The 115,528-nt window shown below is 45.0% G+C and overlaps 3 protein-coding genes and 2 long non-coding RNA genes across 9 annotated transcripts in view; 3 read left to right on the plus strand and 2 right to left on the minus strand.

Annotated features, from left to right (window-relative positions):
- Positions 1–12,707, minus strand: part of ATP6V1C1 (ATPase H+ transporting V1 subunit C1) — a 20,619-nt gene extending 7,912 nt beyond the window's left edge. Inside the window, exons 1-6 of one of the 2 annotated variants that reach the window (XM_061447959.1) lie at positions 12,569–12,707; positions 7,981–8,167; positions 5,476–5,543; positions 3,405–3,490; positions 2,703–2,797; positions 168–259 (exon numbers count right to left, since the gene is read on the minus strand). In XM_061447959.1, the coding sequence (XP_061303943.1) occupies positions 168–259; positions 2,703–2,797; positions 3,405–3,490; positions 5,476–5,543; positions 7,981–8,112 (473 nt within the window). In that variant the 5' untranslated portion in view covers positions 8,113–8,167; positions 12,569–12,707. Of the gene's footprint in view, positions 1–167; positions 260–2,702; positions 2,798–3,404; positions 3,491–5,475; positions 5,544–7,980; positions 8,168–12,406; positions 12,431–12,568 lie in introns of those variants that run through there. The other variant, XM_061447961.1, reaches the window with a different exon arrangement.
- Positions 12,708–28,525: 15,818 nt separating this feature from the next.
- LOC133266591 (uncharacterized) lies at positions 28,526–42,143 on the minus strand. Its single transcript, XR_009742450.1, has 4 exons — positions 41,155–42,143; positions 40,535–40,641; positions 39,476–39,573; positions 28,526–28,861 (listed from the first exon to the last, which is right to left on the minus strand). It is a non-coding gene; the product is annotated as an uncharacterized LOC133266591 (long non-coding RNA).
- Positions 38,932–39,574, plus strand: LOC133266592 (uncharacterized). The gene is made up of 2 exons (XR_009742451.1): positions 38,932–39,273; positions 39,481–39,574. It is a non-coding gene; the product is annotated as an uncharacterized LOC133266592 (long non-coding RNA).
- Positions 42,144–42,643: 500 nt separating the features above from the next.
- On the plus strand, positions 42,644–68,812 carry AZIN1 (antizyme inhibitor 1). 3 transcript variants are annotated; one of them, XM_061447963.1, is made up of 13 exons: positions 42,644–42,941; positions 48,606–48,743; positions 54,285–54,519; positions 56,308–56,505; positions 58,510–58,683; positions 58,968–59,140; positions 62,329–62,463; positions 64,069–64,150; positions 65,222–65,296; positions 66,290–66,455; positions 66,987–67,105; positions 67,322–67,536; positions 68,139–68,812. In XM_061447963.1, exons 4-13 carry the CDS (start codon positions 56,404–56,406, stop codon positions 68,248–68,250), a joined length of 1,353 nt encoding a protein of 450 aa, XP_061303947.1. In that variant the 5' UTR covers positions 42,644–42,941; positions 48,606–48,743; positions 54,285–54,519; positions 56,308–56,403; the 3' UTR covers positions 68,251–68,812. The 3 variants fall into 3 exon arrangements, with proteins under 3 accessions (XP_061303947.1, XP_061303946.1, XP_061303949.1); XM_061447962.1 differs by lacking the exon at positions 54,285–54,519; XM_061447965.1 differs by lacking the exons at positions 42,644–42,941; positions 48,606–48,743; positions 54,285–54,519 and adding an exon at positions 57,389–57,559 and having other exon boundaries at positions 56,368–56,505.
- Positions 68,813–88,099: 19,287 nt separating this feature from the next.
- KLF10 (KLF transcription factor 10) lies at positions 88,100–93,543 on the plus strand. 2 transcript variants are annotated; one of them, XM_061447966.1, is made up of 4 exons: positions 88,100–88,352; positions 90,006–90,242; positions 90,353–91,193; positions 92,086–93,543. In XM_061447966.1, exons 2-4 carry the CDS (start codon positions 90,012–90,014, stop codon positions 92,343–92,345), a joined length of 1,332 nt encoding a protein of 443 aa, XP_061303950.1. In that variant the 5' UTR covers positions 88,100–88,352; positions 90,006–90,011; the 3' UTR covers positions 92,346–93,543. The 2 variants fall into 2 exon arrangements, with proteins under 2 accessions (XP_061303950.1, XP_061303951.1); XM_061447967.1 differs by lacking the exon at positions 88,100–88,352 and adding an exon at positions 88,489–88,535 and having other exon boundaries at positions 90,003–90,242.
- The last annotated feature ends 21,985 nt before the right edge of the window (positions 93,544–115,528 follow it).

Consider the following 115,528-nt stretch of genomic DNA (forward strand, 5'->3'; position numbering starts at 1 on the left):
GCCAGCGAGTCAGCTGGTAATAAATGTGCTTTTATAACAGCTGCTATTTAAGATTGATAAACATCTCAAAAATACATTAAGCTTAGAACATGTACTTAACACAGGATAAAGTTTTCATGGTTAGATTACTTTCCTGTGCTACATTAGCAAAAAAAACAATGACTTACGCATTCTTTCTTTCCAAATTCTGAAGGTTCCCTTTCAGATTATTGTACGCTGAGGCTCTTGCTTTTAGATCATTGTCAATCTGGTTTACTCCCTTAAAGATAAAGAGAAAAGGAACAGTGTCTAAAGAACTGGAATATTTTAAAAATCATTTCTTAATTTCAAATCTTAGATCTACCAACAAGAACTTGGTAATACAAAAAAAAACAACACACAGGTTAAAATGTTTGTTTCTCTAGTGCTTGAGAAAATTCACTCAAAACTCAGAAAACCCTATGGTAGAATTCCTTTAAAGGGAAATCAGCCAATAATAAAAGTTACACATCCTCTTCAGCATTCAGCTGGACATGGTACCACAACCCAGCTGATCATTGCCCCATCACCTTCAGGCTGACACCCTTCATTCAGTTGTCAGGAGAGTCCAACTGGAATTTACGTTTCTACTGCGATACCATTACACTTGTGAACACTGGGTACCATTTCCTCCAGCTGTTATTTCACTTCTCATTATGTTTTTCCTTCATTAGTTTCAGTGACAAGAATGAAGGTACAGTTTTATGAGTAGTAAATCCAAAAATTAAGTAACCCAAACCATTATCTACAACTTAAGAGGAAACTGTTGCACCGTATATGCCTACTGCAGTTGCCATTTTTTAAGGTGAGCAGCCTCGAGCACTGAAAGACAGAGTATCAACTGAATGCATCATCTGCCCAATTCTAAATGGCTGTTATTATTTACAGTTGTAAATACTGTTATTTTATGTCCTTTTTTTCCCCAGAACTATTTCCCATGGTATGGTTGCAAATGTAAACACAAATTGTATCACCATCTCCCTTCACAAAATCCTCTTTTATGCTGCTGTTTTACATTGGCACTGACTTACAAACATGAAGAACAAACTTTTTTATAGAGGCTTTCTTCAATTAGTGAAAATTTGTGTATTTTGGAATGTCTGAAGTTACACAGGGCCAGTGCCAGCGTAGACAGACAGTATTTCAGAATCTACCTTATTTCAGATAAATATATCTGTCTAATCAGCTAGAGGCAGCATTCTACATTTAATGTCACTGGCAGCCTACAGTCATCTTTAAAACTTTCATATCAAAGCTCCAACTGTTTTACTGATTAGACTCAGATTCTCACATTCAGCTTGCCATTGCTGTTCCAGTAAGCCATTCTTCTCAAATCCACCCTCCAGCATGATTGCCAAATATAATTCATTCCCAGCTAGGTAACTTGGCAGCAAATGAAATAACAAATTAAACAATTAGTAGGTTTACAGCTTCCAATCATGCTCCTATACAAAGACTACTTTACATTCAATATACACCGTAACAGCTGGATAACTGAAAGAACAAGGTACAGTACTGGTTTGGCATTGTAATGCTGCCTGTTCCCTCCTTCAGTGCTTCATCACTATGGTATGAAGAACAAGCATATAAAGATTCCCAGGGACAAGTATTTGAACATAGTCAAGGGATTCTACCTTTATTTGGACTTTGACCACTGACAGAACATTTTGTTTTGCATACAACACTTCAGCTTGGGGATCCAGATAATGATTTTGTTTCCACAAAATAAATATAAGTCAAGTCACTTCATTATATAGTGACCTTGTTTACAATAACACACAAGCTCACTTCTCTGCAGCAGGAGAAAGTCATTAAAAACCTGAACATTCTGGCAGTTTCATTTGGCAACATGTTAACAGCTTGCACCTTAAAAAGATACAGCAAAGCTTTAGACAAAATACTCTGAACATAAGACAACTTACTTTTAAACAGATGAGTATTTTAAGTTTAATACTTTGACTGATGCAAGCTCTAGCAAAGCATGTGGAGCACTTCAAGTGTCACAAAGCACACGTATTCATGAAACTCTTTTATATTACAAGAAAAAGCACTAAAGCTTTTTTTAAAGTTTTTGTACCACTAGAAGACAGCATTAGAGGAAAAATTAATCAGAAACTATTAAGCTATTAACCGGTGTGTTTGGAGTCTTCTTAAGCTATTAACTAGTGTGTTTCAACTGCAGAACAACCTTTCCCTCTGCGTTTTCCAAGGATAAAAACTTTCAACACCAGTCTAACTATGCAATGTTTAACAAAAAAAAAGCAAAACCCATTGATATTAAACACTGCCTTTACGAATGAGTTCATCGGTTCCTAATTGTCAAGACTTTAATTGCTCTCAGTTGTAAAGTCAGTAACCTTTTAAAAGATAACTGCATAGACAAAAGCCTGTTACTGCTGCACTGACTGCAGTTTATTGTAAACAAGAACCAGTTTTGCTTCCTATTAAGATGTTAGAGGATGCAGAACTGCAAACCTCATTTTCACAGTAGAGCTCTTGAAAATATATTTGTGTAAAAGCGCCAAATGATGCAACAATGCAAACTTCCTTCTGGTAGTAGAATTGGTGGATAACTCAGAAAAGTCATTGCAAAATGAGGTAGATTCATGATACTGCTGACGAAAGTATCAATCTAACATAGTGGGCCTATTTCTACATGTTGTTTATAGAACAAATTACCTTACCTTTGCAATAATTTCTGAAATATTCTTCAAGGACTGCTTGATCGGGTATTTGGCCATATCCCACTGGAACCTTGTTATATAGGTGACCAAGTCAACTAAAATTTTAAAGAATAAGACAATAAAAAGACTGATGCATTATATTCCATGTAGGACTGCTGTAACAGAAGTGTACTGTAACAGACTGTTTGTGGACCTTCACATGTATGAACCCTGTTGCTTAAGAAATTTGAACATAAACAATGAAGCTGCAAGTTAACTGTGAACTCTGCCTTCAGACATTGTTTCTTGCTCCTCTGTAGACCCTAAATGATATTTACTACTAAGTCAATGATGGCTGGAGAAGCACACACAAGACCAACTATTTTTTGCTTTGTGTGAAAAATGGGCAAGAGAAAGGAGGGTTACAACAGAAAAAAAAAAGCGGTAAAGATTATTTATGTTCCACCAGAGACCAGTGATTAAAAAACACAGCCCTAAAGGATCAAAAAGCTTCTGTAAGAGAGTATTTAACATGTAGCTTTAATTTCTTGCCATTCTGGATCCTACAATTTATCTCGGGGCAAGTGACTCATGGAAAAACACACTTCCATGTCTAAACTAGGCTTTCAGAATGTCATACAGAGAAACAGCATTCAATATGTTTCAGGATCATTGCCTTCCCCCTAGACTTTTAGGATGCACATATCATGGTTAACACTTTACCTCCATTAGCCAGAAGATTCTCCTGGACTTTATCTTTACTGTCCTCTAGAACATCAGCCATATACTGGGCCACTTTCTTTACAACACTGAAAAATGAAAGATAAAGATATGAAAAAGAAGAATGAAAAAGTTGCTACTTTGAGAAATACCATTTATGAAACTGATCTGAAATTTGATACAAAAATAGAGTTGATTGCTTTACATATAAACTTTCCAAGAGCACAAACTGGGCTCAGTATCTGAAGGCAAGCAACTTATCAAATACATGCCAGAACTTTATTTAAATCCTTCTCTAGTGTTGCTACTTCTCGTTCTCAACAAGGTGAGGCTACTTCCTTGCCTCCAGGTAACAGGGGATAACTTCATGTATTATCTCCCTAGATTCCAATATTTTTTTGAAGTCTGTGATACTTTCAAAATCCTAACCCCTTTCTAAAAAATGGACAGCAAGATAGAAATCATCAATAATCCAAATTAAACACAAGGCAACCATGGCAACGAAACACCAAAGACAACCAAAGAGCTATGGGGAAACCTCAGCCCTATGCCCCATGAGATTCAACACTCAAGACCTGCCTTCCTCACAAGAAAAGTTATGTTTAATATTGCTCACATGTGCCATGCCAAATAGTTTTTATTTGAAAGCAACTACTTAACACTTCTCTCCTTGAAGCAGACCACAATTCTGATTATGTGAAATTTTGTTACATTTGATCAAAATGTAATACGCTGGAGGGAAGGAATGCCATCCAGAGGGACCTTGACACACTTGTGAGGTGGGCTGGTGCCAGCCTCATGAAGTTTAACCATGACAAGCGCAAGGTCCTACACCTGGGTCAGAGCAATCCCAGGCACAGCTACAGGTTGGGCAGAGAAGAGATTCAAAGCAGCCCTGCGGAGAAGGACTTGGGGGTGCTGGTCTATGAGAAAATGAACATGAGCCGGCTGCAGTGTGCGCTCGCAGCCCAGAAAGCCAACCGTATCCTGGGCTGCATCAAAAGGAGCGTGACCAGCAGGTCGAAGGAGGTGATCCTGCCCCTCTACTCTGTTCTTGTGAGACCTCACCTGGAGTATTGTGTGCAGTTCTGGTGTCCTCAACATAAAAAGGACATGGAACTGTTGGAACAAGTCCAGAGGAGGGCCACAAGGATGATCAGGGACTGGAGCACCTCCTGTATGAAGACGGGCTGAGGAAGTTGGGGCTGTTCAGCCTGGAGAAGAGAAGGCTGCATGGAGACCTCATAGCAGCCTTCCAGTATCTGAAGGGGGCCTATAGGGGTGCTGGAGAGGGACTCTTCATTAGAGACTGTAGTGACAGGACAAGGGGTAACGGGTTAAAACTTAAACAGGGGAAGTTTAGATTGGATATGAGGAGGAAATTCTTTCCTGTCAGGGTGGTGAGGCACTGGAATGGGTTGCCCAGGGAGGTTGTGAATGCTCCATCCCTGGCAGTGTTCAAGGCCAGGTTGGACAAGGCCTTGGGTGATATGATTCAGCGTAAGGTGTCCCTGCCCACGGCAGGGTGGCTGGAACTAGATGATCTTAAGGTCCTTTCCAACCCTAACGATTCTATGATTCTATGAAAACGACTTTCAAAGGACCATAATTTTTTCCAAAGTGAACAGGTTTTGTATTTTAATATTAATGCTGTTTAATCATATCTGTGGATTAGGAAACAATGTGGTTACCTTCTCAAGTCCGTAAATAGTACTCCAACTTACTAAAAGAAGAGGTTTTACTCATTTCGACATCACTTCCTGCAGCTGTCAGGCTCAATTTTTACCAGTTATCCAGGACCCAGCAGCACTTAGCACTACTACAGGGAGAACCATCCTCCATCAACACATAATGTTCCACTATTCCACAAGAAGTTCAGGTTTATTTTTCCCCCCAAGTACAGATACTAGAAAAACCAGCATCTCATCTTTCTGAAATCTTAGTTTATTGACTGCCTACAGAGGACCACTAAGAAACAAAAAAAAGATAGAAATAATCTGGGTATTATTAGGCCTCAGGAAACCATCACATTATTATTCTAATATTTTACATGCTAGTAAAAATAAATTGTTACCTTTCCACAAATGCATCCAATTTAGCCAGCTCATCTGACAAACCAACCAAAACATCCAGTGTGCCAACCTAGAAGGAAAGATCAAAATGCATTAGTAATTGTATATAAACATAAAAAAGATAGAAGCAAATACCAATAAAAGCTAAGCCTCCTGAACATGTAGCTTTGCAGAGCTACATGAAATGCTGTACTTCAGGATTTCGGGCTTGTGGATTGTGCTTTTCATTTGCTCAAAATACCCCTAAAGCACCAGAGTATCAGATCTAACTCAGTCTAGTTTGGTACAGTCTCAGTCCTGCATGCCAGCAATCCAAAACATCTTAAATCAACTTTTATATTATGAGTTGGCTGCATTTCCCACAAGTCTTTGTGGGAAATTAATAAAGTATTTGATTACTACTTTAGATCAAATCTGAAATTTCTGTGATCAGTTATCTCAGTGCTGGAGGCAACCAGAACACTGAAAACACTGAACACACAAGAAAACTGCAACACTCAGACTGTTGGCATATCAAGTAACGGAATACCTAGCTTGTCTAGAAGCTTTCACTCTTTCTTCACTTCTCCTCCAGAAAACACTTTATTCCCTGATTTCATGTAATAATTCAGAGCAATCCATATACCAGCCTGTGGCCAGGGATGCTACTCAGCATTTTAGACTCTGTATAGTTCAAGCATGGAAATTACAGCACAGTAAGATATTCTGTTTAGCTCTTTCATAAGCAAGTCTCAGATGGGTCTAGAGACATCAGAAAGTACAAAAACAATAGAGCTATGCTTAAGTTAAACGGCCAAATGGTGAATATTTTTAAATAGATCAGAAGTGTTTCTTTGGTTCTCTCTTCAAGTATTTACATGTTTGCTCATTCTGTTCAATGAAAGTAGGAGGTACCTCCAAAAAGATAATTCGTTAATATTTTAGCTACTAGTTTGTATTTTATGCTGAAATACTACTAGGCATAAATTAATCTTCTGTCTAGTCAGGATGCTATTAATGTTATTTTAAATCTAGCATCCTTATTCTAGTCCTAGTCAACAAGTTGAGACCACTCAACTTTACATTATTCCTGTTCTCTTTAGCCTTGAAGAAAAAAAGGGGCACAATTACTTAAGTCACAACCAAATCACTTTCGATGCCCCACCTTCTGAGCTATATGTAGAATAAAGAAGCTTTTGACTAGTCACAAGCTACAGGACAAGTAAGTCTTTAAGCAATAAGGCTGCTGTTCAATGGAGACTAAATCACTGTTTCAGTGAGTTTTAACTAAGGAGTTTAACTCTTTAAGCAGTTTTCCTAGGACCAAAGAAGCCAGACTATTTCCCATTGTAGACAAAGTATACTCAGCTGCTGGCCCTTTTAGGAAGTAGAGTAGAAACAAATCCAATCATTTATAACCCTAATAGGCCACATCAGTTTTCAGTGACAGCTCTTCTGAATGCTGTAAGCAACCTACAGTTGGAAAGCCATCTTGACTCATGTGGAAGGATCTCCTGGGAGGAGACAGATATTTGTTGCAATCTCCCTTCTTACCTCTACTAGTGTATCTCTTGAAATAACTCAGGACAATCTAAACATGAATATAAGTTACGGCAGTTAGAAGATCCTCTTCAAAGATACACTGAACCACTTTGTGTCCTGAGCTCATTCCTTAGCAGAGACAGGAACAAGGCATTGTGCCACCTGAACTTGACCCATTCTCCAGACAGAGACTGGTGGCATTTTTTTTTCCCCTCTTTATTTTGATAGGCTTTATGATCTTTCGCTTTCTCTCAGTTAAATGAGCTCACAAATTTTCTTGTTCAAGAAACATCTGGGTGTTGGGATAGACCTTAATGAATACACTGGCTCATAATTTTTCCATACTCTGAAAATTAAATTGTACTAAACCAAGAGAAACTGCTTTCAGATTTTGTTCCTCTTCACTTCTCAGAATATTAGTTCAAACAGTTTTCTTCCTATTTTCAATAACACACATCCTCAGCTGGAGATAACCACTATTCAAGAATGTTACTTCTGCACAGTGAAAAGGCTGCAGCTGTTTGACCAACCCCTATATTTTAAATCAAGTCTTTTCACTGCATCTCAGCCAGAAAAGGAGACAATTCAGAAGTAAGAGTGAAACAAAACAAAAAAAACAGCAAAGGAAACTATCACATGAATACTGAGATCACAAGTCTCCATTTTAATTCTCATTTTCTTCTCCAGCTAACTGCTAGCAGCATGAGGTCAAGACTACTATTGTTGGGAAAACCACTGTATTTCTGAAAGAACACAGCTTGTTGAATCCTTAAAACTTCCGGAGTGAGGGATTTTTAATTTAGATTTTCAGAAAAAAAAAAATGTATGTCTGAATTATTTCTTAGATCCACACATAATTGTCAAAAGAAGTCAACTGTTGTCTCTAAAACATCTGCAAGTATTCTTCATCTACAATTTAAGTCCAAAGAAACAAAGATGGTGCAAAACAATTATACTTCTTGGGACGTGACATGAGGCTTACATACCTTCAAATCTGGAATATTGAACTTCGAATTAGTAGAAAGATTGTTATTTTTTGTAGTTGCTGCATGTAGTTTCTCCCATGTCTGTTGACAGGTTTTTTCCCCAGGAGCAGAAATCAGCCAGAACTCAGTCATTTTTGTGTCTTTATCTTGATGTTTTCTGCTTCTGAAGATGGATGCAAGATGCTAGCTAGCAGAAGCGAGGGAGGAAGAAAGAATATCTGCCATTAGTTCAGGATTCAAAGCTTTGCCTGAAGAAAAACATCTCAGTCCATGTTATTAAAAGTGTAGTTCCAGTCACTACAAGAGATTTTACCAAAAGCATCACATGGTTCTAAATACATTTTTTCCTATCCTCCAAATCACATTTGCACAGTTGGAAAATCACTACTCATCCTGCAAGTTAAAGCAGGCTGACTTTGCAACATCAGCATCTTTCAACTGCAATTCCACAGGAAAGATTATAAGCAAACAATCTAACTGAAAATAAAACAAATAAAACTGGACCCAAATCATATTTTCATAGCTTTATTTTCCAGCACCTCTACAACATACAACTTTTTCTGAACACAAAAGAGAAAATGAAATTAAAAAATTCAACTCTGGTGTAAAAGCTTTTCCAATCATTTTCCAGATTAGGACAGTGAGTAAATGCATTAAAAAAATACTTATGTGCAATAAATTTTAGTTTATACTTTCATGCAAAGAAAGTTCTCCTGGCAGTTAAAAACTTAATGAAAAGGAGGACACTTTCTAATCTTGGTATCTCTGTTGTCATTGCAGACCTTCAATATCACATACACTGGCATCAGTCAAGAGAGAATCAGTGCTAAATACAAATCGTGTTGAGCTACTTTGCAAATGAGCTCAAGAAGTTTAGAGTAAATACATTATTCTGTTATTAAGAAACAGAACAAGCTGCTTAAGAGTTACTGGACATTTTTAATGAAGAAATGAAGAACAAAATCAAATAGTACCTTGACAGAATCTAAATACATAATGTTGATATTCGAGATATCTTCTGTACAGTGTGAAAGAGTAGAGACTGACCTGCATTTCATAATAAGCAGACTGCAGCAATTTTTTTTGAGAAACAGAATAATATATTGTATTTGTAAGACTCAGGACACACTAGCAAACTTTGCCCAAAACAATACTCATAGGTCCTTCATCTGTGTAATCATTCTAGGGTCAACAAGTTATCAAGGCTGTTGAAGTCAGAGATGAGCTAAAGAAAGGCCTGATAGCCAATTATTTTGTTCAGCTACTTAGGAAGCCTAAACTGAAGAAAGTTCGCCAATTGTTAAATTAATATCATGAAGCACACCTTGGAATGGACATAACAGATAACCTCTGTCAATTAGGGGGCCTTGTTTATAGTGAGAGATGATGCCGCCTACTTATCAAGGCTCTCGATGTCTAGACATCTGACACTGCAGTACTACAGCAGTGCTATAATTCTAAATACAGACAATGCCAAGGCAGGTATAGATATCTGAGAAATCAAGAGTATTACAAGTCCAGAGACATGTTCCACTCCACACAAGCTTGTCCAGCCTGACTCAGTCCAGTTCTGGGCACTCTCCCGTGCTAGGGCCACACACCTGCAGAGCTGGTTCTATTCAACAGCAGAAAGTCAAGAGCCTGGAAATTATCTGTGCTCTCCTCACTGGCACTACTCTCTCTTCTCCCCTAACAAGTTGACAAAGCAGGCTGGAAAGATAAGGGAAAAGGTGTTCTTTGCTTCTGGAAATAGTACAGGGGAGAAAAGGAGTCCTCTGGCCCCTCATGTTCAAAAGGGCTGTAACAATTTTTGGTCATACTGTACTGGAGTTTGATATCAGAAGGTACAATAGAAAATTAAAGCAATATCAGTCATTGCCATGTTATAGGGCTCCTTTGCTTAGCACCAACTGGATTATCTCACATAAAAGGTCTCCACAGGAGATCTAATTATTAACAGTTTGGAATGAGACAAAATTTCCTCTTCCTCAGACGACTTCGATGCATTACCTGCCTTAACATATGCCAAACGTGGTGAATCCATTACACATTACGTTTTCCTACACTTCACAGAACTCTGGCTCCATAAAAGAAACAGTCAAGTTTACAGTAAATTTCACACATGCAGGGAGACACCATTACAGCTGACACACACACTCTGAAGTGTTTAAGCTTTAAACTGTTTTTTGTTTTGATTTGACTAGACTGGGACTGGAAAAGGCTTTGGAATAAATATTGAACAACTAAACTAGTTTAGGTGGTGGCAGCAACAGTGTGCAAATACCCAAGTAAAAGACAGAAAAGATAATGTAGAAATCTAGAATCCTATTCAGTAAGACATGGAAAATGACATTCTCATATTTTCCACTAAAACATATATAGCCCCTAAAGAATATGTATAAAGTTTCCAGAGATTGTATTAGCTAGGGAAACAGTTACATGTTTGCAATGACACAGTCTCATTCCCTGCATTACAGATTGGAAAAAATCAGTTCAATATTAAAAATCTAGACATCTTTTCCCAGGGGAAAAAAATTATTAAACCTTTAACAGACCCACTGCAAAGAACAACTGCTTTCAGTAAGTAAAGTTATCCAATATTTTAGAGTTAATTTTCAAAGACCGACTGTCCAGCCTTTATATGATGACTGCAAGTCTTCCATAAACAAGCCTAAAGTTACAAACACCTGACAGACTTGTAGCAAATCTTTTTTCATGCTTAAAACCCAATGAACTATAGCACTTCATGATTCCTTAATACCAGTAATCAAGCTAACATTTTCAAGGTGATGTTTCTTCCTTAAACATTGTCCATTCAGTATCCTACCACACTATGATACTAAGCAAATAGAAACTATGGTCCCAGTTCTGCAGAACGTGGGTAAAGCCACATTAAGGAGCAAAAACATTAAGAAGCAAAACAGCTTCTGAGATGCCACTGTAAACATCTTCTGGCCAACTTCAGTAAAAATTGTTTGCTATACAACTGGGAGGGAGAGGGAGATTTCCTTAGGAAAATGAGAAATAAAGTTCATACAAAAATCTCTCCATAGACCATGCTGAACCAAACTTCAGGACTTAAACGAACAGGTTCTGGAATTCCAACTTTGTATAAAGCACTGAGCTAGCTACCTTGATACTTAAGAATTCCACAGGTGATAACATTACTATTTTAATACTGAACAACCGAACCACTCACATCTCAAAAAAAAAAAACAACTCAAAACCCCACAAAACAAATTTAACCCTGTAAGACCAGCAGTGCTTCGACCCATCTTTATCTTGTTCAGTACTCATGAAGAATGCAAGTTTTCATTTATAAGGGCTTAATAGTAGAAATCCATTAAAACAAATTTTTCACATTTTAGATTCCACAACTGGGCAGCATCCCAAAAAGTCTCCCTTGACACTTCCTCATAGGCACACTCACAACATAAAACTTGGAAGTACAAGTCTTCCATGTGCTGTTACAAAGAGATTTAAGTAACATAAACATATTGCCAAGATGCTGGGCTGATCAAATGTCACAAATTGCGTTACCTCTTCCTTGAGAGCATGCAAGAACTCATCTATAAAACGCTTGAAATATTTCTTTCTTTGAAGTTTTCATCTGGAGTAGCTGTTTTTGAAGCCTTGACTAATGCCCATAATAAGTGTCATATATTATTAAAAACGTATTCCACGTGATTATTCATAATATATACTGCTTAATTTCTATATTATTAGCAAAAATTGATCTCCAAAGAAAAAAATCTTTCACACAGTATACTATATTATAACCTAAGAAATATAATAACTGAGCAGCTGTTTCAGCACTGTACCTGGTACGACATACAGTGATGTCAAAACAGAATCTCGGCTAAGACACTTTGCACATTTTTCAAAAACGATGGCTCTAAGGGGAGGGGCAATTGTTTCCTCTTTCCTAATCAAATTTACTCAACGGTAAGGCTCAATTTACTAATGTGATTTAGAAGTCTCCCAATATCCAGCATGAAGCCCCCAAGAATATTTCTTCAAGCCCGTCCTGAGAAATCACTTCTGACACCTGGTGTTTGGACATCACGTTCATAAACAGAAGCGGCCACAGTGAGGAAGCGTCCAGGAGATTTCACAACGGGGAGTTCACAGGCCTCGTGCAGAGGCAAGGAGGCTGGTGCCCGGGCTGAGGCCCCAGCCCCACGGAGCCACTGAGCCGGGATTAGATGGCCTTTCCCATCACCCGGGCCGGCAGCAGCTGCCCCGGCACAGGCTTCCCGGACCGCGCTTCACTTCGTCCTCCTAGAAATGAACCCCACAGCGGTACCTCAGTCCCGGCGCGGGAGCCCGGCAGGGCAGCCCCGACCCCCAGCAGCCCCCAGGGCGGCGCCGAGGCCTGTCAGAGCCCCTGAGAAACGCAGCGGCAGCAGGCGCGCCCCCGTGGTACCTTCAGTCCAGGCCCAGGGCGGATCGCCGCCGGGGGAGGCCGGAGCGCTGCGCAAGCCGCTCGGGGAGCGGCGCTGCCTGACCCAGCCACTCCTCCCTCCCCTCTCCTCTCCTCTCCGCCCCCCGGACGCGGGCCCTGGCAGCGGCTCCCAAAGGCCTTTACCGGTCACTGCTCCATCCCCCGCCGGCAGCCGCGGCCACCTGCACACCCGCCAACGGATCACGTGAAGCACCAGATCAGCTGACGACGCCGCAGCGTGGATCACGAGACGGCGGGGCGGGGGAGGAAGTGTGACGCAGCTGCGCAGTGACTGACAGATCCGCTCGGGGCCCCGGACCCACTGGTTCGAGACCCGGCGGGGCGGCCACGGGCGCGGTCAGCCCTTCGCTTCTCTGCACGGCACGGCACGGCCGGAGCTCCCCCGGGGCACCATCGCCATCGTGGACACCGCCAACCTCTGCGGGACACCCAGTTGATCCTGCTGTGGGCGCTTCGGGCCGGCGGGCAGCAGCTGCCTCAGCGCCTGGTCAGCACTGGCCACCTCAGGGCCCCGCGGGCTCCTGCGACTCCTGATACATCTCATTTTGATAGGGAATTTGTGGGAAAACCGCATACGGATCAGAGGGGCCTCGTTCACCGCGAGGAAGCAGATGTTGTTAAGGAGCTTTATGCGATTTTGCCCTCAGGGCAGAGAAGAACGGTAGGGGTTGAAAACGTGTGTTTGTTCTCGCTGCGGTTGCCTGGTTTTCCTCGAGTCAGCTCTGAGAAACAGTGTTGGCGAATGCAGTGGTAGTTCAGTGGTCAAAACTACCTCTGTGTGTGTACTCAACTGCTGTACTGCTATCTATCTGCAGTGAAGGGCTTGGGAAAGAAGACAGTGTGCATGCATTTGAAGGCTGGGAAAAGATGGACCTGGAAAAAAACTCGCAATTTGACTTTGGCACCGAACCCTGTTTTTCTCACCGTGCCCAATAACTGCTAAGTGAAAAATAGCAGGTTATAAATTACTCTATTAGTAGTGAAATTTCTTTCTGAATTCCATTTATTGTGTGAAGTTGCTTATCATCTTAATTCATGGTATTATCTGGAGAAAGCAGGAACCATATACAAAAAGTAGCCTATTTTGGTTTGCTGGTATTGGTGAACCGAGCAATTTGGTTTTATTTTCTCCTTTTTTTTTTTTTCAAGTAGGCAGGAGTTGGAGCCATCCTACAGCCATGGATGGCTAGTGGGGAACTGCAGCACAGAGGAGGCAAAATGCTGTCACAGATACCAGAGAGGTGATTTCACATAGTTCCAGCCCAGCAAAGGACGTGCCTTCTGGTCTCTCGGAGTAGCTCCAGGACTCTGCTCCAGTGCTCTTCTCCCCCTTAAGTACTTACAGCTTCAGCAGCTTCAAACTGCATAGTCTAGTTCAAAGTGTGAATGTTGTTAACCAGCCCATAGTGTGGCAGGTCAGTCTTCCTTCAGCCATTTATGTTGTTCTTCCACCACCAGAGGCTTCTGAGAACGTTCCTTTGGCTGAGCTGCCCACATCCACTTATAATACTCTTGACGTGCTCCTACTGGTACAGTTTTGTTAGATGTTTCTCATATCAGTACGAAAACACATCTTCCAAAATAACTTAGTAAAACAGAACCTTGGCTACCTTAAAGGTGGGCAGACTTAAATACCCACATTCCAAATTCCATCAAGAACAATTTCTTAGTGGCTGAATTATTAACAGTTTTCAGTGGAAATTCTTAAAAAAACTTCACCATAGGTACATATTGTCATTATTATTGCAAGCCATTTCCTCAAAATGTGGCAATATATGCCAGCACTAAATAGCAAATGCAAGTCATTATCTGTATTATTTTTGGAACAAGATAAGATTTTTTTTGAGTGATCCATAGCTCCAAGCTATCAGGCGGAAACTTGGCATTAACCTCTATAAAGTAGTTAGTAAATGATACTATAAAATCAGTACTTAGCGGAAGAATAGCCAGCGTTTCTAACCTGCACAGTGATAGCATGCTTGTAAAACCACAGGAGGGGATTCTGAGAACAAGGACCTATGATCTGCCGCTTAAGTCTACTGCCTAATGTGGTTGGGTTTATAACCATATTTGCTGTTTGGTTGACTAAGATCAGTGAGGTACAAGGCCGACCTGCAGGCAATCTACGACTCTTCCCTGGAAAACTAAAGAGGCAAAAAGGATTAACACAAATTAAATAATCAGGGTATCGGCACCCTCAGTAGCAGTGAGCTGCAGCATGATCTTGAAGTGAGCCGTCACTGAGAAACCCAGGCCCAAGGTGTGCAGTAGTTATAAATGGTATCACACAGAATACTGTAAAGATTAACATTTTAAATGAGAGCTATCATAATATGAGTGGGTATATGGTAGATAAAACAGATATGTTCACTAATATTTTTATAAACGTACTTGCCTGTAACATTGCTCCATCTGGCTTGACTGGGATATTTTTACAAAGACTTGAAGGCCTGAAGAAAATAGTACACTTTATTTATGGCTTCAGAAATGTATTTGTTGAAATTTCATTTGGGCAGGAAAATACTGTAATGTGTCTTTTCAACCTCAATTGTTTCCTGTTGTATTTATCTGACAGATTTTTGTTCAGGAAAACTCATGCACAGGCTTAATACAGATTGAGTGTGCATGGGGGTGTGCAGTGATATTTGCAGGTAGAACTACTTAAGATTGAGACAGTTTACCTAGGCAAGTTAGGCAAGAGGTGGCTGGGGTATGGTTGTTCTTAGACCTGGTCTTGTACCAGCTGCATGAAGTGGTTGCTCTTTTAGATTTGGAGAGTGAAAATAAGAATACTTGAGACAGGCTACAGAAGTAGCTGCTGCTGTTTGAAAACCCTAGTGATGAAAGTAACACTACCCAGGTCTAGGAGAGTCCCACAGGGCTTACGTGACCCAAAGCATGCGTGATGCACCAGGCAGCAATGGGGAGTCCCCAGTTGGGGAATCCATGTCTGCTACACAGGATCCTTGGCCAAAACACTTGTTGTGGGCTGCTGTCAGGAGCCATGCAAGGACTCCATACCATGAAAGCCTCTCGTTTGTGAGCTGAGGTTGCCATTCCATGAGTGTTTCCAAAATGAACATGGTGAAAGGATTTTAGCTTTTCATTCTAGTGCAGTGACTCTTGACATTTCTGAGGGAAATGCAGATTTTATTTGAATTCTGATTATTTACCCATTCTACTTCTGTTTATTTGTTTTGATTTGGAGCCAAGTTTTCTGCAATGATCTCTGCAGAGCTACATGTTCTTTGACATGCAACAGAGATTGCCAGAGATGGTATAGTTTCCCTTGCTTTCTGGCATTCTCTGAGCTTGTGTTACCCAGGTATTATACAAACACTGACAAACTGATTTCCTGAAGACTTTGGGAATATTATAGTGAGTTTTAACATAATCAGAATTTTGCTCACCATTTTATTGTGTCAATGGGGTTTATTTAATTTTTTGTTTATTTTAGTGGTATAGGTGCTAAAATAAAGGTTCTATTACAGTGTGCAAAGGTAGAACCCTAAAAATGGAAAGCTCTGTTTTCTAAAGCTTGAGAGTGTCTGTAAATCTAAGTTAGAAAAGAATAATATTGCTATACATATAGCCCACTATCTAGTTGCACAGGGTTCAGATGTCTGAGAAATAGGAAATACAATGGTTTAAGATAATGATGTTCTGTGTGACACAAGTAAGCTGCAGCATAGGACCCCATCCTCCAGCCTCCATCAGTTTGTCTGTTGGGAGAACTGAATAACAATATTACTGTTTTCCCAAAGTTATTCAAAGAGAGTGGAGAGAAAATAAACTTGTATTACTTTGTTATTTACTTTTATTTTTCCTGTAGGTGGCTTTTTGAAAGCATTTTAATAAAAGATACCTATCGAAGCACATTGCATTTTAATCTTTCTTGATGTTGCCTGGGAGACACAAGCCTTAAGATTGAAATTTAGGTCTATGAAAAAAGATGTTTTTAAACTGGAGCAGAAATTTGGTATGTTCGTCAGCCAGGTTTTGTGAAGCAGACAGAATGTCTCTTTCCTAGCTGCCACTTTGATTTAAAACTGCCTCCCTGGCTTCTAGCTTCAGATCAAGGACTTCAGGGAGGTAACAAATATAAATTTTACAAAATTTTTGAAAATCCTGTATTACCTTAATTAACGTTGAAGTCCCCATTTCTATCTATTTATGCATGTGAGTATTTATTTATTCTATACAATGTAGGCAGCATGTTCAGGACAGGTGCAGAAAGACAAACCAGCATGCCTATAAAGCTTTGGGGCGGGCCACACTCTGATGGACTTCACTAAAAACTTTTCACAATGAGAACACTCAGCCATTGGAATAACCTCCCCTGGGAAGTGGTGGACTCCCCAACAGTGGACACTGTTAAGATTTGTCTGAACAGGGTGCTGGGACATCTACTCTAGGCCATGTTTTTGCTAAGAGAGGTTGGACCAGATGATCCTTGAGGCCCCTTCTATCTGTTGATGCAGAACTCAGAACCAAGGCATTTGGCAGAGTATCTGATTTATGAATGGGGCACGTGGGAAGCTCAGTGCTGTCATGAATCTGTGTTTCAGAGCCTCTGATTTAGAGCTCTATTGTAGAGAGAAGGTGACAGGGGCTTCTTGTTGGGCACTAGCTCCAGGCTTAGACTAATCAAGTCCAAGAAGAAGGGGCTGGGAAGGCTGTACCCCTGTACAGTCAGCAGTGCCTGGGGGCACAGTCAGCCATGTACCTGTGCAGCACTTCCATCCATATACTGCTGCATCAGGCTTCTTACTATTCCCACTCTCAAATAATGCAAACTCAGGCAGCATCTTCTTTGTCCAACACACCTGTGTGTACAGCAGAGCTCAGCTGGCCTGGCTGTGCCAGCAGAACCTTGAAGGGTGCACAGAATTTCAGACAGTTATGGACTTGTCCAGTGGAAGAAAACTCAGAGCCCAGGGGGGTCTGTCAGCAGAGTGGTTGGATGCTTGGGGAGCTGTGGGAACAGCCATGAATAAGCTCTGCAGACACCAGTGATGCCAGATGTCACTTCACTGGAGTTAAATGCCTGAACCCCACTGTGAATCTTCACTGAATTAAAATTCCATTTAGGTAATTTCAGTATCATATAGCATTCAAATGAATTATATGTCTGAATATTCAGAAAAATGGAAGCAATGTATAATCACAGCAGTAATGGCAGTAATGGATTGGCAAATTACATTTTACAAAAGGTGGTGAAGTATGAGTGCAATAAAGGACTAACCATTATAACTTGGCACCCAGCTCTGCCAACCCTCATTTAACTAAGAGCAACATACCTTGTGCCTTTGTAGATAGTGCCTTTGACCACAGAAGTTGCTGGCTAGACTGGAGATAATACAGGCTACTACCACTACTATCACTTTGACAGGAAAAACAAAGGCCCCAACTTAGTCCTATATAACTGTCCTAGAGATTTTTCCTTTAAAAAGTATTTTAAAAAAATAATTTAATAATTTACTGTATTGTTTTAAATTCACAGTTTCCTCTCATTCAAATCCTTTGGTTATAATCCTGGCTAAATACTTTCCCCACCACAGCACTGTATTAGAAAAAGGTTTAGGGCATAGTTTGGTAAGAAACTATTTGACATCAGAGCCAGCTACCGAAGTCATCATCTCCCTTCTGTGTCCTTGCCTGCTGGTCCCATCCTGCATTACCTCCTCCTCTGCCAGTGCTGCACCAGCATAAGCATTCTGCAACAACACAGTGGACTCGTGGCTGAAAATTACTATTTTTTTTCCACTGGCTCTGTTATTTTTCAGTTGAATCAGTTCTTTAACCTGATCTGCTCTGTAGCTGTAAATGCGCCAGCACTTGGAGGGAGAGAGTGGGAGAGCGAGAGGCTCTGAGGGTACAAGAGCACTGAGCTGTACAGCTGCTTCATGCAGCGCTTCCACTGAATCATGTCCTCACATGAATAAATTAGTGTATGTGTACAGTTTATATGGTGTTATGTTTTTTATGCTAACTACAACAAAAATATCTGCCAAATACAAACCTCATAAATCATGTAAATTTTATCTTTACTTAAAATTTCTGATAGAGGGCAATGTTGGTACAGCTTATCTTTTGCTTCCTAGTCTTGCCCTCATTTCTCAAAGGCTATAAACAATGGTATGCCTGGCTTTTCACATATGTGCAGCAAAGCTAATATTTCACTTGGGGTTCCTGGGAGCTGAAGTCTCCTTTTGCCCAGCATACCTCTACATGGACTATAGGACACATATCACTGCCTGTTTATTTTTAATTTGCCAAAAGGGCAGTGATTTACCTCCTGGTAAATTTAGATCTTTCAGTACATTCCCCAAGTGGCAGTGCAAATTCTTCCATCTCTTCTCAGAGTGTTTTTTTTTTTTTTTACCAATAGGAAAAAAATTCCTTCACCAAAAGGGTTGTCAGGCATTGGAACAGGCTGCACAGGGAGGTGATGGAGTCACCACCCCTGGAGGTATTTAAAAGTTGCGTAGATGTGGCCCGAGGACATGTTTTATTGGTAGACTTGGCAGTGCTGGGTTAATGGTTGGACTTGATCTTAAAGGTCTTTTCCAACCTAAATAATTCCATGTTTCTATGAAAATGCCTTGGATTTAATCTAATGTTCAAATGAAAATGCTGCTTCTTCTAATGTCTTTTCTTAAGTACTTGTAGGGTCTTCACCAGTATAGCATTCAAATTCTGGGAGTTTTTTCATGGCTGTTGAGGTTCCTTTAACTTAGGGATAGGGTTAAAGTGACGAGTATACTGTGAAATGGGCAATAGCTAAGGCTGGAAACAAACATGGAAACAAACCCTACTTTAGAAAATGGTGTTTGGGTCTAGGAGAAGGCTGTTGGCTTTGCTGTGTTTGAAGAAATATGAATTTAAATCTTGCCAGACTAACTCAGCTGCAAAGCTTCCACTAAATGTGTAGAATAGGATGACACTCTGAGGATACAAGTTAAGCATATTAAAATTGCAGCCTGTGTATGTGCAAGAGGTGAGTTTTAACAGGAAGGCCCAGAGAAGCAAACATTTATACTGTCCAACCTGTTAACCACTGCAAACTGTGTCATCTCAGATCTGTTTACTGCTGTGTAGCACTACATTGATTTTTCCTATGAAAAGAGGACCCTGAAACACAGCTAGGCTAGAGGTTTAGTATCTTGTATTAGCCAAAGTGAGGTAAAAAATTGTTGTTTTAAAGGTGAGTAACTGCATGTTTGTAGCAGAGTTTGGGAGTCTGGATAGGCCATTTGCTTCCGGTAAAACATTGCTTGTTGGAAAGATGCTCAGGTTTTTACCAGAATGAAATGACCTCACAGGAGGCACCAGAATTTATTGCAGTACTTACTCCTTGTTTACAAGGATAAGTGATTGCCCAGCAGTGGCATTCTGGATATCTTTGAATCTATTCTGCAACTGTACTCCAAAGTTCCAACAGGGAGTACATTATATTCTCTCTCACACCTGGAATGCAGACACACAATAAACATCTTTCAGTAAATTCCATCGCCATACTTCACATCATTTTGCCCTTTGTTTATTCTGAAGCTGAAAATAGTCAAGATCTCTCTTTTTACTGGGCTATTCTAGACTTGGGTAAAAAAAATTGTGCTAGATTCTTCCATGTCAAATTCCTCTGAATCACATTTATTCTGCCTGGGTGAATTAGCAACTGGATTGACTGTATTTCAATTAAACAATTAACATAGACATGAACTGGCACTGAATTTCCTGGATTTGGAAAATACAATATGAAACATGACCTACTTAAGATAAGGAATGCGTTGAGAACAAGAGAAATAGAAGAACTGTTGACACTTGCTACATGAACTTGAGGCAGCTGTAAGATAAGGAGGCTCCTTTTCTTGCCTAAAGCACAACTTGGATGGCAAACAACCAAATTTGGTAGGTGCAGTTATGAGTTTCATGTGAGGTAATGCTTAATACGTTGCAGGTGGGAAAGGAGATGTAAACGTGTAATAGTAACTTAGCAGCAGCAATATCTCTCTATACCCACTTTCACTCAAAGTTCTATGTATTGCTAGTATACCTTTGTTTTATGGTTGAGGAGAATGAAGCATTGGGAAAGGAACTGACTTGCTCCTGTTGAAGCAGCATTAGGGCAAAGATTGAACACAGACTTTCAGCTGCTAGCCCAGGAGAATATTCCCACTGTGGGAATGGCTGCCTTCTCCCAGCTGTTTTTTCCCATCAACAGCAGAAATCTAGATTTGTGTTTGAAATGCAGCTCTTTCCCACCATACAAAGGCTGGCTGAAAGGATGCACTTCCCAGTAAAGAAAAGACAGAAAGTGAGCACAGGAGAACTTCAAAAAGCACAGAGGTCCCTTCAAAAAGGACAGAAATTGTACAGTTCAATGTGGAATCGTTATATTTGACACCAGCTTTCTAAACACTGTCTTAATACCTGTGGTTCCTGTTAAAATGTGCTCAGGAAGAGCATAATTGCCAATGGGAAAGAAAAGACCTTCTCGTGGGCTGGGCTAGAGGGGAAGGTCATCTAGCTGGACAGTAACTTTATGGGAAGCTTTGGTTCTTCACATTTTTATGAAAATACTTTCTGGCAGACGGTACTTCTGGCAATGCAGAGCACATTGCTCACAGAAGTGCTTGGTGGATCAATTCCTCTGTAGCTGAACAAGGTCCCTGTGCTAACTGCAGCAACTGCTTATAAAATAATTATTAGTAATGTAACTTATTTTTCCCTTCTTTAATGCTGCTTTGTGTGGTTTATTTCTTCTTTGAGCAAGTTAATTGCTCTTGACTTCTTCCCTCTCGTCTGCATTTCTTCTTCTCAGTATGTTTTTCTCATTTGCAGATTCTTCCTCACACATTGCTCATTGATCTGCTCCTCTCCTCCATGAGCCCTCCAGGGCAATGGTGTCTTACAAGTGAGGGACTGCTCTGGCTGCTGTGCTGTGGTGGTTCTGATCTGGAGATGTCCTTGAGTTTCTTTCACCCTTGTCTTAAATAGTGAGAGCTCCTGGGAGCATTTGGCCATGAGGCTCACAGTCCAGGGTATGTCTAGAACAGCATGGAGCAAGAGTTCAGCTTATCCTGACCTGATCCTCTAATTGCATCACTGAGTTTGGAGAAGCTACAAATATATGGAATTATACAGCAGGGTGGTGGGAGCAACTGTGTGCTATGCCCATGAGGACAGAGCGCATTGGGGAAGCCTGTATGTGCTTATGGCACATGCCCAGATGAGATGCAGTGGTCGTGCCTTGCCTTTGCAGCAGCACAGTGCTGCAGGGGCCAGCCAGACCTACATTGAAACTCCCTGCAGAAAAAAGGCAGCCTCACAGCAAGACCTCCTTAACCTTGCAAAGATAAGTGCTCAGCACGAACCTGCCTCCACTCCTTGCTTCTGTGCTTTGTTGAGAAATGAAAGCTGAAGCCCATTCAGGTATGCAGAGAGAAACACTGAATAATTTTGGTTGGAAGGGACCTCTGTGAGCGCCCGGTCTGTCTCCCTGCTCAAAGCCAGCACAGGGTGAGGTGGAACAAAACTGAGAGGCCTGGGGATCAGGGCTGGAGCTCTGCAACCAAAGGGAGGGAATTGGAGCCCCCTGGCCCTTCAGCTCTCTGCAAACAGCATGGATCAGTTGGAAAGTGCCATAGTAACAAGCACAGCAAGAACCCTTGGGGCTCAGTTCGTTTCATCCAGGGGCTTCAGACACAATTAAGCCTGTTTAATGGAAACAATGTTTTTATAGACACAGCTAAGATAGGGAACATGAGGCCTTTCCTGAATGACTTAAGTTGCAAAAAATCTCACTATTGAAAACTCATGGTTTAAAATTCATCTACTTTAAATAGGGCAGTTTTTCCATTATAGGTGTGCCCTGGGGAATGGATGGATTAACATTGCATTTCCAAATGTCTACAGCATCCACAGCTTCTGTTAATTTCATTTAAGAATAAGACTGCTTAACATTCACGAAAATCTGGCCTTCAGCAATAAGCCTGAGGGGATGGATATTTTTTGCAGCAAGCAAGTGATAGGAATGAGAGCAGAAATTTGGGGTTTACAGCAGGGAAGGGGGCCAGGAAAACTGCCAAGCAGCTCTGTAGGGTGGCTCTGCTCTCCTGCCTTCCCTTTGTTCCACAGCCGGCCACCACTGGTCTTATACATAGGTATAGAGGGGTGAGCCTGTGCTAACTTTATGAAGTTCAACAAGGCCAAGTGCAAGGTCCTGCACCTGGGTCAGGGCAATCCCAAGCACAAATACAGGCTGAGGGAGAATGAACTGAGAGCAGCCCTGAGGAGAAGGACTTGGGGGTGTTGGTTGATGAGAAGCTCAATATGAACCAGCAGTGTGAATCTGCAGCTCAGAAAGCCAGTAATGGACAGGGCTGCATCAAAAGGAGCATGACCAGCAGAAGGAGGTGATCCTGCCCCTCTGCTCTGCTCTCATGAGACCCCACCTGGAGTACTGCATCCAGCTCTGGTGCCTGCGACAAAAGAGGGACATGGACCTGCTCCAGAGAGTCCAGAGGAGGCCATAAAGATGATCAGGGGCTGAAGCACCTCTGCTATGGAGACAGGCTGAGAGAGTTTGAGTTATTCAGCCTGGAGAAGAGAAGGCTCCAGGGAGATCTTAGAGCAGCTCCCAGTGCCTAAAGGTGCCTACAAGAAGTCTGGAAAGGGACATTTTACAAAGGCATGAAGTGATAAGGCAAGGGGAAATGGCTTTAAACTGAAAGAGCATAGATTTCAATCAGCTATAAAGAAGAAATTCTTCACTACAAAGGTGGTGAGACACTGACACAGGTTGCCCAGAGAAGCTGTGGCTGCCCCATCCCTGGCAGTGTTCAAGGCCCAGGTTGGATGGTGCTTTGAGCAACCTGGACTAGTGGGAGGTGTCCCTACCCGTGGCAGGGGGTTTGAACTAGGTGATCTTTAAGGTTCCTTCCAACCCAGACCTGTCTATGATTCTATGATTCTATGACTCTGCATCTCTGTGGTGAAGAGGATCGAACGTCTGTGTGAAGAACATATGGCTGAACAAGGGCTGGCCAGCCAGAAAGAGCAGGGCAAGTTTCCGTGTTTCGTTGCTCTAAACCAAAATACTGATAGTAATATGCAAACTGCAGCGCTGTCAGCTCCAAAAACCTCATGCAATTAAAAAAAATCTTATTACTGCATTTTAGAGATATTGCTCCTTTCAGATGCCACTAATGATGCCCACCTGTATGATTTTCCGCACAGCCCATTAGTTTTTCCTGTAATGAACATTCAGATCCCTTCACAGTGGCAATTGGGCAGAAAAGCCATGCAATATTATAGGCTCTTGCAATTCTTTAGCAAGCATTGCAACACTGTGGCTGGCTTGTTACATTTGCAGAGAGACCTTTTGCCTCAGTAGCGTGCAAGTCTTAATGTCATGCTGCCGGCCTGACGGATTAATCCAGACATTGTGATCTGATAAGAGGTGATGCTCACAGGGAAACTGGGGTATTGGAGTGAGATCTAATACTCGATGTGTCCTTTACCGAGGTGGTGCTATGCACAGACTGCTGGGTAGTTCTGCTTGTATGATCAGTTTTAAAATTTGACTTCTTAATACCCAGAGTAGGATATTTTTACAGAGAGTTCATGTGTATCTAAATAGGCTTCTTAGAAGTGTCCCTCTGTGGAAAGTGTGGAGGGCTAATTGTGATTGAGAATTAGTATATATCTAAGGCCATAGTTTACCTGTAATCTAAGACATTTGCCTGTTTTTAAAGGGCAGTGAACAAATACTCCTGGGAGCCTCTGCCTCCCATCCAGTCACTGGGTAGTTCCCTCATTAGATTTGACATTTTTTGGATTTTCACTTTCAAGTTATTAATGATTTTATACAAGAAGTAAAACACACAACCAGGTGAGAATGCTTGAAAGGAATGCCACTGTCACCAAGGCTGTAACTGTTACAAAGTCATAACATTTCTTAATGTGACACCCATGTGTATATCACACTAGCTGTTTGCTGGATTAGCCACATGGCTTATGTAGCTCTATATCCTTTCCCTGACAGTAATCAGTAGAGGAAAGGGCAAGAAATGTCCTAATCTTGATTAGCTGAGGATTTGGGTAAACTCCGACTGCTTTCAAAATTTCAAAGTGTTGCAACTCTGAATACCCATGTTAGTATTCATGCCCTTACTGACTCCTACAGAGATTTCGCCTTTGGTAGCAACTAGTAGCTGGGAGTCTCATGGCTGAGCTATCCATCTTGAGAAACAAGCTGACTTCTCATCTCTCCTGAATGTGTCACATTTTAATTTCTCCAACTGTTCATTTCTTCTTGCACGATGAGACAGAATGGAAATCTGTACTACACCTTTTCTATATTCTCATTATTTGATGCATTTCTGCACTCGTGTTTCTGTGCTTAAGCAGACTTTTCCATCTTCAGGCTTATCCACCCTAGAAATTGCTGCTGTCAATTCAGTGTGAATTCAAAATGCAATGCAATTATGCACAAGCTTCTTGTGTGGCCACCCTGGCTCCACACTTGGAGGGCTTTCAGAGTATTTCCAGCTTACTTCTGCACATGGACAGCACATTGCAGAAGTTCCAGCTTGCTCCCCATAGCTCAGATCTTTTCCCACCACACCTCAAGAAGCAGGGCAGATGTGCTGAGGTGCAAACACACAGCAACACCATCTGGGCAGGACAACCATGCCCCCTGGTAACCTCCACCGCTATCCTTGTGCAGGCAGCCTCCCCAAGAGGTTGTTAATGATCACCCCTAAAGCTTCCTTTAACCTCCTCTGACTCTATAATTCCTGAAATAGGGTTAAGTGCCGTCATTGGTGCATAGGGATGGTTGGGCATAGTGCAAAAGGAGGGACAGAGAGGGTTGTAGAAAGATTACTTAGCTGCACTTTTACAAATTCTGGGTAATATGGAAGATTTTGTTTTAAGCAATCAAAAAAGGAGAAGGTAGGACGGAAGTGTCCCTCTGTTTGTCACCTCCGCATTAGTTGTGCAGTCAAAAACTCTTTGGTATCCTGCCTGAAGGAGAATTTTATAATATGGGCAAGTTTGGAAGGAACCTGGGTATAATTCCCTAGCTTTTAGAGCATTAGCATGTCCCAGGAGGGACCCTGCAGAGCTGTCAGCTTTATCTGTTGCTTGATTGGTTTTTTTCATTTACAGATTATCCTAACATTTGAGCTATGAGAGCGATGGCGAACATTCATCCTATAAGGACTTTCCCCTTAAAGGCAAGCTCACAGAGTAAAAGGTCTCCCAGGCTCTGCAGTGGGCTGGCAGCAGTTTCTGAGTGACAGCCAAAAATATGTTCTTGCAGCAGTGTTTCCACATTGATGGCACTACAACAGAGACAGCTCTGCTAGAGACAGAGGAGGCAAACCCACGCTTTGGCAGAATGCAGAGTTCTGCCTGCCTAGACGTAAGGGTAGCTGTCATCTTTGCAGTTTTATTTGTCTTTGCCTAAGGCAGCGATAGGAATTATGTTCATAGGGAAAATAAAAATAGTCTTAGTAAAAATACTCTAGGTCTTTATCCTCTCACTTTTATCCTACCCAAGAGTTAGCCACATCACTTTGAAAAGCTGATACTCTCTGAGCACAGCTCAAGCCCTATATAGTGTTGGGTGCTGTGACTAATTACTGAGTAGTTACAAGTGCTGAAAAGAAGGAAGAAGAGAATCCCCCTGAGCTTCCCAACATTTCAGTCTTGCTTTAGCTGCCATGGATCTAGCACTCTTTTCAGCTGGAGCCAAGAAGAGGTTTCAGATGACTCCAGCAAGCCGACTAAAGTTTCAGGGTAGCACATGCCTGGGAGGACATTCTCTTCTACCTAGCTAATTCCCAAAATACAATCAGCAGGCACCGACTGAGCCCAGGGAGCCTCTCGTGTGTACAGTGCCTTACCCTGCCGGCTGACCTAGTTGTAGATGCAGGGAGTCGCACACAATGCCAAGCCTGTTAAGTGACTGCAGGTTTCTCCACACAAACAAGCAAACAAGAAATTAAAGAAAAGCTTCAGCTGTGCTGATAAGCTTGTAGGGGCACATAGGGCTTGTTTGTTTGGTTCGGGGTTTGGTTTGGCCTTTCTTTGAACCTGGTTAAGATGGAAAGCTATAGTGAGCTTCAGTGAAGAGCACAAGGCTGACCCACAGGTCCCTGGCCATCTGGGGCTTGCAAAAGCCTACACAGCATTAGTCCTGCTCTCTATGTCACATCCTGCAATGCCCTGGAAGTGTTTGCTCTATCATGCTGCTGTCTTAGAGAAATAAAAGGGAAGACTGAAACCACCTGTGTTATAACGCACCCCAAAGGCATCACAAGCTTTCTGCGAGATGAGCAGCACCAGTGACGTTTCCATGCCTGCCTACCTGTGATTTCCATATCACTGAACATTAAAGACACTTTGAGGAACAATAAAGAGACCTGAATTTCAGAGGAAATGTGCATAGCAGTTTGTGAGCAGTTGCTCCGTAAGGACTACATCATCTTTAAAGGATCAGCTACGAACTTAAAAGTGCTGGTCTAAATCATTTCCACTTCTAAAAGCACACAAATACAAAAATGGTCCTGTGCTTGCAAACACAGCTTGTACAAGCCATATGTGCTTTAGGAACATGCCATGTAAGTATTTTAGGATGGCATTTAAAACTAATTTCAGTAATACTAGAAAAAATCTTTTCAGTAATAAAACTTTATTTTCAACATCAGGCACAGTCTGCATAGGAGCTTATGGTAATTTATGGTGATGCTGGAGAAGCAAAGTTTGCCTCTGGAGGAAGCCCTTGTTTGTAGCCTATAACACGGATATACAAAAACTGGTTTTATGTTCTATTTTGAAAGATTATTTGTGAATACTTTAAGAACTGAAGACAGGATTTATGCTCCTCACAGAATGAGAAGACATTTCTTTGCTCAGTGCTATTACTGCTCAAAGAGCCAGGCACTTCATTTGTTGCCCTGACCTTTTTCAGAATATATTTATCATATTATTTGCTTGTCTAAAATATATCTTCAGGCAGAGGGAAGCAGCCTCATCATTTTATTTTATTAAAAAGAAGGCCCATGAATTTTCCTTCTCAGTTTGGCTGTAGATATGAGGTGAATGCTGTGTATGCCCCTTGATACTGAGGAGAAGACTGAAATGCATGGGTAACGTTCAGGGAAGTGATGCTTAAGATGTATAACTGCAATAAGCTGGAGCAAATAAAGCTGATCTGCACACAAATATTCTCTTAATGAAAAGGCAGATGAAGGAAGGCAGATGAAGGAAGATTTTGCTCTGTTACAGATACATTTTTCAGGATCCTAAAGAGAATCACAGGCTCTTTCCATAACATTTTCTGTGAGACATAAATGCTCTAGAAACCATTCTTTCTACAAAAGACGCCAGCATGGATGGAACTGTGGGAAGTGGGAAGAATCTCCTTGTCATCAGCAGGACAAAAGACCCACGCAGAAGTGCTTTTTATTTGTAATATATTAACACTGCGTAAACATTAATGGGCCATGGGTGCTGGAGCCAAATCTTCAGGACCAGATCCAATGACTGCAGGTGTTACCCTGACAGTGCGTCCACCAGCTTCAGCACAAAGTCTTCTACTTGAGCAGCTCCACCATGCTGGATAGGAGAGCCTGGGGTCTCGACTCATACCCACAGACCTACTTTTCCTACACGACCAACTATCATCCTTTCATTCCTTTGCAACACAATTGCACAACCACAGCAAAGGTTTGTGCTCTCCATGACGGTGCTGTCAACAAAATGTCTTTTTGCATGGCTTGCAGGTCATATGCTCAGAGATCTTTAGTGGAACATGTCTCCAAGCCCACTGGTGGTCAAAAAGAGTTGGAACAACACTTAGGTATATGGTTTAACTTTTAGGTTGCCTTGTGTGGAATGAGGAGTTGGGTTCTGTGAACCTTGTGGGTGCCTCCCAACTCAGGATATTGTGTGATTCTATGTTTCTACTTTTCCCACTTCCCAATATGTGACTACAAGAATATTAGTGCAACAGTTTGGTGAAAACTTCAAGATCACTGGGTGCAAGAGATAAGAAAAGGACTTAGGTTATTTTTTGTCTTAGCTTTTAATCATTCTCAAAATACCAAATGACATTGCTCATTTACTATTCAATGGAAGTATCTGTTAGAAAGGAACAAAGAAGCTAATATTCAAACTCAAGCTGTCTTCCTGTGCATGTTACAATGGCTGGTTGGGTTTTTTTACAATCTGCCTTCTCTGCTCTTGCCAGTTCATCCTGCCTTGGAGGTCTCTACTCAGTTCTGTTAGTAACTGATCAATGGCCTGCTGGAGCCTGGATGCAAACCATTTGCAGGATGACCCCCACAGTGCCAGCAGTAGCAGATGGCCAAGGGCCAGCAGTGGGAAGAGGTGTCCCTTTGTCTGTAAAGAAAATCATAAGGCAGGAACAGTGAATCAAACCAGAGCTATTATCATATCTTAGGCAATGTTTTTAGAAGGACATTTATGTTGGAACTAGATGATCTTAAGGTCCTTTCCAACCCTAACTATTCTATGTTGAGAATAGAGAGATCTCTTTTTCTTTTCCCCTCCTGAGGATGTGTGTTAAAACGTATAAAAGTTGTGGCTTTTTGTATTTTTTCATTTGCAAAGTTATTCTCAGAGGAGGGCTTTTTACGCATGAGCCTCTTCAGTACAAGATCTAACTAGAGGGTACTTAACTCTGCACCTCCAGTGAAGAAGGCACTGTTTGTTTTATAGGAGGATGCAATTGCAAGGTTTAGATTTTTCCTAACAACTCAGTAGCTGCATTACAAATAAGACCTCCACTTATATTGCCCATATTTACATAATCTAAATATCACCAAAGAATGTAAGCTGCAAGAATCTGGGCATAAAGATGTCAGAGAAGTTCCTTTATTTCACTTTTTGCAATGCATTAGAAAAACCCAGTCATGCTAAACTGTTCTTTTCTGCATATTACATTTTAAGCACAATTAACATTCAGGGTTCAAATCTGGAAAAGATTCAAAGAACCATTTCTGTCGTGGGCTTCTTTGAATTCATTCTTTATGCATCATCTGTAACCACTAAATCCTCAGTATTTGTCTCGTGTATGTACAAAACTGTAATTGCCCCATTGTGAGCCAAACCAATGTTTTCATACAACACAGAGTACTGAGATGATACTCATTATCACATTAGTACTGATTGTGGATACCACTGAAATAGCTTTCATTAAATTAACCACTTGAGGAAACAAGATGTCATCAGACTTGTCAACATGACTTATTTCTGTAGGATCTGTTTGTAACCTCATGGCTTGCAAGAGATGAAGCTGAAAAACAAGAGAATTCTATCTGCAGCTAGCACCACACATCTGAAAGTATACCTTGAACTTGGGCTTCAATCATGTCTGGATCTGTTATGGCAAGTTTAACTGCAGTGTAGCCTTTTGGGCCAAATCCTATTTCAGTAAAATTAGTGGCTGTGATAGTAAAATGAATGTATCTGAATTTGAGCACTGAGGATCACCTGTGCTTGAGTATGACTTTTCCTTTTTTTTTGGAAAATGTTTCTCTCTATAAGCACAAGTATTCCTATTAACTCCACCTGCAAACTTTTCTGGTTGATACTTTCCCTGCAGTGAGCTGTAACTTTCACATAATTGAGTGAACACATCCATATTTGTTTGCAGAGACAAATATGAGAGAGATATTGCAGAGACAGCTTATATCCCATGTTTAGAGCTTCTTAACCTAAACAATTGCAAAAGGGGAATTTAAATGTTTCCAGTGTCAATCCCAACTGTACTTTCAGGGATCTTCCTCCAAAGGTATACAAAGCACAATGTAGCTCCTTAAAACTCAGTATGCTTCTTTCCAAAGAGCCCACCTGGTGATGCGGGGACATGAATGACTATTAATACATTCACTGCTTCATATTTTATCTCCTGAAAAACTGCATATAACTTGGTTGACTTTGCAGTTATTGTAGTGGATACTAATACTGAGGGGTTTTATTATTGTTATTTAAATAATGTTTTATGTAATAGTGTTCCAGCATGTCAAATTCTAAGCACATTCCTAGCAAGGAGCCTCTGTAGCTCATAGCTCCTCCTCTCACAGCTTAGTTGCTTCAGTTGATGCTGTGACTGCCATTACAGTGACACTTTCAGAGCATCACTCAAGCACATTAATGCAGCTCTAATTACTGATATGGTTACTCTGCCAATATAAAAGCTCCACTGTACCATCCAGATAATTCTTCACGGGCATTTATGTTTATGTATTCACTCACAGCACGAAATCACTTGACCTTTAGTAAAGTTTGTTGCTTTATCTCTCTGTAGCACACTCTATATAGTTGTCTCAAAATTTATTCCTCACAGGTCTAAAAGCCATCATTTCCACTGCCTTACTATGAAAACCTAAATGTCTGATCTGGGGGTTGAGTTGACTTTTTCATTCTTGTTTTCCCCTGCAGCTTCTTTGGAATATCAGGATTCTGATCTGCCTCCAACTCCCAAGCAGTTAAATACTACTTTGGGCAGTCTTTCTGCTTTTAAGGGTATGATTTCAGTTTGCTTGTTCTGAGACTCTTGCAGCACCAGTTGTTATATAGTATGGGTAGATATAACTTTATATTTTCATTGGAATCTCACTCATTTATTCTCAATTCTGCAAGTACTGGAAGCTTAACATGTCATTAGTATTCCCTGAGGTCTTCTGAAAAATATCAGCTGAATTATTATAACACAAGGAAAATGGGTACCTCTCAAATTTGTCTCAAGTTTCCTTCCTATTAGGGCACGCAAACTATGCGAAAACTTCATTTTTGGCTTTAGCCAAAAGCAGTTGCACATAGAGCTGAACATTAGTGAAAACTAATTACACCGTCCTTGGCTTCCTGGCAGTGGAAGAAAAGAGGAGTTATCAGAGGAGGATGAGCCAAGAGAATGACCTGGTTTTCCAACGTCGTGCACAGGGAGAGACATAAGCCGTGGCTGATGAGGAATGCTAATGGTATCGTGCAGCTGGCATCTCACGCTACAGCAAGCAGCCGCAGTGACAGCTTGGTACCGCCATCAGAAGAAATCTGCACCCATCTAGTGGGAAGCAGAGCTGCGTGCTTTCTCATCAGTGTCCTAAGGGGTTTCACTGCAGCACTTTATTACTACCTTTATTTTATTCTTCACTCACTGGGTCATTAAGGATGCCGTCTGAATGCGCAATTTAGGTCTCCCATATGAGACTCTGACAAGCAGAAATAGTACACAGGCCCACAGCTTTGTGGTATCACTGTCCCACAGTTCACCTAAGGTGTGGTAGAACGAGACAATTCGATCCATGGACAGCAGCAGTAACCATGTCTGCTTACAATGATTTATGGCGGAAATTCTAGCTGACCTCATCACAGCCCCATCGCCCTCCTTCTCCACAGCTCCAGGTTCTCTCCAGATCCCCTAACACCCTTTTCCCATGGTAGCCCGCCAAGGGCTGGCTGGGGAGACAGCAGTGCACACTGTGGCTACTCCAAGCCATGGCTGTCTGGCTAAACAGAGCAGATGATCACTGACATCCTGCTGACACCTCATCTCAGTGCAAGGGGCCACTCTGCTGCAGAAAACAATGATGAATCAGAATGTGAGTTTCTTCCAGTGCCCTCCCACCAAAGATGACTCTGTTTGCTAAATAAATCCTTTCTACTTGGAAGAAAACACCTAAAGGCAAGACCTGCTGGAGGGAGGACTTTTAACGTGACTTCTGAGAAAAAGACAGGTACTACTCTGGAGAAATGCAGAGACTTTGGAGTGCTAAAACCACAGAGATGTATCCGGCTGGAGCCAAGGGGAAGGTATAGTGAGTATGATGGATTGCCTTTGCTGCAAGGATGGACTGCTACTGTCAGTATTGGTATCCTTCCCTCAAACTGAATAAAAAGCATCTGCCTGCCACTTTCTGGTGTTTCTGCTGGAAAACTGAAGTTTAGAAATATATCATCTGTCAAAAATATTTATGAATCTTGCTGTGATAAATGCAAGGGTGATGAATAAGTACTATGCAGTTTTGCGACAGAGAAGCAGAGCTTTCTGCTTCAGGCAGCTTCAGGCAGCCCCAGCCCAGTCATGCAGAGTTTGTTGAGGGCTCTTTGATCTAGACAGAGAACCTCAAGGAAGTGTTATCCCAGCTAAAAGATTGTCAGCAGACAGGATGTCATCTGGATGACAGAAATATTCTTCTGATTAGAATTTAGAAACCAGACAGCTTACAGAGACAGCGACGAGACAGAGATTTAGAGTGAAGCGTACCAAACACAGCAGTGTCTTAACTGTGGTCCTGCAAGTGGAATTACCCGTGTCAAATCTCCCTGTCGTGGTTGCTGTTTTCATTCAAGGTGAACCGATGTATGAACACATTGTATGGACAGCAGAATAAGAAGGATGATTTGAATGCCTGGTCCATTTTTCTCCCCAGGAGTCATAGAATCATAGAATAGTTAGGGTTGGAAAGGACTTTAAGATCATCTAGTTCCAACCCCCCTGCCGTAGGCAGGGTCACCTCACACTAAACCATGTCACCCAAGGCTCTGTCCAACCTGGCCTTGAACACTGCCAGGGATGGAGCATTCACAGCTTCCTTGGGCAACCCATTCCAGTGCCTCACCACCCTTACAGGAAAGAATTTCCTCCTTATATCCAATCTAAACTTCCCCTGTTTAAGTTTTAACCCATTACCCCTTGTCTTATCACTACAGTCCCGAATAAATAGTCCCTCTCCAGCAACCCTATAGCCCCCCTTCAGTTACTGGAAGGCTGCTATGAGGTGTCCACGCAGCCTTCTCTTCTCCAGGCTGAACAGCCCCAACTTTTTCAGCCTAAAATGCTAACATGCTCTTACATCCCCATTTCTACATAGTCCTTAGCAGGAAGGATAATACATGGTTGCAAACTTAAGATTTTACTGAGAACAACGTGGTAATTGGGGTGGTATGTTTTCTGAGTTTGCCTTTGTCCCTAGTGATCACCTCCTCCTATCATCTTCAGGGAGATCAAACTGTCGAGAAGAAGCATCCTCTGCACAATAAGGAATACGAGAACATAAAGCTCAGAAAATGGGGGAAGGTACTAGGATCAGGAAAAAAACCATGAGGAAATAGATAAATAGAAGGAAGAAACATTTGGGAAAATGTAAGAAGACTTAGAGATGTGTCTGTGTGTCTGGTGGGGCTGCAGCCAGGTGCAGATGGGAGGAAGTATTGGGAGAGTGAAGGAGGTTTAGAAGGGGGTAGATAAGTGGTAGGGTGTGACTGGGACAGAGCACCCCAGTGTTGGTGGCCCAGGGCCTGGCTTGTCGTTACTAAGGTAACCACAGAAAAGATAATTAAATGCCTCCTTCTATAACCCTTTATGTTAAGAAAGGAAAAATTTTTGTCTAAATAACAACCAGAATTTGCTGTGTTTGCATTATCTTGAAACCAGGAAAACAATGAAACTAAGGTGGAACAGACCTGTCCTTTGATGATAGGAGGAAATTCAAATATGAGTGAAAAATATGAAGATACTACTTTTTTAATAAATCTTACAGTTGAATTTCTAAATTCCCTGTGGCAATTTTGTGTTGCTCCTTTTTGTTTTATTTCTTTAAAGACTTGAGGCTGTTAGGGTAGTGTGGCATGTTAAAAAACTCAATGCTTTTTCCGCTGTAGAAGTTGACTCTGCAGGAAGACTGCCCAGAGTCTTGGAGATCTAGTATTTTATGCGTGCCCTGCTTTTACCACCATGGAATTTCAAAATTGAAATATCAAAGCCGACATTCACAAGGTAGCTTTAGTACCTTGAAGAAATGGTAAAATTTGGGCAAGCCATTTTTAGTTAAGTGCAGGCACTTAGGTTTTCAGGCAAGGAAGGAAAAGGGGTGGTAATGGAAATTCAGAGTGCAGAGCAGTTGAGTAAGCTCCACAGCAAGCAATGTTGCAGTATAAGGGCTAACAATTCATAACATCAAATATTTGTATTGTCAGGGACTGCCTCACTTCATTAATTTGCAATTACCATGATAAGCTCATGATAAATTGGGGGGGGGGGGCAAATAATCATTGTCCTGTTAACCATTAGAAGAGGGATTATGTTAAAAATGCCATAAGAACATTTAAATTCAGACATTTTTCTTAAGGTTATATATTCATTAGGTGACTGTAAATCACTAAGAGGCAGCATAATTAAGATTTATTTAGTTATGTAATGATGAGAAATACATAAAAAATTCTTAGAGTTTAAGATTTCTTTGTGAAAATGATGACTTGGGAATTGACAAGGATTTATTAGATGAAAGTCATTCATGGAATGATTTTTTTCTAGACTTTAATATCTCCTTTTGAAACTTATCAGTTTGGCACAGTTTAAGATATGTTACACATATTAAATGCAAGAGTATTATTATAACCATTAGCATTGGATAATAAATGGTCTGTTGTAAGAAATAATTTAGTATATCATCAAAGCAAATAGTGGTACTAATTGCATTCCATTTATCATTGGCCATGTCAAATCTGGTGTGGCATTTAAATGCAGACTGTGTCTGAGAATTAAATGGAAGTCACTGACATTGATTATGCTTATGATTATGTTTACATGCAGCAAAATCTCAGAAACACAGTGCCTAGATATTATTATAATCATTCATTTCAACTCTGCTTCTATTACACAAAATGGTAAATATTTCTTAGGTTTCTGAGAGTAAACCTCAGCCCAAATCCCCGTTCCATAACTAGAAAAATATCAGGATGTCTTGAGTAAAGGACCACGTGGGAGGTGGTAACCTTAAGCACACACTGCTTTAGGCATTGTTTTCAAGTGCAGCTACCTCTCCCTCCAGCTCCAGTGGTACCTGAGCTGATGTGGGCATCCATCTCAGCCAGGGGAGAGCAGCAGCTTCCCAGATGTTGTGCTGGGTCCCTGCCCCACACTTCCAGGCAGTGGAGAAGGGGAAACAAATTCTAAATTATGTAAGAAAATTATACAAGAAAATTAAAACAAGAAAGTTTTATTTGGTTGGTTTGTTATTGTTTTGTTGTTTGGTGGGGGTGGTTTTTTTTGTGGTTGATTTGTTTGTTTGTTTTTTGGTTTTAATGAACAGCGTTATACATCCCTTTGGAAAACCATCTTTGACACACACAAAAAAAATATCCAAATCCCAGTCTCGGAATGCCCGGCAAAGTTAATGGCCCATGACTACTTTCAGTGGTGTTTTTCATGAGCAGATGCAGAGTAAATGGGCAGGGAGCAGCTACTGCACTATGTTTACTGGTACCAGTAACTGCTCCTCAAATCAGACCATCTCTCCTCATTGCAATGGTTGAGCTTGCTGGGGCTGGATGGTTTGCCGGTTTTCAGTCCCCTGGCCTGGAAGCTCTCTGCAGGGGCATGACCCTGGCCTGACACCATTGCTGGGACCCCCAAGGACTGCCTGGGCCTGAAGGCTGAGCTCAGCTCAGTTCAGTGGCTCTCAGCAGCTCAGTCCTCCTGCTCCATCTGCAGCCCCACACAATGTCTTCCCTGGGATCTTGCCTTGGGGTTTTAGAGATGTTAAAATGAGTTGAGATATCCTGGCTTAGCACTTAAATCTTCTGGTTTGAGCGTGCACACTGGGCCGAAAGTTCTTGCTGCTGAAACCAGGCATGACAAAGAGGATCAAGTACTAACCAGAAGTACTGCCCCAGCCTTGCCTGGTACTCACTTCATGTTCGGCTTTCACTTGCATTTCGAGCTGATTAGATCTGGAAGGTACTATTTTGACCCACTGCAAGGAAATGGAGTGTAATAAAAATAACCCAGCCCCGGCTGCTTTGCTTTGCTGACCTTCCTATTGCTCCTGCAAATCTGGCTGGCAATAGCAAAGCCCAGGGATAGCACTGCCATGGTGTCCTGAGCAGATGATATCTGTAGCTGCTGTTTCATTTCCCAACAATGTTATGTCTGATTTGGGACATATCCCCACATTCTTCAGCCAGGGATGGCTAAAGTCCTAAATGAGATCAGGGGTCTTAATGCCAGCAAAATTAAAAAGGGATTTCCTTCCCTGTTTTTGAGGACCACAGAAAAAGAAATTGCAAGCCACAAATCTTAGAGCTAAGGGCCAGTCCCTAGAGGGAAAGAGCAGCAGGTACATAAACACAGTTTTCTAGAGGTGAAGCTCAGACTTGGTTGCATGCAAATAGGGTCTCAAAAGCATGTTGACAGACAACCCATTTGAAGGCCCCAGATACCAACAGCATCACTACTGTAGTGGTCTAATGACCAAATGCAGAGGTCCAGAGCCTGTTCATTACTGTAGATAAGTGACATGGATCCTGCAGATCCTTCTGTATGCCCTTAACTGTGTTACATTGGTAATTATTCCATGCTGGTCACTACTGCCAGCCTATCATCTATGGGGTTTATGGGGCAAAAAAAATATTCTTCTTGAAAGAGCCTGTCAAATTCTAAGTGAAAAATGCACGTGTTAGAGAAAATGCAGGTGCAGGGAAAATGAGTAGTGCATATTTTATTCATCTTCCTCCTGCTAACACTGGCAACACTATTAATGCAAGCAAAGTAAACAGAATTTATCTTATATGGGTCAAATATTTTATTTCAAATGTATTGTCACTTGCTTTGAAGATAGTGAAAGATTTTGCTAGGGTTTTGTCTAAGAGTCCTGCCCTTTTCACCCTGGTGGGAAAGGCCTCTGCTTTGACTTGTGGTTCTCTCATCCCCAAAATGTGTGAGACAACATCATCAGTGACACAGAAAAATGCAGGTGCACATTTGGAGGCATCACAGACAGCACTGGAGTGCAATCTCAAGAGAGCACTTTCCTTCTCACTGCTCTTGAATGACAAGGGGAGATCACCGCCACCTCTCAGAGCTGGGAGGGTGATGAAAGACATTGGCAAGTGGGAAATGCTTCTCCAGGGGTTAGCTGGAAATCTTCCTCTTGAAGACTGACAGTCTTTACTCTTAACGAAATGCCCCACCAGCCATGGAAGCTCAGCAAAGATAGAGGCTGCTGGGGCACACTATGTCTAGAAATCACCAGAATAACATGTGCGTGTTCTGGAGCTGTCCAGCTGTCCAAAGCTGGAAAGTGACTGACAAGAACAGCTAGCAAGCTAAGCAGCCTCAAACCACTCTTAATTATTGCATAGAGCTGGGACCATATTTAGGGAGGGCTACTTATGCAAGAACTGAGAATAAACATCTGGGAACAAAAATTCCTTGCAAATGCAACAAAAAAACAACCAAGAGAGTATTCATTTGGAAAAGTTAATAAAAAAAAGAATTTCCCTGTTTGGTAACCACCAGTAACAGCACACAATATGTTTATTTTTAACCTCCTTGCCTGGTACACAGACCACTTTATCCCGCTTCAGTGTTTGGACTGTTGTGTTTTACGAGTTGATAGTCTTATCGCTGCTGACTAGTTCAATCTTCTGGGAACCAACACCTCCTGTTTATCTGCAGAGGCAAGCCCCGTACCTCTTCTCAGATCCAGAGATATTTGTAATGAGTAATGAGAACAAAATACATACGTTCCACAGAAGCCCAGCCCTCAGCCTACAGCTGATCCTTCAGGTTTTAGTGAGGAGCCATGAGACATGGGTAGCAGGAACTAGAATGGGTGTGATTAACACACAACTCAACATCTATCATGTAATGAGCCCAATTAATTTCTAACCTGGGCTGAACTTGGGCACATTTCCTAACACTAAAAAGTCCATATCATGTTGCAGATACTTAAAACTTTCCAGTTTTCTTTACCAGTTCATGTGGAGTAGGCATGCAGGTGGCTAGACTCTCAAATAATGCTCATATTTGAATATTCTCTTCAGTAGTCCTTATTTAGTAGCTCAAATATTTAGTTGACAGACATTTTCTTTCAGTCTCTGCCCACCCAGTCTAGATTTTTTTGGAGGTGAAAACATTCTAGCATTGGATTTAAAGGAGCTTATGGTATTTTGCTGGCTACTCCTAAACCAAGACTGAATTTTTTCCTCCTTTTTCCTTCCAGCCTTGATTTTGTAAAACAACCCAAATTTAATTTTATTTACTTGTGATATCTTTAGTGTTTTGAGCTAGTGATTCCATTAATTTTGTGTAAACAACTTAGCACAAGTATGAGATCTATTCTGTAACTATTCTCCATAGAAATTACACTTAAACTCACTCTTCCGAAGCCAAACTAATCCAAACTGAAAAGCTGGGACCTTATTTCTGCCTCAGTTGTTTTGATTCAGCAAACTGCTCAGTAAATATAGGTGAGAGGCAACTGCTCCGTATGAGTTAAGGCAGAGATGACTCTCCTCCCACCACCTCTGGGCTTTTAATGATCATGAATCATTCCTCCAGCTGGTTATCAGTATTTCTGTCAACTGGACAGGAGAAACTCCAGTGTGCAGCAATGAAAAGGGTCTGAAGCTCAGAGTATCAACTGACATTACTTCCATGAAGTCCTATTTATATAGATTGTTTTACTAAAAAGAGGGACTACTGGAGCTCTAGTACTTCTACAGCACTGTGGGCACGAGGGGTTCAGAGCTGTCACAGCCTTCATTTTCCTTTCCTTGTGCCTCCCTGTGCACAGGCGTTCCTGCCCTAAGCAGCTCAGACAGAAATATAATTTGGACTGATTCTTTCCTCGCACTGCAACAGCTGAGTGCTCTGGCTGGATGGCCACACAGCATTAACTACACTGGCACCAATTGCCACTGCATGTAAGAAGAGCCAGAACAGGGAGCATATTGTCAAGTTCAAGCATTCAGAAATGGAAACAACCTTTTCCCTACATCCAGAGGTGGACTGCTATTTGTATTTGTCTTCTGTTGTGTTAGGTTTTCAGTAGCTAGGGACATTTTAATCTCAATGGAAGATGAAATTCCTGTGTAATCACCTAATTCCTGCACCTGAGGCATTAAGAAAAAATACTGCTGCAGGAGTTGGCAGCAGTGGGGGAAGAGGAAGAGGAGATGGAGAAGGAAATAATCTCATTCTCTCACTGCAGGAGTGGAATCCGACCCCGCTGCTGATGCCTGGTGATAGAGGGTGCATCAGAGAGGGGGAGGAAATGGAAGAACCAGAGGAGAGAAGAGGTAGCCTGTAGGAAGACATAAAAAGAAGGAAATACTTGGAATTAGCAGGAAAGGTCACTGGGCTATGCAGCTTCAGACATCTGTCCAAACCAATCTGAAACTCCTGACCGCTGGGTTGCCTCACCAGCGAGTATTTTTTTGCACTCTAAAAGATGAGGTGGGGAAGAGCGTCCTTCCTGCTCTGGTTTATCTGCGTCATAGGAATAACACCTGATTTTGTCTACATCCAACTGTGAACAGTGCTGAAAAGGAAGTGTGGAGGCAAAAAACCAGAAATGTGGTAGAAGTGCCTCACAGTTGGAAGTAAGGGGAACTCACGGCTGGACACATATTTTGTGGTCTGCTGCCTTTTTATCTTTGGGGAACAAAATGCAGATTGTTACTCTAGTAATCTATGAAATGTGGATATGGAGCTGTACAAGGTTAGGAATCCAAGTACTAAAACTGAGGGTAGAGAAATGTTAAAGAGGCAGAAGAAAATTTTATGTTAGTTTTTTCACATTTTCCCTCTCCAGACAAAACAGGACTGTTGTCTTGTGTAGCACTGTACTAAAAATATACATATATTGAGCTGTGGCATTAGTTTTCTAGTTCTGCATTAGTATCACCAGTGGTAGTGAAAATACTGTATAAAGCATTCACCCATCAATTTGTGTTCATTTTGTGTACAGTGATTACACAGTTCAATCTTGTACTGTCCCAAACAGTGTGCCACTCTGTTTTTTTTTTTTTCCCATTAGATTTAAGAGGATGAAGTTTATGTTACTGTTGTCAAGTGTTGCTTCCTCCATACGAGCAGGAAATCCTCACTCCCACCATACATTTTAAAATAGCTGACAGTGCCCCCAATTAATTGCATATCAAACTGAAGTTCTTCTTCCTGTCCTACGTGACTGTCCTCCCCTCTTAAATAGTCCACCTGTTTTCTTACTTCTGGTAAGAATATTAAAAACATCCCCTACTTACCAAAATAAAAACTCTTTCGGGAAGATGAATGTAGATGAGGAGGCAGTAACTATTGTGTCAGTTATATCACTGCTGGGATATCTTTGGATATTACCATCAGGAGATGTCTTAGAACACAGATAAAAACCAGTTCATCATAGAACCAGTACTGACTTTGTCTTTTCCCTGATGGATCACTTTTTGGCTGCACCTAAATGCCTCCAAACTAGTCAAGTCTTTTTTCTAGTTTAAATCCCTTCCAAAAATGTGTTTTAAAAAAATCTACCTTCCTAAAGAATACAGCTTTCTGGATTGCTCCTCTGTGTATATCACTGTAACATGTGCCCTCCCCTCTAACCCTTGTCCTCCAAGGACAACCCTTCCTCCTTTCATTACCTGTTAATGATTCACATTTATTGTGCATTGTCCAAATCTCTCTTCCTGAGTCTCCATAGATTTTGCGGTTTGGGTTGGAGTTTTTTTTGTTTGGTTTAGTTTGTTTGGTGTTGGGTGTTTGTTTGTTGGTGTTTTCTTTTGTTTGGGGATTTTGGGTTGTTTTTTTTTAGTATACTCTTGATTCTTCCTCCTGCACTTATATTCTGGAATAGGAACCCAAATAAAGGGTGCAATACAGATCACACCTCAGAAAAGAGTGATGTAAACCACTCCATTTTTAGTCCTCAGTGCAAGGTTTGCTGCAAGTGTATGTGAGAAGTCTTCTGACTTTCTAATCAACGTGCCTGCTTTGACTGACTTCATCCATAACCTACTAGCACTGTTACCAGGAAAGACTGCAGTGAGACTGCATATATTTATCAGTTCACTTCCTCCTCATCTAAAATTATTGGCAAAAGGGAAGGCGACAACAGATGAAAAGAGTAGACAAGCTCCATTCCTGCATGCTGTGAAACCTCAGTCTCACTTTTTTTTCTGGAGATGACAGGTGTGTATCTATTGTCCGTTATTCCGAATTCTGTCTGCTAGAAAATTAAACAAACCCAGCTTTGCTTTGGAAAAAAAAAATACACAAACTGTATGAACACACCTTTCTAAAAATAAAATTAACGTGTCCTGAGATGAACAATTACTTTTCTGAACAAGTATATCATTTGCTGGTCTCAGTGAACTACATTACTATGTATTTTATTGTCCAGAAAGAATTTTGATTACTGGAATGAGTTCTTAAAGAACAGCCCTGTGTGGTTTTATAAGATTGACATGGCAGAGTGGGGGTGGCAGGTCAGGGTGCATCCTCAGCCCCACCATGGGACAGTTCTGTTACCTCTGACTGAGGCACTTGATGTCTGAGTGGCTCTTTTCTACTTGCAGCTGGCGCTTCCTCACAAAGGTGTTATGAAAGTACTAAAGGCTTCGGGAAATGCTGAAGGTGTCCCAGTGCTTCAGCAAAATTCCATTAAATATGTGGGTCAGCTAAATCCTTCAGTTCAAGTGCTTATGTAAGTACTGTAAGACACACGAAATTCACTGAGGCTGCCAGGTATGCAGTGTGATTAGAGCTTCTACTGAGCATTATTAACAGATTAGCAATGCTCAGTGAATCAGTGCAAATTATTCGGATGCTGTTAACTTGGGGAACCAGACTCCTGGCTGGCCACTAACACTTGGCTTCCCTTCCCACCTGCTCAGCTATGTAGTGACACAGGACGATGAGTCTTGGGTTTGTGGAAACCATCCCTGAAACACAGGCTCAAGTTGGCACCTGAACTCACGAGCCCGCAACCGCCTGCCCTGCGTCCCGAGGGATAACTGTAGTCGAGCCCTGCCTGGCCCCTGCCGTCCGCAAGCACCATCGACAGACCCCGGCCTCTCCCGCCAGAGACGGCGATCCCCCTGGGCCACCAGCCCCGCCGGCCGGGTCAGGTAGGGCCAGGTCGGGTGGCATCCCTCGGGCCCAACCCCGGCCGCAGAACTAGGACCGCCTTGGTGCCCCCACCTGGGGCGGCGAGACCGACGGCCATCCCCACGGCCCGCCGGCGGCACTCGACGCATGCCCAGTTCGCCGCCGCCGGAGGGCTGGTTTCGGCGGCGGCGCCTCCCGCCCGCGGTGCGGTGACGCGTGGCTCCGGGTCCCTCCCCACCCGCCCGCCCTATAAGAGCGTTGCGGCGGCGGCCCCCTTCTCCTCGCCCCGCCGCTCGCCTCGCAGCCTGGTAGCCGCGCTCCTGTCTCTGTGCACAGCTGCAGCAGCCCCGCTCCCCCCGGCCCGCTCCGGCTCTGTTTCTCTGTGTCTGTGCCCTCTCGTCCGAGCGCTGCGCTGCGCTTCCCCAGTCGGTCGCCCCCGCAGCCTATGGCCCTGGAAGGCGCCGCTGCCGCCGCCTGTATTTCTGCTGTAGGTTCCCACATCCCTCTTTAAAAATTCCGCCTAAAAAGAGAAGACGATTTACCAAATCTTTCAGGCCGTTATCTCACGTGAGTACCGCTGCCGGGGTCCCAGCCAGGATGGGGCTCGCCCCGCAGTGGGGGAGACGGCGGGAGGGAGGGAAGGGGCGGTGACACCCACCCTGAGCTCCGGAGCGAGCTGGGGCGTCCTTTGACACCAGCGGCGGGAGGCAGTGGAGGAGCTCTTCGCTCCCCGGGGCTTGGGAGGGACAGGCCATAGTTCCCCAAGCGCGAGGCGGGGAATGGGAGCGGTGGCCGCAGCACTCGGGAGGGGCAGCCGGCGGGCAGCACTGCCACCGGTCGCCGTGGCGGTACCGGGCGGGGAGGGGGATGGGGATGAGGCCGGTTCCTCCTGCTGCCCTTTCTCCGCCCGGCGGCGTGGGGCGAGACCGGCTGCCACCGGCGGCGGCAGATGGAGAGCGGCAGCATGAGTCAGAGCCAAGGCTCCCCCCCTTCTCCGGCGCGCAGCGAGGCGCTGGGCGATGCGGGGCCGCCGCCCGGGGAGGAAGCACACGGGCGCCGGGGTCGACAGTGCCCCGGAGTGTGTCTGTGGCGGCGGGTGGAGGGGGTCAGCGGCCGCCACGCTAACATGGCGGACAGCCCTGCGTGAGAGAGGCGGCGAGGCGGGAGCAGGAGGCCGGGAACCGGGGCGAGGGCTGTGCTAGGACCGCTGCTCGTTCTTCTCCCCCAGCTCCGCAGGGCACGGGAAGGTGGCGGGGCCTCCGGCTCTGCGGGGAAAGGGGGCTCGGCGGCCGCCCTAACATGGCGGATTCCTGCGGAGGGGGGCTGTGTGGTGTCTTTTCCCCTCAGCAGCCGGGCAGTGCCCCGCGGCGGGATACCCGTACCCCTCGGGCGTTGCTACCTCTCGCAGTGAGGCTCTTCCTGTGGAGGGGGCGAGGGGCATCCTCGCCTGGGCCCCTCAAGGAGAGGGGCTGCTCCGGACCTCGGCATGCCGTCACCGTGCTCTGTGGCAGCTGCCGGGCTCGGGAGCTCCATGCGGGTCCCGGCAGATCCCGTCCTCTCGGGTGCTCCCGTACGCAGGATGCTCCTTGAGGCCGGGGGGAGTAGCAGTGTGACATGCTTCCGGGCTGGCCTGGGTGACAGGGGTAGAAAGGCTGGAGAAGTGCTTCTGGCACGGCTGCGGCGGCTCCTTGCCTGCTTCTCAGAGGCCATGTTGTGTGTCTGTAACCGTAACTATCCATCCGGGCTCCCGCTGTCACTCTCGTCTTTGCCTCTCACCTGAGGGGTGCCCGCACGAGGCCTCACCCGTTCCCCTCGGCACGGTGCACAGGGGAGCACACCATGGATCAGGACAGCAGCGTGAGCTGTCAAGGCACTACACAAGGGGCGAGGGCATTGCACAAGTGACGCTTTCCGGGACGAGTGCTGGGATGACGGGGCAAATTGCCTTCATGCCATGGGTCCTCCAGCCTATGGGAAGTGGAACTCTTCCCTCCTGTTAGAAGTCCCCCCCCCGTTTGCTGTGGATGTTTGCTGGTCATCTCAAGGACACGTTTCCCTCTCTGCTTGGTCAATGTGTTAGTGTAGCAGCAGCAGGTTTGGTGCTGCCAGTCCTTCTGGAAGTCTCTTTGTTAAGCCTCAGCCTCTTTGGTTTAGCTGCCTCCATCAGTCCTTGTGGTCTGGTCAGTCACTGCTGTACTGGTGGCTCTCGGAAAATATGGAGAAAAAGGTCCAGTCACTGCTCAGTTGCTGGCTCTGTGTGTGTAAAACATGTGCACTTGGATGTCAGGGTATCCTGAGCATGAGTGTGTGCTTGCTGCAGTGCCGTTCCCTCTTTGGTGAGAGAGAAGTCATCAGAGATGGCTGTTTACTGGTTGTAAGAGAGCTGAAAGTATGGTGTGGGAGCAGGGGACTCATGCATGTGTAAGGGGCACAGTGCAAAAGCAGGAACGTGGCTGGTGTGGCCCATGAGGATGCCACAATGACTCCTTACTAGACAGCATTGCAGGTCTTTTCCAGTCAGCAGTATGGGCTCATCCTGAGTTCAGGAACGTGCGTCTGTCCTGAGGGAACCTGGCTTGTGGTGAGGAGGGAGGAAAGTGAATTTAAATCAACTTTTGAGCCTTTTTGAAGTGCATCTCCTGCAGTGCAAAATCCTGCACAGCTAACACGTGCAGTAGGCAGGAGAAGCGCTGCGTTTCAGACCTCTGCAGCAGTCTCCTGTGGCTGAACGGAATTTGATCGTGTAGTCCTAGTGGAATGTAGCCCCCCTTGAATGAAGACACCGTGTGGTGTCCAGTAAAGCGAGTTAGACCTGCCAGCCCTCCCAGCCAGATGCATGGCTCCAGCATGGCGGTGGGTTGGGGTGGGAATGCTTGCCCCACTTCTGCCCTCACCCTGGCTGTGGGATTTTTGGCTCTGAGGACGCTGCACTTGCCCGCTATTCTTCCCTGGATAATGCGTGAGGCAGCGGTGTTGGGGGGGGGAGGTGGGGGGTTGTGAATAATGGTGATGGTAGGAGGGGTTTGTTCCAGTCTGGACTGGTCCAGTCTAGTTCTTTCCTTCCTGTCACCGTGTGAACAATGCTGCTGCCGCCGTGGCTGATGCCTGCGACACGGCAGCCCCCTCCCCGTGTGCTTCAGGCTGTGGTGAGCTCCTGCCCTGCCTGCCGTAGGCTGTCCTACTGCCCCTATCCCTCCCGCAGGGCCTTCAGTTCGGGGGGAAGCCTGTTAAATCCCAGAAAAAGAGGGGTCTTGACAGGACTTTGGGAGGGGGATGGTGTTGTTTGGTGGCAGACACCAATGGGGTTTCTCCGGTGGGGGCAATCTTACGGAGGCAAGAGGTGGGCTTACCGCCTTTCAGCACTGCAGCCTGCCCCCCCCAGGCAGGCGACTTGTGTCTCTCTGTGCTGGAAGGCTGATGCAGGTGTGTTTGCAGCAATGCTGTGCTGTATGGTCTGGAAATGATTCCATCCCTTCAATTATAGGGAAGACGGAATACTCTGGGAAGGAATTAAGACTGTCCCTTCCTGAAAGGGAGGCTTAATTGTGTAATGGACTAATTTGGGTATAATGGCATATTTCAGTTCAAAATACTGTTGATGTAGCACAGGAACGATTGTGTTGTTGCTAGAATTCCTCAGGGACCTGTGCTTCCTTCAGGACCTGCTTTCCCTTGGTGACCACCTTGCCGTTACACCCTGGCCACTATTTGGGAAAGGCCTATTGTAACAGAAGAATAGCTGGAATTTTTGAGCACCAGAGTAACTTTGGTGCCTCCAACTCTGTCAGTTGGTGTAAATGTGCAAGGCCATAATATTGCAAGATTTTTAGGGTTTGGTTCATGAATATTTCAATCTCTGGTCACTAAAGTGTCTCCTCAGAAAGAGAAAGATATAGTATTTGAGTATCTCAAAGGAAATGAATCTGTGCCCAGTTTTGCAGGTCTGTCTGCATCAGACATGGGGAGCTGAGTGAGCTTGGTCCTGACTGGCAGGCCTAGGGCTTGCTGCAGGATGCAGTTGGTCCAGCAAAACTATGTGCTGTGGGTGACTGGGGGGTTATTTTCTTCCTCAGGGGACTGTTACTATTCATGTACGAAGTACAGCATGTCTGGTTGAGCTGCTGTCAAACTTGAGACACCTGCTAGTAGAGTATACTAATAGATGATACATAAATAATACATACATATAGGTGTCACTTGAGTATTAAAAGGCAAAGCTACCTTGTCAATTATTCCTGCAACTCGAAGCTCACTGTTTAGCAAGAATGCTTTTATAACTACTTCAAGGCCCTTAAGCAATGAACACTTCATTGTGGCCACTCACTTAAGCTATTTTTCTCAGACTGGGTTTGTCCAAATAGGTTCTGGACATCTAACATACTTCTGCTTAAAATGGTAGTCCTGCTCTGTTGCAGTACAGCAAACCAACTCCTTGTGCTGGTTATAAAGCAGAGTAAAATTACTGTGATTGGAAAGGCTCAAATAGTACAGTTTTCCTCTCTGAATATTTAATATTGTCAAATCTACATGAAAGAAGGCAGTCAGACTATTTTGTATACATTTATGTAGCTCTTTCAGATAAATTGTTCTTGTTTAAAAGAAATTCTGAAGGGCAATTACAACTCGGCACAGCTCATAGTTGACAGTTGCTACAGAAAATGATCAGATTTCTTTCCAGCTCCACAGGAGCTTTCACTGCACACTTCCTTCTTGGGACATATGAAAATATTTACTGGAATAGTACTGCAGGTGATATTTGTCTGAAGCATGACTTTTTAAGTTTTTGTACTAAAGGTCATGCACTCTCCCTAAAAGCACCTGTTTTTAACAACTTGTTTTGTTGTGAAGGTAAACTTAATTCACAATCACTGGAAAATTGGTATGAGTTCTTGCATATAATCAGAGTAGCACTAGAAAATAGTGGAGCTACTAGTTAATTTTACGAAAGGGAAATGTTGCTGACTTTAAATGTGTACATGCTCTGAGAACTAACTTCTTGCTTTAATGGAAGATAAAACATTGTTCTACACTAATTCTAGCTGGCAAAATTCCTTAATATCTCATAATTTTGAAGCACTGAGGTTTAATGTTATATGCTTCAAAATGTTAATTTATATGGTAAAGCTGAAGAGATGGGTCTGTGGAATTGCATTCAGTCTGCAATTCAGTGTTTTACAGAGTACACTCATTTAGTTTTCTAATAGCAAGAACAAGTGGAAAAATGGACTTCAGCAGCTTGCTTAACTGTAATGCAGTTGAAAAGATAATCCTTTAGGTTAGGTGATTCCCAGAAGCCATTTTTTGTAGGCAACACATGTCTCAGTTAAATAGCGAGAGCAGCAAAGATTTATTTCTACAGTAGTTGGTACATTACACATTTCATGCCATAGACCACAGTGATTTTGTAGAAACTTCGTTTTATGGTGGGTTTACACATGACCAGTTCTGTACTGTATTTAATTCCATGAAAATGTCAGTTCCTTTTAGAAGGAATAACTACTCAACAGGGCTGGTTAATGTTTTCTTGACTGCTCTTTATGTTCATTGTGCTGTTCTGAGTACAGTACAATGTACTGAAGGTTTTGCCTTCATTTGAGCAAGCTAGCTTTGTACTTTAAAATGCTGCTTTGGCGTTGTGTGTAGTAGCCCTTAAGGGCAAGCTGAAATGTTTCCTCATTCCTGAAGGCAAGCATAAGTTTCTTTCTTTTCACTGTCTTGCTTGTCTCTAGATTTGTCTGTATGGTGTTCAGTTTCACTATATAAAGCAGTATTTTTCACCCACATAGCTTTTTCACCCACATGGTGTGTTCATTCACAGCAGAGGAAGAAAGAACATGGCAAGGGAATTCTAAAATAGAAAGGAAGTGGGGTTACAGGGTTAAAAATGCTTCTGGGAGGGTAGTCCAGTATTAAAGCATATTACCCTAAAGCAGGTTCATGTACAGCTCTTTGAAAATCTTCCAATTCAGACTTTGAAAGATAAGTACAAACAAGCACTTTCATGCGCGTAATTCATGTGTTTTAGCACTTCTTCATATGTCTGACTTGATCTGACTCAGAGTTCACATTCAAATCTTGAAAACTGAGCATTTTGATAATAAACTTTCATGGTGGGGTGTTGCAAGCCTCCTTAAAAGCATTACTGAAAAGACATTTGTTACATGTTGTAAGATAAAACTTTTATTTTGTTCTAGCTTGGAAATTCATTTTTGTATGTATTTTCTCCCACAGGGCAAAATCTCTGATCAAGTTTACAACTATCCAGAGGGTTTAGGAGAAGTGCTTTATAGAGAGCAGTTCGACTTCAACGCTGAGCCACCTTGGGAACCTAGCTGATGATAGTAGGGTTCCATCTCCTAACTTGTCCATGTAAGTATCTTTTGCTTTTCATCTGTATGCAGGAGGATAAGCTCTTCCAAAAAATAAAACCAGCATGTATTGGCTTTTTGGTAAGTAAGGGTAACTGTCTCAATGTTTCAATCAAAATTAAAAATACTGGCATGTGTATATGTGTGACTTTCCTTCAAGTGGAGTCTATAATTTTTACTCAAACAATACTTTTCTCAACAGAGTTATATGATTAATTTCTGAGAGACTTAAACATGCTTGAGTAAACTTTATTAAATAGTTATTTTTCTGAATTAGGGCTGTTTGCTACAGAAATCCTAAAATAAAATGCTATAACTTCAGTCTCAGTGATAATTCTAAATTCATGAATTGACACTTCATGACTGTTAACATCAAATCATTATTTGCTGTGGGATTTCTTAGGGTATTTTATGCTGAAATAGTAAGATCTGCTATTGTAAACAGTAACTAATGCTGATCATGAAGGGTGTGCCTTCCCAAATGCCTGTCTCCATTATTTGCAAATTAGTATCCACTTCCACAAATAGTTGCAGTTGAGCTACAGTAGAATGTGGAATTGTGTTGGATGGAAATTGTATACCAAATTAAATGCCTTTGCATGTTTAAGAGACAAATAATTATTCAAGAGAAACAAGACCCATGATAACTGAAAACAAATGAGTGCACATAGCTGTCTTAAGGAGCACAGAAAACTCTGGAATGCATGTGGTTATCCTATTCTGTTAACATGAAGCAATAGCTTTATGTGGTTTTAACAAGAGCCTTAAATGCATTTATATTATCTGGGTTAAGTTGATTTTATATAGTATTACCTTTTTTTCCTGTCTAGCTGAAGGCATTTTTGTTTGGCTTAGTACCTATAAATTATATAATGTTTTTTAGTGTAAAACTTGAATGAGAATGCTTAAGTGCACCTGAGCCAGGTACCTTTTAAAGACCACAAAGAGTCCAAATGCAGGTTGCATTGGTATGTTTCCCAATAAGGTACTTAATATAGATGTCTATTCTTTGAAAATACTGCAGTAAGGGAAGGATGTGGTTTATCATGATAAACCAGCTTGATCTTCAGAGGTAATGCTCTTTTTTGTTTTGTTTGAAAATTACTGGATTAACCACGTATATCTGGTTCTATGTAGATGTCTGATCAAGTGAATACAGTTAACACTGAAAGTTCTCTGAATATCACTGTTACTTTGTGTCATGTGATTTTTGTAAGCAAAAGATCAGAAAAAGTTGTTCCTCTTGTTCAGTTTGAGTTCAGGTCACTCTTGTATGTGGGTAGAACTCCTGCATGATGTTTTACACTTCAAAAGGAATAAAGTAAAGTAGTAAAAGGGTAAGAAAGGCAGAATAATTGTTAGGAGGAGGGAGTTAATAAAGTAGGAAATCTGAAGGCACTATAAATGCATTTAATTTCTAAAACTGCTCTGAAGGAATTTTGGCTTTGACCAGAGTTTTTCTCCTAAAGGAGAAGGCTGTTCTGCTACCTTCATTGAGATAGTTTTTTCTCTAAATGTGCTGTGGCAAATAGTGTAAGGTATAGCTTATCCTAGAGTGGAAATATCACTGGATTTACTGTATTTGTAGCTGAATGTTCAGATGAGCTCTACATGGTTATTTTGAGCTTGGATCTATTATGTGTTCAGTAATAATATGCTGTATGCAAATATAAGTAGCTCAGTATTGAATGTAATCATGTAGCAGTAGTCTGTGAGTGTCTGTCAGTACCTGTTTTAGTGTGCTGAAGCGCAGGTAATTCCCTCAAACATAGCTAAGATGTAAGTTAGCCAGCTAATTAGTAGTTTGAGTCCTGTTTGGCTTGAAAAGTAATTTAATGAGGAAAAAAATCAATTGAGATTTTAAATGTAATTTTTATATTCCAGCGGAACTCAAATAAAAATCTCTCTGAAGATGTACTTACTACATTCCCACTGAACTTGCCTCCTTTTTATAGTTCTCTCCCTCCCATTTTTGTTCTTGTATTACACTGGCCAAGGAAGAACATGGGATTTAGTTCTGTCTTTTCAGGCTCTGGCTTCCTGAGCAATCTGGCAACTGTGGCCTGAAGTCTCGCTCCTTTTAAAATCTGTTCTATTTATTGCCACATCTGATTGATCAGAAATTTTAAGGAATTGCCATTGGAAATCTGATCTATTAATGAGCCCTTTCCCACTCTAGTGGAAGCAGTAGTTATCTGGACTGGGTAGCCTTTAAGTCTCTCTTGACTTTGTCTAAATGGGACTGGGTGGCAATGAGGGTACAGGAAGCAATGGGGAAGCTAACATTCACTAAGCAAGTGAGAGAAGAGGGAAGTAGCTGCTTGTACTGTCATGAAGAAGTGCTGAGATAGTACCACAGAACTGTCCATGCACTTACAGGACCACTCATTTTTGTAAGCTTTACTAGCTTATTGGCTTTGAATAATGTATTCAAACTTCAAGAAAACAGAAGGAGGTTCCTGAAGGCATGGCTGCTGTAGAAAGTGTCAGATCGGGCATTATTTATTATCTGCCCCCTTTGCTTGCTCACTTAAGCGGAGATGCTCTTGTTACATTGCTCATTTAACTGTGTGGAATATGCCTGAGAGAATGATAGCATGCAACTAGAGCTGTAGTCTATGACCCTCAGTGGATTTGTACTCGGAGGCAACTGGGGTAATGCAAAATGTCCACTGTCATTGTGAATAAAGACTCCTACTTCAGCATTTTCAGCTGGGTAGTGGCTGCATTCAGCTAACAATGATAAAGATGTAAGTTGGTGAAATGGCATCTTGGATTAAAGATACTCCCATTATAAATAGTCATTTCCTGTGCTGAAAACAGAGGACTCGTGTTTTTACTTTTCTAGTCTTCTTGTTCTGTACTTAATTCCAAATGTTAGTGACAGAATGCTTCTACTTTATCTTTTACCCCTGAAGAATCAGTACTTTAAGGCATGCAAGATGAATGTACTTTATCTCTTCATGATTTTTGCATTAGCATAATTAATATTGTAAGTATTTTCTTTAAGACAAGTAGTTGAAAGATGTTATTGGAAGCTCATTCAGTTTGCAGGGATTGCTCTTCGAAGAGGAAGTTTTAATGAAAGAACCAGACCTCAAAGGTGTGGGTTGTTTTTTTTTTTTGGCCAAACAATATGTAAATCTGACAGTGTAAAGAAAAGCATTGAAAATTGCTTGTTATGGATGCTTGCATATAACAAGCACATGTTTTGTTAGTCACTTTTCAGAGCATTTTATTTTCTTCATACCATTTTATTTTACTCTTCTGTTCTCTGCATTAATTGCTGTGTTTAAATATGTAAGCTTTTATCTTCAAGTTCTTCATCTGGGAAGTCATTGTGTTAAACCCTAAAGAGCCTGAGGAACTAACTCTTACTTCAAAGAAAGCAATTGCATGCCTGTGTAGAAGTCTCATAGTCCTTGACAGCTTTTGTTTGCCCTAAAATGTATGTCCTGGAGCATTGTGCCGACTAATATTTCAGGTGGTAAAATGGGTTGTGTTACCACACTAAGTCTGTCAAATTATGACTTGCAGCAAGTCAGTACTTCCAGCAAGAACTGAACTCTGTACTGTAATGATTTCTGACTCGTCTTACAGGTACAGAAGTCTTAAACCATCCTCTCAGTTTCCTTCTGTATGTATTTATTTGATCTTTCACAAACTTTATCATTGATTCTCCTCCTCCCTCAGGAGGTGGGGTAGTCAGAACAGAGTAAGGTTATAGCACAATCCCAAATCCTTCTGCAGGTGTTATCTACTCCCTTAAAGAAACATTTCTCATGTATGCACTGTTTTCTGGGGGTGTTGTAGCCGTGCTGGTAAGAATTTGGTTTTCTGTTTGTAGAATGTTCTGTCTTCTTCTCAATAAGACTGAAAAGATGTCATTTATTCCAGAGCAGGAGAAACTGGAGAGAAATGGGCTGTGACTCCAAGGACAAACAGTTAGTGTTTTTTCTTTATTAGATGAATTTTGCTAAAGGAAAAAGCTTAGATGCTGTGGACATGCTTAGAAAAAGCAGTTGCTATTCAGGAGCCTGGGTGAGGTTACACTAGGTTGTTTCTGGCTTACTGCAAGCTATTTTATTAAGTCTGTACTAGCATATTCCTTTTCATCTCTGCCTCTTGACCATAAGATACCTTTGGATGGATGAACTATAAGAGAAAGCTGTTTTAGGAAATAACCTTAGTCAAAGCTAATTTACCAGATAAGTGTTCTTTTTGTTGTTTCTGGAGAGTAGTTAGTGGTAAAGAGGCCTTCTCCCATGCTTCTGTTAAAGCAGTTGTCCCACTCAGGATCTCCCCTTAAGTAAAAGGGTAGCTTTAGGGGGAAAAGCATTCTCCTACACCATCTCTGTTTGAAAGCTATATACACCACAGTCATTAACTGTGGAAAAAAGCATTCTTTTAAGAGTACTTTAAAATCTTAAATCTACTCTGTTGTAACTTAGATGAACAACAAAACTTGAAGTAAAAAAGCCTAGCTGTTGTTTAGATCCAGCTTCTTCATTTGAAATACGAGGCACAAGCAATTAGCCTGGGGGGGGGGGGGGTATGTGTCTCCTGAATCTAAAAACCTGCTCAGTGCTGTGACTGGTTCCACTGGGACCTCTCAGCTAGGCACATCCATCAGAGGTGTTCGTTAAGTGGAAGGGACTCCTGGCAGTCTGCATGCTTCAGATTGTAGGAAGTTGCTTGTAGTACAAAACAGGCCCAAACCCACCAAAACTTTAAAATCTAAGTGGCACCCCTATGTATATATAGTAAGTAAATCCTTAAAATGCTTCAGTTTTGTCTTAAGGCTGTTTAACAGGTGTGTACAAAATGTCAGGGAATTGCAACCTTGTGATCAGAAAGGCAGCATTTGTCCAACTTGACTTAAATACTAGAAAGAAGCTCATATGAGGCGTCTGCCAGCAGTCACTTGCATGTGTTCAGTTGCAGGTATTGCAGTATTTACTGGTTGGGCGTGAATGGGAGGGGGAAAGAGGAAGTGGATCATGGAAGTTTATTCCCTACAGAGTTACTGTGTCAAAATGTTGCCATTGGGTTTTGTTGAACTTTTTCTAAAGTCGTAGGGCAGATTTGATGTGTCCTAAAGGTGCTATAGATCTAAATACAGCATGAACTTAAATTTTCCTTTAACACCCCTCTGTCACAAAAGGATTAAAAACTTGCGGGTTTTGGTTGATGGATCTGCTGAACGTGGAAATCGCATTGTTCTCGTGTGTGTGCACCTTGGTTGGTTTACTTATTCCTCTCTTTGGGTATTGCTTTTCTTGGAAGAAGACAACAGAAGTTTAATGTGTTTATTAACACATTAAACATAATGTGTTTATTAACACAACCAGGAAGCTTGAGGATGCATAAAGTACTTTTAAAACTTAAACATTAGGCTGTTTAAGTCATAATATAAAGAAATTTATGCTAAAAGAATTAAACTTTGCTGTTAGATTTTTTTCTTCTTTTGATCTTTGTGTTTTGAATACTCCAGAACTATATCAAATTTTCAGTACAACACTGATGCAGCTTTTCTTTCCAGGGGAAAAAAAAATACCCAAACCAAACCCTTTTTGATATTCTGCTCCTGGAAATGATGGATATTTTATGGAGGTGAACGTGTTGAGGACTTTGTGCTAATCAGCTGCCAAATCAAGGATACTGATGAAGTACCTGTTCAGAGGGTGCCAGTAACTACAGAAACATGATGTGGTGTTCATGCTTGTTTCACCGATTCCAAGTCAAACTTGGTTCACAGCCTTGTGTTTTGTTTGCTGGTGGGTTTTATTAAGGAGTTTTAGCTGTTGCTCACAAACTTAGATGTGGCTGGCTGAAGACATTTTTCCTGGTTATTACCACTACCATTACCACTACCACTACCACTATTCATTGTTTTTATAATTGTAATTTACTTAAACCCTTACATCAGTGATAATTATCTTGCTCTTTCATGATTGCTTTGAATCTTCAGAATTCGCTTAAATAAGCATATGACTCACCATATTTGTGAGACAAGTTATGGTCTTGCCCAACATACTTGTCTGTTATCGTTCAGCTTCTGGGTAGAATGAAAATGCTTGCTGCCAGAGTTAATTCACCTGTCAGTAAATGCTTCTTGTAAGAAACATAGGTGGCATACTTGAGTTACATAGAAAGCACACAAAACCGATGGCTCTTTTCCCTGTTACTTGTGTAATGACAAGCAGGAGCAACTGCTGCTTAGTTGTCTTGGTATTAGCTTGAGCAAAACTAACTTTGTTCATATTATTAACAGTGTTAACCAAACTTACATTGCAAATTGTGGATTTTATTTTTTACTCTAAGGAGGTGGTGAAAGAAACACGAGACAGTGTTAATACCGTGGGCTTGTGACTATTTGAAGCCAAAATTATCTTGTTTTGAGAGTTTTGGTGAAGCTAACGCATACTATGCAACGTCTTCTGAGACACTGAAGAGTCTTGGGTGTTTGTGTAAGGAAGGAATGGGGTTAGCTGGCTGGTTTTGGTCAGTTGTGCTAGTCATAAAGTGATGGTTGAAACAAAGGAAGTCGGGTCATTTGGTTGCTATAAACTAATAAACTGCTTTTAAACAAGACCTGCAACTGTAATGGAATGTAAACTGCAGATTGCTGTATTCATAAAGTAGGGCTGACGAGTGTGTACAATCACCTGTTTGTGGCTTTCTGCTGTCTGATTTTTGAGACCAACTATTTAATCAATATTCTAAGACTGTATATTTCACACTGTTTTCTGTCTAGGGATTTCACTGATTCAGGTTGTCTTTTGGAGACCACTGCTTGTAAACAACATCTGATTTACAGTGAAGGTCTGAGGGTAAACAAGATGCAAATAAGGCTGGGTTATAACTGTTACTTTTAACACCACTTACTGAGATTGTCACTTTTAAAACTACTTCTAGCTAGTGACATCTTTCTGTTAACCTTTACTGAAGTAAAGACTTCCAAGTATTGTAGGCGATCTTATGAGCAGAACAACAAAATGTCTAGTAAATACAATGTATGAAGGCAATGGTTATGAATTAGCATCTAAACAAAAAATTGAATGTTAACGTAAAGATGTGAATCTTAAATATCAATGTTAACATTTAATAAACTACAAGTTTTCTTTAACAAATCCAGAAATATATTCAGTTTTCTAGTTGCACACTTGGATACTAACGTCACTTAAGAGGCTACACTTAAGAATAGCTGAACTGAGGTGTTTGTAGAAGTATGCTACACTTGTGGTATTTTCATAGTTTGCATAAGCTCAGCACCGATCAGTGTGCCAATCATCTGGGATTCTTACGAGCAGCCTTGCATCAGTGGTTTCTTATGTCTTTAAGTTCGTATCAGATTTAAAATATGTAGCTTCTGTTTTATTCAGTAGATTTGCTCTGTCCTTATCCCTGGCAAATGGAGGGTGAGCAGAATAAAAAAAATCTTTGGTCTGGGGTGTGTGTTACTGTTTGTAGTACATTAGATGTAAAAAGCTCTTTCTAACTTTGAAGTAGTGACACAGTATGCTCTATGCCTCTTATTCGTTGTTTTATGTTTCCTTTTACAGTTTGTTGCATAATTTAAGGACCCGGATATAAGGCTTGGAAGCCCATCCCTTGTGTTTCTTGGTTTATGACTGTCGGCTTTGTGGAATACGGCTGAGATGAAAGGATTTCTTGAGGATGCAAATTACTCCATTGGTCTGTTGGATGAAGGAGCAACTCTTGCAGATGTTATTGACAACTGTATTTATGAACACACTCATGTAAGTTTTGGGATTTTTTTTTTTTTCAATTTTCCAAATCTTCTCATTTAGTTATCCTAAGTTTTCAAACTTAAGGTAAAGGTATCTAGCACTGACCTGACAGCAACAGAGGAACAGTTGCTAAAACTCACCTGATGTAGTTTCCTCTTAATTTTTTGCTGTTTGATTGCCTCGGGCTGAATTCTTTTGGGGAAATTTGGGCAGTGATTATTACCTCTCTGAATTTAGCCAGCAGGAAAGTAATCTTGCTGATGTAATAACATACAGGTTCCCACCTCATTGTTTCTAGAGATTTTGTGATCAGCGGGATTTAGACCAGGAACCTGAAACTGGGCAAGTGGGTATCACTGAGATAAACTTTTTTTTTTGTCTCCCTAAAAATATACCAAAGTTTAGACAAAGATATATGCTGAGCCACTTTAAAGCCGTGTTTAACATTTCTGTGGTCCATCATCATTGTATGGTTATGCGTCTTCCCATGACCCTTCTCTTCATTGAAAATGGGTACAAGCATGTTGTGATTTCTTTCAAGAAACTAAACCCATTACAGTTTAGAAATCTACTGGAAAGAAACTTAAATAATTCTGTGTATACAATACTAGTTTTATTGAATAAAGCTACACTCCTTACGAGGCAAGAAGATGTGGTAGCCTTTGTTTTATAGACAAGGTTGTACAAAGAGCGAGCTTTACAAGTTTCAGTAAGCAAATCCTGTATCCTTAATGTGCCATACCTGTGAGTTGTTAACGTTCTCCTTGGTTTATCAGAGCTAATGTTAAAGCCGTGCTCAACTATAGTACAACAAATAGCTAAGTCCCATGGCCTTCTGAACTCAGGTGTAGGGTTCCCAAATCCTGATTCCTAATATTCTTTTTCTGTCTAGCAAATAAATAGGTAAACTACTGGCAACATGTCATGTCTTCAACCACTGACTGGCTCACAGAGGATAGCTGCCTCCTGCTGCTTTCATTTACTCCTTTAGCTCAAGGGGTAGAGGCCTGTGCCATGGATCTAAAGCTCCAGATCCCATTCCTGCTGGTGACCCGTACAGGGGGTCAGTATGCTTCCACCCGATGGAATTTCTATTTGTGTTTTTTAAACAGAAATAAAGACATTGTATACAATAAGCCACAATTTAGTTTCATATCTGCAAAGTCAAGTGTTAGAATTAACATTTGATGTACAGTCTTAATTCAGATTGATTGTTTACTTGGTGATGGTCTTTGCTATACAGTAGGCCCTTCCTTTACAGGAACTTTACTGAGTGTACTTTGTAAACAAAGAGAATCATCTGTTTGAATTTCAGTCCACTACATCCACACCGTGACTTGAGAAAGACTATGGTGGCAGATGCACAAAGGGGGCTATTAACAACAAAAGTGTGCATTTTCTTAAAGATTATGTATTTGACTCTGCAGCCTTAACACACTGAGTTTAGTTCTTAAAATTCTGGTTGAACTTTGTGCTCCACAGCATGTGGAGAACCGTCTCAAACTTGACTTCCTGAATTAAAATACTATCAAACAAATTTTCAGTAAAATGAGCTATTAGCTACCTGTTAAAATAAGGGGTAGTGCATTAGAATTTTTTCCTTATATAATAAATTATTTTGATTCTGTGGAAGCTTTTGTCCCAGTGGATTTTCATCCTACAAAAAATTGCAGACATCTGAAATGACAAAGTTGGAAGAGATTTGTAACATACTGTGCTTAGAGAAAATCAGCATTTGGCATTTAAGTAGTATCTTTTGTTCAGGAACCTCAGAATATTGTCTAAAAACATTTGTAATTTCTCTGAAGTGGTAGGTATCCCCTCTTTGGTTTTTAACTAGTTCAAATTGCTAGGTGAAATAAAATACAAAAGCATTGTTCAAGGTCAAACCTAAAAGTTAATAGCAGGTGAAAAAATGTATATAATTCTTTAGGACTATTTCATGGGTTGTTTATGTTTTGACAGCAAACCCTTAATTTCAGACATTTTATTTTCCTGTTCTTCCTTTTTTAGACTGGAAAAAGAGCATTTTATGTTGGTGATCTTGGAAAGCTTGTAAAGAATAACATACAATGGCAGAATGTGATGGCACCAATAAAACCATTTTATCCTGTAAGGTGCAATTCTACTCCAGGTGTACTCGAAATTTTGGGAACCCTTGGCGTTGGATTTGCATGTTCCAGTAAAGTAAGTTTTTCTTGTCTGTGTATCTGTGTGCCTGATTTTCTTCCATATGTCTGCTGTTTTAAAATCAGCTTTTTTCTATTAACTTAAATGGTGAACTCCTGTGTAACTGCCTGTAGAAAATCTATACTTCTGCCCTAGAAGTGATGGATAGTTTTTTCTTTAGTGTATTTTACACCTTAGTACATCTAATAAATAATAACTTAGCACATCTAATAAAGATTCCATGAATATGGTGCACTGGACTGTGTCAAATGCTCCTGCTCTGGTATGCTCCTGTTTTTCAGTCTGAAATGGCATTGGTACAAGACCTGGGCATTTCTCCTGAAAACATAATATATACAAATCCTTGCAAGCAAGCTTCTCAGATAAAGTATGCAGCGAAAGCTGGGATAAACATCATGACTTGTGACAATGATATTGAGCTGAAGAAAATTGCACGTAACCATCCAAATGCCAAGTAAGTGTTGAAATTCTGGCTTTGCTGCTTATGTGGGGGAAACATAATTTTGCCTGTATTCTGGGTGGTTGGAGTTGCAAGCAAGGTACACGACCTCTTTAATGCAGTTCACTTCTATTTGCTCTTCTCTCTGTCTCCTTTGAAGATAGCTTTTTTTGCAACTGTTTCTCTCTACTGGGTCTTCCTAATATGATAATAAAGCCCTTGTTTGGGGAGAAATATTACATTTTTATTTCAAACGGCAATCTTCAGGTAAAGGTTTCAGTGCTAAAAGTTCGGAAGTCTGGCACCTCATCATCTGCGAGTACATCTTCCTGCTCTGTTGTGGCTTCAGTATTTTCTTTCAGGGTAGTCTGGGTATTAGTGGCTTCAGCTGAAGTCAGGGCTGAGACTGTCAGCACGTGAGCATGCACACTGGGACCTATTGGGCTTGGGCATGCTCTGCAGGTGTATTAAATACACCTACAGGTATTTCCCCACCATTAAACAGTGAGAAATGTGAGTCCAGTTCTGTTTTCAGTCACTTCGGTATTGGCTGCAGCGCTTTCTGTGGGGAAGTGATCAAAGCTGATGTTCTGGTGGTTACATATGAGAACTGTATTTCTGCCAATGCATCCTGTCTCTTTTGGACTGACAGGTGCTTGTGTCATTGAGCATCAGGTCCCTCATATGTGAATACTTTGGCTGTGGCTACACCTGTAAGAAATGTGGAATCAGTGCCTAAGTGAATGTTGCAGTGCTTTCCAGTGATTAATGAGATAAAGCTTCCCACAAATGCCATCAGAGTACACCAAGAAGCTGAATTCCTGACATCCTTTACAAAGCCCTTGGTTTTAGATTGTCCTTCAAGTGTCATGTCTTCTCCCAGAACTCGGCTGTAGTTGTAGAATTGGGAAGATTCAACCAAGCTTGATATCTGGAGGCTGCTTAACCCACCTAGGTGGGTTTTTTACTGTTACTCTTCAGACTGCTTCAAGAATTAATATTATCATTACTAGGGATTACACTTCATCCTCATGGAAGTCCGTCGGTGCTTTGCATACTGGGAAGTACTTCCTGTGCAAAGAATGTTATGTGTAAAATGCTGGCCTTGACATCCTCCATGCATCTGGAAGGCTTAGTAATGCTAAAGCTGTCCCCTAATGTCACTAGTGTTCCCAGTCATCACTGGTGTTCTCAGTGTTAAGTTTTACATTGAGTTAGTTCTTTAGCAGCCTCTTTGGATGTTTATTGTAACATCCACAGCAGAAGTTAGGATGCAGATTTTTCTTGAGTCAGAGAAATTGTAAAGCAGGGAGAGAGAATGAAGGAGTTTGAGCTGGAGAAAACCAACATGAACTTGTTATTACTTTTCAAGGATCCTATAATCTAGTATTTGAAAAAGTTCCTGTTTACCAAGGACAAGAAACTCAATTTCTGCCATTTGCCATCTAAATTTTATAGAAACCCAATCTCCAGCTCTCCTACTGGGTAGAGATTTCTTCGCTTGTTTTATTACAGTTCTCTTACTTGAGTCATTGACAGTTTGCTGAAGTGACAGCTATGAATTTTCTTCTTTCTTTTCCTTGGTCGTAGTTTCAAAAAGTCAGAGCCTTCACAGAGCCTTGTTCTTCCTGTGTGTGGTTGTTACAGCTAGGTTGGCTTTTTGTGGATGAATCTAATTGTGCTTTGCCCGAGGAAATCCTGTTTAGCTGTAATTTTCCTTCTCATTTTCTAAAAACACTTGTAGCTTTCTGCACTGAACTTAATAATGGGCGGGTCTCTTTTTATAATTGAGTTTTATTCCTTTGGGAGTCTTAGTAAGTTAAATGACTGCAATTTCTTTTTTAAAGAAAGACACAATCTCAAAAGTCTTTAATTTCTTCATATTTGGCTTTTTCAGACAACAATTAACTACTGAGGTTGCTAGTGTAGTAAGAGCTCTAGTAGAGGCATGGTTGTTAAAGTATCAATGCTTCCTTAAAAATAAATAGAAAAACCCCAGTCACACATCATGCTCTAGCTCTGCACTAACTGCTGAAACCTTGGAAGAAGAATCCTACTAGTTTCAGATTTACGTTTTTAGTGGTTTGCACAAGAAAAGTATCTTGACTCACTTATAATGGTGCCATAAAAACTCATCAATAAAACTTAGGTGTCTTTAAGGAATGGTTTTGTCTAATCATAATGTGGTTATAAACCACAGTATTTATGTATTTGGGTTTTATTTTGGGGGGGGGGGGGGGAGGGTTGTTTTATTTGGGTTGTTTGTTGTTGGTTTTGTTTGGTTTTGTTGTTGTTTTTTTTTTTACATTCTAGAGTTTAACTTCTGGCACTTTTTTCTTCATTACATGTAGCACTTTTCAAAAGTGTTTTACAAAACACTGACTACAGCTTTGAACAGAATTGTCTGTGCTAGTGGGGAAGGGCAGGGAGGTTGTCAGTTTCTCAAGATGAATGGTATAAGTTAAACTCAGCAGGATTGCTGGGCAGCCTGTGTGAGCACTTAGGATTGCTTTATTTGCTTTTTACCAAATGAATTTTAAAAACATCATGGGATGTTTGGAAAGGGCTTTTAGAAGTCAAGGTAGCTGTTGGGCCAGCGTAGCTGTCTCACTGCATGAGACTATAAAAGATGGTACTTGGTGCCTTCCTGCTCCACAAGTGTCCTCGCAGAAGGAGCAGGGGACAGGTTGATACCCCCACCCAATCCCCGTGTGCTCAGCTAGGCGGGAGGTGGAAGGATTTGGCCAACGTGTGCTTTCAGTGTGTCAGCCTCGTGCCTTCTGCTGAGTTTAACCAAACCTGATACCTGACTGCCTGAAGGAGAATCTCCGTGATCTCCTTTGGGCTAGGAAGGAGGACAGATAGGAAAAGCATATTACAGTCTTAACAGTTTTATGAGGAAGTATACTTTATAGAAGGTAACATTCTCTTTTATTACAGCACTCAACAGACTCTTGCTGCTGCAAAAGAGTCTTAGTTGCTGCATTTCGAAATCCCTTGTCCTTGTTGGCTCCATGTTTTAGCCCCTAATTGCTAGTTTTTTCTCTGTACAGGATTGTTTTTATTAGGTTCCCTTGACTCATCCATCGATGGAGCTGGAGTACTGACAACATAATCAACACACTTCTGATCTGACAGTCTTCAGGCTTCACATGTGCTGATGATGTAAACCAACTGCCCCAATCATCTTCCCCTTCTCTTAGGCTCTTACTGCACATTGCCACAGAAGACATTACTGCTGATGAGGAGATGAATATGAAGTTTGGCACCACCCTGAAGAACTGTAGACACCTCATGGAATGTGCTAAGGAGTTGGGAGTCCAAATAGTTGGTGTCAAGTGAGTAACTTTATTGTTCTCTGCTTGGCTGAGCAGATGTTTGTATGATGAATTCAAGGTGCAGAATACAAAAGAACTTTTTCCCCCTTTGGCACTATTATACAGGGTGAAAAAGAATAAAACCATGAAGCTTTTGGATCATTTTTGAGCTTTTGTTTGCAAGCAGAGCACTAATATACAAGCAAAAACTAGCGTGAAACAAAGTAATTATCTCAGACATCAAAGCAATTTGAAATTCTCCTGTCAGCATAAAAGTGAAGTTTAGAAACTATTTTCTAACCATATTCTTGAACTTCTGTGGTAATTTGATCTGTATTTTTCACACAACAAGCAGCATAATACATAAGTGCCAGTATAGCATTGGAATAGTTTGGACAGACTTTGAGGTAAATGTAGGCTTGGATTTTCTAAGAGTTAGGTCCTGTGTCACTCTGATCATATCAAGAAAAAATACGCGGCTCCAAGTTTTTGACTTGCAGACGGCAGGAATGAATCCTGGTGTTCAGAGAGCTTCCAAGTGATCAGTAATATTTTAAAGTTTGATAACTATTTTATTATATGGAAGTAAAATGCCTGTAAAAGTCTTTGTTCTGTCTGCCTTCAGCTACTAATGTGTCATGTGCTCATGAATGTTTTTAAGAAAGGAACCAAACAAGTAAAAGAGGGTGGGTTATCAAGACAATAAAAAGTATTTAAAATGGAAGCCAGGTTTTGAGGATTTTGGACAGATTTATATCAAAACAATTCTTTAAATTGATGCTAAACAATAAATGTACTATAAAGTTTTAAAACCAGGTAAGCTTAAAAAGTGACCTTTGCCTCAAAATGGCATTGCCATGAACTTGGAGTAGAGAGTATTGTGGCTCAGATGTGTGTGTGTATGCTGTGTCCAGAACCAGCAGATCATACTAGTCTTTAGGAAACCTGTGGGAATGTTAGCACTTGCTTTTAGCACCTCAGTTACTACCAGTATTATAGCAGTACTTCAACCTTATGGACAAAGAACCAGAGGGGATTCAGGAGCTTGTGGGGGGCATCAGTACTGCTTCTGATGACATGCTCACCACACTGTTGGGCCTTGCTGTGGAATAAGGACCTGAGCTGGGTGAAGAGGATTCAGAATAGGGTGGCAGTGGGACATACCTCACCCTTCCCTGAATGCTGAAGAGAGTAAATAGTGTGCACTGGACAGCCCTAGCTTGGAGAAGAAAACTGGATAGCTTAGGAGAGAGAGTATAAAGGCAATGCAGTACAAAGTAGGTTAAGAGAGGGGAGATTGAACACAGATACTGCATTAGCATTTGGCAGCCACTGAAGAATAAATCTTAACCACTTTGATAGCGAACGCTAAGAAATAACAGATTTACTCAAGCTTTCAAAGATGAGAATATTGTAGGACATTCTTAACATCAAGAGTAAATCCAGTGGTTAGAAGGTGTTAATCTTGTGAGCTTATTCTTTGCACAGTTACTGTATTATCGTCTAAGCTTGTCTTGAGCCACTTGGGAATGAATTACTTCCAGTGCTGTTTTAGATGGTGAAACAGTTTGCTTTGTCTGAAAGCTGCACTATTCAGTGTACTAACTGAGGTTTTATTTCTTTCAGATTTCATGTTTCAGGCTCTTGCAAGGAACTGCAAACCTACATTCATGCTATCTCTGATGCTCGGTGTGTGTTTGACATGGCTGTAAGTAGATGCATGCACACATGCAATTGCTGCAGTAGAGGATCCATTCTGTTCTAATCATTATTTCCAAAATATATCAGTGTAGGAAATGGAAGTTCTAGTGAGGGACTAAGTACTGTATTATGAAAAGTGGTAGAGGTGAAACAAACTTCATAACCCTAATTGTGGACAAAGGTCCACAAATGGGAATACTGTCCCACTGACAGGCAGTAGCCTTGTATACTGTTTGCAAATAAAAAGTTAGTTTCCCACTTCTGTTAAAAGATTTTCAAATTCAAATCTTAGTTCTGCAAATACACAGTTGATGTTTCCAAGTTATATTAAAATATTAAGGATTTCTACATTGGCATTTATCATCATATAACCACTAATTTGATGTAGGTAATCTCAGATTAATAACTTAAGCATTGTAAGGAATAAAAGGGTTATGTTGGCGGTGGGCTATCCAAATTTGGATGGAAAGCAATGGATTTATTGGGTGCTTCAGATGACTCTTGTGAGTCTTATGTTCTGTGTGTATCTCTTGTATTGCAAAATTCAAAAATCCCTTCTCTGAACATCTGTCTTCCTCTGAGAAGCTTATAAACTAAATGGAGAAGACTGCAAGTCTTTACCCTTGTTACTGCAGTTAGTGCATTAGCTGTGACTGGTGACACACAACAGAACTGAAGTTCTCACTGATCTTCGTGCAGTTTCACTGCAGCAGTTTTGTCACATCAGCACTTTCCAAAGACTTGCATTAGACATATTTGTAAGTTCCTAAAATGTCTTTTGTCAGAATGTCCCACCCTGCTCAGCAAATACTGTCTGAATATAACAAATGCCACAATATGGGAGCTGATGTTGCTGTGGGACTTGAGAATTGTGCAGCCAGCCTCTGCTGACATCCCAGTGCTGTCACTACCAGGTTTAATGGAGCTATGCTAATTTTTATGATGCTGTTACTCCCTCACTAGATGTACTCTGTTCAAAAGTATAAATACCTAGAAAACAACCACAGTAAGGAGCAGCAAAAGAGTGTTTTTACAGTTGTAGTTGGCTGTGTACTTACATTCTGCCTACGCATTTTAGGAAGAATTTGGCTTTAAGATGAACATGTTGGATATTGGTGGGGGCTTCACAGGTTCCGAACTTCAGCTGGAAGAGGTATGTGATGTATTAGAAGTTGGAACTCCTTTTTATTTAGGAAGTTTAAGTGTTTAACCTTCAAACTGCAACTAACATTGATAGCTGAAACCTACTCTAAATTCTGTGTTCCAGTTCATAAGATCCTAATAGTTGGATTTATATTCCTTATCATGGGTAGTGAAATCAGTCATTGGAGGTCCCTGTTCACAGTGGGTGAATGCTGACTTGAACATGTCACGTTTAAATTACTACCCTAAGCCACTTTAACAATTCAACATCTTGGGCAGTTGACTGTTGTTGTCCAACTGGTTACCTTGTTTTGTGGTTTGGGCCAGGGTTGCTTAACATGCTTTAGATCAAAACCGTATTGCTGCTGTATGAAAGTTGCTGGTACTTTGGTTTGGCTGGCCTTTGCTTTGGCCTAAATGGGAGCTGTTAGTGCGCAGCGGCACATAAGACAATAGCCTGTTTTACACTGTCATGTTGTCTTCAAGACAAACTTCTTGAGTGTAGGACAGCAAAAATGATTCAGTGAAAAGTTATTAAGAGCTTTTCTTTCTTTGTTTTAACTGTTCTGTTACTTGCCCAGAACGCTTGTTAATCTTCAAATATCTGTTTTAGGATTCTGTCCTAATACAACAATATTGAGAACTGATAGGAGAAAGGCCCTTTCCTTGTTCTTGTGGATTACTATGTAATTTTGCACTATCTGTTGTGCTGGACAAACTTCACAATTACTTGTGGGGTCTTGTGTGTACCACAGCTTGCACTTTGTCTGCGAGGAGGGCCTGTGCAGTACTGAGACTCATGGTGCTCAGTGTAGAGAAGAATGACCCATTTTTTAAACACTTCTGTAAATTCTGGAACTGTGCTAAGACCATCTCTCAGAGGAGAGGAACAGCACAGGCCTGTGGTGTGCTTACTAGAACTGTTGCTGACTGAACGTGTGTGTGTGTCTGATACATAAGTAAACTGAGTTTCTTTGGTCTTACCTTTGACTTCCATTTCTAGGTTAATCACGTCATCAGGCCATTGCTGGATGTCTACTTTCCTAAGGAATCTGGTGTTAATGTGATTGCAGAGCCCGGGTGTTACTACGTTTCATCTGCATTTACACTGGCAGTTAACATCATTGCGAAGAAGACTGTTGAGTATGATAAACTTCTTCCTTCTGGAGGTAAGGGTCATATTTATCTTCTACATATTATGAATCAGTATAGAATTGCCCTCTTCTGGTCAGATTGGACTAGTTTGTCTTAGTGCGTATTTAATTCATTCCCTTACATTTGCACTATAATCTGCCTTTGGGGTTCTGACCATACCTTATCTGTAAATGTCACTTTCTTCGTTACATTTATGTAACACTTGTTTCCTTGCAAGGTTTGACTTCTCAATGGTTAAACCTATATTGGGTACTTTTCAAAATGTATTAGGAGGTCCTGTGTTAGAAGAACATAGAGACAGCCACTTCTTTGTTACAGGAGAAAAAAATGGATTTATATTCTTAACTGATTATTAGTGACCGTATTCATTTTATTAAACCTCACACTTAATGTTGTAACTGAATTTATAATCTGGTCTCACACAGATTACTCTGCTTGTATATACGGAACCCCCTTGATAGGAAAAGCAGTTGACTTAAGTTAGATTGCAAAAGGACTACTTATGACCAAAAATGCATGCAAGACCACTTCTTTTTTACTTCCAGTGGAGCAAACCAGGAATGATGATGAACCAGTATTTACATATTACATAAATGATGGTGTTTATGGTTCTTTTGCAAGTAAATTGTCTGAGAAACTGAATACTATCCCAGAGGTTCACAAGGTGAGTCCTTCTGTATTCTTCAGAGGTAGTCCTTACTAGCCTTATATTTTGTTGTATATTTAACTCTTCATATGTATATAATTATTTATACTATTATAATAGTATATATTATATTGTAGTAGTATACTATTATTTAGAAAATTATCCTTAAGTATATTTGAAAATTGTCTTATTCAATAAACTGAAGCCTGAATTCCCTGAATCATTCCCATACAGAAATACAAGGAAGATGAGCCTCTGTTTGCAAGTAGCCTTTGGGGTCCATCCTGTGATGAGCTTGATCAAATTGTGGAAAACTGTCTTCTTCCTGAGTTGAGTGTTGGAGATTGGCTGATCTTTGATAACATGGGTTCTGGTACCTTAGGTGAACAGTCTACCTTTAACGACTATCAGAGGCCACTGATTTACTACATGATGTCTTTCAGTGACTGGTAAGGAAATTGTCTTGATAGTGGCAAGATTGTTTTTACTTCCCGCGGGTATGCTTACAGCCAAATGTAAATCATATTTGATGGTGAATACAGGAAGATGGAACCGAGTACAAGAAGGTGCGTTTTTAGTTCATGGGTGTTTGGTTTTTTACTGATGTCTGACTTTGCTTAGACTAAAGAGCTGTGACACCATGCCTGCTTCGCTTCAAGGTTGACAAGGGAAAGCAAAATAGCTAGTGCTGACTGTGAGCACAGTGGTAACTGTCAAGCCTTTTTTACTGTTTGACATGGATTTCTGAGCTTTCCTAATACTGGTAATTGCAACTTGTGTACACTGTTAGCACTATCATTGTAGGCAGGAAGGGCAGTGAGGCTGTTGTGGAGATGGTGAGAGCCGGGGAACCTGTTCCAATACTGAGGCAGCCAGAGCCCTGTGCTTCTGCCAGTGCAGTTGTGGCCTTCCTGTGCCTGCCAAGCATGGCTGGCGGTCCCTGCTGCTGAGACCGGGGCCAACCTGCCCAGGGCAGCAGACTTCTAATGCTTCTGATATGAAATTGTACATGATAACACGTTATTGCAACTCTCACCATTGTCTGCTGCAGGGATGAGATGCAAGATGCTGGAATTGCTTCAGACACATTGATGAAGAACTTCTTCTTTGTGCCTTTGTGCATTCAGCTGAGCCCAGAAGACCGCTTTTCCACTGCAGCTTAAACAGGCATTAACGCTTCATTTAGACCTGCAGTTGCAAGTCTGTAGTTTGTCTGGTCAACATTCCAGTGTGGAAGAAATGGAACAATCTTGAATTCAATTCATTCTCTTCAAAACTTGAAAAAAATTAATAATAGCTAATGGGGACCAGGCAAAACAAGCTACAGCTACAATTCACGGGGGGTGGGAGGGTTAGATAATGGTGTCCAAATTAAAAATCAAGTTCATTCAACCCCTGAGCGTTTAAATATGCAACAAAATGGATGACTTAGTGGAGATGGAAACCCATCACTTGGGTTCTTCAACAGTTTACATACAAGTACACAGTTTTTATACTAAGGATTCCTGTTAGAAAAGTCTTGTAAAGTTACTGTCTTTCGCCCAGATATATCAAATGTCAGTGGGAGACCAGTGTGACTTCATTAGATGTTTAGTGTATTTAGAATGTGTAAATTTGTGCTTTGAACTGTAGTTTAATAAATGTAAAATTGCATCATAGTATTTGTTGTATTTGACCCTTGATGTATCCCCTGTATGACTGCAATAAAACTTTGTGTAGATTTTACTGTTTTTCAGGCTAACTTTGGGAGGGGCTAGGCAGAAGAGGCAGCTACACAACAGATGTATCAGGAGTACTTTGAGAATCCTTCTGTGGTCTAGTCCATTATTTCAGCTTTGTATTAAACTGAAAAAAATGGAGGTTGATTAAACCTGCATGAAGTGAAAGTCATACAAGTTCCCAGAAGGCAAACACGTCACTTGGGGTGTGTTCTTAGTGTGTGACACTGGGTTCAGGTCTGAACACCAAACAGCAAACCTGCACTAGACACATGTACAGATGGAGCGGTGCTCTTAGCCAGCCCCCAACTAGTGTCCCCAAGGCAGCATGGGTTAGTGCAGCTCTGCAGGTTGGCACAGACCCTTTAGCTCTGTTCTTTTCTTTCTAATGGCAGTTATTGAATAGTCTGGCTTCAGACTTCAGCTCTTTCTGTACAGTGCTGACCCATAAGAGAAGGGCTACACCAGTCTTCAGCACTCTCTTGCACTCGATGCAAGTATTACCTCCACAAAGGAAAGGTAAAGCACACCACTAGAAGTGCAGGTGTCAACTACAATCAGTAACTGGACTGCTGACACAGTTCAGAGCTTTGCTTTGTTACTGGAGCCTCCAGATTTTCTAGAGGTCTTATTTTTCATTTTAATTTCCCCACTTGCAAACTGGGGGAAGGAGAAGGGTTGTCACAGCTTTGAAATGATGCACTAAGCTCTGGATCCTGCAGTAACGGAGACTTCCTAAACACTTCAGTTGGAGGTAATACTTCTACCTTTGGGTTGCAAGTGTATTATTTTACATGAGTGCCAGCTGGTGGGAACTGGAAAGTAAAGAGTCTCAATTTAGACTTGTCAGAACAGTTTTACAAGCCAGCTAAAAGAGGTACAAAAGGGCTTCTGTGTTGAAGATGCAACCTAAAAATTTCTACTGTAATTAAGTGTCAATGTAGGAAAGGGAGTAAATAGTGATAGTGGGAAAGCTATGTGGTTTTAGTTTTTTCTTTAATGTTACCAGCAATACCCACATTTCAAGAAGTGATATGTGCTTGTCTACCAGTTGAGGTCTCAGTCTAGACAAAATGGGGACTGCTGCATGGTTTTTGGTTAAATACAAGCAAGCTGCCTAAGATAACAGGATTGATAGAGTGATCAGAGAAGAAAAAGTCATTGTACTTGAAGACAGTTTGCTATTAAAAACAGCCTAGAGTTTGAGCGCAGTATGTATTTCAATTTGATTTGCACAAGTTGCTGTTCATGTGGTAATTGTCATTCAGCATTTTACTTGGAAAATGTGAATTGGTTTCTATATAGTGCTTGGAACTAAGGGAGCCTGGGTGTGCCCATTTCCAATGGAAGACCCAAGGCTGCAACCCAAGAAAACATGTCACTGGTAGTGCCAATTATCCCTTGGGAACAGGAGAACGTGATTCTATGTTCTCATGTGCCTAAGCCACTGCACAGCTGCCTTATGTTGGTCAGAATAAAAGCAGGTGTCTTGGATTCACTATGGGCTGTTGTACCTCTTCACGTATACTCTGTGGCCTGCAGGCTGTGCTAGGAGTGGGCTGGCCAGTGCTGGTACTGAGAGCAGGGAATGAGGGATCTCTTTAACCCAGGACTGTGGGGCTATGCCCTGAGAGCCTGACACAGGGGTGCATGCCTGGGAGTGGTGTGCACCCCTGGACCCCCCCCCCCCCCCCCTTACTGCAGTCCCTGTCCCTGGAATAACAAGCTCTCACCTTACATTCTAATCTCTTTGCAACTAGAGTCTTTAATCTGAATTAGGAGGATTAATAGGATTGCCCTCTCAACTGCTCAGGACAAGGCTAACGGCATTTGTCAGCCTGAGTGAGAGAAGAGCAGCTTTCGGGGAAGTGGCAGCAGGACCGAGTTCCCCCGCCTTCCTCCTGACCAGCTCCTCCTCCTTGACATCATCATCTCTCCGCTGAGAGCTGCAGCTCCTGTCACAGGGGTCTTCCTCCAAACCGTGTTTGTTGCCATTCCCATAAACTCTATTGGAAGTAGTGCTTGAGTGTCCTCTGATTGAACTGCTGCAGTGGGCAGTAGTGCAGGCCACAACCTCTGCTAAACATGCGTCGTGTAACAGCTAATGTCCTGCTCTGCTACTTCAGTACATGATAAATACTTAGTGTCAGTCAAAGATGGGAGGAAAAACTAAGGCTCAAGAACTCGTCGCGTGACTTGGTGAGTCCCACTCGCACATTTTAGATCCTGACTGTGTGTTTTGCTCAGCCTCTGAACATAAGCCTTCTTCACAGCATTAGGAGAAAAGTGCAGGTGTTTGTGTCACCAATTTATGACACTTGTCAAATGGAAATAACCAGCTGTTAAGGTGGTGAAGCAGAGGGGAGCTGATGCTTCAGGTCTCAGCAGTGGCAATACAGCCTGGGGTCACTTGCGCATCTGTGTGAATGCAGAGATGGCAAAGGGCTGTGCTGGGCAGCAGCAGAAGCGATGGACTCCAGCTTCCACCCAGCAAACCCCTTCGAAAACCCCAAGTACCCAGTGAGCCCTATGCAGCTGTTGCTTGGACGCAGCGTCTGAAGTGTGGCACTGGAGCAGCTGCTGGCTCCCGTGTCCTCCCTGCCAGCACACGGAGCTCCAGCCGCCTCCATGGGACCTGGCGGGGGCCAGGGGAGAGTACAGCCCCAGTCCTCCGTGCCCCCCACCGGCTCAGCGCTGACCCCGTTACTCAGCGCCGGTTGTGCGTGCTCCAGCAGCAGCTGTGGCGGAGGTCCCGGAAGGGCAGCGAGGCCGTGCGGCGGGGCTGCGTGCTCCAGAGCAGCCGGAGAGCCGCACCCTCCCGCTCGCACACTGCAGCTGCCGTGTGGTGTTTAAACGCGCTCCTCCGCTGCCCCGGACACGGCTCTGGATGTGCCAGCACTGCCGCGGGGTGCGCGCTGAGGCTGCCCCTCTCCAGCCCCGGTGGGAGGAAGCCCCCGCAGCTCGGTCTGAACCAGCGTCTGACCCTGGACCAGAGACCTCCCGGGGCCTCTTCCCCACGGAATCACGGTGTGATCCTGCGACAGCGGGTCAGGAACCCTCCTCTCAGCTTGAGCTGTGCCACTGCCTGAGCGGTGCTGGCTCACCCAGCTCAGCCCCGCTGGAAGGTGCTGTGGACAGGGCTGGCTGGAAAAGCCGTTTCTGTTCCAAGTTGCCTGAGGATTCAAAACATTCCTGTTCTGCGTGGGGCTGGGGACTGACCTACCCATGCCAGTACCACCTGGAGGGTGGGGATGTGCGACAGGTTCTGGGACGCAGGATGGGGGACTTGGTCTGCCACACACACACGAACATTCCCATTGGAAGTTTCACTTCGAACAAATTACTACTATTTTCCAACAATGAACGCCTCAACAGCAAGTTCCCAGCCAGCTCCAGGTCCCGAAGCCACGTCCAGGTCCCTGGGTCACCGATGGGGAGGCCGAGGAGTGAAGATACCTCCTCCTCCTCCCTCTGTCCTTGACCCTGAGGCACCCCCCGCTGCCCGCTCCCCTGCTTCGTGTCCTTCCTGCAGGATGGACGTGCCTGCTGGTACATCCCCTCCATGGGCTGCACGGGGCGAGTGACGGCAGCTGGAGACAGGGCACAAGAAGGAAGGAAGGACATTCCCCCGCAGGCAGGCCGCTGGGGCTGTGCTTATCCGGCCCGGGAGGCAGCAGTGGCTGCCGTTCCTCTGAGGGGTGCAGCTGGGGCTCACGCTTCCCGTCTCCCCCCACCGGAGCCGCTGCCGCGTGGCAGGCACGGGCGCCTGCGGAGCCATCTCCGTCCCTCCCTGCGTGCGGAGCCAGCGGCAGCCAGGCCTCACCTCCCGTAACCCCGACAGCCTCGATCAGCACAGCTGAAATTTTCCACTTGAGACACATGCGAGACCAGAATAGATTTCCAGGCCGGTGGTTTTCCCCTTGCTAGCTAGAGGAAAGCCAGAGCAACGCTTTGCAATGTTTGCGCTTAATGCATCCTCCAGATGGCTTCAGGGAGTCCCTGTTGCACAGGCAGCTCCCCTGTTGCAGGGGAGAGCCCCCAGGTTCCAGTGTGCCATGTCTGGGGCCTGGCTCAGCCACTGCTCCCCGGCAGTCCCAGCCCTTCATCCCCGGGGCTGGTGAGCCGGGTTCCGTGGAACCACAACGCAGTTCTCCCACAGCCCGGAGGCAGCAGCTGTCAGGGCGGGTGGGATCCTGCCGGGGTGCGTGCAGGCAGCGGAGGGATGGGCTGCCAGAGGCAGGGACAGGAGAGGGATTCCCATCTCCAGCTCAGCTCTCAGAGCAGCGTCTTCTTTGGTGGCTCGTGAAAAAATCAAACCTGCAAAGTGAAGCTGGTTTGGCTCAGTGCATCTTGGTGGCTGCTCCCCTGCTCCTGCCAAATCTGTAGTCTGCTTCTCGCCTGTGCTGCGAAGCGCTGGACCCTGCTGCACCCACAGCACACCTCATCCACATCCACATGGGCACCCACCGCCGCGAGCTGCTGCTGCTCCATCTGCATGGAGCCAAGGCTTCACAGGGTGCCGCCTGCCTGGGCATTCTGTGCAGTTCACCCATCTCAAACTCAAGCAGGCTGTCAGCAAGCTGAGAGAAGCCACCCGCAGCCTGCATTGGCATGTGAAGCCCAGCAGTACTCTTGCTGCCCACTGCCCATGCCCAGCTCTGGCTCCAGGCTGTGGTGCTCAGCTCTCCTCTATTCACTGGTGCTGCTCACCTGGCTGTGAGCACCGGGGCTGTGGCTATGGTACAGCCCTGCGCAGCCACACAGACCACACAGTCACTGACAACCATGAGGCAATCATCCTGCTCAGAACAGGGAGTTTCTTTGGCATTCAATCTTCATTAAGCCTACAGCCAATTATGTTGGATGCAGCTTGAGCACTGCAGGAGACCACTCCAGATGTGCCGTGGGCAGTGGGGGAGATGAGAGAGGGGACGTGGTACCACCGGTGCTCTCTGCCACGATGGAGACCCTGCAGCCCATTGTGGCACCTTCCCCTGCAGCAACAGCTTTTCCCAGGAGCTGGTGCAGGTCCCAAGCCATGCCCTAGCCCTTCTGCTTCATGTGCTGCCCTTGGCACTGGATGCATGGAGATAGGGCAGCCAGAATGGCTTCAGCTGCCTGCTCCCACTGGGCACATTTTCTGTGTGTGAACTTTTATTGCCTTTGCAGTAACTACTGCAGTCACTACAGGAGATCCCCCAACTCAGACTGATATTGTCCCTTCAAGCTCCTGGGGTTTGCGTCATACTGCGACTACTTCACCTTAAAACATGCTGTCTTGCAAACTGTCTCTGTTTTACACACACACATAACGCTCGGCTCTGGGGCACTCCTGTGCCATGTCCCTGTGATGGATGTTTGATAAACCAGTCATTTCTTTACCCAGTACAGTTCCCAGCTTTGCAGGGTGTCAGATATAAGGTGTACAATGGAAGGGTAAAGTTGAGGACATGCACCATGACGTATGAAGCAGCTGGTCTGGAATAAGCTAAACTCAAACTAGCTGAAGGCCCTAAAGTGATCAGAAGGCATTATTTCAGCATTAAAAAAGATGGTTAATTTTTTAAAGGAAATTCAGGCTCTCTTGCCCAGATGAGCAAACTGATAAAGGTGGCAGAGCTGTGGTGCTCCAGATGGGAGCACAGTGTTTGGCTTGGTACCTAGTTCATCATTCACATGAAGTTTCTATGCAGTCTATAAACCACAGGACAGGATGAGCAGAGGCCTGTTAAATGATTCTAGCTTCTGTGGGATTTTTTAAATCAGCAGTCATGGGGTTTCACAACAGATTTCCAGGAGGCCCTTTTGCCTCTGTCCTGTGCTTGTGGAGAAACAGCCAAAGAGCTGGTGAGGTGGTGGTCTGCCTGTCTCCCTCAGGCCTCTCCAGAGCTGTGAGCGACCATGTCTGCAGGCATTCCCAAAGGATGGTGGATAGACACTGAGCTCTCACTCCTGCTATCAGTGCTGTCAGTCCACAGCAAAGGCTTCCCCACCTGGAGCAGAGAGGAGCTGCTGGACATTCACATGCCCCAAGCAGAACACAGGGCTGCTCCCGTGGTAGGCACCCTGGGAAAAGACTGGTGCCTCCAGCCTGCTCTGTGGCTGCTCCTGCCCAACCAGAGTCCTTCCAGAGCGTGTCTGGGAGTGTGCAAAGGGAGCATGTCCTCAGCCTGGCAACACAAGTCCTACAGAGGGGCTCACAGCAGGTACCGCAGGTACCTGGGACAGCCACAGGCTCCTCTCCTGAGCATCACTGGCACCAGGCTGCAATTGGAAAACAAAAAAAGGCTTCAGGAGGTGAGTGTAGAAGGTGCCAGTTCTCCAGGCAGGTGACTGGTGCTCCATGTGAGGACTCAGCTCTTCCCATTGCAGTGGCAGCTGCAGGGCACGCTGTCTTTCCAAGACTTGTAGGCTCTGTTCTTGAAGCCAGAGAGGAAACAGGGAGTGAAACGGCACCTTTGATAAACTGCTGGGGACAAATGGTCCGTCCCCTGCTCACACTGAGTAAAAGCAAGTTCCAGAGAGTCCTGTTTATTTTGGTGTGCTACTTCCAGGAAAACCCTCTCCCCAGTGGGAGTAACAGGAAAATGTCATCCTAAACTGGAAGTCAAATCCAGTATTAAAAGAGTGGCAACAAAATCCAAGTTAGGCCCAAGGATGGGCTGTTTTCCCCACACTTGGGCTTGCCCCAGCATACCACAGTGTACCAGCTCACCTCCTCCATCGCCTAGGCAGCTCAGAAAGGCCACGCTGACCCTGCCAGCCTGAAACCACACTGTTGCCCTGCTAACAGGGCAAGAGGGCTGGCATCCACCCCACCACAACTGATTCCATGTGGGAGACAGCCAGGGAGCAGAGGTGAAGAGAAGCCTCCGCCAAGGTGGGTGCCCACGGTTTGCTTGCAGCTAGGCTGCTGGGAGGGTACCAGGACCATGTGCCCTACGGCTGAGCTCCCCCCGAGCTGCCAGCAGCACCCCACAGACACACGGGGATCAGCTTAACAAGCCACCTTGGGAAGCCTCACCAAGACAGGCTGCGCCTTTTTCTTCCTTCCCAACAAACTGCCTCTGCAACATGAGAGCGTCGCACCGGGACTCACATAAACAGAGCGAATGTGGCCCCTGCGGCCTTTCACCCACTGACCTCTGTTTGGAACGCTCCTGCTTTTTTCCCACTGCTGCAACCCAACACCTTTGGGTATGTCTGTGTGCACAGCCACTGCATTTGGTAGGCCTATATGGTGTTTTCTTGATGTATATTTGAGGCCAGACATATAATTGTACTGCTGAGAGATTAAAGATGAGAAAAACCTTTCCAGGATGTTCAAGCTGTATAAATAATCATAATAAAACGTCTTTATAAATCTGTATATTTAATTCTGACAAGCTCCCTGCTACTCAGTATGAAATATAGACAGACTGTGACTTAAGTATTTCCTCAATAAACAAACTAGCAAATGAGTAAGGTAAATAGGTAAGTCCAGAGAAACAAATGCTTCTTATAATTCCACTTAAACACGCTTTTATTTTATGGAAGCAAGAAAGGAGTACTTAGAAATTATTTTAACAGGGAAAATGTCTTGCCCTTATGTACTAAAACAAGCAAAGAATTATGGCTGAGATTTTCAAATCTGCCTAAGGGATCCAAGTCTCCAACTAAAACAAATAAAGTGAGCATCCAAATCCTTTAAGCAGCCTCAAAAATCCTTCTATCTGTGTGCACAGGGCTGTGTATATGAAAGTATATAGAGTTGCAGGAGTAAAGACTTAGTATTTCTTTCCCCAAAGCAACTGTTTCAAGGGATTCTGAGTATATAAATATATAAAAATGAACTCCAGTGAGCTGCGGTATTTGAAAGAGCGTTCTGTTGGTCTGTCATATGATCTAATCAATACTCATTGCTTATTTAACAAGAGTAAATTTGACCCCGAAGTTTCTAAAGCCTTGAGATCTCCAACACCCAGTGCCACCAGGATTATTTAAGGACATTTATCTAGAGTTGACAAATAGCCCTGCAGTAACCAAACGGACCCATGCACCGTGTGACTTTGGGAAGACCAGACAATGTGCTATTAACAGTCATCTCAAAGAAGGGAGAGGGTTCTGGGCATGTAGGGGCACACACACAGGTCTGCTCCTAAAAAACGTGGCTTTTCTGTGTCATCTGAGCCATCCTAATTTGGATCCATAAAGCTTCCTTCAGTGTGGGTTACTGTACTGTGTTTCTTTAGTTTAACAGATGCTTTCCAGACATGGCCTTATTTTATATACACATACACTAGTGTGTCAGCTCTGCCTTCCACAGGTATGCTGACCAGGATGGTGTGTCACTGATTTCACTATGACTCCAAGTATTCACAACACCGCTAGCTGCTCCTCTATGAGAACTGAGCCGTTAATTCACTGCACATAAGGAAACAGATCCAAACTGTGAGAGACTGTGACATGTGCTATGTGACAATGCAGCTCACATAGGCCAGAAAATAGCAGGGTGGAGGAGAAGGGGGTATCACATCAGCTTTAGGAGTTTCCAGGACTTCTCCAGAAGTGAGCAGTCCTGGGAACCTGAAAGCCCTTCGCCTGACTGAGGAGCAGGCAAAGCTTTCTGGAGAACTATTAACAACGTTACCTGCTCTATAGAACATTACAGCTTAGAACATACACAGCCTCATGAGGCTGACCTCTCAAAGCTTCCTGAAGACAAAGAAAGACAAAGGGCTCCCACCTTCCTCTTTTGGCTGTACTCATGTTCCAGCACTGGTCCCAGCCACTGCTCACTGATATGAACAGGACACATCTACTGCCTGTGCATCCAGGTTCGTTCAGCAGAAGGATGAATACACAAGCAGAAGCGTAGAAAATGTGACCCACTTTATCTGACAAAGACTTTTGTGGGCACAAGAGCCCCCCGACCCTCACTCCCTGCACTCTCTTTCACTCACTCTCACATTGATGCAGGAAATGTCTTTTTGGAAGGGCTCTGAAGGTGGTTCCTGGTAAGCGCCATGATCCCTACTGCGCAGAGCAGGACATAGTTGTTTTCTGACAGTTAAAACTGGTCCAACTGCAAAACAAACACATGTACACACACAGATGTTACAACATCAATGTTTCTTTTACAACTGGTGCCATCAAATACACAAAGCACTTCAGGAGTGCTTCTCGAAACCAACAATCTGATCAAGCTTTCTTCTGGTAAAGATCTCTCACATTCTACTTTTCAGTCCTTGCTCAAAACAGTTCACCTTACTGGGATCACCAACTGCAGACTCACACCCTCCTGCTTTCTGCCCACTATCTGCATTTTCAGCCCTTACAGAAAGAGAAATGAAACAGCATTTTGCAAGAATTTTTTTGTCCCGATACTACGGCAAAGCAGTTACTTTTCAACAGCACCCACTGAAAAGGCTTCACGGAGGTTCATGCTGAAAATGAATGCATCTGTTAAGCTTCAGCCACTCCTCTTGGTGTAAAAATAGAGCTTACCTGCAAAACCCACCTCAGGTTAAGTCAGCAACAGGAAAATACTAGAAAAATGCTGAAAGGGAAATTAAAAACACAGCAGCCACACACATGAACACCCACATGCCAAACAGCCAGCAAACAGGCAGACCTGAGCTCACTCAGTCCATCCCTCCACAAAACTCTCCTCTACACAGCTGATGCTTCTCGTTGGCCTCACCTCACCTGCTTTGTAGATTAAGCCACCTGCAGTAGCTGTCCAGGCTCCTGTTATCGGGGCAGGAGATGGAGCCAACAGAGCTCAAAGTACAGATCATGGCACGTCAGGGTAAAATGAAACATGCTTGAGCCCTGTGGTTTATATATACTAGCACTTCACTGACTATAAAAAGAGCTATAAAAACAGATGCTTGTGTTATAAGTACCTAATCTAAGATGAACTCCACCCAAAGTGACTTCAGGCACACTTATATTCACTTTGCTACTTGTACCCGAGAACAACCTTGAGCCCTTGAGGCAGGGTCAAACAGTGGACACTGGCTCACTTCCCAGATATTCACAACAAGGGTCCTTTGGAGCAGATGATTTGTACCCATGGAAAAGATGAGCAGGAGCATGCCAGCACACTTCCCACCTCCCCAGGCCTCCCTGGCTTCCTGTGCCAGTGCACTCATAGCACAGACAACACTCCACAGCCCTCTGTGGCTGTTTTGCAACAGACATATCTACACATCTACACCCTTGCAGGCATTGACTTCATCACCATCCCTTCTTCCCCGCATGGAGAGGAGACTTTGGACCAGGAGACGGATTCAGACTGATGAGATCTTCACAGATCTGCCTGCCAGCCCTTTAACTCTGGCACATCACTCACTGGGCCCCCATCTCAGCAGACCAGGGAATCTAGCACCCTTTGGAGGCGGGCAATCACTGCAGAGTTGCGGGTCCCATAACCAGCTACATGGGCTCAGGCATACTGGAGATCCTGTCAGTAAAGCAAACCCGTGCTCCCCACTTCTAGAAGAGCTTCCACGAAGTCAGTTTGACACTCTGCATGCCATTTCAAACATAGTCCCTCTCCTTGTTACTGTGTGTCATGGTTTAATTGCTGGCAACTAAGCACCACAGAGCTGCTTGCTCTCCCTTCACCCCTGGTGGGATGGGCAGGAGAACTAGAAAAGCGAAAAAACCTATGGGTTGAGATAGGAACAATTTAATAATTGAAATAAAATACACTAATAATAATGAAAAGTAAGGCAACAAAAAGAGTGGGAAGAATAAAAACCAATAAACACAAGTGATGCACAATACAGTTGCTCCCCACCCACCAACTGATACCCAGCCTGACCTGAACAGTGATCTGTCTTTCCAGGTAACTCCCCCAAGTAACTCCCCAGGTAACTCCAGGTAACTCCATCCTCATACTGGGCATGACGTGCTGTGGTATGGAATACCCCTTTGGCTAGTTTGGGTCAGGTGTCCTGCCTCTGCTCCCTCCCAGATACTTGTGTCCCTCCTCACTGGCAGAGCATGAGAGACTGAAAAGTCCTCTTTCAGGGTAAGTGATACTGAGCCACAACTAGAACATCAGTGTTTATCAGCACTGTTCTCCTACTAAGGCCAAAACAGAGCACTGCACCAGCTACTAGGGAGAAAATTAACTCTATCCCAGCTGAAACCAGGATGATGTGGCTCCAGCAGAGTGAGCATATGCAGGACCAAGGTGCAGCGTGTCTCCAAGGACAAGCTGTGGGACAAAGGTGACTCCAGCAGTGAGCTGCAAGCCCAACCTGCATATCTCCTGTGGCAAAGTGAGCCACACAGAGGAGAACCCAGGGAGTGGTGAGATGCCAGCAGCCTGCTGCCATGCAGGTGGTTGGGGTGGGTTGCACCTTGCATAACCTGCATGATCTCCAGCTAAACTGCTCCACAGGGATCTGCAAAGGCCAGGGGTTTGGCACACCTGATGAAAACCTTTGGGCAAGTTTTTCTGGTCATGAGAGCAACCCCACTGACAGGGGTTCCCTCCCTGACAAAACCAACACCATCTCTGACAAAGCCAACACCATCTCTGCACATTGCGCATTTGGAGAGTAAACAGGGATCTCCTCCGCAGCCCCTTGCATAGATCTGGAACCACAGTGGAGATACTTGCACTGAGGAACACCAAGCTGGCTTTCACATCGGCTCTTGTTTAAAAAGAATAAAGTAGTATTGCTCAATCCTTATATTGCTGCCAAAAGGCTATCTATCTGAGGCTCTTATGACGTCTCTTTAAATGAAACACAAGGCTTTGATCTCTACAGGTCCCTCAAATGTCCCCTCTGCCCTTAATTCCTGTGACATCTGAAGGGGAGAAAAAAATCAATTACTAATAGCGAGTAGGTTGGTTAACAGCATGCCAATGGTGTGCTTTGTGCCAGGATGCCAAGGGCGTGGTACGGGAGCCAGGCATTTGGCAAGAGACAGCAGCCGGATATGGGAGAGCTCAAAGCCTGCCAACACATACGGGAGCGCACTGGGTGCTAGGAGCTAAAGTGGGTGCAGTTTGGTCCGTACTGTATGTAGGACATGCTACCTGCATTTTTGCACCTGCATTTTCCTGTCCAGAGACTATTTGCTTGCTTGAAGATAAACTAACAGGTACGCAGTGAAGGTGGGATCAAGTAGTAGCAGGAACAAATTAACACTGCAGGAACTGTTACCATCTCTATGTCATCTGTCACATGGGGCTGAAACTAGTCAACAGTTAAAAATTATTAAAGGTAGACAGGTTGAAAGAAAAGAAGGACCATGACTTCTATCAAAATACCTATAACAGGAGGTGCAGAAATGCTGTTACTGGCAAAGCTGTCCCTGCTGACTTCTGCACCATATTGACACATCACACAAGATGCCCTGGCCACACCACCATCTCACTTCCTTCATACCACCAGGATTTAAGCTATCAGAGGTACTCTTGAAATGCAGTGGGCATTAAGTCACTGTGTAACAAGTAAATTCTGTTTTGGCATGAAAAAGCACCCAAATGTGTTTCTAATGCTTCCGCTGGGGAAAAGCTTTTATCTGATCACAGCATGTGGCTTTGCTAGCTATACTAGCTCATTCTACAGTGCCTAGATGCTGTCTCCTTCTCCTCTTACTGGCTGGCAGTTCAGCTTCTAAGTATATGATTTTGCTAGCAGAAATTCAAATTGATCAGGCAGGTTTTATACTAAACAGTTAAATAAATCATGACATTGGGAAAACTCAAAAAATAATAAATAACACCATTCAAAGTGGTGGGACACGCAGACCCATACATCACCCTCCCAAGTAAAAAACAGTTATGTTTTCTGATATTTTTCAAGCTCCACCTGCAAATAAACAGTGCCACTTTGCCATACTCTTCCACAGCTCTCCAAAGGTTTCCATTTTCTTGTGAAATAGCCTATGTTGACACCATGCACAGGACCCAACAATGCTGCCCTTTACCAGGAGTATCAACAAAACCACCATCATTGCACAAGTGAAGAAAGACCACACAAGAAACTAATGGAAAATAAACACATGGTTACACCACGTGAAGTGAAATAGGAAGCATGATCTACACGGAAAGAATCAACAAAGCATTGCAGTATTAACTCCTAATTTCCAGTATAGAGAACTGCCAGGATTTCTTGGACCAAGACATGCAGCAAGTGCGCAATGGTTGGTTTGAGCTGACCAGACACCCATTCTGGCTGACCTTCCAAAAAGATGGATGAGAAGCAGGGTTGTAGCTGATACCATTGTTCTGTCCAGTGTCCTTACACAGCCAGTGACAGCCACAGGACCTGAGGAAAGGTCTGGCTGGCGTAAAACCTGATCCTGCACTAAAGGAAGAGAACATAAAACCTCTCACAATCTTTAGGGGATACTGAAGCAATCATTTCCTCACCTAGGTTGTTTTTGCTCTGACCAAAATAACCACCTATCCCACAGTTTTCTGTGAAACAGCTACACATGGAACATCAGAGCTTAAAAATACCCCTTGATGTCCAGTCCCAAGAAGTGGAAAATGGCTCTTCCTCATTAGTATGTAGAAGCCAAGAGTTTAGGATAAAGGAGCAACTTTATTAATTCCATATGACAAAGGCAAGATAAGCCACAGATAACAGAGCTGAATTTTCCTAAGAGCAGGGTGAAATTCAGAGGAACGGAGCTTTGCCTGGCAGCCTTGGACTGATAAACAGAATTGCAGTTACACAGCTGGCCAGTGCTTTACCAGCCATGTTGCAAATTTTCTTCCCAACCCCATGACAATTTAGCTTTCCACATTAGAAGAAGGCTGGATAGGTGGTTTTCTGGGAAATTTGAACTTAAGATATGGTGTCATAGGCATGCATAAATAACCCACAAGTGCTTAAAAATCAAAATCACAAACATCTTCCCAATGAAAAACCCAGACATGTCTGTTTTCTCCCGGGCTGCATAAAACCACATCCCCATCTTCCCTGGGAAAATGAATGGAAAATACATGTGAACTGAGAGTGATCCTTCAACTGCTTCCAGTGATAGCCAGAGAAAATCAGTTTTGTTCAGAACTGCTCACTTGCCAAGAAGCAGCTTCTTTTACCTGTCCTGGGCTGCATTAGGGGTGTTTGAGGGGGCTTTTTTTCTCCCCTAGAGCAGCAGTGCTGCTAACAGCCTCTGAAGCTTTCCATTGACCAGTGCTGAGCAGGCATGGCAGGTCTGGAACTGTGGTGACTCAGAAACAGCCACAAATGCTCCAGAGAAAAAAAAAAGGACATGAGCAATACTGCGTAGAATGCGGGTACACAGAAACTGGGGTTAGCATCACACAGGGCTGGGGAGGAACATGGTGCTGCCAGCCAAACAGGACTTGCTCTGTCTGGCATCAGACTGGTAAAGCAAACTAAACCCCATAAAGTGAAGTTTTAATGACAAGTTCTAGTTTTCATCTAATATTCTAATAAGTGATTGCAGACCCAGAACAAAGCAGGTCTTCCCTAAGGCTGGGATGTATGAGGAAATTGTGGGATGAAAAGGAAGGGAAAAGAACTTAGAGAAGACAAAAGAGGAGAGAAGCTGCCTTGTTGCTGGTTATATGCTCCACCTTCCCAAAAGCTCTGCAACTGCTCTCTGTAGCAGCAGAGACACTTTCCCGATTACTAATAAATGAGCATGAGCAGTAGCAGGGATCAGAGAACAGCCCAGCCCTGTATAACCCTCTCTTGTCCTGAGCTTGCTGTTTTCTGCCTCCGGCCACCCTTTCACCCATCCCCATTCTCAGTTTTCTCTCTTCCTTCCGTCCTTCCTTTTATGTTCCCTGCTGCCACTTTCCTGCCCTTTCAGAGATGCCTTTCCCTGGCCACCCCCTCAGCCTCAGCTGCTTTTGGACACCCACTGCATTGCTCTGCATATGAAAATGAGCTGTCACACTTTCCAGCCTCTGAAGCCCAGATTATTTTTGGGAGAAATGGTTTTGATAGTTCTGCCCTGCAGTTCACAGGCAGAGCACAAGGCAGGCCATGTCAGTGCAGGAGGAGAAGAGGAGGGTGGGTACAACAGCTCAACACACATGTAGGGCTGTGCATTCAGAAGGGACTGAAGGTCTGTGGGGAGCCACGATGCTCCCATGGACTCCCATGCGAGTCAGGAGCAGCTGAGTCTCCCCACTTCCAAGGGCTGCTCTTTCCCAAGCCAAGGCCAGCTGCTAGCAATGCTGGTATGGGACATGCCACTGAGATGACAGTCAAGCCTGCCTGTGAAGGACAGGAGCAGCAAAACCCCTCTCTGCCCTCTCGCAGAGTCCCTCACCCTGTGTGTCCCTCACATCACCACCAGGCAGCACAGGCTCCCCGCCAAGTACCACAGTCAGCATCCAGACTTCACCAGAAGACCTGCCTAGAGGCTGTGAAGAGAGAAAGCATGACAGGATTTGACCTACTAGGCCCAGCCGTGCTGGGCACTTTGACTGCCCCTGGTCAGCATATAATGCAAAACTGGTAGGGCCAGAAGGTCCACGTGGATGGCAGCAGCAGAAGACAAGCACTGACATGGTGGAAACAAACCTCAGGGGTGATGTCCTGGGTTCAGCAGTAGCAGTCATTTTTCTCCTTCTTGGCAGCTGATGCAGTGCTGTGTTTTGACTTTCGGCTTGGAAACAGAGCTGATAACAATGATGTTTTGGTTTGGCCAAGGATTTTGTGAGCCTCATGCTCTGCCAGGGAGGAGGGGAAGCCAGGAGGAAGCAGAGACAGGACACCTGACCCAAACTGACCAAAGAGGTATTCCATATCACAGCACATCAGGCCCAGGATGTAACTGAGAGTTACCCAGAAGGGCTGGGACTGTGGGGTTGGAGGAGGTATCGATCAGTGCTTGGTCGGGCTGGGGGGCGAGTTATCGGTCAGCTGGTGGTGAGGTGATGTATTCTCTTCCCTTGTTATTTCCTTTATCATTGTTATTATTGGTGGTAGCAGTAGTGATTTGTGTTATACCTTAGTTACTAAACTGTTCTTATCTCAACCCGTGGGAGTTGCATTCGTTTCGATTCTCCTCTCCGTCCCTCCAGGAGTAGGGGGAGGGCAAGAAGGGGGGGAGTGAGTGAACGAGTTGCCTGACTGGGTTTAAACCACAACAGGTGAGAAGAGCCTGTAACACAGGTGGAGGGAGAATGATCAGGAGGCTTCCCAAGTGACGGGAAGAGCAGACTGAAGGGAAGAGCAGCTGTGGAGGGTTGCTCTGGAAATTAAAGTTGAAACGAGCTTGTTAAAAGAAGCAAATAAAGATGGCAGCTGGGGAGGCAGAGTTAGGAGCACTTTGGCATGGAGTGGTTGGAAAGGAACTGACAGGGAAGATCCTGAAATTGGCTGAAGAGGTGGCAGGGTATGAATGGCGCAGGCAGTGTGCAGCAGGTTCCGGCAGGCTCACTGGGAACGGCCACAGGGAGAGGCTTTCACAGAACACGGATGTCATGAGAAGGAAGGTGCATGTGCCAAGGGCACATGAGGTTGGGTAGCAACTGGGAAAGGCAGGCTGTGAGGACTAATAAAGAACTGCTGCTGGAAGTGGTGCTGCAAGCAGCAAGGGTGATCCAGCAGAATCCACAGCAACAACAGCAAAGAGACAAGAGGTCTTATGGGAAGCCGAAGTGAATACAGATAAGGAGGTAAAGCAAGGACAGGAGGAGAGAGAAGAGCAAGAAAAGAACAAATCAGGATAGCAGGAGCTGATATTGCAAGTCAGCCCGCTGCTATTTTCTCATAGTTGTACCACAGCAGTGGCCAGAAATACCCATCAGTGTTGGGTCACATCCTACTTCATGTTGTGTAAACCGAGAGAGGGACAGCCAAAACTGCAAAGTATTTACAACAGCCTCACTCAGTGTCCCCTAAAGTTGCCCTTATGACAAATCCAAAAGGCAAGTGATCCACCTCAAACATTGCTATACTTACTTCATTTTTTTTCATTTTACATGAAACTAATCATGTTTTCTCCAAAGAACAGTTTGCTTCTAGAAAATTACTGCAGGATCCCCTTAGGATCCCCAAACGGTCCAGCATACACCTCCAACATCTTGCCACAGCAAGCAAACTAAAAATGGTAACAGGATTTCACATTACAGACCTTTAGTTCACCTTGGCCACTAGATTTTTAACACTAAAGTTCTCACTCTATCAGTAAAACTTGTGTATAGGCATTACATAGAGTGAAAGGAGTGACAAAAATCTGCCTAATTTCTGGTGTCATACAGAAAGAAGCTATTGTTTTTGTGAGTGTATTTATCACAGAGGGTTAAAGTGTAATGCTGGTGCAACTCCTATAGATTTAATTTCAGGGGCAATAAGATGCTTCAAAAGCTATTGCAAAACGTTTTAAATAAAACAATTACAATCACAAAAAAACATGACAGAATCTGCCGCAAACGGAAAACATGGGATTTCACCAAGAACTATTAGGTAATAGTTCCACAAACTCTATTTCAGCCAGAACAGATGCAGAGAGATGCACTGACGAGCCCAAAAGTTTTTCCCCAGCTGTGCCTCATGTGACGGTAGCACCTTTTGGCAAAGGAGAGCATGTTCTGGGAGTCAAGCAGCATTTTTTCCGGTTGATTTCAGTGGGAAACAGACAGTAAACATACTTTCTCCCATTAAGACATCCAGAGATGTGGAATCCAGTGGAGTAATTTGTAAACACTTGTTTGTTGCTACTGGTGAAAAGGATTTGGATCATTCTGAAGGAAATTCTCTTTGGGGAATTCCCTCTAGATAAGGCAAGACAAGTCAAACTGTTTCCTGGCAGGCATGGCCAGCAGGCAGGCAGGCAGGTACCTGGGTTAGGGAACAGGAACAATTGTGCGAGTCACAAGCTGTTTTGTCAGAGGTAACAATCCTGGAAGCTGCAGGAGTGAGAAGAGAGGTATCCCAACACTGCCCAGTGCAGGGGGCACAATAGGTAAGCACATCCCACCGGATGCAAATGGGCTACCTACATGAAGCCGACAGGAATTCCAGCTGTACAATATATCAGTGAAATGCTGGAATTAAAGCAATACCAAAAAAAAAAAAAAGTGTCTTCCTGGGGATAAAACTACCATTCTGCTGCCGATACACTCATCTTTGAACTAACTAAGAACTGGTTTCTACTTTTTCCTCTATGCTCATGCTTTGCAATTATTCTACCTTCATTCTTCCTTCAGACTGAATAAACTGCTCATTTGTTACTACTGCAGCATTTTTTCTACACTTTCAGACAAAACCAAACATTCTGGGAGGTTTCCAGGCAAGTTACAGGAGGACATGGTTTAGTGGGAAGTGTCCCTGCCCATGGCAGGGGGTTGGAACTAGATGATCTTAAGGTCCTTTCCAACCCTGACTATTCTGTGATTCTATGACGTAACCTGGTGTCAGACCCCTTCTGTCAACTGGGACTGTCTGACAAGGGGAATAAACCGTATTTAAGAATACCATTGAAAAGAGGTAAAACAGGAAGACGTATCTTAGAAGAAAAAATAAAGAAGTAGAGAAATGCTGAGAGCAAACGAGGCTGGGCTGCCGAGGCGGAGGAGGGGAGAGCTCTGAAGCGAGGCTGGCTAAATAGGAGAACTGCAACTGAGCCATACCGAAAGCACAAGAAGTGTTTCTAGCGCAGGGGAGCACTCTGGCACAAGCAGCGCTCCACAGCTGCAGGCTGGCTCGGGATCCCGCTGCCCAGCTGCCGGCACACGCAGCCACCTCCTCTGCTTTTGTTCAAACTTTCTGACAGGAAAACGAACCCGCCCTTAGCTCCGCACCGAGCAGAATACCTCAGCAGCTCTCGCCCTTTCGCCGTGCCGCAAGCTGCAGCGCCGCAGCCAGCGGGGACCCGCCTGACCGGCAGCTGCCGGACGGGCGGCGGCGCGACCCCGCGGACTACGCCCACCCGACCTGCTGCACAGGCGGACCCGCCGTGGGGCGGGGAGGGGCTGGGCTGGGCTCGCTGTCGGCCGGCAGCGCTGGGGGCAGGCTGGAGCCCTGCCCGCCCGGCCTTCAACGGGACCGGGTGAACCCCCGGGGAGGCCGCCCCACGGCGCGGTCCCCGGGCACGCCCAGGCGCTGCGGAGAAGGCCCGCGGTCGGCAGGGCTGTGCCGCGCTCCGCTCCCCCGGCACCGCCCCGCTCCACCTCAGCCCGGCGGGAGGGAGGCAGGGAGGGAGCCGCACTTCCCCCCCCCCACTGCCGCGTGACCTCATGCTCGAGGAAACGCCAGGCCGCCCTCGCGCGGAGAGGGGGGGGGGGGGGGGGGGGGGGGCGGGGCCAGCAGTGACTCACTCGGCGACGGGGACTTACCCGCGCCGCGCACACGCCGTGCTGACACACTGGCCACGCTGCGGGGCAGCCGCCGATCACGCGCGGGCGCCCGGCTCCCATTGGCCGGCGCCTCACACACCTTTGCAGGTGATTGGCGGAGGGTGGCCGAGAGCCCCGCCCCCCTCCCCCCTCCCCACCCCGCGCGCGGGTCCGGGGAAGCCGCCACCTGAATGGGGAGCGGCGAACAAAAAGAGGAAAATAAAGGCAGCGCGCGGGGAGCGCCCCGGCAGACTCGGGCCCGTCACCGGTGAGCGACCGGCGCCGGCAGCGGGGCGGCGGGCGCGGTGGAAGGTCGAGACCCCGGGGATGGCGCGGCGTGGCAGAGTGAGGGGACGTGCGGCAGCGGGGTGGCGGCACGGGCGAGAGGAGGGTCCGCGGGCAGCGGCACGGGCGAGAGGAGGGTCCGCGGGCAGCGGCACGGGCCGAGGCGGTGAGCCGCGGCTGGGGGACCAGGGCTGCCGGGCGGCGTGAGGGGAAGGAGGGAGGGGGCCCGAGGCGAGCCGGGAACCCGTTGGCACACACACTCCGGTGTGCGTGCGAGCCCGGGCGCGCCCCGCGCGAGGGAGCGGCGGGATTCACGGCTGTTTGTGCCTGGCGGCAGCGGGGAAGCTCAAACACTGGGGGATCCCGGCGCGGCGGGGTCAGTCGAGGCCAGCCGACAAAAGGGAGTGGGCGGCTTGGGGGCCGGGAATGGAGCCGGCGCCGTCCCCCCCTGGACGCTCGCGGAGCCGAGCCGCGGGCCCGCGCCCCCTGAGGACTCCGCTTCGCTTCCCTCCCGCTCCCCCACGGCGGGCGCGGCGGCGCTCCCCAGCCCAGCCCCGCCCCGCCCAGCCCCGCCGAGGCGGCGCGGCTCCCCGGGCGCAGGGGGCGGGGCGGGGCGGGGCGCGGCTGGCGCGCGGCGGTGGCGGGCTCCCTTCCTGCCGCCTGCCCGCGGGCGGGGGCGGCCGCGCGGGGAACTGGGTGAAAGGTCGGCGCGCGGCAGTACCCGCCCCCGCGCGGCGCTGATCACGCTTTGTTCACATGTACCCACCCCCGGTTTCCGCCCTCCGGCCACGCCTCGATCGGCGCTGGCCAATGGGCGCCGGCGCGGCACGGCGCGGGGAGCCAATCGAGGAGCGCGGGGGCGGGTAGCGGCGGCGGGGTGCGCTGAGGTGAGCGTGGCGCGCGTCCAACGGGCGCCGCCGTGGGCGCTGCTGGTGACAGCCGGGGCCGCCCGCCCCGCGTCTCCCAAACAGCGCCTCTCCCCCGGGCTGCAGCTGGCGGAGACGCAGTGCCTCGGCAGGAAGGCTGCGTTGGGGATAATGGTGCACCCTTAGGAGGCGTTCTGCCTGGGTCGGTTGTGTGTGCTGGCCGGGCAGATAGTGACCAAGAGGTGGCTTTCCTTGCGTGTGGGAGACACCCTTTGTGTATTTCCTGGAACGTTTTTGTTGGCTAATGTGTTTTGAAGAAGGTGTCCGTCGGTCAGTACAGCCCTTTCTCATGTCCCAAAATAAGCACAACACCGAGGGCTGTGTTTAAAGCAAAAATCGAAGGAGGGTGGAATGGGGGAGGAAGCTTTGCTTTCTTTGAGTGAAGATTTTAATTAAGCTTTCAGACACAACACTTGCCACGTGGGATACCTGTGTTGCTGAAGATTTGGAGGGAGTTCTTTTGTCTCAAGAAAATACATAATCTTCACCGGATGTCCAGATTTCCCTACTAACAACTTCATTAAAATGTTATTTATATGAGAAGGGAGGCAGGGAAATACAGGCATGCCCTTCACATGACCAAGTGTATTTATCTTGCACAGGTTGCTTTGTTTGGCTTTTATGGTGCTTTATTTTATGAGTAGCTGCAGAATATTAAAACTTGGTATCATGTATAAAGTTCCCTTTTTCCCCTCTAACCAAAACAGGAGTAAGAAATGGACATGATGACTGAGAAACAGAGAGACAGTAGGTATTTCTGGAACAAGACTCCTGAAAAAAGTGATTTTGAAGCTGTAGAAGCACTTATTTCTATGAGCTGCAATTGGAAATCAGACTTCAAAAAACATGCAGAAATGAGACCTATAACTCCAGCATCTGATATGTCAGAAGAGAGCGATGAGACCTTGCTTCCTGGAGTAGCAGACTTCAGTGCAATACCAGCTTTTGTAAGTGCCTGGGTTTGTACATGTGCGTGCTTGTTTTTAACAACCAATGTAGTGATGTGTTGGTAACGTTCCCCCCCCCCCCCTTTGCTGTGTCTCTCTCCTCCACACAGTGCCTGACCCCCCCCTACAGCCCTTCTGACTTGGAGATGTCGCAGGTGGTCCACCCTGGCAAGTCGCTGGCCGAGGCTGCCAGGTCTCCTGTGCCTGCTGTGCCTCAGAGAGAAGTGGAGAGGCCCCTGAAGGCTCAGGCAACGAGCGTTATTCGCCACACGGCCGATGCCCAGCTTTGTAATCGCCAGACCTGCCCGGTGAGAACAGCCAGTGTGTTGAAATACCCGGATGGTGTTTTGAGGGAAACAAGCAGTAAGGAAAACACGGAAGCAGAGCATTCAGAGTGTTCTGCCGCAGCGCTGAGCAGAGCCAGTGATGAGAGCAGCGAGCTGCCAGTGGTGGAAGGGAGAATTGCGGAAACAGCCGTCGCTCCGGTGGCCCTCACAAAGCCCTTGGTCAGCAGCAGGCATCAGGCTGTCCCAGTGGTCCCGCCGTGTCCTGCCCAAGGCAGTGGAGCCCCCCCTGTGCCAGTGATTTGCCAGATGGTCCCTCTGCCTGCAAGCAACAGCGTTGTGACGGCCGTGGTGCCCAACCCTGCGCCAAGCCAGCAGCCGGCTCTGTGTCAGCCCATGGTCTTCATGGGTACCCAAGTTCCCAAGGGTGCTGTTATGTTTGTTGTGCCCCAGCCAGTTGTACAGAGCCCCAAGGCTCCCATTATTAGTCCAAATGGCACGAGACTCTCTCCCATTGCCCCTGCTCCTGGCTTTGTACCTTCGGCAGCAAAAGCCACTCCTCCCACTGATTCTTCGAGAATAAGAAGTCACATTTGCAGCTACCCAGGATGCGGGAAAACATACTTCAAGAGCTCACATTTGAAGGCCCATGTCAGAACACACACAGGTCGGTTGTTGTTGCTGGATGTTAAAAACTAACGCAGAAAATTGTGGTTACATACACAAGGTGGTAAGGTTCTAGCGATTATCGAATTTGTTCATGGAACAAACTGTGGGGCAGCAATGAAATCCTTTTTATTGCCAGTGTACGTTATAATGCTGCCTAATCTCTGACAGGAAATCTCCCGCAGGGGAAGCTGACTCAGCAGTTTGCTTGTGCTGGACTTGCTTCATGTCAGAGGGCGCCCAGTAATGCTTCTGATGAGTATAGAAACAAAGCCTTGCCTGGTCCAGAGTCTGCTTTTCCAGAGTTAAAAGATGCCTCATTAGGCTTCTCCTCAAGAATGCTTTTATCAGAAGTGGGTAAAACTTAAAAGAGATCATTTTATGAGAGAACATAGGGATCTACTCCAAACTATTCCTGCCTTGGTGATTTTAGAGTAACTACTCCATGCCTCAGCTCTTAATTGCAGCAGCAGAAAGAGTCACTTGTCATTTAACACAGGCTCGCAGTGCACGACCAGGGCTCTATACGCAAAGCGTTCTCACTGATTGTGTTTCAGAGGGCAATTTTAGGCATGCTGAGTTATCACAATCTGCAATTCACTTGGGGCTGAATTAGAATCAACTGTCTGGAGAGGTAAAGAGCACCTCAAATTGTTTGGTTCCAGAGAGTAGTTAACCCTTTGTACTGCTTAGCCTTAAGGATGGTGAGTCTGTGTGTTTAAATATTGGTATGTAAACAATTTTTCACATTTCATGTATCTGATTAAGTAGATCCTTCTTCAGCTGTCACGATAGGAGCTTTTCTTTAAAAAATCAAATTCTGCCAGTCAAGGCAGTGGAGTTTGCTGCTCACTTAGTACTCATGGTGGTTTCTTCCTCTGTAATTCTTTCAGGAGAAAAGCCGTTTAGCTGCAGCTGGAAGGGCTGTGAGAGAAGGTTTGCACGGTCTGATGAACTGTCTCGCCATCGCAGAACGCATACTGGGGAGAAGAAATTTGCCTGCCCCATGTGTGAGCGGCGGTTCATGAGGAGCGACCACTTAACGAAGCACGCCCGGCGCCACTTGTCGGCCAAGAAGTTGCCCAACTGGCAGATGGAAGTGAGCAAGCTGAGCGACATCGCCGTGCCGCCCGCAGCGACCACTGCGCATTGAGAGGGCTTGTGCTGAAGGCGGTGGAATTAACTGTTGTCACTGGGATGTGCCAGCTGGAAAAAGGCTTTTCCTCCCAGTCTGTGGTTCTCCCACACCTGCTGCTGATGGCAGGGCAGCAGGGAGGCAGTGGCAGTCTGTGCTCCTCACAAAAATGTTGCTGGGAGAACTGGTGGCTGACTGGAACAGCGGGTGTCTTTTACACTGGTAAGGAGAGAGAGGAACGGAAGGTTCTAGAGCAGAGCATATGTTAGTTCTAAATCTTGCAAATTGCTCGTAGATACTTGAGGTCAGTCGCGTGTAAGTGTTGCTGAAGGTTTGCTGCTGGCACTTGAGACCAACTCCAGTTCTAACTTCCCGTTGTCAGTCTTCAGTGCAGCATGGACTAGGAAGACAGCAGCATAAGGGCGCAGGCGTGAAAGCCCAGATTGCACCCATGTGAGATAATCTGAATCAGTTTTCCTGCTTCTGCCACCTTTTCTTGGTAGGAATCTTTTTCTCCTACCCATTTTCTGGCCCCATTGTAAGCAGTGCTTTGGTGCCAAACGCATGGAGATTTGAGACCAGTGCTCCAGCACAAGGTGTTGGACACAGCCTGGTCTGGAAGGGCTCTGGGTGGGCACTCAGGGGCACTCCCCAGGCGATTCTGAATCCTTGCTAGCTTTGATACTGTCCCAGCTTCTCTGGCAAGCTTTGTGCTCCTTCAGCTGGTTGTACCTGGGCATGGGGCGATGCTTCTGCTCCTGTGTTTCTGGCGGTTTCCTTCACCCCTTCTCATAGCTGTGTTCACTGCAGGGACACAGGGCACTTTTAAGAGAAATGTTGTAACTGAAACTGCTCGGGTTGGTTAAGGAAGAAACCAAACTCTTGGGCTTCTTTAGCATGTTATTCTTTGAGAGATGGTTTGTACAAAAAATGAAATGGATATATTATGTATTGTATTAAATTAGAAAGTTGTGATTTGAAAGGTAAAACAAGGCAGTAAAGACACCAGCCTAGAATTAAACTGTAGCTTTTGTGACAAATAATGCATCAACTTTCACTATCTCTATTTTATCATTTTATGTTGAGGACACCTACCAGAAAGTGGACAAGTTTGACAATAGTGTATTAGATACGCTCTTTGTGACTACTTTAAAGATTTGCACATTTCTTATGTTGTACTTTATACTTTGTTTACAATAAACCCAATTTTCTTTAATACCACCCTCTCTTGTTTTTGATTCATAGCAGAACTTACCTTTTTGCAAGGAGAACAGGGCAGTGGGCAGGCAGCATTGGATCTCTGCCTGCTGCTGCCTCTGCCAGGCACTGGGTGCTGTCCCTGCTGCTCGGCTCCTGCCTGCAGGGATCCCAAGTTTTGCAATCGCTGTCTGCTGACTCCAGCCCTTCCCAGAGGGTGTTTGGGACAGGGGCACTCCTTACCTTGCCCTGCCTGACGCAGTGCCCTGTGGAGGGAAAACCTGAGTCACTGCCCTTTCTCCTTGTCCCAGGTAATACACCACTGCAGCCCAGTGCGAGAGAGACATTTCCCTAGGAGTGTGAGTCCTGCTCTGCCATCTTGCTTCAAGAGATTTTATATTTCACAGGTACAAGATGAAGTAGTGAACAGCTCTGGGTCTGAAGCTCTTCCACATCTGCAACTAGCCAATGGCTAAGGATCCAGGTCCCCTCACCAGCCCTGCCTGGCATACTGAGCCTTGAATCCAGGCTATCCTGCAGTGCATGCAGGGGCTTTGAACCCCTCCACCTCAGCAGGGAGCTGAGCTTCAGTCTGCCCAGGTGCACGCCCTTATGCTGCCGTACAAGAAAAGGGGAATAAAAGGGTGTTCCCATGCTGTGTCTGTCCCTGCTGCCCACATTTCCTGAAGGAACACCAGCTGCCACGTGCTCAGACCCTGTCCTGCCAGCACCTGCCAGGGCACTAAGGGGAAGCTCTGGGGGAAACCCTGCTGTTGGCCTTGCTGTGAGCCAGGTAAAAGAGATGCTCACTCCAAGTACAGGGTTTAGCAGTAAGAAGTGTGCTTCCCACTAGTTCCAGCCCAAGGTGGAGCTGTAATTGTGAATTTAGTTCACATGCCATTTTTTAAAGCTTAACCGTGGAGCTGACTGGAAATGAAACCATGTACTTGGGGGGATTAACCCAAGTCTACTCTGCAAAATGTAGTTGGAAGGGTTGTTAGACACCTTTTCAATGCTGACCTATCATGCAGGCAAATTTGGTTCCATAGCAGGAAACTTTACAAATTTTCCAGAGATTTCTGTCAGCAATTAGGAGTTCCTTACTCCTGTAGGCAAACCACACGCACACCTCCTGCTTGGGTTTAGTCATGAAGCAGAAATGCAAACCAAAACGCCCTCAGCAAACCCCCATGATCAGTCCTTTAATGCCGACACTGGTGATGCTGGCTGTGGTCAGCCTGTTGTTGCTGTGCAGATACCCGACTCTGGGAAGCTGATCCAAAGGGATCCAAAAGATTAGCATATATTCTTGGAACCAGGTTTTCTGAAGTATCTATAAACCATCTTGCTGCTTAGCCTTTATTTCCAAAGTCATGTGTGCACATAAAAATTGATGCTGTAGTGGTGACATCCATTGCGTGAATTGGGGTGAGAGACATTCCCCATCCCGGTCTCACAAGTTGTCCTGGGAAAGGGGAGATGTGTCCAAAGTAAAGTGACATGTATGCCCCAAGCTTGGTGTGCTTACCTTGCTGATGGGTGCTGGGGGAGATGGGATCCCTCTGGGGGGGACATAAAGTGCCTGCCTGCCTGAGGGGCTGGGGGTCTGCATATCTCACCCGCTGCCCAAACCAGGATGGATCGGTGATGGGGACCTCTGATGCTGGAGTACCCTGCATGTGCCCTGACCGTGCCTTTGCCAGTGCTCAGGGATTTGGATCTCTTCAGAGAAAAGGCTGGAAAAAGCAAGCATTTTCCCTTGTGGTTTGGAGAAGAATTATTTCCATTACAGCAGGAGTATTTGTGGGAGGCTTGAATGCTCTGTGAGTGAACTAATATGTATTTTAAAAGAGGGGTCCTGCACAGGGGCAGCTTGTCCAGAGCCACAGATGCAGCTCAGACATGATTCAGGGCAGCCTGTCCACCCATCCTGCCTGGAGAGCCTGGCTTTCTGAGGTTTTTCCTCCTGAGCTTTACCACGAAGCAGTGCTTTTTCAAGCTACCCTTAACCAACTGGTCCTGTGGTCCTGACAGGGGACCCTTACAGCCTTGGTGTTGGGGTGGGTGCCGCAACACCCCCCAGTGCCAGGGTGCTGAGACGTGGGAACAGGTTGCCCAGAGAAGCTGTGGATGCCCCATCCCTGGCAGTGTTCAGGGAAAGGTTGGACGAGTCTTTTGAGCAACCTGGTCTAGTGGAAGGTGTCCCTGCCCATAACAGGGGGGTGGAACTGGATGACCTTTAAAGTCCCTTCCAACCTAAACCATTCTGTGATGCTATGAGCACAGATGTGACACATGCCTAAAAGGGCCAGGAGGAAGGTCTTTATTGTCAGTTGGCCTCAGGCTTGTGCATAGTATGCAGAGGCATCAGGTATTCCCCTGGCAACTCCCCACTTTTACTGTAAATAGATGATTCATTTGTCTGCTTTGGCAACAAACTTGGGTCACCAAGGAAACACTCACAGGCTGCCGGAAAAGTTAGAGCACAAAATCAGGTCAAGAGGAGTGATGAATGAATGAATACGTGCACTGCAGGCTCAGGCTCCCTGTTCTGTACCACAGGTTTTCTGCAGAAACCTTAGCTGCTCCTGGAGCATGTGGGCAGGGGGTGATATTCAGCTAGAACGAATGCTTCTGGAATATGTCTTATGATTTCATTGAGCATGTCATACGGAGATTTCTTGTCTTTTCTAGGAAAATGGGCATCTTGAACACTTTCTGTTGTCACCAAAAGAAAATACAATACTTAAGCGGTAAGAAAACAAGAGCAAAACATATCTTTAGTCATCTCATTATGCTCATGAGCAGACAGGGGCTACACTTGTCAATGCACTTCTTGTGCTGGGATATCAATCAGGTAATAATTGTATGAAATACATTAAATGATCCAGAAGCTTTGTTATGAGAACACAGTTTGGATGAAACTTTTTACTTGCTTGTGTGTTCTGCTCCAAAAGTCAAGGTAGTTGTGTGCTGGACAAATGTCTGCTGTGACCACTACTTCAACTGCTTGGAAGTTTTTGGTAGGTGTCAAGGTACCCATGTGGCAACAACTGCCCTCGTAACTGGATGCAGCCAAACCAGGGCTGCCTGTGCACTCACTGCTGCGGTGTGGCACGAGCACACCCTGCTTGGCTAAACATTCCCCAGGGACCTGGCAAGACCCAAGTGTGTTTGAATAGTTAGACTCATAGAATAGTTAGGGTTGGAAAGGACCTTTAGATCATCTAGTTCCAACCCCCCCTGTCATCAGCAGGACACCTCACACTAAACCAGGCCACCCAAGGCTTCGTCCAACGTGGCCTTGAACACTGCCAGGGATGGAGCATTCACAGCTTCCCTGGGCAACCCATTCCAGTGCCTCGCCACCCTGACAGGAAAGAATTTCCTCCTTATATCCAATCTAAACTTCCCCTGTTTAAGTTTTAACCCATTACCTGTTGTCCTGTCACTACAGTCTCTAATGAAGAGTCCCTCTCCAGCATCCCCCTTCACACACTGGAAGGCTGCTATGAGGTCTCCACGCAGCCTTCTCTTCCCCAGGCTCAGCAGCCCCAACTTTCTCAGCCTGTCTTCATATGGGAGGTGCTCCAGTCCCCTGATCATCCTCATGGCCCTCCTCTGGACTTGTTCCAACAGTTCCATGTCCTTTTTATGTTGAGGACACCAGAACTGCACACAATACTCCAGGTGAGGTCTCACAAGAGCAGAGTAGAGGGGCAGGATCACCTCCTTCGACCTGTTGGCCACGCTCCTTTTGATGCAGCCCAGGATACGGTTGGCTTTCTGGGCTGTGAGCGCACACTGCAGCCAGCTCATGTTCATTTTCTCATCGACCAACACCCCCAAGTCCTTCTCCGCAGGGCTGCTCTGAATCTCTTCTCTGCCCAACCTGTAGCTGTGCCTGGGATTGCTCCGACCCAGGTGTAGGACCTCGCACTTGGCATGGTTAAACTTCATAAGGTTGGCACCAGCCCACCTCACAAGCGTGTCAAGGTCTCTCTGGATGGCATTCCTTCCCTCCAGCGTATCAACCGAACCACACAGCTTGGTGTCATCGGCAAACTTGCTGAGGGCGCACTCAATCCCACTGTCCATGTCAGCGACAAAGTTGTTGAACAAGACCAGTCCCAACACTGATTCCTGAGGGACACCACCCGTTACTGGTCTCCAGCCAGACATTGAGCCATTGACCACAACTCTTTGTGTGCGGCCATCCAGCCAGTTCTTTATCCACTGAGTGGTCCATCCATCAAATTGATGTCGCTCCAATTTAGAGACAAGGATGTCGTGTGGGACAGTGTCGAACGCTTTACACAAGTCCAGGTAGATGACACCAACTGCTCTAGCCCTGTCCATCAGTTCTGTAGCCCCATCATAGAAGGCCACCAAATTGGTCAGACAGGATTTCCCCTTAGTGAAGCCATGCTGGCTGTCACCAAGCACCTTGTTGTTGAACCTGCACCATCTTCTGTTTCCTGACCACCTCCAGCACATGCAGGAGGAACTGACATTCATCAAGTCTATTTTATTTTAAACCTTCACAAAGTTCTTGTTTCATTAATGCCATCTGGGCTGAACTCCATGAAGTTGTCATCGTGTAATTGTCAGGGCTGGGATCTTCACAGCAATAGCTGGAGGACTGGCACAGGGCACTTAGTGTGAGCAGCAGCCTCAGGCAGTTTCAATACTTCTGCTTGGGAAACAGCTTTTAATGTGTAATTGCCTAGCGGGTGGCTGGAAAGTACAACTCTCACCTCCGCAGGATGAAACAGAAAGAGAGTATCACATGCAGCCTGAGTGTAATTAAAGAAAATCTAGAGTACAGAGAGTACATCAATGGCCTAAAATTCAGGGTGGTCGAAACATTAATGAAATTCTCATCAGGCAAACAATAAGACAGGTTCCCCTGACCACCCACCAGCCACAACATAATGTCACCCATCATTGCATACCTAAGGACCAATCGCCAAGTAAAAAGCCGTTTAGAAGCCATAGCACACAGCATGGCAAGAGGGCAGAGCAGCCATCTTCAAACAAGCGAGACAATCAGCTTTACGAAGACATAGCTCTTGATAGCTGTAGTCAGTATTTCTGACTAAGGTTGGGAGGGAGTGCAAAGGCAGCATCAAGGGACAGGTCAGCCAAAGGGGTTCTGTTTGCAGCTGCAGCACAGAGCATGGACCCAGGAGTGGGGCAGGGATGGCCAGGAAAGCTCCTCCTGCCCCTTGTGCTCTGCAGCCTGAGCAGGGATGGCCAGGAGAACTCCTTCTGCCCCTGGGTCTCTGCAGCCTGCAAGAATGTGTATGATGTGCTGCCGCTGCTGGGGTCTGATTGCTATGCAGGTTTAGGGAGCCATTACCTTTAATGCTCTTTGTTGAGCATAATTATTTCCTTTTCTTCTCCTTTTCACGGTGCCATGGAAGTGCTCTGGGGATCTTTTGGGGCTGCCCAGAGCTGGCAGGCTCCACGCCCTCCTGGGGATGAGAGCACCCATTCCTGCCTGCCAGCAACCGCAGGCTGTCCTCAGGAGAGGGGCTCTCCCCATGTCCCTGGCCTGTAGGGCAGGCTATGGGCAACTCCTACCACTGGGAATTAGGCCATGTGCTTCCCACCAGCACTACATTCCTTCCACCTGGCAGGTGATGGTCACCCTGTCACCCCAGCGCCCCATTGCTCCTGATCTGCACTGACTTCTGCAGCCTAGAGTAGAGTCTGGGACAGGGGAAACCAGTAGGAGCCCTGCTGGGGCCACTGGAGCAGCTTGAACCCTACACCCAGCCATGTCCCTCACTGACCACAGCCCATGGACCCTCCTTCCCCACCAGCACTGGCACTCACCAGACCCCCAGCCCTGCTCAGCAGACCATGGCTGAAGCAATCCATGAGCTTCCCATGCTTCCAGGGAAGCTGGTGGGGGTTAAGGAGGGCAGTGTGATCACCTGCATCTCCTCTCGCTAGGAAACCACACTGGCAGAAGGGTCTTGCCATTGTCTGAAATAGAGAGGAAACTGTGATATCCCTGTGGAATTCTCAGTGCAGGACACGTGTCAGAAGCACCCATCACTGAATTAGAAGGAGAAAGAAATTGTATTCTGGAAGTACTCAGAGGGAAGCAGAGTGGGTGGAAAGGACAAGTACTCACAGGCTAACTGGCCTAGATAGCATCTCTTGTATCTTGCACCCGCTCAGTCGTGGGACAGCAGGAATTGTTCCAGGTCTCTCCATAGGAGGACATCCCAAGTGGTTAACCGTTAATCTGCACCTGGGGGGGGATCTTTTTATTGGATTTTTTCCATTTGTGTAACAGGCTTTTCAGTTCCCTATTCAAATGAAGCAATGGGTCTGATGAGTCGATGCTGAGTCACCAGGCCAGGGAAAAAGCTGCAGGAAGGCTGGACTATTTATCAGATACAAAATAAAGAAAGGAAATATATTCTAGATGCAGAAAGATCTGGAAGGTGACTCCGACTTTTGTGGGATCGTGTATTCCCAGGCACCAGGCAGCAAACCTCTCAGGAGGAAGGGGGGAGCGCAGTGGGATGTATATGCTCTTTTGGAAAGGATCTATTGGCACTGCACGGAGCAGCATACACCACAGAGACTGCTGCAGGAGAGCTCTGCAGGTCTCCTCTGAGGGGCACGGCTATGCAGCCAGGCTCCCCCCATTTAGCACCTCTGTACTGCTGGGAGGGAGATAAGCCAGACAAGCTCTTCACTGCCATGGCACCAGTGCTGGCTGATGTGCCAAGGCACAGGAAATTCAGGCACTGCCCTGTGAGTCACTGCTGGTGGTGGAGGCAGCTGCAGGGGCTTCCTCCACCTCACTTTCTGCTGGTTCCTTTGCCATGATCAGGAAACCTCTTCATGGTTCAGCCCCTCCAGCTCCCGGCTCATCCAGCTCACACCACCCTACTGCAAGGTGGGGTGTGGAGGTGCCACTGGGAAACAAACAAGCAAACAATCTATTTGGCACTAATCGTGAAGCCTTGGCATGGCTGGGTGTGCAAGCTGGGCTAGGTGGTCCCACTGTCTGGAGACACCACTGCCTGACTCGGACAGCAGAAAGCAATGAAAGCTTCACCTCCACCGAGTGCTGCCAGAGCTGTCTCCAAGAACACGTGCAAGCAACGTGGTGTGGCCTCCCCACACAGCAGATGTTCGCACTGCGGTTTGGCAGTTAAATTCCAGATAACTGTAGCTGCTCTGGGATGTAGTTGGTCAGGAGCAGAGGGAAGCACCTATTGCCAAGAAGGCAAAGAGCACGTGAGGTCTTGAAAGGCCCACCTGCAAAACACGTTCGGTGTCTGTTGGATGGGGTTAGACTGCACCAGCACCTGGTGCTTTCAGTGCAGAGGGGTCTGCAGCCTGGGTCATTTGGGTGGCTGACGCAGCTTTGCCCTCACACCCTTGCCCTGTGCTCACACAGTCTCTGCTTCTGACACTGGGTCAAAATCTAAACGCCTGTCACAAACCCGTGTCACAGCATGGTTAAACAGATGTTTAAACAGGGCACATGGACTGGAAGGTGGTGAGCTTGCTGTATCATTTTAGACATGAATTATGTACTGGTGGCTTGATTCAGCGCCCACGGTTCTCATCCAAGACATGGTTTGGTGCTGATGGTCATCAGCACACATCCCAGTTTGTGGGATACCTGCACACCTAGTGAGATTTAACATGTTTAGGAGTTTATTTAGGTGCTGGTTTCATAAAGCACTGGGTCTGGGGTAGGAGGGGGATGGATCTTTAGTGTTTAAGCAATAATTTTTCTGGTCTAAGTGTACACAAGGTGAAAAATAGCACTATTTACACACCATTTCAGGCTTCTCAGTGAGATGGGTGACAGCTTCTCAATTAGTGCATCTTTAAAGAAACCATCCAAATCAGCATGTTTCTGAGGGGAAATGAAAGTGACGCCTCATTTGAGGAAAGTTCTGTTTTCTAAAGGTAAGAGAGTTGGCTGCCTTTGTTACCCACAGCCTCGAAGAAAAAAAAGGATCACCCAAATTGTATGAGCTTAAAGTATTGCTGGTGTTTGTAGGTAACAAGAAAAAGAAATGTGTTCTGCAAGGGTATTTCAATGGCTTTTACCACCACCATCAATGAAATCTTTCCAATGATGAATTTAGTTTTGCAACAGTGCTTCTGGGGAGGCGGAGAATTCCTCAGCAGCATAACACCGTGCTATCTTTGCTGTCTTGGCTTCATCACATCCTGTCAAAGAAATGCAGACTCTACCTCCTGAAAGCACTTAAGCTGATGCTGAAAGCCATTCCCACACTAAAGAAAACTTTTAATTGCCCTGAAAGGTGTTGCTTTCCTGAATCACTTAATTAAAAATAATCCCTGCAATAAGGAATCGATCCGCTTTATTTCTCTCTGTTGCTAATGCCATTGGTTGGCTTAACCAGGCTATAAAATAAAGCGAGTAGTGCCATTGCGGTACACCATCTGTGGTGGCTGGGAGCTCTTGCGAAGGTGCTGACTCATTCCACACGGACTTAGCAGGGCTTGCTGGGTCCAACATCTTCACGCTGGGTTTCAGAGGTTATGATACCTGCTTTGGTGCCGGCAGGACATCCTGCAGCGGTTGAATCTGCAGTTTGGAGACAACCCTCAGTGTCAGTATCTGGCTGGTGATGATTTAGGGTTTCTTTCTCCTCGGACTCTCACCTGCCTGTCTTGAGCTCTGAGCCTGTGGTATATAGTTACTCCATGAAAGCTCTGGTTCTTGTCTTACTGACAACTAGGCTTGACTTGGCAGAACTGAGTACCTGTGCTGCTTTGGAGAAGAGTCAGGAGGACCAAGCATCACTTGGGTTCAAGGGCACAGGAGGCTTTTCACTTCCTCCCGTTCTTCCTCTCCTGGGTGTTGATCAACTGGAGAGGAGGGAGCCACGCTTTGTCCTCCCCATGCTGAGCCTCTGCACTGATAACACCTCAGAAGCAGGGCTTGGGAAGGAGGAGAAACCAGGCAGAAAGAACTGAGTTGTGGGGCCACCTCTGGCCAAGGCACAGTGTAATTAATACCCATGTAACAAAAACTCTTTAAATCCTGAGCACCGATTGCAATGCAATTTCAGTACTGGGTTTGAAGCCACAGGACTCTCTTTCAGTGCCACTGAAGTCAAATAAAATGTTGCTATTAATTAACTCCTTTGCCTTTTGGTCTATTTTTTCCCAAGCATGTTTTGCTTGCACGCTGATACCTCTCCTCTCTGGTTTCTCTCATCTGTGTTTATCAAGCAAATTTAATTCCCCATACTCTCTGCAGTCATTTTGTCACCTTCCTAACTTGTTCCCAGCTTAGCGGGTGAACTGCACAAGAGGAAGCGGGATGCTGTGATCCGCTGGGTTGGATTTTAGAGTTTTGACAAACACTGATATTCCCCATGGCAACAGCCCCTGTATGGTGCTGCACCCAGCACAAACCTTGCTCTTGCAGAAACACATGTCACTCTGCAGCGTTGACTGCTTTCTGAGCAGATGTTTATTTGCAGAAATGGGGGCCTGGGCTGGGTGGGGGGAGCGCCAGGGATATGTTGGATACAGCAAAATTAACCACCCAAATTCAGTGGATGTGACCTGAAACTCTGCTAAAAGAAGTTTGTGGCTTTTGCTAGGGCAGTAGTTGATGCAATAAAACTACTGCAGAAAGTGCTTCTTGCTGTGGTACCCTTTTGGGTATCGGTGGTACCCTTCTGTATCTCAGTGAAAAACACAAGTCATGTCCCTCCACACTTTTGGTTTTGTTTTTGGTTTTGTTTTGTTTTTTTAAGGAATGTCCAAAATAGTTTATTCCTGATGTTTTGTTCTAGATAAGCACTTACACAGCTGCTTGCTGTGGTGTTCCTGCAAGGGTCCCTGAGGAGTGCAAGGGATGAGGTAGAAAGGGGTGTCTCCAGACATGCTGGTATCTTGGAGTGGTGGCTCATCAGGTTTGAAAATGTGGTTCCCTAGAACTATGCAGAGCATAAAAACTGTAGAAATGATGAATTCAGCTGTAATCCTGCTTCTTTCCCTAACTGTAGCATTTTTAGTGAATTTTATGTGAAAAATAAGCCCAAATACTGTTTTCTCTTTGCTGTTTTCTTCCTCTGCTCTACTTCAGGGTATTGGCATTCCCCACACATTCCTCCAGTTGACTCAGACCCTGGGGAGAGAGCATGAGATGGACAGGCCAGGGCGAGAGCTGCACTGAGGTCTCAGCTGCTTTGCTGTCCATGTTCAGCTGAGGCCAAGGCCGTCACCTTGGTGCAGGGCTGCAGTTCAGTGACATCCTTGCTCCTGTCCATCACGTACACTGGAAAGTAGCACAGCAAAGAATCGTTGTTCAGAGGTTGTTTTTCTTGCAACTGCTCTTCCCTTTTCCCCTGTCAGAGTTATGAAATCGAGGGCATGAACTCTTCCAATGGGGATCTAAAACCTTTTGACGGGAACATCTGCACGTCCTTGGCACAGGGAGTGATGGGGAAGAACGGCTGAAGATACCAGTCAAGAAGGAAACAGAGAATAGCAAAGGCAGGAGAAGCTGCTTCTCTTCTGCTGTTGGGGCTTCTCTAACATCACCTGCAAGTTGCTGCCTCCCAGCTTTGAGGCAGGTCATGCAGAACCTGCAGCTAGGACTTGCATCTTGGCCACATCTTTGATCTTCTCCTTCCCCCCCTCCCTACCCCTGGTAATCCCAATTCATTTCTCCCCTCCCCAGATAATCCTAAAATTAAGCAAAAAAGGGGCTGAGAGGGGCTTTTGTAACACACAGCATCTGAACCAAGCAGGTAACAGCGCTTCCCAAGGCTTCGCTATCCATCCTTGCTGCAACTGCCTCCTCTTGCCTGTTAGTCCCCATGAGCTGCTGTGGTGAGACAAGGCAGTGTTTGTCATGTGTTGCTGAGAACTCCCAGCTTTCAGACCTCCTCCTGCAGCTCTGAGCATGATGCCTGGATGCAGGGCAGCCTCCCTTCTCCCCTTTGCATTGCCTGTGACGGCCCATTTTGCAATTCAAAAGAAGATCAGAAAAAAACTGCTTGTATTAATTCTTGTTTTGGCATTAGAAAGGCAAACTGCAGTCTGACTGATCTGATTGAATTCTGAGTCGTTCTGTGCTGGTGGCAGTACTTGAGGTGACTCTGGCAAGCCAGAACCATACTGCTTTACTGACAATTCTCAGCTGCCCTGAGAATTTCTTCTTCTTTATTAAACCTCCAAACCCAATACTTTTCTGACTCTGAATACAATGATTTGAAAATGAAGCCGTAAACTATGAACTCACCCATTCTTCAGCCTTGGTGTCCGGTACATGGCCACAGTATTTTGGAAAGAAGGTCATTCCATTTCAGAAAGTGGGTTTTTCATTAGTCAAAGCTGACAAAAAGCCTCCAGCCTGACTCTTATCATTTTCCTGGCGTTTCCAAGGGCATTTCAGGAATCATAAATACAAGAGCCTTTAGGAATGTTTGCTACAAAGGAAGTTTTTCAGCTATGGTTGACCCCCAAAGGCATGAAGAGCACTGATAATTATATGGATGCCTGAGTTTATGGAGCTAATTCTCTGATAAAGTCTATGCGAGTAAAAGATGAAAAGGCAAACCTTCACACATCCCAGCAACACGTGCTGCCCTGCCACTGCTCTGCTGGAACACATTTAAGCCAGCACATAAGCAGCAGAAGGGCGGTTCAGGGTGGTGCAGCCTGTGGGGGACATGAGTACCTCTCTTGTTGTGCAGCTCAGGTCACCCCCCTTGCTGTTTGCAACTCCTGTGCTGAGCCTGGGAATGGTGAGACTCTGGCACAGGGTGCCCAAAGAGGCTGTGGATGCTGCATCCCTGGCAGTGTTCAAGGCCAGGTTGGACGGCCTTGGATCAACCTGATTTAGTGGAAGATATTCCTGCCCATGGGGGCTGGAACTGGGTGAGCTTTAAGGTCCCTTCCAACCCAAGCTGCTCTATCATTTTGTGATTCTATGATGTCTCTCCACCAGGAACTGGTGCAAGGACACACTGGCCCCAGCACGAGACGCCTGGGATTTGAGATGGCCGTGCTGGGTCAGCAGTGAGCAGCATGGGGACAGCTGCAGCCTGCCCAGGGACAGAGCCCAGCACGTCTCTGCACATGCCTGGACCCCAGCCCACGACTGCATTGCCTGGATCAAGGCTGGAGCTGCTGGAGCAGCAGCGAGGAAGACGTGCTTGTTCTTTCCCGCGCACACCGGTCATCACATACCTAGAGAGGCCAGCTCTGGAGGGTGGAGGGAGCCTGATGTGTCAGCCAGGACATGCTCCTGGTGACAGCTCTGCATCTGCTGTCAATGACAAACACAGGAGGGATCCTCACCCCGTGGCTGCACTCAGGAGTTCTCTCTCTGTTCCCTGCTGCAGGGCTTTACTTTCCCAGCTCTGCGCTTCCTGCCATGGAGAAGAATTGCTGTAGGCTGGCCCACTGCCAGCTATTGCTGATGGGCTTCCCTGAGAAACATGGGCTGCAAGGCAGGTCCTCTGGGGCAGAATTTGGCCTAGGTGACACGATCTGCAACCTCCTCTCTGTTTGTTGACCGAGGCGTTGCTGTGAAAGAAACCCTGCCAGCACCTACAGGAGAACTTTGGAGAGAAGATGACTTTGGCTCACTGTGGTCAGGGCCTCTCCGGGAATTTCAGCTCTGTTCCAGACCTCCTCAAATCCTAGAGGAGCTGAGCTTGGAGCAGAGCACCACAAACCATGGTGCTTCCTAGTAAACACCGGAGATCATGATGAAGCTCCTGGTGAATTTGGTGCTCTCTGACACCCCCACAGTGTGCTGGGCAAGTGTTTCCCTGCATCACGGACAGCTGCGTGCAGCCTGCTGCAGAATCTGACTCTTCCAAATGCAGACACTGGAGTCAGGCGGAGCAGAGGCCCAAGGAAAGGATAAGTACATTTTCTATTCAGGCTCACAGACTGAGCAGAAAATCACGTGCTGCAGAGGTTTTTGTGTGCTCCTTCTCTGAAAATATATCTGTATCCAGGATCCAAGCTGTGGCTTCTTTGTGCCAAGAGCACTGCACAAATGGCACCTGCTGCCCTTCTGTAGGTGTGAATGCCCTAACATAAACAAGAAAAGATAGGGGAAGAGAAAAATGAGAAGCTTGATGCAAAGGAATGTCAGCTGATAAAGTAACAAAAACATTTCCTAATGTGACTTTTACAACCCCTGAGGACCTCGGCCAAAAATTAAGCAATTTCCTTGCTTTGCTCTGGCGCCAAGTGACTTCCAATCTGCACCGTCTATATTAGCTCATATGAGGCTCTCCTACTACTGCTCTGTTGATAGAAGAATTTTAAAACCCAACTATCTTGGTGTTTTAAATTTGAACTACTGTGACATTTACTGGTGTAGCACAGGCCTGTGCACCTTGCTTTCATTCTTTGCTTGTCTTTAGAAGTTTTAAGATTACTGCTTTGCCCAATCAGTGACAATGGTGATGGTCACCTTTATTTCAGCTGAAACGTGTGTGTCTTAAACCCTACTGTAGGCCCTGCTGACAGGCTGGGCTGCTTCTCCTCTCGTGTCCCCTGTGTGCTGCCTGCCACAGCCTGCTGTCATCAGCCCAGCAGGAGGTGATCTGTGTCAGGTCTTCTCTGGTCAGAAGTCAGCAGCCTGATGTGGTTGCATGGATGGATTCGTAACCATCCTTTGCTCCTCAGCACTTAATGGAGCTGAACTGCCCCACTGCAACTGATGTGAAAGCCGGTGTGGTCTGCTGCATCCCACTGGAGACCCTTCCAGCTGGCTTTGGCTCTTTAGTATGGTGCTGGGCACATATTTGCAAGCATTTATGTGCCTTTCATGAACATCCCTAGGAACAAAAGCACAGGTAGGGTATGTGCAAAAGGATATCCAGCACTTCCTATAAAAATGCTAACGAAGCTCCAGGCCTTTTGAGGGGTGTTCAGTGATGTGCAATAAATTTCTTTCATATGGCTTTGTGAGCAGTTGTGAATTTAACACTGTTTTCAAAGAGCAAGAAGTGTCTCTATAATCACAGTCAAGGTGATGGAATAAAACCTTTCCCACCAGCAAACATAAAAATATCTGGCCTTTACCTTTTGAGTCCTCCTGATAATGTCTGAAATTCTGTTAAACCTCTATACCCAGGAGAAAACTAGCACAAATAAGGTCAGAGAGATTGATGCTAATGCTAGGCAAGGGCGAGAGCCTCTGTCTCTTCAAACACATTTAGTAACCCTTCCTTCTGTCATAATCAAAGGCAGATTCTAAGAATGTTAGATTATTGGAGGTAAGCTTATCTCCCTGCTTGTTATTTGTGGTACTCTTTTCCAGAGTAATGAATGTAAGTGATGAGCTGCTGTTTCTGCCAGATCTCATGGGTCTGGCATGAAGCGTTGGAAGCAAACTGCTCTTTGTTTGTAAATTGGAAGAGGTCGATGGATACAAAGCTGTTAACAGGTCAGAAGGGATAAGATGAGGTCTGGAAAAGTGGAAAGCCTGAGTCCCCCTGAGGTGGAACACAGCAGACAAGGAGGAAAGGTGCTAATGAGTGCTTCTCTTCCAAGCCGGACCCATCCATCCCCTTCATGGGGTTTTTCTTCCTTAGATGAAATATAGATTTGAGGACACTCTGTACCATGCCATGCTGGGTCTCAGACATACAAGCCTTCTGCCAAAACAATTAGGTACTGATCTTGTGCTCAGGCAGTCTGGGGATGCAGCATATCCCAGCATGGAACTGCAATGTCCTCAAGCCTGTGTTTGGCTTTTCTGTGGGAATTCTGATCTGAAACTGGGTTGGTCACCTTGTCTTTGTTCTGTCATTAAAGCATTCCCAAAGGGATGGTCAGAAGGACAAGAAGGTCCCAGCATTGTGCTGTGGTTCTGCATAGCCCAGGTGTCACCGGTCCTCATCCCAGGCGACTCCTGCCTCCAGCTGCTGGGATGTGGCACAGTGCAAGCCCGGGGTGCTACCTGGTATGGGGCAGGGGCCACTATAATCTGCCTGCAAACAAGGCGCAGCTTTTGTTTCAGGATCACCAGTACCCTCAGACAGGCTGGGACTGACAGATTCCTTTCACATAGGCTGTTAGAGGGCAAGTTTTGGTTGTGCTGCCTGCAGAGCTGCCTGCTGCTGACACGCCGACAGCAGCGCATCCCTCTGCCCCCTGGCTGCGCAGTCCTCCACGAGCTCCGTTTTACATCTCTTTTAAACCGGATTTTACCTCATACATAAGCCTTGGCAGAGTGAGCCTCTGGCCAAAGCCAAGCTCTGCTGCACTGGCTTTCGTGCTTCCTGGCAGCACAGGGCACCCGAGGGCACCCGGCCAGGACTGAGCAGGACTGGTGAGCTGCGGATATGTTTTCTCCCAGACTACCCATGCAACTCAAGGGTTTAGGCAAAATGAAGCAAGTGTGATAAAACATCTGGCTGCATCCCATACATGGTGCTTCGTGGTTCCCAGAAGCACAGGCTGGCACTGAGGACTGCGCTGGCTTCTGCCTCAGTCCTCTCTGCTGCCAGGGTGATGCAAATCCCTGCACCTCTTCAGGGATTTGACCATGGTTTGGAAAATCCCCCCAGGCATGGGGGGCATGTTTGCTCCTCCATGTGCCCTAGGTGTGCACACTGGGACTGAGGTAGTTTATCCCACTTCCACAGCAGGCTGCAGGCATCCCGGGAAAAGAAGGTAAGTGGGCTCCCAGTGTGGTACCCAACTCTGCAGCCACACAAAGCCAGCTCCCAGGAGCAGGAAACTTGTCCTTCTCATCACTGTCATCCCTGGGTGAGCCAACACTGAAGGAGCTTGGCAATGCTGAGGGTGCAAAGCCTGGAAACCACTGGAGGAGCATCCCTGCTGTGTCTCTGCCCAGGAGCCAGCAGGATGAGTGCCAGCTTCCAGGAGCTCCTGCGGAGGCAGGGCTCAATCTGCAGCCAGCAGGACCCCAGCCTCCAGGGACCCAGCAGCCTGTACTAAGCTGTTAGGAGCGGGCAGGACGCTCAGCTCCAGTTTGGCCAATGTTTACCAATATGTTCATTGCATGTCCCTTTGTGTGGGCAGTAATTCCCTGCAATGTCATGGTTTGCTTTACCTGTTTTCTGGGGAAAGTAAGCAACATAAATAGTTGTATAATACCACAATACAGTCATTGCTCCTTGTCCTTTAATAGCTGCTTTGGGGACTAAACTATAAGTGCTTCTTTGGTTCGTTTTGGTGCTTTAATGGGAAGCATCATTCTTTGTGCACACTTTGCATCCCCCTCCTAGAGGAAACCCCAATATTAGCATGAAGTCATTGTGCTAACTGGGCATCTAATCTAGACTGGAAGGTTTGGAGTTTACATGGGCCAGTCCCTTGGGCTATATTTAAGTCTTGAGGTGAGATCACATTACACTAGTGCATTAACATCCATAAATCCTTGTGGGTGACAGACTGGATTTTGAGATAAGTGCCTGGCTCTTTAGGCACACTGAGCAGCCAAAGAGGGACAGGGACCTCGTTGGGCAAGATGGGGTTCTGACACTTCCGCCAAGATGATAGGGTTTTCTGCATGCTCTTTTATTCACTGCAGCACCTGAAGGAGCTTCCATCACAGTATAGATGAATCACACGTGGTGTGGATCTGAGTGTGCTGTGGCCAAAACCCCTGGCCCAGCCTCATAGACAGTGATGATCACAGTGCTGGGGGAATGGGCCTCAATGCACTGTGTGCTTGGCTTTGAGTGGTAACACTCCTGGGTCTATAAATATCTCTCTCTCAGTTTCTCCAAAGGGATTAACTTTGCAGGTGTTCACAGCAACAGTGCAGTTCTGCTGGTGCAGTGATTGTCCAGGGATTGTGGTGGCAATAGAAAGTGCCCAGGACCTGCTGTGAGTGGACCCCAAGTGCTGCCATTTTTATTTATTCCTCTCTTCTTAATGTCCTGCAGCCTTTGTGTATTCTGCAGTCAGCAAGACCTCAGCAAGGCTGTGCGGCTGGTAGGTGCTACATTCTGCTTTTACTGCCTGCTGCATAGCATGCTGTTTTCAGTCATTCTCTTCTGCTGCCTCTCCACCAAAGGATGCTCTGGTTTTAATGATTTACCTCCTCACTCCCAACGTGTTCTCAAACTTCACATCTGCTGCACCAGTCACCTCTACTGCATCCTGTGATTCTGCTGATACTTAAACATTCTGGCAGGTAACCAGGGAGAACCCAAGGCACAGGCACAGCAGTGGGAGTTGCTGCTCAGTGTGGATGTCACTGCCGACCTGCGCAGGAGGCAATGGACTCTGCAGCACCTTGGAGATGCTCTGATGGGGACTGTGCTCAGCTTGAGTGTCTTCAGCACACCTGCTGGCCCCAATCCCTCCTATTCTCCATCCCTTTCCTATTCCCGTGCAGGAGGAGGGAGCCTTCCCTGGCTCTGGCAGGGCTCTGTGCAGTAGCAGCCCAAAGCACTGGGTCCCGCATGGCTCTAGCACGCTGCCCAGTGCCCAGTGTGACCCTGCACTCAGTGGGCTGTGAGCATGCTGGCAGGCTCTCTGGTCTCTGCTGTCTCACTGACATAACTGCTGGCTCAAACACTCCTTGAAATGCTCACCAGGACATGGCTGGATGCTCTGGTGGTGTTCCCAGCTCTGTGCCTGCAGGCACACAACTCTGCGCCACACAGGCACAGGGCTGGTGACCCCCAGGTGGCAACCCCAGGACAGTGGGGACATGAGGGATGGGATGAGTGCTGTCATCACCTGGTTGTGTGCTGTGGCTGCTGCAGCCCCTCGTGGCTCAGCATGGATCCCAGACCCACCAGGGCTTCGGAGCCCACACCTCAGCAGGGATGGGATTCTGTTTTCTCTCTTGACCTGTTTTAATTGCCACAGTCACCCGTGACCATGAGGCACAGCCCTGGCAGCTCTCCCTTTTGCAGGTGTTTCCATACACGCAGGCAGAGATGCACAGAGCTATGGCAGAAAACAACAAACAAACAAAAAAGAGGCTGGCAAGTAAAAATCTGTGCTAGTGAGGCGCAGGGGGTGAGGATTTTCCCTGTAGTTTGATTAGGGGGTTACAGGGTTTTTAATTATAGCATTATTTTCACTTGCAGGCCTTTAAAGAGGCAATGCCCCAAGTTATAGACCAGCATGAGGGACCAAAGAGCTGAGAGACCTTCTATTATTTGTGATGTGTTGACATTGAGAAAGACAATTACATGGGTATGCATTCACACCACCTATATATAGTAGAGATACCAATAGGATAACATTAGGGACAGCCTGGACTGGGATTTCAGCTTTAGCAAAGGGCTCCATCTTTCAAGGTAAGAAACCCCCCCACATCACTTACCAAAAGAAAGGCCTGGCCTACACAACTGAAGTGGAGAGGGACAAATGGGATGGAAGGGGAATTAGACAGAGATGGGAAAATTACTTTTTATTCAAAAGACCAGGGAAGGGACCTGCAGGTGAAAGAAGAGATCGAAGGAAGGGACAATGTCATATGCTCATGGAGGTGGCAGCTCCTTGACGGTCACACGAGTGCATGGAAGTATCAGCTTACCCCTAAATTCAGTGCAGGATTATTAATAAGGTGACAAGTGTTGTCCAGAATGACAACAAATCCACCCAGTCTTTGGTACAGAGGCAGGCTCGAAGCCGTGGGTCCTGCTCTGTCTTCTAAGCATTTACTGCTTTCTCCAGGGGAGGTGACAGAAAACAGGTTTAGAAAGTTTATCTGCGGGACTGCAGTGCCAAATGTCTTAGCAGGGACAATGGTTAAATTTAACCTTAAGCACAAATCAAGCGGATGGATGAAGTTTTTCAGTCCCATGGAGGGGCAGTGGAGCCCCCCATGGCCAGCGTGGTACCAACAGTTTCAGGACAAAGACCGGAGGTGTACAGCGTGGGGCGGCCCCTGTGACAGGCAACAGCTCTCTCCTTGGCAGGAACAGTCCTGCCGTGCCCGGGCAGTGCCATGCTCCCGGTAGCAGCAGCTCACGGGGGCACTGGGAGAGGAAGGCTGGGATCACCTTGCACCTCCCCACTAAGGTACCACTCTCCCAGTTTTGTGATAGCTGGGAGAGAAGCAACATTGCTACACAACCTGCGCCTGCAGAGCACTGCCTGGCTGCAGGAAACCCCCTATAAATCCCTGACCAAACTGAGACCTGGAGCTACCATCCCCAGAGAGCCTCCTGTTACAAATTCCTAGGACTCCAGCTATTTATAAATGTCCCGATAAGGCTAGAGTTCAAGAATGCGCTAAGGTTTGTAACTACAGAGCCAAGTCACCCTCTTGGCATCTTCCTCATGCCAGGGAATTCAGAAAGGGCATCTGCTATATGATGATGGTCAAAATTGGCCCCCAAGATGATTTGTTGCAACAATATGCTGAAGAATGATCAACTCCTGGGAGCTCCTATTGGGATAATACCTGTGACAGAGCTGGGCTACTGAAGCACATGAAACTTGCCTTATCCAGGAGCTGTACTCCAGGGGGAAGTACTGCTGGATCAGAGTTCGACATATGCAGTGTAGAAACATAATGTGCTGGTGGTCTGTCACGAGGGCTCCTGCCCGCCCAGCGTCACAAATCACAGCTCTGTCTCTGGCCTTCCTCTTTGCTGTTAGCATTGCAAAGGCAAATAACAGCTGCAGTGTGTGCTGACCTTATTGCTTTGTAACACCAGCCTCATAGGTTTGCTTTTAAAGAACTAGTTACAGAGGTATATTAATTAATTAATTAATTAATTAATTAAATAAATAAATAAATAATAAAATCTGCCACCTAGTGGCAAAGGAATTGATTTGGTGGCAGGTACTGATGTGGGCATGGCTTCTGCTGTCAATGGTGGTTTTCCAAAGGTGTTTTCACTTAGCAAATTCTCATCTAAGCAGTATTTGGAGCATACAGATTTAAAGAATGCTTTGGAGCGTGTACTGAGGCATTTACAGCATGTAGGTGTTCACAAAACCCAGTCACTACTTGAGTGATTTGCTTCTATGATCTTAATGTCCTTTCCAATCCTAACTATTCTATGATTCTATTACAGATAAGGTCCTAAAGATGCTCCTACCAGCCCAGACCAGCATCCCACAGGATATAAAATGAATTAGGAATTTTCTTCAGAATGCCCCCTAAGATGTGTCCCTCAGCCTGCAAGTTCTCTTTGGATGTAAACACTGGGAGTCCTGATCAGTAGGGAAAAAATGGCTATTTGTGGCTCATTTCTGCAAGAAAAATGTATACCAAGCAGTTTTTCCTTCAGTAACTGAAGTGTACTTCCCCCCAAATGTTTCCTTGTGTCCCCTGGAGTGCCACACCAACCTTGTCCACATCTGCAGCATGAGGAGGTGGGAGAGAGGGAATTACTGCAGCGAGTCCTGGTGGCACCTTTGCCATTGGCACTGGAAACTTGAAAAGGGGCAAGAATGAGCTAAAGATATTGGAGTTGGACACCAGGTCCTGCAATGAAAAACTTCAGGATTTCAAGACTGAAAAGTGACTTGCTTACAGCGTAGGAGATGTTCATAGCTGCTGCAGAGTTACTACAAAGTCAGCTTCAGAGACCTTCTGTTACCTGGCAGAGAAAAAAAAGGACTGAGGATGCCAGATGATTTTGTGTTGGCAACAAGGCCTGGCGTTTAATTACAAGGAAATTGCCAGCTGGAACAAAATACAAAGAAACATGCTGGAGTTTGTATCCTGAAGTCTTCAAATAAAGGCTACATACCTTCCTGGAAGTTAGACTGCGGGCAGTTTAATTGCGGTATAAGATAATACAACAGATTAGGGCAGATGATCTGACAGTGCCTTCTGGTCTTGAAATCTGGGAATACAGTCATATCTGTCAATAAAGTCTTGCTGCTTGGGAGTGTAATTTGGTGCTAGGAGCCCAATTTAGGAACAAAGTGTGAAGAGCATATGTTAAAGGATGAGCAATAAGGATAGGAGCAGTCATAGCCAGCCCTTCGATTGCTGAGGGACTTGACATATTCTGCAAGCCTGAAGTCAGGGGTAGATGGGAGGTGTTGAAATCTGCTTCTCTTCTGCACACTTTGACAGCTTCTGTAGAAATAGTTACTAAGTGCAAAGACTTCATCCGAAAGGGGCATCAGTTTTATTACTTGATGGGTTGCTTTGTAAGATGGTCTTTGCTGAGGGTCTGTAGCATCCCCAGTCCCTATCCCTGAAGCTGCTCTCACAGAAGGCTCCCTTACAGGCTCCTAGTTGAGGTGTGGCTTATTTCTAAACATCCTCAACCAGCATCAGCAGAACCAGGCTACTTGTGGCATAGGTATATAAAGGAGGCTTGTAAGAAAGATGGAGAGAGACTTTTTACCAAGAACAAGGGGTTTTAAGCTGCAAGAGGGTAGATTTAGATTGGATGCAATAAAGAATTTTTTTATGATGAGGGTGGTGAGTACTGGAACTGAGGCCAGAGCAGCAAATGCAATCCCCTGTCATCACCTCCATCCCACTGATCCTGTTGCTCCCTGTGCTCAGGGAGAGCAGGGGCTGCAGCTATGTGAGGTCTCACTTCAGACTTTGAATTTTTCATTAATCTTACCTTGAAGAAATTACACTGACAATTCTCCCCCTCTTCCAACATGAGAAATGTTTTTATATTAACTTGGAGCTATCAATTCCTACAGCAGGAAATGCTTTAGTCATCCCCTCCTCAGCTGGTAAGTGCCCTGCTTTAGTCCCACCATCTTTTAAGGAGAAGCTCTCTGTCCTTCATCCATGGCTCTTCCCTGCTGGGCAGCCTTTGCAAGAACCAAACTGAGGGAACAAACAGCACAGCTTGTTTTGGGGGAGGAGGCTCCTCCCCTCAAGGTGTTTATTATTAGTGTTTTCTCCCTAGAGATATCCTACAGCTCAAAAGGAAGTGGTGGGATTGAGAGAAATGTGACTGAGGGTAAAGGGTGCCTTTCAGCCTTTGTAATCCATGAGGTCGTATGTAACAGCAACACCTGCCCTGAACCACGCTACCTCCAGCCATGCCTTTGGTACCCAGCAAATGACTGCAAAG

Source organism: Pezoporus flaviventris, unplaced genomic scaffold, assembly GCF_033815535.1.
Source record: "Pezoporus flaviventris isolate CSIRO_AGI_PZ_B2104156 unplaced genomic scaffold, CSIRO_AGI_Pfla_v1 ptg000007l, whole genome shotgun sequence".
Classification (NCBI taxonomy): Eukaryota; Metazoa; Chordata; class Aves; order Psittaciformes; family Psittacidae; genus Pezoporus; species Pezoporus flaviventris.

Bases quoted from the DNA above. Each gene is read 5' to 3' on its own strand.
- AZIN1 (XM_061447963.1), top strand. From the start codon at position 56,404: ATGAAAGGATTTCTTGAGGATGCAAATTACTCCATTGGTCTGTTGGAT. The intron at 62,464-64,068 runs GTGAGTAACTTT...TATTTCTTTCAG, and splicing joins GTCCAAATAGTTGGTGTCAA to ATTTCATGTTTCAGGCTCTT. The intron at 65,297-66,289 runs GTATGTGATGTA...TTCCATTTCTAG, and splicing joins CCGAACTTCAGCTGGAAGAG to GTTAATCACGTCATCAGGCC.
- KLF10 (XM_061447966.1), top strand. From the start codon at position 90,012: ATGGACATGATGACTGAGAAACAGAGAGACAGTAGGTATTTCTGGAAC. The intron at 90,243-90,352 runs GTAAGTGCCTGG...TCCTCCACACAG, and splicing joins TCAGTGCAATACCAGCTTTT to TGCCTGACCCCCCCCTACAG. The intron at 91,194-92,085 runs GTCGGTTGTTGT...TAATTCTTTCAG, and splicing joins CCATGTCAGAACACACACAG to GAGAAAAGCCGTTTAGCTGC.